Below are 121,896 nucleotides of genomic sequence, written 5' to 3' on the forward strand. Positions count from 1 at the left end.
CCACAGGACACGATAGTTTTGTATCTTGGGTTCAATCCTGACTACAGGTGCTGTCTGTATGGAGTTTGTACGTTCTCCCTGTGACCGCATGGGTTTTCTCCGGGTGCTCCGGTTTCTTCCCACATTCCAAAGACATACAGGCATGTAGGGTTAATTGGCCTTGGTAAAAATTGTTAATTGTGAATTGTCCCTAGTGTGTAGGTTACACTAGTGTATGGGGATCGTTGGTCAGCACAGACTCTGAGGGCCAAAGGACCTGTTTCCATGCTGTATCTCTAAAGACTAAACTAAATGCTATAAGATATTCAGGAAACACTTTTTCTCAATGTTCTGGTCTCGCAGCGGCTGCTCCCTTCCATTGAACAAAACAGACCCAGCCTAATATCCAGGCCTGAATAAATGAAAACGTTTCATAAATTAAAAGATTTGTAGCTGTTTTTCTTTAACCATCCACTTCATAAGATCATAAGATCATAAGCTATAGGAGTAGAATTAGGCCATTCGGCCCACCAAGTCTACTCCGCCATTCAATCATGGTTGATCTATCTCTCCCTCCTAACTCCATTCTCCTGACTTCTCCCCATAACATCTGACACCCGTAATAATCAAGAATGTATCTATCTCTTTCGTGTTCTTATTCTAGGTCTGCACAAAACTTGAGAGTCTTCAATTTACAACAGAAGTCTTTAGTGCTTTACTCAATGCTGGCAGCAAGACAACTCAAAAATGGCTGCACACACACACCCTGTCTACAGACAGGAGAGAACTATATACAAGACATCTCGTTGTTCAAGAAGGAACTGCAGATGCGGGAAAATCGAAGGTACACAAAAATGCTGGAGAAACTCAGCGGGTGCAGCAGCATCTATGGAGCGAAGGAAATAGGTAACGTTTCGGGCTGTCTGAAGAAGGGTTTCGGCCCGAAACGTCACCTATTTCCTTCACTCCATAGATGCTGCTGCACCCGCTGAGTTTCTCCAGCATTTTTGTGTACCTACAAGACATCTCCCTTTGTCCTGTGCAGCGCCACCTGCTGCACGGGAGGAGCAACAGGATCTCCCACCCCACACAGTCCACCAATCATCACATTCCCCCTTTCCAGTTTGAACGTCTCCATTTAGCTGGACCTTGCTTCACTCTTTTTTTCCAGCCTTTTTTGCGTTTCACAACTCTTGCTAAAGGCTCAGAATCAACAGTGTTCTCTTTTGCAGAGTTATCAGTATTTGCTTTATCTGTATGCTGTTCTTTCTCCACTTGACTGTAGTTTTTCTCGGCGGTCGTCAGCATTTTGGATGCGAACGCGATTGGTTCTTCCTTGCCGTTCGGCGCCGTTTGTGAGATTACAGCTCCAAGACCATACGGCGATGCATAGGCGGCCAGCGAGGTCGGCTTCGATGGGTCATAGTGGACCAAACGCATCTTCTGGGGGAGCATCACCTTTAACCTGGTGAATGCATGGTCACACTCTTTGGACCAGTGCCATTCAACGTCCTGTTTTTGTAGGTTATTCTCGCACTTGCTGACCATGTTGCAATCCGTGGCTGATGAAAATGCCATGGTTGATCCATCGTAGATCAAGGCGTTCATGTCAAGCTTGAAAGCATGGATCCAGTCGATGGCGCACAGGGATGTACCATCTTTACCAACGACGATCAGCGGCAACATCTGTGTCATACCATTACAGGAAACGGCGACAGTGCCTTTCATGGGAATCGGCTGTCGTCCGTATCCGAAAAGTCGGATGTTGGCCAGTTTCAGTTTTGACGATCCGATCCTCTCCCAGATGTCCTGACCCACTAGCGACACAGCCGCACCAGTGTCCACATGGAACTGCAGATCGACGTTCGAGACCCGCAGCGAAATCCTCAGCTTGTCAGTGATTGTAGACACACCGAGCACTTCAATAGGAATGATCTCCGCAATTTGGTCAACTGTGTTTTGCGCTTTCTTGCCCTTTCTCAGCTTTCCTATGGATTGACACACTGCCTGGAGATTACCTTTTCGGTAACATGCAAAACAAATTAACTAGATATACGGGCACTCACTGTGATGATGAGCAGTCGAGCCGCACCGGTAGCAGGGTTTCGATCCTCCTCCCACAGGGGAATGGCTCTTCTGAAACTGTCCCACCTTCTCCGGATTTGCTCTGCGTCGATAATCTGGTTTCTGTCATTGTGGACGAGTCTGACGAACTGTATGCACCTCCTGAGGGAGCTTCGATGCTGTTTAGCCGGCCATTTTGTGCAGTTCTTTACTCAGCAGCTCGGCCATCTTAGCACACTGCAGCACATTCTTCAATGAGGCGTCCGATTCCTTGAGAATCGCCTGCTGGATGAATGCATGCCTGCAGCCCATGACCAGTGTATCCCGCAACGCATTGTCTTGGGACTTTTTGCAGCATTGGGTTTTAAAATCACATGCCTTTGCCTTGGTGCGAAGTTCGACAAGAAATTCGGTAATCGATTGCCCTTCCTGTTGCACTGTCCTGTAGAAATCAATGCGAGGAAATTTCGACTTTCTTCGAAATGCAGCTGCAAAGCCGTTGTGATTTCAGCATATGAGGCTTCAGTTACTTCTTTAGTAAGTAAATTTTGAAGCAGTGCAAAAGTTTCTTGAGACATTGATGAACACAAGAGAGCCTTCTTCCACTAGTCAGTCATAATTGCCATACTTTCTAATAAAACTCAGCGCACATTAAATGCGAGGACCACCTTTCTCGCTTGGGATTGAAACGATCGAATTGCTGAGACATGTTAATTTGAGTACACTACAGAACTTTTTTAATCGACAAATAGGCTCTTATCTGGGTCTTTGGACGCAATCCAAAGTATCCCACTCCTGATACCACTTTCGTGTTCTTATTGTAGGGCTGCACAAAACTTGAGAGTCTTCGATTTACAACAGAAGTCATTAATGCTTTACTCAATGCTGGCAGCAAGACAACTCAAAAATGGCTGCACACACACCCTGTCTACAGACAGGGGAGAACTATATACAAAACATGTCCCTTTGACCTGTGCAGCGCCACCTGCTGCACGGGAGGAGCAACGGGTCCTCCCACCCCACACAGTCCACCAAACATCACACTCTCCTTTAAATATATCCACTGACTTGGCCTCCACAGCCTTCTGTGGCAAAGAATTCCACAGATTCACCACCCTCTGACTAAAGAAATTCCTCCTCATCTCCTTCCTAAAAGAACGTCCTTTCATTCTGAGGCTATGACCTCTAGTCCTAAACTCTCCCAATAGTGGAAACATCCTCTCCACATCCACTCTATCCAAGCTTTTCACTATTCGATAGGTTTCAATGAGATCCCTCCTCATTCTTCTAAACTCCAGCAAGTATAGGCTCAGTGCCGTCAAACACTGATCAGATGTTAACCTACTCATTCCTGGGATCATTCTTGTAAGCCTCCTCTGGACCTTCTCCAGACCCAGCACATCCTTCCTCAGATATGGTGCCCAAAATTGCTCACAATATCTCCTTATCATTTATCTCCTGGGGTCAAGGAAAGAGCGTTCACGTCACGGCCCTGCTTCCACCACCACGCACAAGGAGCACAAGAAGCGCAAGACACCATTGTGCAGATGCCGAGAAGTGTGTTCAGCTCTGGCTGAACAACTTCTAATCTTGTATGTGGACTCGATAAGAAGAGGAAGACTTATCTCCTGTTTCTGATGTTAGTTCAGCTTGTTACAGTAGAAATGAAAGATTGTTCCCAGACTTCACTAATTTGAGTTTTCACATTTCTACTTTTTTTGCATTCCAGTAGAAACTTTAATTGACTATTTCAGCTATCATTTGGAATTGCTTAGCTATTCATTCCCTTTGCCAAAAAAAATGTTGCCAAAAGTGACAACGTAATTCATTTTGTTAATGATTATGTGAAACTCCAGATCCATTCTCATCATTCATTGCAGAATTTTCAAGACAAATCCAAGTCATTTTCACTGGAGAAATGGCTTTCAGTTATTTGGCTTTCAACTATCAACAGAACTCTTCAATTGCAGTTCCTTCTCACACGCCACTTTTATTTTCAATGAATGCTTTCACAGTTTTAAAAGATGGATAATTCCAGGTCTTTGGACGTCACATCAATGTGATTTTCCCCATTTTCTTGTAATTTACTCTTTGATTTGCAGTTTTTTTTTTTTTTAAGGCATTACCATTTGATTTACCTTTCCAATATTCAATGCAATCATTGTTACTTGGACAAATGTCCAGCCCTCCATTTAGGTCGTTGAACAGTATTGCACTCCTTGGCATATTCAGCTTCGTAACATAAATGTGACATTAGTACTGACCAAAGATGTCCTATTTCTCATACCACTGGGATGTTCCACTGGTCACACCTGCCCAACGAAAACTATTACCACTTATATATACTCTCAGTTTTGTATTTTCTGCCAAATTACTTAACTTCTTTTTGCAATACCATAAATTTTCGTTTTGGTCCAATGTCTCTTCCGAGGGGCTTTATTAACTGCTTACTAAAAGTCAGGATATAAAGACACCATCTCTATCGGCAGCCCTGTTAAATTTTCCAAATATCTAGCAGATTTGTTAGGCATGACCTGCCTTTCACAAACCCACAATGGTTTGGATTTATTACCTTTATTGCTTTTGCTCTTGCTGGTTGTACTTCAATTGCTTCCTTTATAATAGACTCCAATAATTTTCCCACTGTAGATGTCAAGCTAACAGGCCCTTAATTCCCAGGATCATGCTTCTGACCTTTTTTAAAAATTGGAATCACATTAGTTACTTTCCAGTCTTTAGGTTTGGCCCATATATTCATTGTGCTTTCCACAATTTCTGCCAAAGCAATCTTAGTTCAATCTTAATTCATTTTATTATTTCAGCCACAAGCACTTTATGAATATTTATACTTTGCAGTTTTTTTAATGATCATTTAATTTTAGACTGTTATTAACTCAGACAGGTTTTTCTCACATTAGTTAGTTACTTCAGAACGATGTTTATACTCTGAAATGAACACTGAAGTATAGATAGGTTTCAGGTTATTAAACTCTTGAGTTGAGTTTAGTTAATTCTCACGTTTACTGAGGTATAATGAGAAGCTTTCATTGCATGCTAACCAGTCAGTGGAAAGTCAATACAAGATTACAATCGAGCCATCCACAGTGTACAAATACATGATAAAGGGAATAACATGAATAATGTTTAATGCAAGATAAAGTGCAGTAAAGTCCGATCAAAGGTAGTCTAAGGGTCGTGAATGAGGTAGATAGTAGCTCAGGCCTATACTCTAGTTTTTGGTAGGATCATTTCCCTGATAAAGGGGCTGTCCCACTGTTTCGAGGTGATTCAAGAGTTCTCCCAAGTTTTCCCCTGATTCGAACTCGGAGAATGTCCGTAGCTTGTCCGTAGGGGTTGGTGGATGTCTCGTAGTGGCTCGTACGAGTAAAAAGTAACCATTTTTTTCATCATGAGTATTTTTTTACTCGTGGACATTTTTCACATTGTTGAAAAAAACTTCACGATTTTACCGGATTTCCCGAGTACCTATCGTTACTCGTACGAGCCGCTACGAGACATCCACAAACTCCTACGGACCCGCTACAGACATTCTCTGAGTTCTAATCAGGGGAAAACTCGGAAGAGCTCTCGAATTACCTTATACAGTGGGACAGGCCCTTAACAGCTGGGGGGAAAAACTGTCCATGAATCTGGACGTGTGTGTTTTCACACTTCTGTACCTCTTGCCTGGTGGGAGGGGGGAGAAGAGGGAGTGGCTGGAGTGAGACTCTTGCATTTACTATACAAAGTTCACTATACTTATTGGCTACATCATTTTATTTTCTCCCACAATTGAAGAACACATGTTTCATTAATAAGTTGGTGTCATTGTGAATAGAAAATTGCCTCCTATTTCCTTCCTTCTGAATTATTTTTCCAATTGTTTTCCTATCCAAAATTCTTGATTATATAAACATATTTCATGCAGTCAATTTTATGGGAGGGGGAGGGGTTTCCAACCATCGTGTTACTGTTTGATTTCAACTTACCGGGCGAGACAGAGGTTTCCATACATCTTTTCCAAACTGCACCTTATCCACTTGGAATAGTCGTTCCAACGCTATTACATAAAGTGCTCAGTGGGTCATGCAAAATCTCTGGAGAGTGTGGATAGGTAACGTTTCAAGCCGGGACCCTTCTTCCTGATTGAAAATGTCACCCAACCATTTTCTCCGGAAATGCTGCCAAACCTACTGAACCAAACCAAACCTCCAGTACTTTGTGTCTTCATTTTGTAAACCAACATCAGCAATTCCCTGTATCCTCATCTAATACATTCAATGTTCTGGACGTGGCCACCTCTTCATCAGTGGGACCAAGTGAAGACTAGGCACCAGCCTTGATGAATGTATGTGCTCTCCACCACAGCCAGCTGGAGCTCTTGGTTGCAAGCCACTTCATTTCCCCTTCCTATACCGACCGACTAGTCTTTCCTTGGCTTCCTCCATTGCCAGAGTGAGGCCATATAAAACAGAGTGAGAACATATTCCACTAGGGTAGCTACAAACCAACGGCATGAGCAGCAAATTCTCCAATGTCAGGAAATACCCCTCTCTCTGAAGATAGACACAAAAAGCTGAAGAACTCAGCAGGACAGGCAGCATCTCTAGAGAGAAGGAATTTGTGATGTTTCAGGTCAAGTAGTGACCCGAAACATCACTCATTCCTTCTCTGCAGAGATGCTGCCTGTCCTGCTGAGTAACTACAGCTTTTTGTGTCGATCTTCGGTTTAAACCAGTATCTGCAGTTCCTTCTTACACAATCCCCCTCTTTCCTTCTGATCTGCAGAGGTACTTTCATTTCACTCAGCCCCTCTCACCCCCCAGCCCCGTCGCCCAATTCATTTCTCCTTCTCCACCTCGTCTTTCTGCTCATCACTCAGCTTCTTCCCACCTGGGTCACCAATCTCCACACCTCACCCCTGTTCCCATCTACCTACCATCCCTCCCTCGAATTCTACATTTCACTCCACACCTTCTTTTCTTCTCAGATTCCTCACGTTTACCAGTTCACAAGTTATAGGAGTAGCATTAGGCCATTTGGCCCATCGACTCCACTCTGTCATTCAATCATGGATAATCTCTGCCTCCTAATCCCATTTTCCTGCTTCTCCCCATATCTGTTCAAATCAAGCGTTCAACCATTTTCTTGCCTTCCCCCCACCCATTCAAATCAAGAATCTGTCTATCTCTACCTTAAAGATATCCACTGACTTGGCCTTCACAGCCCTCTGCGGCTATGTGTTCCACAGATTAACTACCCTCTGACTAAAGAGGTTCCTCCTCACCTCCTTTCTAAAGGAACGCCCACTAATTCTGATGCGATGACCTCTGGTCCTGGATTCTCCCTCCAGTGGAAACATGCTTTCCACATCCCCTCTTTCTATGCCTTTCATTATTCTGTAAGTTTCAATGAGGTCCCTCCTTAACCTTCTAAACTCCAGCGAGTAGAGGCCCAGTACTGTCAAATGCTCATCATATGCTAACCCACTAATTCTTGGAATCATTCTTGTAAACCTCCTCTGGACCCTCTCCAGAGCCAGCACACCCTTCCTCAGATATGGGGCCAATATTTGCTCACAGTACTCCGAATGTGGCCTGACCAGCGCCTTATAGAGCCTCACCATTACATCTCTGTTTTTGTATTCCAGTCCTCTTGATATAAAGGTAAATGCTAGCATTGAATTTGCCTTTCTTACTACCGATTCGACTTGCAAATTAACTTTTTGAGAGTCCTGCACCAGCACTCCGTAATCCCTCTGCACCTCTGATTTCTGGATGCTCTCTCCATTTACTCCTTCATCTGCAACCCTCTGTGGTCTCCACTTATCACCTCGAGCTTTTATGAATATCTCCACTCTTCTCTCCCCCACATGAGCCATCTGCAAATCAACCCCTGGATTCTCCAGTTATTGTCAGGTCTAACACCCACCCCTTTCCCCTCACCCCCATCTACCAGCTATTTCCCCTCTACTCCAGTTTTCAAGAAAGGTGTTGACCCGAAGAGTTGCCTGTCCAATTTCATTTCATCCACAGAGACAGTGTGATTCACTGAGTTCCTCCAGGAGTTTCTTATGCTCAATATTCATGTGTCTGCAGTCTGTTGTCCTCTCCATACAATTCTATGTTCCACAAAATCTTTGAAAAGAATCATACAAGAGAATGTTGAAAATTCATCAAATAACGTCATATTTATTTCTCGAGACAGCCTCAACTTTATTCATTTGATAAGAAAATTCATTTTTCATTTAAAGTTGAAATTTGGTAAAACTACATGATCTAGGGGCGGCACAGTGGTGCAGCAGTAGAGTTGCTGCCGTACTGCACCAGAGACCCAAGTTCAAACCTGACTATGGATGGAACTCTGTTCGGATTTTGTACGTTCTCTATGTGACCGCGTGGGTTTTCTCAGGGTGCTCTGGTTTCCTCCTGCATTCCAAAAACGTACACGATTAATTGGCTTCAGTAAAGATTGTAAATTGTCCCTGGTGTGTAAGATAGTGCTAGTGTAAGAGGTCACTGGTCGGAGTTCACTCCGTGGGTCGAAGGGCCTTTTTCTGTGTTGTACCTCTAAACAGAACTAAATTAACACAAGCGTTAATGTATAATATTGGCCGTTAATTTGCATAGTAGAACACCAGGTATATAATCTCGATTGACACTATTATTTCCCATACAGATAGAAAGAATACAACAAAACTGAACTTAGTAACCCACCCAACCTGTAGAACAAGATAAATCGAGCAGGAAGAACGGTTAAAATATTTACAAAAGATCTTGATCCCCTTTTTAGTTAGAAAACCATCAATAGAGCCAGGAAGGTATCTCTAACTGGTGTAGAATTCCTGGAATGAAGGATCAGATTCTCATTTCCCAATGAATATGGAAGTACAACCAGTTTGAAAAGAAAAATTTGGGATCCCTCAGCGAGGGTCTCTGCAAATGGATGAATCATGGAAATGCAAAATATTCTCAGTCCACATTATGGCATCTACTGTCGGTCAACGTGTCAGGAACATTCTCATAATTGCCCCCGTGCCTCTGGATTGTAGGGGAGGGATGGTGGGGAGAAGCCCAGCATGGTGTCCTGTAACTGATGCACATTCTATGAAGGTTCTGTGGATTGCAACTTTAAGTATCTTTGAATATCACATTGTGAAGAACATGCGCTTCCCATCAATGCTCACACACCATCAATGAAGTAATGGGTGAAATAATCGAGGACTGTACTTAATGAAATCTAAAGCAGCAAAAGGGCAATCATTTTTCAGATAGATGATAGAAAACTGGCAGGGAGGAATACGAGCTCTTTTTTCATTTGGAAAGTAACTATTACTTCTGAAGAAGGGTCTCGACCTGAAATGTCACCCATTCCTTCCCTCCAGAGATACTTGCTGCCCCACTGAGTTACTCCAGCATTTTGTATCTATCTTATTACTTTTAGACTTTTCTTCTACAGGTACTAACAATTTACCAATCCAACTAACTATTGATTTTAAAAAATGACGGAAATTCCATGGTTAATATATAACTGACACCTTTTATTTCAACAACTTACTAAAGCCAAGTTGGGATCTAGGCATCACATTGATATATTCTCAATGTAACCATGCAGGCTTGGTTGGTACATCTGCTGAAATAATAAATGAGTTGAAACCCAGATGTTACACTTAATAAATGACAACTAATGGTCTCAAGGAATTAACTTCATATCTCAAATTATTATTGAACAGACTGGTATTCACGGATATGTTTGGCTTGCTTTGTATCTCGCCTACCCGTGGCTTAGCCTAGGCCATTTATAAACATATGGAAAAAAAACATAATCCATTAATTACTGACCTGATCAGTCTTTCCTTTGTTAGCAACACAATATGATCTATGGTGGCTAGAAATGGTTTAAACTGTTTTTCCACATCCTTAATCTTCCATCAAGAGTTTGGCTTCTTCCCAGGTTACTCTACCCTTGATCTCAAACTGTTTCTCTATTAGCATGGGGCCAATGGTTTAAATCAAAATGTTGAAACTCACGCTGATTCTCCTGACATCTTAAATGCTTTTGACACATTCACTTGGCACTGCTCCCTCTGTGTTCAGTTTAGGCATGCGATAATATGCGATTCCTTTGTTAAACTAGTCTGATCCTCTTGATAAATTTCAAAATGAGTAGAGAAAATGTCATGTTAGATTCCATTGTAACTACACACTGGGAAATGATAGCTTTTGGTTTATCTAATAAAAATCACTTTTATTTTACTGCTAATTTTTGTACTAATTTCTGATTTGGTTGTTCCACATTAGACCTTCATATGTTTCCACAGGGTCAGCTGGTCCTTCCTCTTTCACCTATGAAAGAAGTTATCTCACACTTCTAAACCTCCATTAATTTAAACAGTAATGTTACGTTGATATAATTTAATGGCTGTGTTGCCTTAATTTCCCATTTGCCTATCTGGTCATATTTCAAACTGATTTGTACAGATTTCAATGACCTTTTTCTTACTTTCACTTGCATTATAGCATTAAGGAGTAGCCAATGAATATAATACTCAGTTGCCCAATATTTCTATGGATATCCAGAGATGTTGCCTGTCCCGCTGAGTTACTCCAGCATTTTGTGTCTATCTTTGGTTTAAGCCAGCATCTGCGCTTCCTTCCTGCCCAATATTTCTCCTTTTTTGTGATTGCTGTATCTACTAGGACTTGCATCCTTAAGACTTCTTTGCTTTAAAGACCTCACAACTAATCTCTAGCAGTTTCATTGTTTTCTCAATCTATGTGCAACAGCGCACTCATTTGCATTTATTTGGACCTACCAGTTAACTTTGTAAAAAGACAACTTCCTCACACATCAAATAAAATGAAATAATTTTAATCTAACACTGGAATGATTTCAATTGCTTCTTCTAGAAAACAGTAACCATCCTCAATTACTGTAACTCTATAGAATAAATTTACCCAAGATCAAACTTTGTACAAATGTTGTAATTTATTCAAATGTAACATATACCATAAATCAAAACCAAACGCTCTCACTAAACTATCTGATGCCTTTCTATTCAAGGCTTGAAGATGTGAGAGTACAAATAAACCACTCTCTTTCAACCAGACTGTTGAACCATTTTGACCCATTTAGTTGAAGGACTCTTGATAGAAAGCTATATCTCACTGGTGCCTTTCCTTTCTTCATTTCACAGTCCTTCAAGCCATGTACTGAAAAACAAATTGATGACTATTTAAAATGAGTCAGAATTGACTAGAAGTTTTCATGACTTAATGAAATGAAAATATGTCATTTTGTGCAAACAGCAAATTCTTATTCTGCTCAATAGACAATAGGTGCATGAGTAGGTCATTCGAGCCAGCAACGCCATTCACTGTGATCATGGCTGATCATCCACAATCAGTACCCCGTTCCTGCCGTCTCCCCATATTCCTTGACTCCGCTATCTTTAAGAGCTCTATCTAACTCTCTCTTGAAAGCATCCGGAGAATCGGCCTCCACTGCCTTCTGAGGCAAAGAATTCCACAGATTCACAACTCTCTGGGTGAAAAAGTTTTTCCTCATCTCCATTCTAAATGGCTTACCCCTTATTCTTAAACTGTGGCCCCTGGTTCTGGACTCCCCCAACATCGGGAACATGTTTCCTGCCACTAGCATATCCAATCCCTTAATAATCTTATATGTTTCAATAAGAATCCCTCTCATCCTTATAAATTCAAGTGTATGCATGTCCAGTCGCTCCATTCTCTCAGCACATAACAGTCTCGCCATCCCGGGAATTAACCTCGTAAACCTACGTTGCAATCCCTCAATAGCAAGAAAGTCCTACCTCAAATTTGGAGACCACAACTGCACAAAATACTCCAGATGTGATCTCACTAGGACCCTGTACAACTGCAGACCTCTTTGCTCCTATACTCAACTCCTCTTGTTGTGAAGGCCAACATGCCATTAGCTTTCTTCACTGCCTGCTGTACCTGCATGCTTACTTTCAGTGGCTGATGTACAAGGACACCCAGATCTCGTTGTAATTCCCCTTTTCTGCCCCACTTCCCCATGCATATGCCCACTCACCCAACCTGCCCAAGTCACCCTGCATTCTCTTAGCATCCTCCTCACAGTTCACACTGCCACCCAGCTTTGTGTCATCTGCAAATTTGCTAATGTTACTTTTAATCCCTTCATCTAAATCATTAATGTATATTGTAAATAGCTGCGGTCCCAGCACCAAGCCTTGCGGTACCCCACTAGTCACTGCCTGCCATTCTGAAAGGGACCCGTTAATCTCTACTCTTTGTTTCCTGTCAGCCAACCAATTTTCTATCCATGTCAGTACCCTAATACCATGAGCTCTAATTTTGCCCACTAATCTCCTGTGTGGGACTTTATCAAGTTCACAACCTTACGGTAAGGAAGGCAACAAGAAGCAAATCCATGCTTATATTTGGCAATCTCTCAATGTGTGCATGTTAACAAACATCAGTTCATGAAGTTCAGTTATCTGTTTTTACTCTTTGCCATTGAATGGAGGGGTGGGGGAAGATCTGGGGGGAAGTCCATGCCAGGAATATCCCAGCTCCTTGCTCCTCCCTCACTGCTGCAGATGTCAAAGAGTAGGACCATGGGAAAACTGCCTGGAGATGCAGCAGATTCACACCTTTTCTGCACACATTTCCTCTCATCCATTTCTCTTCTCATCCACTTTCCTTCTTTTCCCCTTCCCTGATCTCTACTCACTCCTGTGCTGCTTTCGTTCCCTTCCCATCATGTTCTTCCCTGCTCTCTGCAGCCTTCCCTTCTATACCTTTTACTTCCGCCTTACTGTGCCCCATTATTTCCCATCTCTCCCCTCTTCTGCCGTGTGCCCAATTCCTTTACATCCACTGATTTTCTTCTGCAGTATAGGTTTACAAGGTTAATTCCCAGGATGGCGGGACTGTCATATGCTGGGAGAATAGAGCGGCTGGACTTGTACACTCTGGAGTTTAGAAGGATGAGAGGGCATCTTAATGAAACATATAAAATTGTTATGGGTTTGGACACGCGAGAGGCAGGAAACATGTTCCAGATGTTGGAGGAGTCCAGAACCAGGGGCCACAGTTTAAGAATAAGGGGCAAGCCATTTAGAACGGAGACGAGAAAACACTTTTTCTCACAGAGAGTTGTGAGTCTGTGGAATTCTCTGCCTCAGAGGGTGGTGGAGGCCGATTCTCTGGATACTTTCAAGAGCGAGCTAGATAGGACTCTTAAAGATAGCGGAGTCAAGGGATATGGGAAGAAGGCAGGAACGGGGTACTGATTGGGGATAATCAGCCATGATCACATTGAATGGCGGTGCTGGCTCGAAGGGCCGAATGGCCTACTCCTGCACCTATTGTCCTATTGGTCGTATTCTCAACTTTCTTTTTTGATTTTTTCCTATATATAAAGACGAAGACTACGCATTACGTTCTGCACCGACCAAGAGTCCTCTCCTACCCCCAATCCAACATCAATCCCATTTTCACCACATTCTCAGTGACTCCGCAAAGAATTTACTGCTCAACTGCACTTTAAAGGCAGTGTACGGTGGCCAATTAATCTACTGACCCACACTTATTTTGAGATGTGGGAGGAAACCAGAGGAAGGAAGTTGACTCGGTTACAGAGAGATTGCACAAATTCCACACAGCCAGCTTGAACCTGAGTCTCTGGTGCAGGGAGGCAGCAGATGTAGTCACTGCACCATTGTACTGCCCCAATTTACATCCACCTTTACCTTCTCTTTTGTCCCATGTAAAAATCCACTTTAAACAATTGTACCATGAAAAGAAACACGTCAGTTTTAGAAGAAAATATATGGTGTTTGAATCATAATTCCTTGCACACCTTAAATTTACCTGTAGAATAATAATCACTGCTTAAAAAGAGCTGGTTACATCCATTTGTTTGACGTGAGCCAGGAATTACAGCAGCCAGTTGGAAAGAATTCAGCGGAAATTCATCCCCTGTATCATTGATTAAGAGGCATAAAGAGGAATAGATATAACAACAGCCAATTACACATACCCAGAATAAATCATTTGTTACTACTAGGATTTTGGAAATGTTTTCTCTTCTAAAAGATTCACATATAATTTTCCCATTAACATCATCTTTTCCACAGCTAGAATTTTGTACTTGCTTCCCATTCCCCTCCACTGATTATTTTCAATTTTGGTTATTCCTCCCCCATTCTTTATTGGTTTCAATTACACTCCAATGCTGAGTGGTAATAATGGTACTCAGCTGCTGAAAGTTCCACCTCAGAGGGATTCTCTATTTAATGTCAACCAGCTAGCACGTAGATGCAAATCACATAAATGAGCAGAAAATTATCTTGAAGCGACCCTGTAATGAAGCAGAGTTAAAAGTTGCCTGACAGTTTGCTGATCTCGAAGAGCTCTTCATTAAAACTGGTTATCGGAATACTTCGGGACCATTTTTGAAGTTTTTTCAGTTTGCTTTAATCTCTGACCTTGGCAAAAAGCAGCATGTCAAACTATACAAGGGTGCACTGCTGATATGAAGCAGATCCTTCCTTTACTGTCATGTTGAATAAAACAAGTAGGAAAAGATGAACAGACCAGAGTTTTCACTCCAAGGAAAGAGGGGGCTAAGAGGTAACCCAGGTCATTAAAATTATAATGGAGTTTTTAGGGTTGACACAGAAAAGATGGAGATGAAATCTAATTATGCATGAAAATATACGGCTATAATGCACAAATATGCAGAAATGTTATTTGTATTTCATAAAGTCATACAGCATGGAAACAGGCTCTTCGGCCCAACTCATCCATACCAACCAAAATGCCACATCTATGATAGCCCCATTTGCTCACATTTGACATATATAAATCCTAACCTTTCCTATCCATGCACCTGTCCAACTGTCTTTTTAATGATGTTATAGCACCTGCCTCAACCACGTCGTCTGCAGCTCATTCCCAGTACCCACCAGTTACCTAGTGAAAAAAATGCCACTCGGGGTCTACTAAATGGGCAGCACGGTGGCACAGCAGTAGAGTTGCAGCCTCACAGCGCCAGAGACCCAGGTTCAATCCTGACTATGAGAGCTGTCTGTACGGAGTTTGTATGTTCTCCCCATGATCTGCATGTTTTTTCTTTGGGATCTACGGTTTCCTCCCACACTCCAAAGACGGACATGTTTTTAAGGTTAATTGGCTTTGTATAAGTGTAAATTGTCCCTAGTATGTGTGCGATACCGTTAGCATGCAGGGACCGATGGCCGGCGCGGACTATGTGTGGCTGAAGGGCCTGTTTTCCACGCTCTAACCTAAACTAAACTATATTAAATCTTGCTCACCTCACCTTAAACCTATATCCTCTGGTTCATGAGCCCCCAGCTTTGGGTAAAAGACATTGTGCATTCATGATTTAGATGAAGGGATTCAAAGGTACATTAGCAAATTTGCAGATGACACAAAGCTGGGTGTCAGTGTGAACTGTGAGCAGGATGCTATGAGAATGCACGGTATCTTGGACAGGTTGGGGGAGTGGGCAGATGCATGGCAGATGCAGTTTAATGTGGATACATGTGAGATTATCCACTTTGGTAGCAAAAACAGGAAGGCCGATTACTATCTAAATGGTGTCAAGTAGGGAAAAGGGGAAGTACAACGGGATCTGGGGTCCTTGTTCATCAGTCAATGAAAGTAAGCATGTAAGTACAGCAGGCAGTGAAGAAAGCGAATGGCATGTTGGCCTTTATAGCAAGAGGAGTTGAATATAGGAGCAAAGAGGTCCTTCTGCAGTTGTATAGGGCCCTAGTGAGACCACACCTGGAGTATTGTGTGTAGTTTTGGTCCCTTAATTTGAGGAAGGACATGCTTGCCATTGAGGGAGCGCAGCGTAGGTTTACAAGGATAATGCCCGGGATGGCGGGACTGTCATATACTGAGAGAATAGAGCGGCTGGGCTTGTACACTCTGGAGTTTAGAGGGATGAGAGGATATCTTATTCAAACATATAAGATTATTAAGGGTTTGGACACGCTAGAGGCAGGAAACATGTTCCCGATGTTGGGAGAGTCCAGAACCACGGGCCACAGTTTAAGAATAAGGGGTAAGCCATTTAGAACGGAGACGAGGAAACACTTTTTCTCACAGAGAGTTGTGTATGGAATTCTCTGCCTCAGAGGGCGGTGGAGGCCAGTTCTCTGGATACTTCCAAGAGAGAGCTAGATAGGGCTCTTAAAGATAGCTGTCAGGGGATATGGGGAGAAGGCAGGAACGGGGTACTGATTGGGGATGATCAGCCATGATCATATTGAATTGCAGTGCTGGCTCGAAGAGCCGAATGCACCTATTGTCTATAGTCTATTGTCATGATTTCATACACCTTTATTTCCACGTGATTTTGGTGCACTCATTTCATGCTAGGATTTATCATGCATCATCATTAGCACACCAACCATGCATTCTTCAGGAGTGTCACGCACTAGCTAACATCAATCTGTGCTAATAAACATGGCATTGCATTCCTTGAGATCAGAGTTCTATTCAGACTACGAGTGCTGTCTGTACAGCGTTTGCACATTCTCCCTGTGTCCTGCGTAGGTTTTCTCCGAGATATTCGGTTTCCTCCCACGATCCAAAGACATACAGGATTGTAGGTTAATTGGCTTGGTGTAAATGTTAAAAAATGTCCCCAGTATTGTAAGTAGGATAGTGTTAATGTGCGGGGATCGCTGGTGGGCGCGGACTCAGTGGGCCAAAGGGCCTCTTATGAGACATCTGATGTCCTGTCTCAGACATGAGCCCCATGGCTTGAAGGAGCATGCAAATGGGAACTTGTCGCACCTTATAAATAAACATTACACAAATAATGTGTAGGAAGAAACTGCAGATGCTGGTTTACGCTGAAGATAGATACAAAATGCTGGAGTAACTCAGCGGACAGGCAGCATCTCTGGAGAGAAGGAATGGGTGACATTTCAGGTCAAGACACTTCATGGGACTCTGATGAAGGGTCTCAACCCGAAACATCACCCATTCCTTCTCTGCAGAAATAGAATCTCTCCAGAGATGCTGCCTGTCCCACTGAGTTACTCCAGCATTTTGTGTCTTCATTACACAAATAATGTTTAGGTCTTGAAGGTTTTTGTTTAATTCATCTTGAACATCGGATCCAGTAATTGAAACACAATGTTGGAAGAATATCCAACATACGAGGCTGAAATGCTTAGAAGATTCTATCTATATAATGTAGGGTGGGAGGTGACTTCAATAATTCGAACATTCAACAATTCAATGGTACGTTATTGTCACATGTACCTAGGTACGGTAAGATTCTTTGTTTTGCATACAACCCGGTAAAATCGTACAGGAGACCTTACCTAGGCAGTGCACAAAGAGTCGCCATGTTTCTGGCGCTGACAAAGTTACAAAAAGTAAATCGAAGTCTTATCTCCTGCACACCCGCCTCCACACTGCCGCCCATTCTCGCTGGCCCCCTGCTAGGTCCCCCCTTCGATATCAGCAGCCCCCCACTATTAACGATTTAAACTATAGTTAATACATTGAGAAATGTGCCAGATACATAAACAGGCCCGAAACCTCACAGACAAAGAGCAAATTATTTCAGTAAATACACAAATGACTACCAGAAGTTTTGCATTTAGCAAGCCGTTTTTCACATTGATTGCGATATCTGCCAATGTGGTTGTTATTTTGTCTCCAAATGCTCCCGTTTTATAGATAACAATCTGTGTAAACTCCCTGTGTAGGAAGGAACTGCAGATGCCGGTTTACGCCAAAGATAGACACAAAATGCTGGTGTAACTCAGTGGGACAGGCAGAATTACTGGAAAGAAGGAATGGGTGACTGTTTCGGGGTGAGATCCTTCCTCTGACCCATGTACAGAATTGTACAGAATAGCTTCACTCACACCTTTGTACAAATGGTAACGATGCTCCTCTCTGTATGGGTCTTGCAAGGCACTGACAGACCAAGAGGAATAGATCGATGTTTATGGTTGAAACTCATAAACTGGCAGAATCTCTCTGGCTGTACATTGACAGCTGGATTATAACATTGTTGAAGGCCACAATGAAACTTCTGAACAGTCAGTTCATTTTAAAAGAAATAACACAGCGAACAACCACACTAAATCCCCACTAATCGGAGAGCGCTGGGTTTCCTTGAGCCCTCTGCTGCCTCACATATATTGAAAAACATCACATTTCAAAATCCTGGCTTGAAAATAATTAATTTGTCTTTTTCCCCCCTTTTTTAAAAAAAAAGTAATTATTTTGAAAAAATGTTTGAAACTATTTCTAATGTAAGAATTGTCGCAGTGCAAAGCCAACGATAAATAAAAAAGCTTAAAAGTATCCATGCCTTCCTATTACCCAATAACACAGAAGGTGGATTTAGTTGGATGAAGGTAATTGAGAGAGCAGACAGCTCTTCCTCCTCCTCTTAGCCTTCAGGGGAAGATCCCATTCTAAATTGGCACTTGAACTCACTGGGTTCAACGAGGCAAGTTAGCCCAGTTGTCAATAGTGCTCATCCTGCTGATTAATCATGATTCACCGCTGATGGGAACCAGGAGGTCATGAAACTGTCTGCAGTCTGTGCTGTCCACTTGTTCTCACTCAAGTACTTGGAGATAGAAAGCAGCTGTGCAGGAATCTGCTGAGTGAAGTCATGAAAAAACAAAAAATCCCCAGTGATTTCCTTAAGGCAATCAAGGACAGAGTCAGGTACAGGTTATTTTTCATTTTCGTAAGATATTTCTTGACGCAAATTTAAGGATTCCATTTTGAATCTCGAATGAAAGGGATTAAATGAATAACGTTCTCCCTCATTCACTGTCCCACTTGCAGCATCACCACCTTATTAATTTCCCCTTACAGAGGATACTGGTTTAGGCTGCCTACACTGGTCCCTCTAGTAGTGGCCAAGGAGGGGTGATATTCCTAGACTTGTGATCAGAGCCCAGGGCTATTGAAACTGAGACTTAAGTTTGTATTCTATTGTGGTAATGGGAATATCTAAATAAATGCTAAGTAAAGTGTTATTTTCGGCTATGTCACATTGTTTCTCACATCATGCTTTGTTAATCAGAATATAGTTGAACATCATGACTTTTTATACTTTCCAATTCATGCCATGAGCTATCTGCACAATGCATAATCTTTGTACAGAATATATTACATCAGAGGAACATGTCCGAAACACTTTAATGGTGTCATCAAGAGTTCTCTTTTAGATTCAATGGTGTATTGTCATGTATGCACAGCAAAGTGAAACTATTTTGCACAGCTATAGATTCAGTCACCACAGTTTCAGCACATTTGAAATTTAAAAAAAACACATAACAATATCATTTTTTCTTTCCTAAAAAAAGCCAAATCTTTTAAACTTTATCTTTAACATAGATGAATGATTTTAACATATTTTAACTCTTATAATCTATGCACAAAAATGCTATTTTAAATTTCATTCAGGTAGTTAAATATTACATTGTCGTTTTGTTGATTTGGTTGTCAACATTTCTATCTGTACTTGTTTTGGTGGTTTAGTGTCAATTGTTGAAGAAATGACACTCACTCTGCATTGTTGCTGATGCTGCTGAGGTGATGTTGGTGTCACTACTGCTCAGTACTCTATCTTCACACCTAGCTCTCTTATCTCATATCCCTCCAGCAACAATAACCAAGAGATAGTGCATCCATTAGCACCATTTCTTTTCCTGACTTGCACTTCTGGGTAATCAACTGGGTAAGAGCAAACATCGCAAATTTACCAGTTCTTCATGCGAGTTTCTCATAGTTTTGCTCCAAATTCAGTAAGCAGGTTTAGAAACAAATTTTTCTTCATAGATGTAGGTGTGGAATTGTGCATATCCATTCTCGACTGCTAATAGTCTTTGTTTGTGAGAGAAACACAAAGTGCTGCAGTAACTCAGTGAGTCGGGCAGCATTTGTGAAGGACATGGATGTGTGACGTTTAAGGTTGGGACCCTTCATAAGAATTGACAGAGGTTGCCTGACCTGTTGAGTCACTCCAGCACCTGGTGTTTTACTCAAGATTCCAGCATCTGCAGTTCCTTGAGTCTCCTGTCTTGATTCTTTGTTAGCATTCCTTGCTTCTGCTGTAGCAAATGCTGAGATGTAAATGCTATGGGTCTCTCTGTGCTCACCATTTCCTTGGCTACATGGAATTGTAATCATTGGCATTTCAGCATCCTCACAGTGGTTTCCTCAGCTTTACCGTGCCGTACCTGTACCAGTGGATCATTCAGGTGCTGATCAAACAGAAATATTTGGTTATGTCTCTGAAACACAAGAAAATATAAGCAAAATGTGGAAAATGTGTTTCATGAACTTGCACTGAAAAGATTAAATGCTACAATAGAGTCTACGTTTACAATAATGCTATGCATGTGCATATATGCACACCAGTTTTTAAAGTTAATGTTTTATTGGTAATTTATGAATAGTACTGTCTTAAAAGCATATCATATTAGAAGTTATGCTAAATCAAAGTGTTTTATGAAAAAAAAATCCAGTTTTGGAAGTTTGAGTACTGCAGGATATAGGCTTAGAAAGGTTGTAGTTATGGGAATTTTCTAATGATTCCCTTTGTCCTTTGCACATTATGCCATTTATCTCTGGATTTCCTCATTATCACGGCAGTGCTGCTTAATCAGCACAATTTAGATATTTGGCAGTAAAATATGCACATAATTTTTTTTTTTTAATATCCTTAAAACATCAAGATTTTACACGATCAAATTGCTGAGCTGACTATCCCCAAACCGTTTCAAGAATCAGTCCTAGTCCGGTAATGTAACCAAACTATAACAAATTATTCAGATACTAGCCAAAGATAACTCTCTCACAGTAACTACCTCAATACAACTACTAAATGAAAGAGAAGGTCCTGTGCCCTTTTAAATTATGTGCAGCTTGGTGCCCATTGTCCCATGAAGGGTGAAATAATTACACACTTGTGATTCATTAACTGATCAATTAATTAGAAAATAATAATTGTTCCCCCCTTTACTTACCCAGTAGATAACATTATTTGCATCCTTCAAAATGAATGTTAATGAAATCTGGGAAATAAGATGGCAACAAGTTGATTATAAAATTACTTTTCAGTCAATTATTAAGCATTTAGACATAGCAAACTAAGCACTGCAGTCTAATTCTCCTAATATATTTTGGCAAACCTGTTATCAAGCAGTCACTTTTCAGACTGATTAGAAGTGGCTACATAATTACAATGCACAGAATCATCATTAAGATCATAAAAAGTAACTTATACAAACAGATGGTAGCTTAATTAGAATGACTGTTGCTTCATTGCATAATTTATCTTAAATATCATATTCTGAAGGAGGTAACATACAGGCATGGTAATCATTTGACCTTTGCGCATTCAGTCACAGTAAATGCTTAAAAACGTAGGTAGATTTCTTAATTTTAAAGTAAAACCTGATACAGAAATCTTTTGCATTATGATCAAAATAAAAACACTATGCTGCTTCAATAATATGCCTATAATGAGCAAGTAGAAAATTCGGAGCCATTTCTTCAGTAAGAAATAGGCTAAAATTGAACAAGCTTTGAATTATGTCTAAACCCACTACTGACAAAAAGCAACCATGATTTTGATTACTTGAGAGTTGCTAGCCAACATTTGTCGTGTTGCTGAAGCTAAAATGCACTCATCATTATATTTAAGGAACTTGAAACACATTTGAGAGTGATGAGGCATGGAGGGATTTGTAAAATTTAAAACCAAGGTATTTCTGGGCCAGAAGCCGATGAAAGACAGCAGCCTGCAATTGGCCGTGAAGAGTGTTGTACAGCAAAATCACAACCTGTCCAGAAACCATCTGAAAGATACTGTGTGAGGCTGAATAACAATGGCTTTTGTTTGACCTTGAGCTGAATTTTCAAACATATCCACCCCCAAAATCATCTATTTCCATCTCTGTAACATCGCCTGCACCCCTGCCCAGTCCATCTGCTGTTGAAACCCTTGCTTGTTTTTTTGTCATCTGGCCTCCCATTTTCTACCCTCTAAAAATTTGAGTTCAACCAAACTCTGCTGCTAGTATCCTAAAGGGTCTGTCCTACTTGGGCGTCATTTGCACGTCATTTACGCGACATCATTTACGCGTCACGACGCACACGTTGTGACGTGCACGTGATGTGCGCATGGCACGTGGTGAGGCATGGTGAGGTAGGCAGTGACGCGTGGTCGTGCGCGGCACCCCAGGATTTTGGGATTCACAAAATCTTCGCGCGCCACCTGCGCGACATGCAAATGATGCCCAATGGGGCAGGCCCTTAATTCTCACCAAGTCCCATTCACCTGTGCTCTGTGATCCGTCCTGGTTTAAATTATTAAATCCCCCCATGACCTCACCCTATCCCATTGTTACCACCACCTCTGGCCCTGCAGCCCTGAAGGATACATTAACAGAAATCTTCTTCTTGCGTATGGCATGCACAGCCTAAAGTTGTAGGTCAACTTGGTCTATTTAATCTAATTGTTTGTGCACATCAGGTTGATTGCATGAGTCAAATCAGGGTGGACCACGTGAAGGTTGCACTCTCCCACCCCATTAACAGAAATGAGAAGGCGAAGGAGAAGGTTAGTTTGAGGCTCTGTGCCTTTATATTTTCACTGATGTTGCATCTCCATGTTTCGCCATGTTGCACCTTCACATAGCCCTATATTGCTTCCATTTTACCAAATTCTGAAATAGGGCACTTCGGGTCTTGGTGATTGAAGATGTAACCCATAAATCTGTCTGGCCAACCTCCCTTTCCTATTAAATACTTCCATGTATGGTCAAGGTCATTTGCCCTAATAACTCTCAATGTGGTTTTGTGTCAAATCTTGTTTGATGCCATTCCTGTGAAATACCTTGGATTCATTGGCCACAACATGGATGCTGATTAAAGGTGAGTTATTGGTAGAGTGGGACCCAATGTCAGTAAGGCAGGGTAGGCATGTGAAAGAATATCAGTTATTCAAATGAAACTGAAATGTTACTTTTATACCACATCACAACAGAAGCAAGTCTTTCTGGATAAATGCATGTTGTGGCTTTCAAACCCTGAATCAGTTTAGAAATTCTGTTTACCGTTGTGTTGATAAACAAACTGCAAGTGTAGTGAGTATTTTTGGGCAAAAGAAGCAAATGCTCTACTGTACAGCTACATTCTCAGGCTTCCAGTTCTGTTTAGTTTGGTTTTGGCAATAGCTTCCAGGTGCTAAGTTTACATAGGCTTGCAACAGGACATGTGAGAAACTGTAGCTGCTGTATGTGCTGGGAATTTTCTCCTACTGTTGCCAGGCCATGGGAGCAACTAGATATAAGTGTAAACTGGGAGATTTTGCTACAGGGTGTTTACATAGATTAACACCAAGGCATGTTAAAAGCTATAAACATCAGTGCATGCTGGCAGCTTTACTGCAGAGTACTTGCAGGGAGTTGCAAGAGATATGTTGGAGCTGCAGGTGCCAGTGCATGCTGTAAGTATTAGTTTATTACTTTGTTGAATCTCTTTTATCAAATCGATTGCAAAATCTGGCAAATGCCATGCAATCAAACCAAAGGTTGATCAGAGGAGCAGTGACATTCCCCATTTCCGTTCAGCAGAATAACGTTTAATTCTGTTGTATATATGCTGCAACCTTTGTGCCGAGAACAGGATTTGGACTTTAGAACAAGTTCAAGATAGCTGAAAAACATATATTTTTAATATTTGGAGCCTTATGAGTTGTCTTTTTGAAGTGATTGTTTCTGCTCGATGGTCATTTATTATTCATTGGTTGTGTTCATACATGCTGAGCAGGCTTTCATTAGAAGTTTATGCTTTGCCTGCTTTTGATGTGTTTTGGTTATTTAACATGGTTTAACACAAAATCAATACAAATCAGATCCAGAAACATGGGCATGGTGGGTGGTCAACAAGGACACCCATAGTCTATCTATATGACTAAAAGTCTCATCTTGACCACTTCCTGTCTGCGCTGTATATTGATTTTAGAAACAACGCTACCCTATATCGCTATGATTTTTGACCATCTTACTCACAGTCCTCCTCCGCTGAGGCAGCCCCAAGGATTTTTTCGATCGATGAAAAATAAAAAAGTTATGAGTGTTTAAAAAATCTTGAGATCAGCTAATTGGTCCTCTTGCCTGTCAATCACCATGATGAAGGTTACGCGCCTTCCGGGGGGGGTGCAGGACTATAAAACCCTGGATGCCTGGACTTCAGTCTGTCACTCTGGAAGATCGCGAGGGAGAGGCCACAACTCTGATTCTGCTGTGAGTCAGCTGAACTGTGAGTCTACTGAACTGTGAGTCGGCAATGTACTTGCAATAAATGATTTCTTAGCCCTTAATGAAAATAAATGAGTTGTTTCGCCTGCCCTGTGCTTGAAACTGAAATGGCAATGGAAATGAAATGAACAGGGTCTTGGTGAGACCACACCTGGAGTATTGCGTACAGTTTTGGTCTCCTAATCTGAGGAAAGACATTCTTGCCATAGAGGGAGTACAGAGAAGGTTCACCAGACTGATTCCTGGGATGTCAGGACTTTCATATGAAGAAAGACTGGATAGACACGGCTTGTACTCGCTAGAATTTAGAAGATTGAGAGGGGATCTTATAGAAACTTACAAAATTCTTAAAGGGTTGGACAGGCTAGATGCAGGAAGATTGTTCCCGATGTTGGGGAAGTCCAGAACAAGGGGTCACAGTTTAAGGATAAGGTGGAAATCTTTTAGGACCGAGATGAGAAAAACATTTTTCACACAGAGAGTGGTGAATCTCTGGAATTCTCTGCCACAGAAGGTAGTTGAGGCCAGTTCATTAGCTATATTTAAGAGGGAGTTAGATGTGGCCCTTGTGGCTAAAGGGATCAGGGGGTATGGAGAGAAGGCAGGTACGGGATACTGAGTTGGATGATCAGCCATGATCATATTGGCGGTGCAGGCTCGAAGGGCTGAATGGCCTACTCCTGCACCTAATTTCAATGTTTCTATGAAATGAAAATGAGATTAGTTGTTTGGCCTGCCCTGTGCTTGAAACTGAAATGGAAATGGAAATGAAATGAAAATGCAATGAGCCGTTTGGCCTGCCCTGTGCTTGAAACTGCAATGGAAATGGAAATGAAATAAAAATGCAATGAGCTGTTCGGCCTGCCCTGTGCTTGAAACTGCAATGGAAATGAAAATTAAATGAGATGTTTGGCCTGCCTGAAACCAGTAATTTTGGACCACAAGGCCCCTGTTAGCCGAGAAACCAGTCCCTTTTGCCCAAAATGCCCGTATTAGTCCATGAGAAGCATTTTGGCCCGAAAGGCCCGTGCCAGGCCAGGAAAAGTCCAGAAAAAGTGCCTGTCACTGAGATTTCACTCTGATTTTTTTTAAAGAGCCCCTTCAGCCCATCAGGCCCAAGAGGAGTCCATTCAGCCCATCAGTAAGTATTCCCCCTGCAAGTATTAAACCTCACCCCAGTATTTTTCTCCCTCCCTTCATTGGCTACCTGTGAGATCCAGGCCAGGATAGACTTTCCTCCTTCATTACTGTGATCTGCAGAAAAAGATGAAAAATGTCTAAAATTGTTTCTCCACCCTCTCCCCCTTCTCTTTCACAGAGTCTCTCACCTGTTTTGTGCAGAATTTATGACAATTTCTGAGCTGCCAGCTCACCAGGCCTGAGTGACTGAGCTGCCAGCCCACCAGGCCTGAGTGACTGAGCTGCCAGCCCACCAGGCCTGAGTGACTGAGCTGCCAGCCCTCCAGGCCTGAGTGACTGAGCTGCCAGCCCACCAGGCTTGAGTGACTGAGCTGCACCCCAAGAATCCATTTGGCCCACAATGTCCATACTAGCAATCAGGAAACAGTCCCTTCGGCCCCCAACACCCATACTGGTGCTCCAGAAATATTTTTAATATTTGGAGCCTTATGAGTTGTCTTTTTGAAGTGATTGTTTCTGCTCGATGGTCATTTATTATTCATTGGTTGTGTTCATACATGCTGAGCAGGCTTTCATTAGAAGTTTATGCTTTGCCTGCTTTTGATGTGTTTGGTTATTTAACATGGTTTAACACAAAATCAATACAAATCAGATCCAGAAACATGGGCACGGTGGGTGGTCAACAAGGACACCCATAGTCTATCTATATGACTAAAGGTCTCATCTTGACCACTTCCTGTCTGCGCTGTATATTGATTTTAGAAACAACGCTACCCTATATCGCTATGATTTTTGACCATCTTACTCACAGTCCTACTCCGCTGAGGCAGCCCCAAGGATTTTTTCGATCGATGAAAAATAAAAAAGTTATGAGTGTTTAAAAAATCTTGAGATCAGCTAATTGGTCCTCTTGCCTGTCAATCACCATGATGAAGGTTACGCGCCTTCCGGGGGGGTGCAGGACTATAAAACCCTGGAAGCCTGGACTTCAGTCAGTCACTCTGGTAGATCGCGAGGGAGAGGCCACAACTCTGATTCTGCTGTGAGTCAGCTGAACTGTGAGTCTACTGAACTGTGAGTCTGCAATGTACTTGGTATAAATGATTTCTTAGCCCTTAATGAAAATAAATGAGTTGTTTCGCCTGCCCTGTGCTTGAAACTGAAATGGCAATGGAAATGAAATGAACAGGGTCTTGGTGAGACCACACCTGGAGTATTGCATACAGTTTTGGTCTCCTAATCTGAGGAAAGACATTCTTGCCATAGAGGGAGTACAGAGAAGGTTCACCAGACTGATTCCTGGGATGTCAGGACTTTCATATGAAGAAAGACTGGATAGACTCGGCTTGTACTCGCTAGAATTTAGAAGATTGAGAGGGGATCTTATAGAAACTTACAAAATTCTTAAAGGGTTGGACAGGCTAGATGCAGGAAGATTGTTCCCGATGTTGGGGAAGTCCAGAACAAGGGGTCACAGTTTAAGGATAAGGGGGAAATCTTTTTGGACCGAGATGAGAAAAACATTTTTCACACATAGAGTGGTGAATCTCTGGAATTCTCTGCCACAGAAGGTAGTTGAGGCCAGTTCATTAGCTATATTTAAGAGGGAGTTAGATGTGGCCCTTGTGGCTAAAGGGATCAGGGGGTATAGAGAGAAGGCAGGTACGGGATACTGAGTTGGATGATCAGCCATGATCATATTGAATGGCGGTGCAGGCTCGAAGGGCCGAATGGCCTACTCCTGCACCTAATTTCAATGTTTCTATGAAATGAAAATGAGATTAGTTGTTTGGCCTGCCCTGTGCTTGAAACTGAAATGGAAATGGAAATGAAATGAAAATGCAATGAGCCGTTTGGCCTGCCCTGTGCTTGATACTGCAATGGAAATGGAAATGAAATAAAAATGCAATGAGCTGTTCAGCCTGCCCTGTGCTTGAAACTGCAATGGAAATGAAAATTAAATGAGATGTTTGGCCTGCCTGAAACCAGTAATTTTGGACCACAAGGCCCCCGTTAGCCGAGAAACCAGTCCATTTTGCCCAAAATGCCCGTATTAGTCCATGAGAAGCATTTTGGCCCGAAAGGCCCGTGCCAGGCCAGGAAAAGTCCAGAAAAAGTGCCTGTCACTGAGATTTCACTCTGATTTTTTTTAAAGAGCCCCTTCAGCCCATCAGGCCCAAGAGGAGTCCATTCAGCCCATCAGTAAGTATTCCCCCTGCAAGTATTAAACCTCACCCCAGTATTTTTCTCCCTCCCTTCATTGGCTATCTGTGAGATCCAGGCCAGGATAGACTTTCCTCCTTCATTACTGTGATCTGCAGAAAAAGATGAAAAATGTCTAAAATTGTTTCTCCACCCTCTCCCCCTTCTCTTTCACAGAGTCTCTCACCTGTTTTGTGCAGAATTTATGACAATTTCTGAGCTGCCAGCTCACCAGGCCTGAGTGACTGAGCTGCCAGCCCACCAGGCCTGAGTGACTGAGCTGCCAGCCCACCAGGCCTGAGTGACTGAGCTGCCAGCCCTCCAGGCCTGAGTGACTGAGCTGCCAGCCCACCAGGCTTGAGTGACTGAGCTGCACCCCAAGAATCCATTTGGCCCACAATGTCCATACTAGCAATCAGGAAACAGTCCCTTCGGCCCCCAACACCCATACTGGTGCTCCAGAAATATTTTTAATATTTGGAGCCTTATGAGTTGTCTTTTTGAAGTGATTGTTTCTGCTCGATGGTCATTTATTATTCATTGGTTGTGTTCATACATGCTGAGCAGGCTTTCATTAGAAGTTTATGCTTTGCCTGCTTTTGATGTGTTTGGTTATTTAACATGGTTTAACACAAAATCAATACAAATCAGATCCAGAAACATGGGCACGGTGGGTGGTCAACAAGGACACCCATAGTCTATCTATATGACTAAAGGTCTCATCTTGACCACTTCCTGTCTGCGCTGTATATTGATTTTAGAAACAACGCTACCCTATATCGCTATGATTTTTGACCATCTTACTCACAGTCCTACTCCGCTGAGGCAGCCCCAAGGATTTTTTCGATCGATGAAAAATAAAAAAGTTATGAGTGTTTAAAAAATCTTGAGATCAGCTAATTGGTCCTCTTGCCTGTCAATCACCATGATGAAGGTTACGCGCCTTCCGGGGGGGTGCAGGACTATAAAACCCTGGAAGCCTGGACTTCAGTCAGTCACTCTGGTAGATCGCGAGGGAGAGGCCACAACTCTGATTCTGCTGTGAGTCAGCTGAACTGTGAGTCTACTGAACTGTGAGTCTGCAATGTACTTGGTATAAATGATTTCTTAGCCCTTAATGAAAATAAATGAGTTGTTTCGCCTGCCCTGTGCTTGAAACTGAAATGGCAATGGAAATGAAATGAACAGGGTCTTGGTGAGACCACACCTGGAGTATTGCATACAGTTTTGGTCTCCTAATCTGAGGAAAGACATTCTTGCCATAGAGGGAGTACAGAGAAGGTTCACCAGACTGATTCCTGGGATGTCAGGACTTTCATATGAAGAAAGACTGGATAGACTCGGCTTGTACTCGCTAGAATTTAGAAGATTGAGAGGGGATCTTATAGAAACTTACAAAATTCTTAAAGGGTTGGACAGGCTAGATGCAGGAAGATTGTTCCCGATGTTGGGGAAGTCCAGAACAAGGGGTCACAGTTTAAGGATAAGGGGGAAATCTTTTGGACCGAGATGAGAAAAACATTTTTCACACATAGAGTGGTGAATCTCTGGAATTCTCTGCCACAGAAGGTAGTTGAGGCCAGTTCATTAGCTATATTTAAGAGGGAGTTAGATGTGGCCCTTGTGGCTAAAGGGATCAGGGGGTATAGAGAGAAGGCAGGTACGGGATACTGAGTTGGATGATCAGCCATGATCATATTGAATGGCGGTGCAGGCTCGAAGGGCCGAATGGCCTACTCCTGCACCTAATTTCAATGTTTCTATGAAATGAAAATGAGATTAGTTGTTTGGCCTGCCCTGTGCTTGAAACTGAAATGGAAATGGAAATGAAATGAAAATGCAATGAGCCGTTTGGCCTGCCCTGTGCTTGAAACTGCAATGGAAATGGAAATGAAATAAAAATGCAATGAGCTGTTCGGCCTGCCCTGTGCTTGAAACTGCAATGGAAATGAAAATTAAATGAGATGTTTGGCCTGCCTGAAACCAGTAATTTTGGACCACAAGGCCCCTGTTAGCCGAGAAACCAGTCCCTTTTGCCCAAAATGCCCGTATTAGTCCATGAGAAGCATTTTGGCCCGAAAGGCCCGTGCCAGGCCAGGAAAAGTCCAGAAAAAGTGCCTGTCACTGAGATTTCACTCTGATTTTTTTTAAAGAGCCCCTTCAGCCCATCAGGCATGTACTAGCCCAAGAGGAGTCCATTCAGCCCATCAGTAAGTATTCCCCCTGCAAGTGTTAAACCTCACCCCAGTATTTTTCTCCCTCCCTTCATTGGCTACCTGTGAGATCCAGACCAGGATAGACTTTCCTCCTTCATTGCTGTGAACTGCAGAAAAAGATGAAAAATGTCTAAAATTGTTTCTCCACCCTCTCCCCCTTCTCTTTCACAGAGTCTCTCACCTGTTGTGTGCAGAATTTATGACAATTTCTGAGCTGCCAGCCCACCAGGCCTGAGTGACTGAGCTGCCAGCCCACCAGGCCTGAGCAACTGAGCTGCCAGCCCACCAGGCCTGAGTGACTGAGCTGCCAGCCCACCAGGCCTGAGCAACTGAGCTGCTAGCCCATCTGGCTTGAGTGACTGAGCTGCACCCCAAGAATCCATTTGGCCCACAATGTCCATACTAGCCATCAGGAAAATGTCCCTTCGGCCCCCAACACCCATACTGGTGCTCCAGAAAGCCCCCCACCCCCCACTGGCCACTAATATTGGAATTAGTGGAGAGGTGGAATATTGCGTTGGGGAACCAGCCCTCCCGAGTGAACATGGGACCCAATGGGTCCCACTTAGTCTAGTAATTGTTAAACACATCAAGGATGTTGGTATATCTGCATAGATTGTCTAATATGCATCTGTTTAAATGCCCACTCCAAAGCCACTCCATGTTACACACCTGTACATCCTTCTGATCAACTCTGATGCTCTTTGTGTGTTAACATTTGATGAAGAGCAAACTCACCTTTGTCTGTGCTGTTCTATTCTTTTATTTTGAGTTCAAAACATTCTAGAATATTAATGGCTTACCCGTGCACTAACAATAAAGGTTGTGTTTTGGACTGCAGTTATTATAGGAAACCATGCTATAGGAAAGATGTTGTCAAGCTGGAAAGGGTACAGAGAAGATTTACAGGGATGTTGCCAGGACTAGAGGGTGTCAGCTATTTGGAGAGGTTGAGTATGCTGGGAATCTATTCCTTGGAGCGCAGGAGGATGAGGGGTGATCTTATAGAGGTATACAAAATCATGAGAGGAATAGATCGGGTAGATGCACAGACTCTTGCCCAGAGTAGGTGAAACGAGGAACAGAGGACATAGGTTTAAGGTGAAGGGGAAAATATTTCAAAGGAACCTGAGGGAAAACCTTTTCACACAAAGGGTGGTGGGTGTATGGAATGAGCTGCCAGAGGAGGTAGTTGAGGCTGGGACTATTCCAATATTTAGCGATGTTACAATACCTACATTCAGCGGCGCTGCAGTTCTGCCACTGGCCGTGTGCGTGACTTTGGTGCCTTTGAGGGGGGGGGGGGGGGGGGGGGGGATTAAAATCCAGTTTTTACTGCCTGTAGGAGGCAGATTTCCTCGGGCTGCTAGCTGATGAAGAAAAATTGATCGGACTTCCGTTCCTGGTATATATATTTTTTTAATTTGCTGGAAAATTTAATAATTGGATTAAAATACAAGGCGACTTCTAACGCCCTCAACGCTTACACAATGTGACGGATCACAAGAACGGGACAAAACAAAGGGTAAATTGTTTATTTTATATATAATCTTGCTTCTTGGGATGGCTTTAATCTAATTTTATGTTACGAAAAAAATTTTTGGCCCATACGAACTGGCAGTGTTTTTCCTGCCGATATGGAGTTCAAATTCACCGCAAATGCAACGTTCCAATCGATCGCGTTCAAGAAAAACCCACTCGCAAGATGATGTAAATCCTCTTTTTTTGGACAATCATGTCATAAGTCGTCTAAATTGTCTATATTTTGTGTTATTCTCTCTCCATGATCATTATTTTTTAACTAAATATTCACAACAGTTTGAGTCACATGTATTGTGCAAAAAACAATAATTTTGATTATATTTTGAGTGGATGTTTCTGGATTAATTTATGGGAATTAAACATTAAATTCTTTCCATCTGGCATATAAATTCATGACAGTGAGATTTAAAAATCTTGTTATATTGTGAATTCTTGTGTGAATGGGATTAGTTTGTTATTTGGATACTTGGGCTATTTAAAAAAATACCCTTTTCTTAAGAAATGGAATCTACAGGACATTCTTAATGGGAAAGTAGTGGGCAGAAAGGCATGTCATGCATGGTTTGAAGAGCAAAAACTTGTAGTTTACAATGCCAAAATTGAAAAGTTGAGGAAAAACAAGGTGTACAGAGTTGCTTATTGGTTACAATCTGAGGAGTATGATGATGCTACTGATTATGATATGCCAATGTACCAGCTCGCAACTGATCTTCTCCATAAAGACTTGGTCTATTGATAGAAATTGTAATATATTTACCTATCTGTTGTGGACTTACATACAATAATATTAAAGTTCTGATCTTGAGAATATCACATTTTTGAATTTTCAAGGCAGTCTGGGTGTTTATTACTATTTCCGTCACAACGGTCAATTTTGTAATTAACTACAATTAGGTAATTAACTAATTATATGCTTTAATTTCAGGTCATCCAAGTAAGATGTTTTATATTTGTTTCAGAATGCTTCAATCTATAATAACTGTAAATTTCATTCAGTTCTCTTAATTTTTAAGCAAGTTATGGGCTTTTGACTGTCCTCGATCACAGCTTTTGTGTTAAGTCAATGGAAAAGCAATAGGGAACAAGATGCTAATTTCCAAGTATGAAAATGGCCATAACTTTTTTAATACTGAAGATATGAAAGTGAATTAGGTATCAAATTAAACTTCTTTTTATGCTTTATCTGATGGGTTAAATTGCAGACTTGATTTTTAAAATCTCAAAATGTTGTAACATTGCTACACTATTTAAGAAACTGTTAGACAGATACATGGAAAGACAGGTTTGGAGTTTCTTTGCAGCCCTTTTTAAATGTAGACACAACATTAGGCACCCTCCAGTCTTTGGTCTACAGTAAGTGTTGTGCTTCTACTCTATATTCCAAGTATGAGTTAACTGCATGGAATCAAACGCAAGCAGGTGGGGCTAGTGTAGCTGGGACATGTTGGCCGGTGTGGGAAAGTTGGGCCAAAGGGCCTGTTTCCACACTGTATCACTCTATCACTATGATTCCATGCAGTTAGCTGAGTTCCTCCAGCACTTTGAATTGTGCTCATTATTTGCAGTAGGCCCTTCCTTGGCCTGATACTTGTGAACTCAAGAAAATATTTTTCTGGTTCAGATCCTAATGGGCCTGTCCCACTTAGGCAATTTTTCAGCGGACTGCCGGCGATATCAAGTTGCTGGCAGTCGCCTGAAATACCGGCAACTGGAACGGCGACTGTCAGAGTGGAACACACACAAACACATCGCTTCCTTCACCAGCCCTTTATGCAGACGGGGGACAGGGCAAGCGGGGGGAGCGCTGTCTAAAAAAATTCACATGGTGCAAAGCCAAGGTGAAACAGACACACACCGCACTGAACAGGAAGGTTGGCGCTGAAAAAAGACGGCTAAAGCACGGTGTATGGAAGTCCTTTAAAAGCGGGGGGAGAAGGGGGTAGTGGGCGGAGAAAGGGGGAAAAAGGGGGAGAAAGGTGAAGAAGGGGAAAGAAGGAGTGGAGACAACTTTTAAGAAGCCAGAGATACACGGCTGTGAAGCTCGGCGGACATTTAACATTACCGGTCGGTTATCTTTGGTTCTGAAAACTACTGCTTACCTTTTTTTTCCCAGTGAGCCAATGAAATTCGCCGGTCACCACCGCTCCAACCTCCGAGAACCTTCGACCTCCTGGCGACCCACCTACGGCTTGAGAATTCTCGCTACTCTCCATGGCGGCTTCATTCTAGTCGCCGCTAATTTTTCAACATGTTGAAAAATTCACGGTGACCATAATGAGGCCGCGACTAGTTCCCAGATTGCGGGAACTCCTCACGACCATAAAGGCGACTCGCAGGCAACCACCCGTGAACATGTGGCAACCATGTGGTGACTGCATAGTCTCCTGCAGTCGCCTAAAAAGTCTCCTACGTGGGACAGGCCCATAAGGGAGGCATTTTGAATGTAATCGAGGCTCCCTCGCTATATTAAGCAACCGTCCTTTCTGGTGCCAAAAACAATAAAGTGTTGGATATCTCTGACATTGCTCAAGCTCTGTTAAAATAAGCATCTTTGCACATTTTCTGCCTGGAAACCAGGTGCAATGAGGCACAGTTTGTTTCACAGTAACCCTGCTATCTGGCCTCTCTACTACTGCACTGACTGTAAGACAAGTGGCTATTCTTGTCATGTCACATTTAAGAAGCAGATAGTGACACCCAGCAGGCCTGTATAGCACTCATGATGCCTGGAGATAAGTGACTGAATCATGGGGGCTGAATATTAACCAAAGGTGTGAAACCAAGCCATCTCTACAACATTCCCCGTGTCTGTTCATGCTTATCAAATTCCCATTTGAAAACACAGTGAAGAGTAAAATTGCCATTTTCATGGTGTTAGCAGTATGTTAATACTGATCCTGATTCCACCAACTGAGAAAAGTGCAGGTCAAATAGCCCCCAACTGGAGATCACCTCAACGCAAAGAATCCTTTCCTTATTCTCAATATCTCAAAAGATAATTGTGGAAATACACGTTTAATTCAAAATTTAACACGAAGAAAACTTGTATACTTGACAAATTGGGCGACAAAGGCGACTATTTATAACTCTGTGATTTATGGGTCTTCGAAGGTTTTATTTGAAACACTGATCCTTTCCCACGATGGTGTGCATTGTGCTTAGTAATTCACTGACAGCCTTCAATGTGACAGACTGCCTTCATTGCAGGGGGCCCCTTTCACTGGAGTATCAGCCCATATGGCACAAGTTAGGATCTATCTAAGCTGCGGCCTAATTATGGAGAGGATAATGAAACCGGGTGATGCAAGTCCGTCTATTTCTTCTGATCCATTTCCGACACCCACGGCGTGACACACCTGTGCCTTTTCGCTGAAACCCCGCGCAGTTTATTTCTTGGCAGCCGCTGCTACTTTGGCAGCCTGGAAGGAATGCAGCGCTCTCAGTCTGTCTCGGGCTCAGATCAACATGAAGGGTGAAGGACACCTAAAAGAAGCCCATTATGTAGTGAAGTGAGACAAACACTTTTACCGAAGGCCAAAGCTCGTGCGGAAACAGCGAAAAGGAATTGCGTTGTTGAATAAAACCCAGAGTGCAAATGCACGTGCGACGGCACTGTCAGGAAAATATATGTTGAAGTCACCCACGTCTGTGAAAAGAAAAACTATCCATTCCGGCTGTAAACAATCACCATCTGAATATCAGCTGCCACATTTACATGAGGAATAGTTTCAGAATTTGCTACACTTACGAGCTGCCATGACTACTTTGCCATTTCAGTATTTCAGTGCAGCAAATCCCCTCCAAGGGGAGGTAGTGTGGAAAGGCACAGCTCGTCTGTGACACTTTTTTTTGGAACTCCTTTGTGACAACCAGCTTGAAGGCAGAATTTCAGCAAACACTGCACGGTTGGAAATGGGGAACTGTCAAGGTGACATCAGAGAATGTGGAGAATATGCAAGGAAATAAAATAGAGCCGCACGTCGCAGTCAGGCAGCTACCATCTAAAGACATTTTAAATGCTGGATCCTGGTGCTTTTTTTAAAAACTGCTCCTGAAGTAAGAGACTGCATAAATTATTTTGAGGCACCTCATTCAGAACTGCTTGGCTGTCACCGGGCAACATTAACGTGATCTGAGTGAGGCAATATTGTGGGGTTGGGGGGGGGGGGGGGTGGGGGTGGGGAGGGGTAGGGGTGGTTAATTCTGTGTGGCCCTTCTGAATGTCACTCAACATTCATGTCCTGCATTGGTTCTGCTAACCTAGAAAACAAAGTACTTCTGCAACGGAGATGTCATTTGCAGGAAACAAGCTGAATTAAGCATGATAGTGCTTTCTTTCCTTCCTTCCTTTGTTTAGTTTTTAAGTTTAGAGATACAGCGTGGAAACAGGCCCTTCAGCCCAGCGAGTCCGTACCGACCAGCGATCCCCACACATTACCACAACCCTACACACACTAGGGACAATTTTACATTCATACCAAGACAATTAAAGGGCCTGTCCCACTTGTGCGTTATTTGCGCGTCATTTATGCGACAGGCCGGTAGTGACTGACGCACGATAGTCGAGCAAAAATCGTCTAGCAGTACGACAGTCGCGCGCCAAGTGCTCTTGAGGGCCCTGCTTCTTTTGGGAGCTATATGTGATGTCGTTCGTACTTAGTCCGATCTCCGTGGCAAGGATTTTCCCAATGAAAATTTTTCTAAACTACGCGCGCTTTATACCCGGGTGGTCACGTGGTGCGGCGCTCAAATGACGCGCCGAAGGCGTTCGGGCGGCGCATGGTTATGGACATTGACGCATAGTGATGTATAATAAATTACCATAGGCAATGTTCATGCGTAACCATGCGTCACCACGAACTACACGTATGCCATCAGTATGTCAGCGTACGCCATCAGTACGTCAGCGTGCGCAAGCGATATGACATGCAGGTAGTGTGAGAGGATTTTGAGCATTCCAAAATCCTGGGGCATCACACGTGCATCACGATGCACCAACCAATTTTAGGATGTCGCGTAAATGATGCGCAAATGATGCCCAAGTGGGACAGGCCCTTAACCTACAAACCCGTACGTCTGTGGAGTGTGGGAGAAAACCCAAGCAGGTCACGGGGAGAATGTACAAACTCCATACAAACAAGCACCCGTAGCCAGGATCGAACCTGAGTCTCTGGCGCTGTAAGGCAGTAGCTCTACCACTACGCCACCGTGCAGTCCTTCTATTCTGTAACTAAAATTAATACTTTACCGTTACCATTGTTACCCTTCATTTTCCCTTTGGGTCTATTTCTCCTATCATTTGCCCTTTCTCATTCGTAGCAATTTAATTTATTTCTTCTTTGCATGCCCATTCGCTCTTTCCCAGGTCTTTCAGTTTCTAGTTGTATCAACGTTCCTGTGTTTCTCAGGACTTCCCATATCAATAGGGAAGTTGTCCATGCCAAAGGTTATTGTAACTGGAGGGTAATTTCTCCATACAACAGACGGCATGGTTACACCACGCAGCATTCCCTGGGACAAGCCACTTTTATTATAATACTAGACTAAGTGGGACCCGTTGTGTCCCATGTTCACACAGGAGGGCGGGTCCCCCGACGCAATATTCCACCTCTCCACCAATTCCAATATTGGTGGCCAGTGGGGGGGCTTTCTGGAGTGCTGGTATGAGTTCTTGGGCAGGCAGCTCAGTCGCTCAAGCCTGATCTGCTGGCAGCTCACTCACGGCTGGTGGGCTGGCGGTTGACTCTTGACTATTCCTTGAAATTCCATTTCAAGCAGGGTGCAAGGCCACCAAATTCATGTTCCTACCATTTCAAGCAGGGTGCAAGGCCACCAAATTCAAGTGCAGTTTCTTACCACTATGAGCAGGGTGCAAGGCCACCGAATTCAAGTGCAGTTTCCAACCACTTCAAGCAGGGTGGAACACCACTGAATTCAAGTGCAGTTTCATACCACTTCAAGCTGGATCCAAGGCCACCAAATTCAAGTGCGGTTTCATACCACTTTCAGCAGGGTGCAAGGCCACCAAATTCAGTACAGTTTCATACCACTTCAAGCAGGATGCAAGGCCGCCAAATTCAAGTGCAGTTTCATTCCACTTCAAGCAGGGTCCAATGCCACAAAATTCAAATGCAGTTTCTTACCATTTCATGCAGGGTGAAACCACCATAAAACCACACAAAACACCAAACTCACAGTTCAGTAGACATTCAGTGTGTTCAGTTGATTCACCGCTCAGACAGAGTCATGACCTCTCCCTCCCCAATCATGCAGCGACTGAGCCACACCCACACTTCCGGGTTTTAAAACCCCTCCCCCTCCCCCTCCCACTGGAAAAGGCGTGGCTTTCAGGGCGTGATTGACAGGAGAGAGATTCTCAACATTTTTTAAACAATAATAACACTTTTATTTTTAATTGAAGGGAAGAATGCTCTGCACCTGCTCAGCGGAGGGGGGACTGAGTAAGATGGCCAAAAATCACAGCCGTAAGTGGTAGCATGTTATCTAAAATCAATATACAGTGCAAACAGGAAGTAAGTGCATTTGCAGTAGTGCCTTTCAACTTCAAGCCAAAGAACCCAAGCCACCATTTGAAGTAAGTAGTGCCTTTCAACTTCAAGCCAAAGCACCCAAGCCACGATTAGCAGTAAGTAGTGCCTTTCAACTTCAAGCCAAAGCACCCAAGCCACCATTTGCAGCAAAATAGTGCATTTCAACCAAGCCAAAGCACCCAAGCCACCATTTACAGTAAGTAGTGCCTTTCAACTTCAAGCCAAAGCACCCAAGCCACCATTTGCAGTAAGTAGTGCCTTTCAACATCAAGCCAAAGCACCCAAGCCACCATTTTCTGTAAGTAGTGCCTTTCAACTTCAAGCCAAAGCACCCAAGCCACCATTTGCAGTAAGTAGTGCCTTTCAACTTAAAGCCGAAGTACCCAAGCCACCATTTGCAGTAAATAGTGCATTTCAACTTCAAGCCAAAGCACCCAAGCCAGCGTTTGCAGTAAGAAGTGCCTTTCAACTTCAAGCCAAAGCACCCAAGCCACCATTTTCCGTATATGGTGTGCCTTTCAACTTCAAGCCAAAGCACCCAAGCCACCATTTGCAGTAAGTAGTGCCTTTCAACTTAAACCCGAAGCACCCAAGCCACCATTTGCAGTAAGTAGTGCCTTTCAACTTCAAGCCAAAGCACCCAAGGAACCATTTGCAGTAAATAGTGCATTTCAACTTCAAGCCAAAGCACCCAAGCTACTATTTGCAGTAAGTAGTGCCTTTCATCTTCAAGCCAAAGCACCCAAGCCATAATTAGCAGTAAGTAGTGCCTTTCAACTTCAGGCCAAAGCACCTAAGCCACCATTTGCAGCAAAATAGTGCATTTCAACTTCAAGCCAAAGCACCCAACCCAATATTTGCAGTAAGTAGTGCCTTTCAACTTCAAGCCAAAGCACCCAAGCCACCATTTGCAGTAAGTAGTGCCTTTCAACCACATGCCACCATTTGCAATAAGTACTGCCTTTCAACTTCAAGCCAAAGCACCCAAGCCACCATTTGCAGTAAGTCGTGCCTTTCAACTTCAAGCCATATCACCCAAGCCACCATTTGCAGTAAGTAGTGCCTATCAACTTCAAGCCATATCACCCACGCCACCATTTGCAGTAAGTAGTGCCTTTCAAGTTCAAGCCAAAGCACCCAAGCCACCATTTGCAGTAAGTAGTGCCTTTCAACTGCATGCCACCATTTGCAGTAAGTAGTGCTTTTCAACTTCAAGCCAAAGCACCCAAGCCAGCATTTGCAGTAAGAAGTGCCTTTCAACATCAAGCCAAAGCACCCGCCACCATTTTCTGTAAGTAGTGCCTTTCAACTACAAGCCAAAGCACCCAAGCCACCATTTGCAGTAAGTAGTGCCTTTCAACTTAAAGCCGAAGCACCCAAGCCACCATTTGCAGTAAGTAGTGCCTTTCAACTTCAAACCAAAGCACCCAAGCCACCATTTGCAGTAAATCGTGCATTTCAACTTCAAGCCAAAGCACCCAAGCCACTATTTGCAGTAAGTAGTGCCTTTCAACTTCAAGCCAAAGCACCCAAGCCACCATTAGCAGTAAGTAGTGCCTTTCAACTTCAAGCCAAAGCACCCAAGCCACCATTTGCAGCAAAATAGTGTATTTCAACTTCAAGCCAAAGCACCCAAGCCAATATTTGCAGTAAGTAGTGCCTTTCAACTTCAAGCCAAAGCACCCAAGCCACCATTTGCAGTAAGTAGTGCCTTTCAACTTAATGCCACCATTTGCAATAAGTAGTGCCTTTCAACTTCAAGCCAAAGCACCCAAGCCACCATTTGCAGTAAGTCGTGCCTTTCAACTTCAAGCCAAATCACCTGCCACCATTTGCAGTAAGTAGTGCCTTTCAACTTCAAGCCAAAGCACCACAACAACCATTTGCAGGCAGTTCCTTTTTACTTCAAACAACCCATATTTTCATTTTCAAACAACATTAAGGGTACTCACAGTTGTGTAGACATTGTTCAGTGTTATTCAGCGCTCAGAGAGATGTGACCCTTTGCTTCATTCTTCTTGCAGAGACTGAGGCATACCACTTCCTGGTTTTATAGTCCCTCCCCCTCCCTCCAGCAGGGGCAGCAGAGAAAATGGTGATTTTTTTAAACATCAAGCCAAAGCTCCCAAGCCACCATTTGCAGTAAGTAGTGCCTTTCAAATTTAAACCAAGGCTCCCAAGGCACCATTTGCAGTAAGTAGTGCCTTTCAACTTCAAGCCAAAGCACCCAAGCCAGCATTTGCAATAAATGGTGAGTTTCAACTGCATGCCACCATTTGCAGTAAGTAGTGCCTTTCAACATCAAGCCAAAGCACCCAAGCCACCATTTGCAGTAAGAAGTGCCTTTCAACTTCAAGCCAAATCACCCAAGCCATCATTTGCAGTAAGTAGTGCCTTTCAACTTCAAGCCAAAGCACCCACGCCACCATTTGCAGTAGGTAGTGCCTATCAACTTCAAGCCATATCACCCACGCCACCATTTGCAGTAAGTAGTGCCTTTCAAGTTCAAGCCAAAGCACCCAAGCCACCATTTGCAGTAAGTAGTGCCTTTCAACTTCATGCCACCATTTGCAATAAGTAGTGCCTTTCAACTTCAAGCCAAAGCACCCACGCCACCATTTGCAGTAGGTAGTGCCTTTCAACCAAGCCAAAGCTCCCAAGCCTCCATTTTCAGTAAGTAGTGCCTTTCAACTTTAAACCAAAGCTCCCAAGCCACCATTTGCAGTAAGTAGTGCCTTTCAACTTCCAGTCAAAGGACCCAACCCACCACCTGCAGTAAGTAGTGCCTTCCAACTTCAAGCCAAAGCACCCAAACAACCATTTGCAGGCAGTGCCTTTTTACTTCAAACGAACCATATTTTCATTTTAAAACCACATTAAGGGTACTCACAGCTGTGTAGATATTGTTCAGTGTTATTCAGAGCTCAGAGAGACGTGACCCTTGGCTTCATCCAACTTGCAGAGACTGAGTGAGGCACACCACTTCCTGGTGTTATAGTCCCTCCCCCCCCCCCTCCAGTAGGTGCAGCAGAGAGAATGGTGATTTTTTTAAACTTCAAGCCAAAGCTCTCAAGCCACCATTTGCAGTAAGTAGTACTTTTCAACTTTAAAACAAAGCTCCCAAGCCACCATTTGCAGTAAATCGTCCATTTCAACTTCAAGCACCCAAGCCACCATTTGCAGCAAGTAGTGCCTTTCAACTTCATGCCACAATTTGCAGTAAGTAGTGCCTTTCAACTTCAAGCCAAATCACCCAAGCCATCATTTGCAGTAAGTAATACCTTTCAACTTCAAGCCAAAGCACCCAAGTCACCATTTGCAGTAAGTACTGCCTTTCAACTTCAAGCAAAGCACCCAAGCCACCATTTGCAGTAAGTGCCTTTCAACCTCAAGCCAAAGCACCCAAGCCACCATTTGCAGTAAGTGGTGCCTTTCAACTTCAAGCAAAGCACCCAAGCCACCATTTGCAGTAAGTATGACTTTCAACTTCAAGCCAAAGCACCCAAGCCACCATTTGCAGTAAGTAGTGCCTTTCACCTTCAAGCCAAAGCACCCAAGCCACCATTTGCAGTAAATAGTGCCTTTCAACTTCAAGCCAAAGCACCCAAGCCACCATTTGCAGTAAGTAGTGCCTTTCAACCTCATGCCACCATTTGCAGTAAGTAGTGCCTTTCAACTTCAAGCCAAAGCACCCAATCCACCAACCACAGTAAGAAATGCCTTTCAACTTCAAGCCAAATCACCCAAGCCATCATTTGCAGTAAGTAGTGCCTTTCAATGCCAAGCCAAAGCACTCAAGCCACCATTAGCAGTAAGTAGTGCCTTTCAACTTCAAGCCAAAGCACTCAAGCCACCATTAGCAGTAAGTAGTGCCTTTCAACTTCATGCCACCATTTGCAGTAAGTAGTGCCTTTCAACTTCAAGCCAAAGCACCCAATCCACCAACCACAGTAAGAAATGCCTTTCAGCTTCAAGCCAAAGCACCCAAGCCACCATTTGCAGTAAGAAGTGCCTTTCAACTTCAAGCCAAATCACCCACCATCATTTGCAGTAAGTAGTGCCTTTCAATTTCAAGCAAAGCACCCAAGCCACCATTTGCAGTAAGTAGTGCCTTTCAACTTCAAGCAAAACCCCCAAGCCACCATTTGCAGTAAGTAGTGCCTTTCAACTTCAAGCCAAATCTCCCAAGCCACCATTTGCAGTAAATAGTGCCTTTCAACTTCAAGCCAAAACACCCATGCCACCATTTGCAGTTAGTGCCTTTCAACTTCAATCCAAAGCTCCCAAGCCACCATTTGCAGTAAGTAGTGCCTTTCAACTTTAAACCAAAGCTCCCAAGCCACCATTTGCAGTAAGTAGTGCCTTTTAACTTCAAGTCAAAGCACCCAAGCCACCATTTGCAGTAAGTAGGGCCTTTCAACTTCAAGCCAAAGCACCCAAACAACCATTTGCAGGCAGTGCCTTTTTACTTCAAACAAACCATATTTTCATTTTCAAACCACATTAAGGGTACTCACAGTTGCGTAGACATTTGTTCAGTGTTGTTCAGAGCTCAGAGAGACGTGACCCTTGACTTCATCCATCTTGCAGAGATTGAGTGAGGGACACCACTTCCTGGTTTTATAGTCCCTCCCCTTCCATCCAGCAGGGGCAGCAGAGAGAATGGTGATTTTTTTTTAAACATTAATATATCTCTGATTTTCATCCATGGGAAAAATCCTCCGCACCCGTAAGGCGGAGGGGGGCTCTGAGCGAGGTGGCCAAAAATGACGGCCGTAGGTGACGGCGTTCTGTTGTAAATCGCAGCACAGTGGGCCAAAAGCGGTCAAGATCAGAGATTTAGTAATATACTAGACCAAGTGCAGACCCGTTGGGTCTGTTCCCCCAACGTGCGGTTGTGGGGGGGGGAGGCGGCATGCAGCGTCACACACACTAACTATCCCCACCCCCCCGCACTCACGCTAATTACCCCCCCTGATATTATATCAATATTATTAATTTGCTCCTTTTACCCCAGAACCACCCTATCTACTGACGCATAGCCCCCAACTTGCAGTCACATCTAGAGAGGCGGGGGGGGGGGGGGGGGGGGGGGGGGGGGGTTAGAGAGTGAGGGCAGAGAGAGAAGGGGCAGAGACAGAGAGAGAGACAGAGACACAGAGAGGGGCAAGAGGGATGGGGGGTGGAGAGGAGGAGAAGAGGGAGGGTGGGTGAGGGGGGAAAGGTGGGGGAGGAGGGGAGGAGAGAGAGAGGGTGAGAGTGAGGGGGGAGAGAGAGGGGGTGCTGAGAGGGGGGTGAGGGGGAGAGGTGGGGAGCAGGGAGGGGGATGGAGGGGGGTGGGTGGAGGGAAGAGGGTAGGGGGTGTGGAGGGGAAGGGGTTTAGGGGAGGGAGGGAGGGAGGCTGGGGGAGGGGATGGAGGGGAGGAGGGGAGAGAGAGAGGGGGAGAGGGTGGAGAGGGGGGGAGAGGGGAGGAGAGAGGGGAGGAGAGAGGGGGGAGGGAGGAGAGAGGGTGTGCTGAGGGGGGTGAGGTGAGGGGAGGGGGAGAGGTGGGGAGCAGGGAGGGGGAGGGAGGGTGGAGGGAAGGGGGTAGGGTGTGTGGAAGGGAGGGGGGTTTAGGGGAGGGATGGTGGGGGAGGGGATGGAGGGGACGAGAGGGAGAAAAAGAGGGGAGAGTGGGAAAGGGGAGGAGAGGTGGGGGAGAGGAGAGTGGGGCAGAGGAGAGGGGGTAGAGGAGAGGGGGGAGGAGAGGGAGGGGGAGAGGAGAGGGGGGGAGAGGAGAGGGGGGGAGAGGAGAGGGGGGGAGGAGAGGGGGGGAGGAGAGGGGGGGAGGAGAGGGGGGGAGAGGGGAGAGGAGGGGGGGAGAGGGGGAGAGAGGAGAGGAAGGGGGGAGAAGAGGAGAGATGGGGAGAGAGGAGGGGAGAGAGAGGAGAGGAGGGAGGAGAGGGAGGAGGGGGGGAGAGAGGAGGGGGGGAGGAGAGGAGGGAGGAGGGGGTGAGAGGAGGGGGGGAGAGAGGAGGGGGGAGAGGAGAAGAGGGTGATGGGGAGAGGGGGAGAGAGAGAGGAGGGGAGAGAGAGAGAGAAAGGCAGAGAGACAGGGGGGAGAGAGAGAGAGAGAAAGAGAGAGAGAGGGATAGGGGGAGAGAGAGGTGGGGAGAGAGAGGAGGGGAGAGAGAGAGAGGGTTCCTTTTTACTTCAACCCAAACAACCATTTGCAGGCAGTGCTTTTTTCCTCAAATTAACCATATTTTCATTTTCAAACCACATTATGGGTACTCACAGCTGTGGAAACATTTGTTCAGTGTTATTCAGAGCTCTGATTGAGGCACACCACTTGCAGAGACTGATTGAGGCACACCACTTCCTGGTTTTATAGTCCCTCCCCCTCCCTCCAGCAGGGGCAGCAGAGAGAATGGGGAATTTTGTAAAAACATTAATATCTCTGTAATTTTTCATCGACGGGAAAGATCCTCAGCACACATGCGGCGGAGGGGGGCTCTGAGCGAGGTGGTCAAAAATGACGGCCGTAGGTGGCGGCGTTCTCTCAGAAATCGCAGCACAGAAGGCCAAAAGCGATCAAGAACAGAGATTTAGTAATAAAGATATAGAGGTTATCAGTGACGGCCACACGTAGTTGACCTTGAATTCCTGCACCATGCGGTAACCAGGAGTACTGCCAAGGTGCACCAGGAGTACTGCCAAGGTGCATCTGAAGGTCTAGATAGAGGGGATGTGGATGTGGTGAGGATGAAATATAGTGGGAGAGCCTTAGACCAGCGGGCACAGCCTCAGAATAAAAGGACGTACCTTTAGAATGGAGATGAGGAGGAATTTCTTTAGCCAGAGGTTGGTGAATCTGTGGAATTCATTGTCACAAATTGCAGTGGAGTCCAAGTCATTGGGTATTTTTAAAGAAGAGATTGATAGCTTCTTGATTAGTAAGGGTGTCAAAGGTTATGGGGAGGAGGCAGGAGAATGTGTTTGAAAGGGGAAAATAGATCAGCTATGATCGAATGGCAGAGCAGACTTGATGGGCCAAATGGCCTTATTCTGCTCCTATGTCTAAAATAATTCAATTCTCGTCTCAATCAACCCAATACCTCAGCACACCCGACGAAAGGATTGTTACTAACTGCAATTTCATAGATCTCTTTTAAAGAGACATTACAGGCAGAACGGAATGTAAATACTTTAGATTGTCATCCATGCTTCTAGCTTCATCCCAAACTTCACTCTTATTGAAGACGGGCACTTCCAGATGAAAATGAGAGATTCCCAGAAAAAGCTGAAGCTGCAAACGACACTTGTTTTTGAGGTACAGCAGGGAGGAAATGTCTCTGCTTCCCTAAGGAATAGGAAATATTTGTCCTAAGAGATTTAAGTCTGGACAGTTACATTTTTAAAGAGTACCCTTGGGTTTTTTTCTTCTGAAAAGCTGGAAAAGTCTTTTGAATTTAATGTCAAATTTCAGGAATAGATAACTGGCAGATTGTATATTATATTTTCTCTCACCTCTCTTGTTTATTTAATAGTCCATGGTTATAATGGGCTGTTTGACCCATTAAATCCATACAGGTCCTGGGAATTTCTGCACATAAAACAGTCCCTTAATGTGGACATCACTACATATACCACACTCCCTAGCCACAGGAGAAGTCCCTGATAACTGGAGAGTGGCCAATGTTGTCCCTTCGTTGCAGAAAGGAAGTAGAGAGTATCCAGGGAACTATAAGCCAGTGAGCCTCATTTCAGTGGTGGGGAAACTACTGGTGTGAATTTTCAAGATAGGATTTACATGCATTTGGAAGGGAATGGGTTAATTGGGGAATTCCAGCACAGCTTTGTACTCGGGAGGACGTGTTTTGCTAACTTGGTTGTGTTTTTTGAGGAGGTGATGAAAATAGAGTGGAAGATGTTGTACACATGGATTTTAGTAAGGCTTTTGATAAGGTCCCTCATGGTATACTGATCCAGAAGATAATAGACAATAGACAATAAGTGCATGAGTAGGCCATTTGGCCCTTCGAGCCAGCACCGCCATTCAATGTGATCATGGCTGATCATCCCCAATCAGTACCCCGTTCCTGCCTTCTCCCCATATCCCCTGACTCCGCTATTTTTCAGAGCCCTATCTAGCTTACTGTTGAAAGCATCCAGAGAACCTGCCTCCACCGCCCTCTGAGGCAGAGAATTCAACAGACTCACCACTCTCTGTGAGAAAAAGTGTTTCCTCGTCTCCATTCTAAATGGCTTACTCCTTATTCTTAAACTGTGGCCCCTGGTTCTCGACTACCCCAACATCGGGAACATGTCTCCTGCCTCTAGCATGTCCAAGCCCTTAACAATCTTATATGTTTCAATGAGATACCCTCTCATCCTTCTAAACTCCAGAGTGTACAAGCCCAGCTGCTCCATTCTCTCAGCATATGACAGTCCCGCCATCCCGGGAATTAACCTTGTAAACCTACGCTGCACTCCCTCAATAGCAAGAATGTCCTTCCTCAAATTAGGGGACCAAAACTGCACACAATACTCCAGGTGTGGTCTCACTACGGCACTGTACAACTGCACAAGGACCTCTTTGCTCCTATATTCGATTCCTCTTGTTATAAAGGCCAACATGCCATTCGCTTTCTTCACTGCCTGCTGTGCCTACATGCTTACTTTCATAGACTGATGTACAAGGACTCTCAGATCCCGTTGTACTTCCCCTTTTCCCAACTTGACACCATTTAGATAGTAATCTACCATCCTGTTTTTGCTACCAAAGTGGATAACCTCACATTTATCCGCATTAAACTTAATCTGCCCACTCCCCCAACCTGACCAAGTCACCCTGCATTCTCATAGCATCCTCCTCACAGTTCACACTGCCACCCAGCTTGGTGTCAACTGCAAATTTGTTAATGTTACTTTGATTAAGGTGTATGGGATTCACTATGGCTTGGTGGTATGAATTCAGAACTAACTCATTCATAGAAGACAGAGGGTTGTAGTGGAAGGTAGATATTCAAGCTGGAGATCTGTGACCAGTGAAGTTCCGCAGGGATCTGGGTACTCTGCTGTTTGTGATATATAAAAATGGCCTTGATCTAAATGTGGATGTGTTGGTAAGTAAGTTTTGCTGCTGACACCAACATTGGAGGAGTTGCAGACAGTGAGGAAGGCTGTCAGTATATACAGCGGGATATTGATCAACTGCAGAAATGGGTGGAGAATCAACTTGCTCCAAGTTGATCAAGTTTAACCCGAACATCTGTGAGGTGTTGCACATTGGCAGGTTGAATGTAAGGAGAAAGTATTCAGTTAATGGCAAGACCCTTAACACCATTCATATGCAGAGGGATCTTGGAATTCATGTTCATAGCTCAGTGAAGGCGGTAGCACAAGTAGATAAGGTGGTAAAGATGGTGTGTGGTAGACACAAAATGCTGGAGTGACTCAGCGGGACAGGCAGTATCACTGGGGAGAAGGAATCCGTGACGTTTCTGGTCGAGGCCCTTCCTCATACTGGTTTGGGATAAGGGAAACGAGAGATATTGATGGTGATGTGGAGAGATAAAGAACAATGAATGAAAGATATGCTTCTTCTTCTTGCGTATGGCGTGCACAGCCTAAAGTTGTTGGACAACTTGTTCTATTTGATCTTATTTGATTGTGCACACCGGGTTGATTGTGCATTTGTCGAAACAGGGCGGACCGCGTGAAGGTTGCAATCTTCCACCCCGAAAGATATGCAAAAAAGTAACAATGATAAAGGAAACAGGCCATTGTAAGCTGTTTGTTGGGTGAAAACGAGAAGCTGGTGCAACTTGGGTGGGGAATGGATGGAGGGAGAGGGAATGCCAGGGCTACCTGGTGAGAGAAATCAATATTCATCCCACTGGGCTGTAAGCTGCCCAAGCGAAATATGGGATGCCGTTCCTCCAATTTGTGTTTAGTTCATTGACAGTGGAGGAGACCTAGGACAGGAAGATCTGTGTGGGAATGGGAAGGAGAATTAAAGTGTCCAGCAACCGGGAGATCAGGTTGGTTCACGCGGGCTGAGCGAAGGTGTTCCGCAAAATGATATCCCAGTCTGTGTTTGGTCTCGTCGATGTATAGGAGTCCACATCTTGAACAACGGATACAGTAAATGAGGTTGGAGGAGGTGCAAGTGAACCTCTGCCTAACTTGAAAGGACTGTTGGGGTCCCCGGACAGAGTTGAGGGAGGAGGTATAGTGACAGATGTTGCATCTTCTGCGGTTACAGGGGAAGGTACCTGTAAGGGGGGGGGGGGGGGGGGGGTTTGAGTGGGAAGGGATGAGTTAACCAGGGAGTTGCAAAGGGAACGGTATCTGCTGAAGGCGAAAAGGGGTGGAGATGAGAAAATGTGGCTCGTATTCGGATCCCGTTGGAGGTGGCGGAAATTTTGGAGGATTATGTGTTGTATGCGACGGCTGATGGGGTAGTAGGTAAGGACTAGGGGGACTCTGTCTCTGTTGCGACTAGGAGGAGGGGGAGCAAGGGCGGAGCTGCGGGGTACTGAAGAGACACGAGTGAGTGCCTCATCTATGATGGGAGAGGGGAATCCCTAAGAATGAGGACATCTCGGATGTTCTAGTATGGAACACCTCATCTTGGGAGCAGATGCGGCATAGAGGGAAGAATTGGGAGTTAGGGATAGAGTTCTTGCAGGAAGCAGGGTGGGAAGAAGTGTGGTTGAGATAGTTGTCGGAGTCAGTGGGTTTGTAATAGACGTCAGTCAATAGTCTGTTTCTTGTGATGGAGACTGTGAGATCAAGAAAGGGGAGGGAGACGTCGGAGATGGTCCAAGTAAATTTGAGTGCAGGATGAAAATTGCTGGTGAAGTTGATGAAGTCCATGAGTTCTGCATGGGTGCAGGAGGTAGCAGCGATGCAGTCATCAATGTAACAGAGATAGAGTTTGGGGATAGGGCCAGTGTACGCCGGAACAGGGATTGTTCAATGTACCTTATAAACAGGCAGGCATAGCTGGGGCCCATGCTACGCCTTGGACTTGGAGGAAGTGGGTGGAGTCAAAGGAGAAGGGGAGACTTCATAGAAGTATATAAAGGAGAGACTTCATAGAAGTATATAAAACTGTGAGAGGCACAGAGAGAGTTGACAGGCAGAACCTTTTTCCGAGGGTGGAAATGTCCAAAACTGGAGGGTATAGCTTTAAGGTTGAGAGGGGGAAAGCTTAAAGGATTTATGCGGGGCAAGTTGTTTTACACAGAGAGTGGTGGAGATCTGGAACGCATTTCCGGGGGTGGTGGTGGTGGAGGCAGATACGATGGTGTCGTTTAAGAGGCTTTTAGATCGGCACATGAATTGCAGGGAATAGAGGGATATGGATCAGTTTAACTTGGCATCATGTTTGGCACAATCATTGTGGACCGAAGTGCCTGTTTCCATGCTGTACTCTTCTCGTACCATATATGAAATTCAAGGAAGCTTTGTGGACTATGTTAGTCAATGGCTACATCAAACTGTGACTCACACTTTGCCCACCAGCAGAGAGATGTGCATAAGCTTTAAGAAGTTTTGCAACAAAGGCAGCTCTTATATGAAAAGAAACAACCTTTAACTACTGTTAAGCAGTGTCCAGGAGGCCCTCTGGGCGATATGAAGATGTTTTAAAGCACAGCCTCACATCAGACAGGGGTTATGCTGTGAAGCCAAACTAGTCTGCGTTAGCTTTGGTAAACTCAGGAGACAGATCTTAAACAGTCTTCTGGCGTATGCTGCTACTTACATATTATCGCATTAAAGAACATTTTACATTTATGCAAAACTGATGTGTAACATTAATTTCTTTTCCTCAATGTTTTATTATTATCCTGTTCTCTCCTATCAGCGTCTTTCAATTTTACTGCCTTCATGGATAATCAGCTGTGAAATGTTTCACCCTATAGTTTTATCAACTCCAAACAGATGAACTCACTTAACATCGATAACTGTGATAACAGCCATGGCTGCTCCATTTAATACTGCCATATGACTCACAAAGATTTTAAATAGCACTTTATTGTGAAGATGTTTAAAAATTGCCAAGAATCCCAGAAAAGGAATTTCAGAACTTGCTGGTGTGTCCTTAAAGGGCCTGTCCCACTTGGCCGTCATTTGCGCGCCATTTACGCGACCTGGTAGCGCTGGACGGGCGCATGGAGTGGCGTGGAGGAGTGTGGAGTTGCGCACGGTATCGTGCAGCGCTCCAGGATTTCGTTCTGGACAAAATCATCGCACGCCACCGGCCTGTCGCATCAATGACGGCCAAGTGGGACAGGCCCTTAAGATTTCAGGCTAAACCTTTATTCACATATCATGTTACAAGGACATACTGTGATGGCTCTGGGCAATATTACCAGCTGAATTTGACTGTGTTATGCTCATCCATTAAGGTAGCACAACCACCATGTTTTACAGCATGACAGCTCCTTGGTCAATTGCATTACGCATTACAGTTAAAGTCTCTGTAAAGCAAAGTATTAAATCCTTGCATCTGCGTGTTCAATTGGTCCACTACGCTTTCCAAACCGAGACATGTTCTGTTATAAACAACACATTTCCACATGGATCCTGGGATGTCTGACATTGGGCAGAATAAAGAGTGCAGTTCATTGGAAAACACTGAAAACAATTAAACAATATAAATGTTCTCAACTTCTGAATAAGGCTTTGGTTGTCTGAATTTGTTTGAATTACATTTTGTTTCAGATGCTCATTGTTGAATTTTCTCATTGATGGATTTTGAGTTAGTGGAGTTTTAGAGAAGGGTCTCGACCCGAAACGTCACCTATTTATTTTCTCCAGAGATGCTGTCTGACCTGCTGAGTTACTCCAGCTTTTTGGGTCCAGCATGAGAACTGTCTGTTTGTTCAGCAGTGCAACATAAGCATTGCACATCAGAAAAACCAGTCAGTGACTTAGATTATGCAGCATGTTCATGAGATGCTTATGGGCATACTGTGCTTCCAACCTGGCTTGAGTTAGGAGGAGAGACTCCTAGTTTGGCCGTGCCAGAAAAACAAACTGCAGGTCAGGCAGCATCTGTGGAGGGAAATGAATAGATAACGTATTGATTCGGGTCCCTTCTTCAGACTGGACTGATGCTGCCTGACCCATCAAGTTCCTCCTACACATTTGTTCACGCTTCCAGCAATCCCTTGCAATTCAGGATAGGCTGGGACTGTTTTCCCTGGAGCAAAGGAGGCTGAGAAGTGACCTTATAGACTCTTATAAAATAATGAGGCCACAGATGAGGTGGATGGTCACAATCTTTATCCCAGGGTAGGGGAGACAAAAACTGGAGAACATAGATTTAGGATGGGCGGGAAAGATTTATAAGGAACTTGTGAGGAACGTTTTTCACACAGAGGCATGTAGAATTGATCATTAGAAGTTTAAAAGACATTTGGACAGATTCATGGGTAGAAAACGTTCAGAGGGATGCAGGCAAATGGGACAAACTCAAGTAGGCCCTTGATCGGTGTGGACAGGTTGGGCCGAAGGGCCTGTTTCTGTGCTGTCTAACTGTGACTGGATGTTCCGTAGTGACCAGACAGGAAAGGGATAGGCTCATAATGTAAGTGAATAAGGAACCAACCACCTTATGAAACCCTCACTGTTAGACATATTTTGGCTTAAGACAGCTGATTCAAAACCCATTGTACTTAGTAAAACCAGACCAATGAACCATGTATTCCAACCCCAAGCTTAAATAATGCAAGATTCCTTCTGATTATCTTGATCCCTGCTCCTAATCCCTATCACATTCACGTTTTGGTGCTCCTAGTCTTTGATTCTTCCTATCTAATACACCCCATCAGTGAGGATTTATCTGTCCATAATCAACCAGAATGTGAGTTGTCCCACTTCCCTCAATGTTACCTTCAGTTGCCAGACGATTAAATCAGCCTCATCACAGTCAAATCCATTGACTCTGCTCCATGGACTCCACATAGAAGCAAACCTCCTAATTCCACTCAGGCTCAAAACTAGGGGAATCTTAGGCCTCATCCTATATGTACAGGAATCAAACCCGGCAGGGCCAAATGCTTCTTTTCTCCGAACCTCGCTCTCTGTTAAATCATCTGCTTTTGGCCGGTGTGATAGTTGGACACAATAATTGGCTTCACTAGTTTCCCTCGGGTAATGAGGAGAAAATATCAGCCAGGGTTTCTGTTGAGAATTAACTGACCCCTGCTGAAAGGTGAGAGTGCGACTGCTTTCAGCTGTGATGCAGTCCTACAATCAAATTGCCTGCTGGCAATTATGAACATGGTCACTTGGCTAAGAAGGCCACGGTTTTTTTTCTGGCAGTGGAACCTCAGGAATAGTGCAGGAACAAAAAAAGTCCAAGAAAAAATAAATGCAATCCCCATTGACATAAATCAGCCTGATCGTCATGTGTAACATCAACAATATCTCACATAATTATAAACCCATAATCAGACAGACATATATATACAGAAACTTCGACCTCGGTATCCCTCTCCCTGGTGCCTGGTTTACATTCACTTCCCTGGTCACAATGGGAAGGAAAAGCAGACAGAGGAATGCAATGTCCAATCTCCGTTGTATCAAAAATAAACAGCAGTTATATTGTGTAACTTATCATGAAGTGAAGTAAATCACTTTCAGCTTTGTGCATCTGAAATTGGGTCTCAATCACTATTGGACAACCCAGGCTAAGGGCACATTCCTCCATCACAGTCTGCATGCATAATATGTTACTCCTGGTGTTTAAATGAAGCCAAAATCCCCGCATGCAACTTCAGTTCAAGTTATGATTAGAATCGACTGCCATCTATCAAATGGAATAAATCCTCTCCTCATTAATGTTCACCTATGCCCTCACCAATTATGATGCCATTGAGTCCTTCAATATGCTTCTGGCTTCCAACGCACCTCATTCCGTGTGATACCATGTGGAGATAAATGTGATATTATGCAGTGATAATATGGTCAGGAAAGGTGGTCAGGAAGCACCTGAATCAACTTGAAGATGATTATATTAATCAGTTACATGTGCAAGACTCTAGCACGTGCCAGCAAATCTCAGGTACAGACTGCAGTACGTTTTGATTGCTTTAATTTTTTTTCTACAATATTCTGCACCAAGACTAGTGTGGGCACAGAAAGTAGGTTGAAAGTTAGGATTGACATTCTTTAAAGCAGTTAAGTGATTTTATTAAAATCTATTTCATATGCTCCTCTTCAACCATCCCACGATATCCAATAATTGTCTCGTTTCCATCATATTGAATTTCAATGGGTGGAACATTTAGAACTGTTTTGACGTATTTAAATGAATCCAATGTGCTAAAGATTACCAAAAATGCAGGAAGACCATCCCAGGGTCAAATTCTTTGTAAAACAGGAAAGTCAGAGTAATGAGAAACATTACTGATTTTACACATGCACAGTACAGGTGCAAACTTCAACGTTACATCGGGCTTTTTTAATCTAACTGATTGGATTATTTAAATTCATAAATGAATTTACTGACTTCGGAAACTGCAATGAAAGATGAAAGAAATAGTACATTTTCGCAAATCATTAATAAAGATCCACTCCGGACTTTTCTCAGTCTGTCCCTGCATAATTCTCTCTACCCCATGGAATGGAATTCAGCATATACGTGGCCCCATGTAATACAAATCCATGGACTCCTGGGTTTCAACATCAGTGCACTGAATCTGCCTTCCATGCATTCCTGCACGCACAATAATTCTACACTTTCCCTGCACTTGTATATCCATCAGATTACAGGAAAAGGCCAAACTGACACATAAAGAGATGAGGATGACTGAAAACCAAAAACAAAATTAGGACATTCAGCACCAGAGCTTGTTCTGCAACTCAATGGCATGGTTGTTGCCTTGTTGCTTTCTTTCACTCCTGGACTTTTTCTGCACTCATTTAGTAACTTTAGCTACATAAATCAGAATCAGAATCAATGGTTGACTTCACATCAATTACTATTTCCATTGGCAACAGCATGAAACTGTCAGATATTTGAGATTGACACAAGAAGCTGGACGAACTCTGCGGGGCAAGCAGCATCTCTGGAGGGAAGGAATGGATGACGTTTTGGGAAACGTTACCCATTCCTTCTCTCCGGAGATGCTGCCTGTCCCGCTGAGTTAATCCAGCTTTTTGTGTCCATCTTTGGTTTAAACCAGCATCTGCAGTTCCTTCTTGCAGATATTTGAGACATTGGTGCCCTAGCTAAATCTGAGTTGCTTCCACCTTACGACCTGTGACATCCTTATTAATTTCTATTTCCATTTCCATAACACTGTCCCTGCTTGAGATCTTATGCCGCTGAGAATGCCATCTCCGCCTTTGGTACCTCTCGACTTGATTGTCCCAATTTACTCTTGACTGGCCGATCTCCACAAATCTGAAAGGTTGCTGAAGGTTGTGGCAATTTTTGCTCTGACAATATCAACAGAAGTTTCTCAGGAAACTTCTGACGATAACAGAAGTTTGGCTCACTGACGTCAATGAAAAAGCTGTGACTTGTCAGCTGAGTCATTCAGAGATATTACCGTTTCAGGTATGTATATTTTTATTCATCAGAAAAAGCAGACATTCTCCTGGAGATTCTCTCTATGGAGTCTTCCAAAGTCAAAAGTACATTGAGCTTTTTTATTCTTAAGGTCAAAGATAACAGCAGGTAATTCAATACAACTTCCATAGCTACAAAGATGGCAGTCATAGACTATGAAGGGGAAAGTTGGCAGCTGTGAACAGTTCACAAACTCACCCTTGGGGAGTGTCCTAATGTTCTATGATTGGTTCAGAAAGTGGTACATGGCATTCTTGACGCATGGACTCAAAGATTCAGCTGCTGGAGGTGACAGATGGTACATTTGTGGTGGTCGCGGGTTGTGGTGTTGGTGGAGGTAGCTGTGGGAGGCCATACAGCAACTCTGTGAGTGAATGAATCGGGCTCAACATATGGCAGATGCATGGAGTGGCAGTGGAAGGAGACAACAGCATTGCTCTGGGCCTGGCTGACCCCAGCTTCGTCAATCCAGTGTCATCAGGCAAGAGGTACAGAAGCGTGAAAACACACAACTCCAGATTCAGGGACAGTTTCTTGCCAGCTACCATCAGGCTACTGAACCATCCTATCACCAACTACAAAGCAGTCCTGAGCTACCATCTACCTCATTGGCCTATCTTTAAATGGACATTACTGGACTTAATCATGCACTAAACATCATTCCTTTTAACCTGTATCTGTACACTGTGGATAGTTCGATTGTAATCATGTATAGTCTTTTCGCTGACTGGTTAGCATGCAAATAAAAAGCTTTTTGCTGTACCTTTGTACACATGATAATAAACTAAACTAAACTAAAGACACAGGCCTTAAAGTGAGAAACTAAGAAATTGCATACAACCTTAGGCCAAAATTGGACTTTTCAGACACTTGGGAATTGCAAGATTAGATTAGATTAGGTTAGATTCGTTATTGTCATTCAGACCTTTCGGTCTGAACGAAATTTTGTTTCCCTGCAGTCATACATATAATTTAAAAAATGACAAAAACACACAATCAACACAAATTTAACATCCACCACAGTGAGTTCACCAAACACCTCCTCACTGTGGTGGAAGGCAAAAACTTAAAGTCTCTGTCTCTTCCCTCTTTGTTCTCCCTCTGTGCCGAGGCGACGGTTCAAACTCCGCGGGTGGTCGCTGCCTCCGCCACAGCTCCGAGGCCGAGTCGGGTCTCCGCTGCCGCTGCTGCAGCCGCTGCAGCCGCTGCCGCCGCCACAGCTCGAGGGCCGAGTCGGGTCTCCGCTGCCACTGCCTCCGCCACAGCTCCGAGGCCGAGTCGGGTCTCCGCTGCCGCTACCTCCGCAACAGCTTCGGGGCCGAGTCAGGTCTCCGCCGCCTCCGCCACAGCTTCGGGGCCGAGTCGGGTCTCCGCTACCGCTGCTGCGGCTGCTGCAGCCGCTGCCGCCGCCACAGCTCCAGGGCCGAGTCGGGTCTCCGCCGCCTCCGCCACAGCTTCGGGGCCGAGTCGGGTCTCCGCTACCGGCGCCGGAATGTGGCGACTCTTTGCGTGCTGTTTGAGAAGAAGACCTATGATATGATAGTATGATTTGACTGGACAGCACACAGTACACATGACAATAAACTAACTGACACTGACTGACACTGACATGTTTACTATATTTGAGATTGACAAAAGGTTTAATGTGAGCACACGGTAATTGAAAAGACACCACTGAATGTTCTGAAGAACGGTCTCGACCCGAAACGTTGCCTATTTCCTTTGCTCCATAGATGCTGCCTCACCCGCTGAGTTTCTCCAGCATTTTTGTCCACCACTGAATGTTCAAACACCTTTGCTGATACAAAGTCATTCATATGGATGGTCTAAAAGCTTCTGTGGACAGAAATCTCAAAACAGATGTTGTCCATATGTATATTCCTTCCACAGATGCTACCTGACCCACAGAGTTCTTCCAGCACTTGGTGTTCTCCTCAAGATTTCAGCATCTGCAGTTCCTTGCATTTCCTGTGTACCCAAAATTGATGTGGTAGGGATTGACACTGTTGAGTACACCATCCCCAATTATTGCTGGAGAGGCAAAAATCCCTTTGATCATGTTTGATGTGTAAAAAAGGAAGTCTGGTCTGAAGGATCCTTCACCTCTACCGCAATGGTGAGAAATAACTTAAACTGAATGTGGAGACACGAGAGACTGCAGATGCAAGAGCCTTGAACAAAAAAACCAAGTATCAAAGGAGCTCAATGGGTCAAGCAGCATCATTGGAGGGAAGGGGACACAAAGTGCTAGAGTAACTCATTCAGTCAGGCAGCATTTCTGGAGAAAAAGGATGGATGACGTTTCAGGTAATGACCCTTCTTCAGACTGAAAGTACAGGAGATGGAACTGGAGATAATAAAAGGCTGGCAACAGATGACCAAGGTGATAACGAAGGGGAGGGGATAGAAAGACAACAATTTGGGTCGGGACCTTTATTCAAATTGAAAGTGTCTAATTTGATGTAGGCCATTTAACATACTCCATCATTGCCTTACATCTTGGCTGTTGCAACTGATCTCATGGCCCAGCAGACAGACAACATTGTTTTTTTCACAAAGCTATCTTTTAATTTCAAACTGCTTTCTGCTTGGAATGTACATCAGAACTGTTTTCTGAAGACTGATTCTTGTTGGAATTAATGTCTGCTTTGTTCACACAATCTTATAACCCCTGAATAATCCGTAACAAGGCCAAATTTTGAAGTAGACTTACAGGGACATTTTAATCACTGCAGTGAGTGTATCTCACATCAGGCCAATGATGAATTTCTGACCCAACATCACCAAAGCCCAATGTGCTCTCATCGTTATGCCACTCACACATCACCTTGTTCACACCTACACTGACCCTTGATTAAGCAATCCTCCCACTTCAAAACTCTCAATCTTTTTTCCCCAAACTCTACAGCCTCGCCCCTCCCCTTTCAGCAAGTTCCTCTGCGCCTCCAACCATTAGAGGTGTCTTCAATCCTCTTATTCTGTTCTCTTGCTTAACTCCAATCTTGATCATTTTATCACTAGTTACCAAGACCCAATGTGTTCAATTCCCTCCCTCATTCTCTCCCTTCCTTTTCTTTAAGCAATTCTTTAAAATGGACCTCTCTGGTATATGTTTTAGATCGCAGGTCCTTACATCTCCTCACATAGCCTAATATCAAGATTATTTTGTGACCTTGAACCTCTGAACCTTCCAAATTTGTGGTCGGCAGGGCAGTACTCTGCATATCGCCAACTTGGATGTGTTGTGCACACTAACGTGCTGTTAGCACCCCCCTAAAACTATCTAGTGAAGGTGATTTGACTATATTGGTGTCTAGTTTATTCCATTCCCTTAAGGTTCTTACAAAGAATGAGTTCTTATAAATATCTGACCTGGCGAATGGGGTTTCTATTTGCTTATCATTACTCTTTCTTGTTCTGCTTTCTGTTGAGCATGTTATGTATCTATCTACAGTTATGCTCACAATCCCCTTTTGAATATTGTACAACATGGCTAGTCTGTTCCTTGCCCTTCTTGTTTCCAGCGTTTCCCACTCCAGGTACGTCAGCATCTGGGTGACACTGCTACCTCTATTGTAGTTCCCGATGCAAAAGTGTGCTGCTTTCCTCTGTACCCCTTCTAGTTTGTTGATATGACCAGTTTTGTATGGGTCCCAGGCGCATGAAGCGTATTCCAGTAAGGGTCTAACCAATGTTGTATATGATGTGGTTTTCACTTCCTTTGGGCAGAACCAGAGGTTTCGTCTAAGGAATCGTAATGTCCAGTTGGCTTTAGTGACCGTGTTGTCCATATGTTCCCCCCATGAAAGCTTGCTATCAAGATGAACTCCAAGGTATGGTTGTGAACTTGTACGATGAAGTATTTGTCCACAGAAGACATAGTCTCGAATAGGTGGTTTCTTCGTGTTTGAAATTACCATAATTGAGCATTTGGTTGGGTTGAAGCTCATCTTCCATGTGTTTTGCCATAATTCCAAAGACTTCCTCTTGTAAGGAGTTCATATTCTCCACATCAGTAACAGGTTCATCTGTGAAGAGTCTTGTTTTACAATTTACCTGTATGTGTTCAGGTAGATCATTAATGTATGTCAGGATCAACAGTGGCCCAAGGACCGTGCCTTGCGGTAATCCTGACAGTACTTGTTCTTCTAAAGAAATGTTTCCTTCACAGGCCACCCTCTGCATCCGATTTGTGAGAATGTCCCTAATCCAGTTATGTAGACTATTTCTGATGCCATAGTAATCCAGTTTTCCTAGGAACCTTTCATGAGGAACTTTATCGAACGCTTTTGAAAAGTCCAGGATTGCCATATGATTAGATTTCGCCTTATCTAATGCCCTTGTGATGTCATCAATAGTGACAATAAGCTGTGTTTCCATTAAACGTTTTGCTCTGAAGTAATGTTGTGAGTCCACCAGTATCCCATTCTTTTCCAAATGGTCCATGATGAGAGAGAGTATAATGTGTTCCAAGATCTCACATGTAACACTGGACAGCGAAACATGTAAGATCGACTTGAAGAGCTTTGTGAAAAATAGTGGCACCATACACTGGACATAATCAACATGAAGGGCCTTAGATTCCCCAGATATATTTTAATAATTGATTTGATTATCCAGTCCAAATAAATATCAGTGTGTGTAGGGATGTCTTGTGGCAATAGATCAGGCCTTCCTGGCATAAATAACATAATGAAGTGGAAAAATACTAAAAATAGAGGAAGTTCATCATGCCCAGCGGTAAAGTGAAACCTTCTCCAATTCTGGGGATGTAGTATACTTTTGTTTATGAACAAATTGTGAGATATATGTGATATAGAGGCTGAGCACTGATTTTCCAGCACCCTCAGTTCCAGAGCCTTTCTGGATTATCCCTTTTTCTGGACCAGCAGAGGTCACATGATAATTAAACGACAGTGCACCCCTGGCCCCTATCGTGTCCCTGAAGCACCATGGAGTGCCGGAAACTTCAATAAAACGTAAGCTGAATGTGAATGCAATGGTTGCTGACCCAGCCCCCAGCTCCCACCATCTCCCCAGCCATTTAGAGCCCCAGCTTCAGATCCCACCCCCCACTCGCAAAGTGCAACACCGAGCCCTTCTTCACCCACTGCATGTTCCAACATGGCTCTTGTTGCGGCTCACGTTTAAACCATAGGGAAGCACTATCTTTATGTCGCTGCCCCCTCCTACATGCCCCCCTCACCCCCTCACCGGAGAGAACGCTCACCACTCACAACACCATCTGTGACCGCTCAGGGAATTTCAACTGAGCTTTCGTAATTTTGTCCAGTTTTATCGGGGGTGGGGCAGACCATTAGTTGCCAGAAAGCCGCTGTTCAACCTACATTACAACCAAGCAGAGGATAGTCACGTAGTTGTCATGCTTATTTGACTATATTTAATGTTTATTTGTTAATATTACAAAAAAGCCGTATTGAGATTTGGACACTTTAGAATGTTTAGAAGATCAAGATTTGCCGTGTAGCTCATCATTCAGCATAAAGGTGTGAATAGATTAATCACTTTTAAGTCTTGCTGTGGGGTCAAGGAAAGAGCGTTCACGTCGCAGCCCTGTTTCCACCAATCTTTCCACCACCACGCACAAGAAGCACAAGAAGCGCAAGACAGACACCATTGCATGCAGATGCTGAGAAGCGTGTTCAGCTCTGGCTAAACTACCTCTAATCTTGTGTGTGGACTCAAAGAAGAAGCCGTGCAGTGTAACTTAACTTTAAAAACGCTTCTAAATTAACAAAGGGAGCTGCCCAAACACAACTCAAAGTCCTTTAAATGATACAAACAGTCTTGTTGCCATTTGAAAAATACAACCAGGGATGTAAACTTACTGCTGAGCTTGTCAGACATTCTTTCCCCTCAGGTATTGTATTTGTTTATACATTTCAGTGAGTAAACCAGAACCACACAAAGTAATATAAGGAATCAAGGTTTTGAGTTGAAAACTAATTTTCAATAAAGCTTTTCAATAATCATGGGAATATTAAATAATCAATAATTTAAATTTCAATACATCTGTGAAATAAAATTAATCTTCATGTATGTAATATTAAAGTAATGAATGCAAATTTAGACAGCGCCTTCCAAAGCAGAATATCAAATCTTATCTGTATACTTGAGTTTACATACTCAATTTTATACAGTCAATGGAGACATATTGTAAAGAATATAAGATTTGCATAAGATTTATGAAGTCATTAGTCTCTTTTTCACATTCAAAGGCACAGTGCCAGATAGGTAGTTGTTTAAAGATAAGCATAACCCAGTGATAGAATCAATTTAACTCTCCGCATTTTAGTAAAATGTGTGAAGTGAATGAAAATTTTAAAAAATAATAAAAGTGCCAACACTACAAAGACTCATTAAAAACAACACAATTATAAAACGGGACTACTGCACAGTAAAATATCTAATGAGCCTCTTCGATAGAGTATCAGCGTATGTGGAGAGTATCAACAACTGTTGATGTTTAGCTTAGTTTAGAGATACAGCGTAGAAACATTCGGCCCACCAACCAGCGATCCCCGCACATTAACACTACCCAACACACTAGGGACAATTTTACACTTACTCCAAGCCAATTAACCTACAAGCCTTTACTTCTTTGGAGTGTGGGAGGAAACTGAAGATCTCGGAGAAAACCCATGCAGGTCACGGGGAGAGCGTACAACTCCGTACAGACAGCACCCGTAGTCAGGATGGAACCCGGGTCTCTGACGCTGTAAGACAGTAGCTCTACCACTACACCACCATGCAGCCTTCGATGTTGTGGAGAGAACTGGTGCCAGGTTTCAAAATGGTAACCTGAAGGAAAGGAGCGTGCATTTATTAAAAAAAAAATAATATTCCAATGTTATTGTAATGATCTTAAACCTCCTAACAATCTTAAGCCTCCTAACAAAGAGGCTTGTTGTGTCTAACAGGGACACATTATGATTATGGTAACAGAACTGCTATCAATTAAATATAGTTTGATCTCAGTTGTGTTGATGTTAAAAAATAGTGAGCTGAATAGGCCAAATTGAGCTGACTGGCCATAGGGAAACTCAGTGTGAGGTTTCTTCTTCTTCTTGCATATGGCGTGTACAGCCTAAAGTTGTAGGTCAACTTGTTCTATTTGATCTAATTGTTTGTGCACGTCGGGTTGATTGCATTAGTCGAAACAGGGTAGACCACATGAAGGTTGCAATCTCCCACCCCTGTGAGCCACTCAAGGGTCAGCTTATTCAAACTTGAACGCATGTTCAGCCAAATGTGCAGGTCCAAAGTAATCAAGGGATCACATGCCAGGGCATCTGACTCCTGCTTCACCACTGGCTTGTTATTGAGCCCAGCAACAGGCATCCAAATCACTGAAGTTTAAAGGCTGGATGTAGTATGTACTTAGTCACCCAGTTTTATGCCAAGAAGGACAAGTGTATAGTCATAAACCCCATACTGCCCAATTGGGCCACCATTGTTGTAAAAAAGATAAATGCTTGACACAAAATACTGGAGTAACTCAGCGGGACTGGCTGCATCTATGGATAGAAGGAATGGGTGATATTTCGGGTCGAGACCCATCTACAGTCTCGACCCGAAATGTCACCCATGCCTTCTATCCAGAGATGCTGCCTGTTCCGCTGAGTTACTCCAGCATTTTGTGTCTACTGTGTAAACCAGCATCTGCAGTTTCTTCCTCTGCAGATACATTTTTGAGTTATTTTACCTTTAATTTGGTGCATTTAATTATGTGATTAGATATTTAACAAATGTTAATTAATCCTCTGTAATTTATTTGTTATTATTTTTTTAAACATTTAGATATATTTCATCATTTTATTAAACATGAGACTCATTTAAAACCAGTTCATATGTCTGGGGGTGGGATTTCAGGACTAGTCATCACTTGCAAACAGCTCCACCTTGCCGATGCAGAAAATCGTGTACATCCGGCTACTATGTGCAAAAAAACTGACAGAGCATCACAGGCACCGAGTCTACCAGAGGAGGTGTCTGACAGAGGTGATGTCCAGAGGGATCAGACCTATTGATATAGTACATCCACTTCCAACAATCACCACGATTAATAAGGGTGATGATCTATCATTCTATTATTAATGTCACTCTATTAGACGTAAATCAACACAGAATCCTTAATGATTGTTGACTATGTTTTTCCCTCAAGGAATTATCGAGAGCGAAATTTGTTCTTTTGCCTGCTTGCGTTTGTTTTGTCCAAGTCACCTGGTAACCTGAGCTAGAATTATTGATTACCAAATCTAATGATAGGTCCCCAAAATATTCATATACAATTTACGTTAATTTAGACTAAAATTTAGTAAGAGATTTCCAGTAAAATTGATGGACAAATATATTTCATAGCAAAACTGTCTCAACTAATATATTGTTTTATCAATTCATTTCTTCCAAAACTCTGCCAAACTCCCGCAAATATTTGGATACTAGCTATGTTTACTTTGGTTTTAGTATTAGAGATACTGTGTCGAAACAGGCCCTTGGGTTCACCAAATCGTGCCTACCAACAATCACCCCATACACTATCCTACACACTAGTACTATCGTACACACTAGTGGCAATTTTACAGAAGCCAATTAACCTCCAAACCTGCATGTCTTTGGTATGTGGGAGGAAACCAGAACTTGTGGAAAAAACCCATGTGGTCACAGGGAGAACATACAAACTCCATACAGACTGCAATAGAATCCTGTAGTCAGGATAGAACCTGGGGTCTCTGGCACTGTAAGGCCGCAACTCTACTGCTGCATCACTATGGTACAGGGTTTTATTAGGCTGTTTAGTCGAATGTCAGTCTGAAAATAAAGATTTTAATGGTCTGGTAACAATATAATGAATTTTAATCAACGCAGCAAATGGACTATTAAACGTTAAGTGAGCAACTAATAGTTACAGCTTCTTAACAACTAAGAGTAATCACACGTTATAGAATCTGTGGCAACTGCTTGGCTATTTAAAAATAAAACTCTTAAACATTACCAACTGCAGTCTACCCACACTACGGCAGTTCAGGTAACGGAAATTGCCCTTTCAGTATTCATATATATATATATATCAAAAGAAAATCTGAGATGAAATAAAGATTCACTTTGATGCAATTAATGTGAGAAAAAACCCCACAAAATGCGAAATAAACAAGCATTATCATTTTTTATCACGGGTTCGTCATGCATGATTTTAATAAAGACAATTTTCTAGGAAAGCAACCCTTCTATAACACAGAAATATGCTGCATATATATTTAATGCAAAGATTTGATTGAAATATTAGCTGTGATAATTGTTCTTAAAGACCAATTATCTTCATTGCATGTCTGATTTGGATTACTCTTTTCATGTGTGTGTGCGATTTGCAGATTTTTACATATGCTTGATATTGACTTATAAAGGAAATAAATAGCAATGTAAGTTAATTCCACTCTGGGATAACACATCTGCTAGTACTTTTTGGCTGCAATTTGGGATTCTATTATCAACATGAATTATTTGTGATCTGACCTTCTTCTGAAAACTGCTGTGTAACTATTTGTTCCTAATATGAATGTTTGATCTTGTAGCCGGCTGATTTGATTATTCAAAAGCAACTATAATAAGACCCTGAAAATATAATTATGGAGGATTTGAAAGTGTTTCAAGTTCACTTTTACATACTGTGTAAACTAATCTGAAACCAACAGCCAAAACTGCCAAAGGCCATTTCCAATAAGGTCTTTCTCAAATCTTTCCCCGGCATCATTCGTTCATAACCTTATCCACGTTTTTTTTTCTGCCTCCCTGAAGGAATTGCACCACATCAAACCCAGCATCCAGCAGAGAAAAAACAATGAGAGAGCGGAAGAGAGAGGAAGGTAGAGAAGGGAGAGAAGGGGGATAGGAGAGAAGGGAGCGGAGGAGAGGGGACGAGGAGAGGAGAGGAAGAGGAGGAGAGGGAGAGAGGAGAGGGGGAGAAATATGTTTAAAAATGTTGTCTGTACTCAGATAATAATGGAAGATAAAAATAGAAAGTTTGGTTTATTTTAATGAGCAAGCTTAAATAGGTTATTGTTGTTTACTCACCATGATCATATTTGTCCACATATTTCCACTGGAGGATAAGCAGGTGCTAATATTTTAGTTTGATGTTCTAGATCCAACAATATATAAAATATAAGTTGAAGTTCACTGCAGGTGATTATTTAAAACTAACAGTGCATTAACATGCTCCGTCTCTCTTCAATATTGGTATCCATGAGGAAAGGCTTATGGAAAGATTCAGGGAACCAGGCATATTTTTATGCAGATTACGGTTGACATTTAAAGTTTTATTTACAATGTCCTTTCTTAATTTCAGGATTATCAAAAAATTCTTTGGACTAACTTTTGTTATTACAATTTGGTGTTTTCTCCAAAATTTGTTAGCTACAAACCATTCTATGTTTTGCTGTAATTTGGTTTCCACACTGTATATGAGGAAGCATCTCTCAAACTTATCTTAGATGAAGATTTCTATATTCTATATTATGTAAAAGCCATTTGAGATAATGCTTAAAATTTCACATTTTTTAGAATAATAAACTGTTTTATTTTATTTCTTCCTGATGTGAATTATATATATTTCATTGAATAACCTTAAATATTGTTTTCATACACCTGTTGAAACTGAAATAATGGCACCTGGAAAAAAATATTGTATCACAATACTGTCAATTAAGTATTCTTTTAAATGTTGTAAAAACATTTTTTAAATCGTACCTATCATATAATAATAAAATAATCATAATTGATTGAATGGCAAACTTTTTACTATAGAGAGAGAATAAATATCACTACTTTGTAAACTTTGGAATTGTGCAATGTGAATATTATCATATGATTTCATAACGATTTGATAATAAATTATCTTCTTCTTCTTCTTGTGTACGGCGTGCACAGCCTAAAGTTGTAGGACAACTTGTTCTATTTGATCTTATTTGATTGTGCACGCTGGGTTGATTGCATTCGTCGAAACCAGGCGGACTACGTGAAGGTTGCAATCTCCCACCCCGTAATAAATTATAAAATGGGGTAATACCTCCATTAATGTAGTTAACAATGGACTGCCATAAAGACACAAAATGCCCCTGTCAAGTATTGCATGAGCAAATTAATAAAGAATAAAAAAATGTGCAAGGAAAGCTTGAACAGTTTATACAGCCTGTTGCAATGCCAACATACTCATTTTGCCTGTTTTTTAATAATAAAAAGGGCTGACATTTTATTTTAATGTCGAGCATTTTCCATTCAAGCATTACGAGATAAAACAATGTACTGTAAGTCTTGAAAATCCCCCCAAAATTGCAGATGCTTGAAGTCTGAAATAAAAGCATTTATCGTTTTAGTCAATTTGGTCAATTTATCAATTTGGTCATCCAAACTTGGATTGGTTTCTCCAATGTAGAGGAGAGACATTGTGGGATTGAATGTAACGAATTGCAACTTCACCCGGAGAACTATTAGACTCCCGCAGCTACATATGAAAGATTGCTAAAGAGTATGGTGGTTGATGGAGATAAAATAACAGTTTGGGGAATCGCGAACGGTGTGGTCTCTCAAAATGCTGAAAGGGGAGAGGAAAACAAGATGGTGGACTGGTCCAAACAGTATAAATCTTAACTGGATAACTCTCGTCTCACCACCCTCTTCCTCCCATTTATTTTACTATTGGCATCATGTACTTTGTCAGCATCACTTCAGGTGCTGTGGAAGTAAGATAAATAGCTTCAGATGATATGAAGGGGACAGTGTTTGCAAAGATATTACCAACAGCTGTCCTGGAAAACAACATCTTAAAGCTAATTTAGAAATAATGAGCTGGTTTACAAAGAAGGGTGCAAAGTGCTGGAGTAACTCAGCGGGCCAGGCAGCAACCCTGGAGAACATGGACAGGAGACGTTTCGGGACGGAACCCCTCTTCAGGCTTGAATAAGGGCCTTCATCCAAAACGTCACCTTTCCATGTTCTCCAGGATTGCTGCCTGACCCGTTGTGTTACTCCAGTACTTTGTGTACAACAGAACTTATACTTGTCATGTGTGAATAAATTGTTTGGTGCTATTCTCTTTTACATTGCCTCAACTCATAATGTCAATCCAAATTGTGAGTATAGCATGATTGTATTATTGTGCCAGATGATAGGAGAAAGCTGACCCTTAGAATTAGTCAGATTGTGTAAAGTTTAAGCAATTCTAAACTATGAAGAAGATTTTGAGCAGAGAGATGGGGCATTGTTGTGAGCAGTCATCTTTCAAGCAAACTGCTACAGTCAAAATTGGATTGACCTAAAACTGGTATAACTAGGTATATGATTGAAACACTTAAGGCTGAATATTTGTATTGCCTATTGTATCGTGACTGTGAAGGATAGTTTTTAAATAAAATGCCACACTTAGTTCATTTCCCATTTATCTGATTAAAAGTGTGCCAATGTTAACAGCTGTAATGACTTCATTGAGCATATTTATTTAAAGCGTCTCGCCAGAAAATAGCTGAGAGCCAACTTCACATTTTGTTTGTGATGTTGGCAATGTATTAAATGTTTATCACCAACTTTAAATAAATATGCATGAAATTATCAAAAATATGCATACCGTTACAGTGCAAATCTTGAATGTTTGTCTTTTCTTCTGTTTTCTTATTGATATTCAGGACAGACTTGTTTATTAATAGTGAGAGCATTAATGCTAAGATGCTATAGAGGTTTACCTAATTGATACACTTCTGCAGTGATAATTATGATCAAAATACAAGAACACGTCCACAGCCTTCTCACAATAAATTGACCAAACTCTGAAAAAGAGATCATTGTATATCTTATTAAAAAAATAATAGCACAGTGATCTAACTGGCCAAATCAAACTGCAACATATTTGTAGGGAAATGTGATTATTTTAATTCAAGAAAGTGACACATGTAAAATTGCTTCAACTAGGGATGTTTATATTGAGAATGATTTAAAAATAAACAACAGGCATATCAGTAAAATATTACTAACTATGGCCGACTAGTCATGTTTGGATGGCCATTCTCATAGTGTTAGTTTGAGGTGATCATACAATTTGTCAGCCTGAACCATTTAGTTGCATGGAGCACTTAGACTCATTAGAAGTACAACATTCCCTGTCACCTCTGGAGTATTCTTATTGTTGCAGACCCACCATTGCAGACAGGATAGCTTTGTTAAACATGCATTTTGTATAAGCAAATACATATTGCACTACTCCCCCAGGTTAAATTATAGATTTAAATCAAAAATTAATTCTGTCTAATTAAGAACATAGTAAAAAAATTAACCCGCTTTACCACATCAAGCAAAACTACAAGCTATTTGAAGCTATCAGAGTCGTTTTTATTTAATACTCTGCTTCTCAAGGCTTTCACCAGTCCTCTGATTTTCATCACATCGTGTTTAACTGTTAGAAGAAACAGCAATATAAAAATGCATCCTCTTGTTAGCATTTCACACGTTTTGTGGGAGGCATTTTTTGTATTCCATACACTCTCTTAAATGCAGCTAGCACAAAGGCACAGTGCTCCTTATATCCAATTCAACATTTAGGTGGCTAATGGGTCAAGATTTAGATCTTTCATTGTACCCACACCAGCTACCAGAATATAATATGTGGCTCTCCTGCCCTTTGTGTGGAAGTCAGGTTAGATATGGGCCTGTCCCATTTACGCAACTTACCCGGCGACTGCCGGCACCCATCATAGGTCGTCGCAGATCGCCGAAAATGTTCAACATGTTGAAAATTCAGCGGCGACCAGAAAGACGCTACGACTCTTTGGGCGACTGAGGAGACTACTCATGACCATACAGGTGACATATTGGCAAAATATCGCGGGGGGAAGCCTCTAAGTTTGTGAGTAGTCGCCCAAAGAGTCGTACCTTGTTTTGGTCGCCGCTGGATTTTCAATATATGTGGATGCAGAGCTCTAACTTTAAAATAAGATGGTCTGTACAGTATATCTTAAAATATATAAAAGAACAGAATCTAGATTCTAGGGAGACATTCAACCTTTTTTTTCCTATTTGCATCCAAAATATACAGTAGCAAGCAATCTGGCAAAAACTCACAAAGCTATCAGTTAACAACCCAACTGCAAGCCACAAATGCTTCATGTTCACACTGACAATCCCATGTCTTTTATGGGTCAAAATATGAGTGGATGTAATTTGATCCCTCCTTTAAATATCAATGTGGGAATGACCCTACCAAACCATCCATGCAAGTTGCCACTTCAACTGAAAATAATGCTCTTGGGATGTGGAATTGTTTGGTACCAAGCCCTATTTAAATAGGTTTGTTCCCGGTGTACAGGATGAAATTTAACCTTGGCTATTATGTTGCTGTTAAAATCTATTTATCAGTCCAAGAATATTTATAATTACATTCAATTGTTTGCCTCGGCTACAGAAACAGAAAAAAAGACTGGAAAGCCTTTTATCTGGCAACAAAATATTTAGAATTACAAATGGCACAATGTCAACAGGTCTTTTGTGTGTGATGTTGATGTTCCATAAATCTGTTCTGAGTGCACCATGAATATAACACAGAGATCACTGGACATGTACAGTGACATCAAATGACTTCTAATGCACACTTTGACACCAGTTGCAAAATAATAAGTCCCTTCATGCCTCAGAAACCAATGGATTTTGCATAATTCTTCTTCTTAGGCCCCCTTCGGCCATGGCTGACCATGGGTGTCTCCAGGGTGCTATTCCCTATATGGGGGATGCCTGTGCGTGACTTTGTTTAACATGGGGAGACTGGTGCACAGACAGCAACCCCACAGTCCTTGACAGATCTGGGTCAGGATCCAGTGGCATGCAGTCCAAGACAACCGGGGACCCTTTTCTGCTGCAGCCTTAATCCGCCTTCCCAGCCGTTGTGACGCTCCACTAAGGTCAGCCATCATCCTCTGCCTGTTCCACCGTTGAGGTCTTGGTTGGATTGCTCTTTGTCAGAGACCTCCCCATCGACCTTACCGCCATGGGTGACCCTACCAGGAGCATAGCTCCAGACGGCATCGCTCTTGGGATCTCAGGTCCACACAGGCTTCTCCACCACGACAAGATGACAATCCACGGAGATTGCTTAAAGACAAACAGATAATGTATATATAGACACCCATTTGATTTTGCCAGCTGGGCTGTTTGACTGAATATGATATCACCCTCACATTTTTGAATCATATTCCACTGGCATACAAGGTGCCCCAGACACCAAGTAACTCATGTCACCATGTAACAGAATCAAGGGACATGGGGAGAAAACAGGAACGGGGTACTGATTTTGGATGATCAGCCATGATCATATTGAATGCTGGTGCTGGCTCGAAGGGCCAAATGGCCTACTGCTGCACCTATTTTCTATGTTTCGATTATCGCCTCTCCTGGCCAGGAGGAAGAAGAATCCTAATGAGGCTTTCCCACATTCAGCTGGAAAGAGTTCTAATATTTCTTGGATGTCACAGGGGAATTCTACTGCTATAGATTCCTCCCACCCAGCTTCCTGTGTAAGGGCCTTGCTGACAACCCTTTCCACCCTTCCCTGCCTTAATTTGCCTCCTCATTGACATGTGGCCGATGGCTGGTGCTAATCTCGAACTACAATGTCAACCAGCTGCTTCTTTCCACACGTTTGAGATAGGCCGCTGGTGGTTTGGATCAAAATGAGGTGTGGCCACTATGGGCATTGCCATTTGCTGCCTTTACATGGGAACAGTCCTTCCACTTAGCCGCCTTCCCATCCTCAGCAGTCAGAATTGCAATTACATTTGTATATTGTGTTCAGAAATTACATCAAACAGAATGAAATCTCCTCCACCTTACACTATTTTGTTCCTCAAAATTCTAAGATTATTTCTAATTAATCAGGGTGCTTTTTTAAATATATGGCATGTAACATGCATTAGGATTTCTATCGAAGAACAGAAATCCTGATCTCATGCAGCTTAGTAAAAAAACCTGTGACTCAGAGCAGTGATGTGCCTGTGTCCTGTACATCTACACACTCGACACGTGTGACCATCTGACAGTGGAATCTGCTTCGAGAGTGAAGCGAAATGGCTGAAATTCCACTCATTTATAATTTTAATCTCGACCAACACCTTCACTTCTGCTCTCATAAAAGGCAATTAAAATGAAGGCAGCAGATGTCGGTTTGTTTTCTGTGACTGGAGTTCGCTGTGGTATCTTCTCCTACCTTAAGCGTGCCTTGTGTGAAGGTTCTGCACATATCCCAGTCCCAGCTGCATGTAGACTGTGCTCACTACAGCTGCAACTAAAGCAGCAAGGTGAGGGGAGGAAACTCTTCTGGGAGGGGGAAGCAAATTAAAGCTCACCGCAGGAAAGTTGTGCCGCTGGCAATCTCCTTATGCAACAGCTGCAGATACAACAACTATCATCTGACATTTTGACATATACGTTGTGCAAGGCAGCGTGAGCCAATGCCTTCGCTATCACAAAGGGTTTGAAGTCCCAGCCTTAAGCAAAACAGGTGTATGACATCCTGTTGCTAGTCTTCAGGGGGTATGGGCACTAGGAGAGACATCTGAGGGGAGAACTGATGAAAATAACAAAGGAGGTTAGGGCTCAGGTTGACAAAATCATTGATAATATTTTATATGTAGTAGATCTGCTTGTTGACTGCAAATTGCTCTAAAATTACTCACAGAATGTAGGCCACAGCCATATAAAAACAGCTCATCATTCATCAGATTTAGAAATTAAAATTCCTTCATAGGACATCATTCCTGAACAGTTACTAAATGTCTTACTTATGTAAACACAGTTTTTTTTTGCTGCGCTAACTCTTTTTTGCTGTATAATAGCTACCCAGAGGCTTAATTTTCATCCCTCCGTTTTGTGTGCTATTTTAGCTTATCTTTGTCAGAACCGGCTTTCTAAGGGTAGACTCTAGGTTACATTGTCCTGCCTACTAAACATCACAGGGTTCCTGTGACCTATAGCAAGGTGTATGGGGAAAATATAACATCTTTTAAAATAAACTTTCAGCAGTGAAATATTCTATTCACCTTTGATGTATCCTTTAGAATAAAAAGGTTAATTCTCCCCACAAAAACCATTTTCCCACTGGTTATCCTTGGCGGAATTGACACTCAAGAAAACATAAACTGTCCTTTTCATTTGAAGGCACTAACCTGACCATTCCTTCCTTCTCCAAAGGCCATTGTTAGCTAATTATTGGAAGACATGAGGAAGCTGTTCAGGTAACGATGCATTCCGTGAATCACTTTCCCTAGGCAAAGCAGCTAACCTCATCAATGCAGGATCAGAGGAGACCAGAGAGATATCTCGCCAACACAGGGAACAATACCATGGGATTTATGGACTTGTGCCATGTTCTTTTTTCAAATGTCGGCATCACTGGCAAAGGCAAAATGTATTCTTCCCCAAAACACAAATTGCTGGATGAATGTGTAGGAAGGAACTGCAGATGCTGGTTTAAACTGAAGATAAACACAGAATGCTGGAGTAATTCAGCAGGACAGGCAGCATCTCTGGATAGAAGGAACATTGAGAAAAACATTTTTCACACAGAGAGTGGTGAATCTCTGGAACTCTCTGCCACAGAAGGTAGTTGAGGCCAGTTTATTGGCTATATTTAAGAGGGAGTTAGATGTTGCCCTTGTGGCTAAAGGGATCAGGGGGTATGGAGAGAAGGCAGGTACAGGATACTGAGTTGGATGATCAGCCTTGATCATATTGAATGGCGGTGCTGGCTCGAAGGGCTGAATGGCCTACTCCTGCACCTATTTTCTATGTTTCTATGTTTCTATGAACAGGTGACCTTTCCGATCGAGACCCTTCTTCAGACTCAAGTGCTGGAGGAACACAGCGGGTCAGGCAACATTTGTTAAAAGAATGGACAGACAGTGTGTCGGATTGGGACCCTTCAAAACAATATGTTTGTTTTGCCCAGTCTAACAAGAGGATTGTGCTGAATCACTGTCTTAAAGCGCTGCAGCTCTTCTGGTGCTGTTGGGCAGATGTTCCAAGGTTTAGATCCACAACAATAAAGGAGTGACCATATATTTTCAAGTCAAGGTGCAGAGACTTGGAAAGGAACTTGCAAATGCTGATGCTCCATGTATGCGAAGCATTATCCTTCTTGGTGGTGGAGGTCGTGGATTTGTGACATACCATCAGAGTGGCCCAGGTGAGAAATGGCAGGGTATTTTTGAAGACAAAACACTCTTTGGCCATTTGTGCTGGAATTGTTGGAGCACTACTCAGTCAGGAGTATTCGATCATTCTTCTGACGAGTGCCTGTGGATGGTAGAGAAGCTATGGGGTGACAGATGAGCAATTACTCACTGCAGAATGCCCACCTCTCAGCTGCTTTTGTAGCCACAATATTCATGAGAGTGATCTAACAGGTTCTGTTCAGTGCTGACCCCCAGGTCATTGATAGTGGGGACTCCGTGCTGATAAACCCATTAAATGTGACGGGTAGGGAACTAGACTTTCCATTGTTATAAATGGCCATTTGCTATTGCCATTGATGGTGTGAATATTATTTAGCCAACTGTTCTTTGTAATCAATTTCACTTCAGTCTTTAGATGTTAGACTTTGGAGATACAGTGCGGAAACAGGCCCTTCAGTCCACCGAGTCTGTGCCAACCAGCGATCATCCTGACACTAGCACTGTCCTACACAGTAGGGATAATTCACAATATTACCAAAGCCAATTAACCTATAAACCTGTAGGTATTTGTAGTGCAGGAGGAAACCAGAGCACTTGGAGAAAACCCATGCCGGCGCAGGGAGAACGTGCAAACTCCATATCCATGAGCCTATCTAAAAGCTTCTTAAATGTCACAATTATATCTGCCTCTGCCAACATCACTGGTAATGCATTCCAGGCACCCAACACTCTCTGTGTAAAAAGATTGCCACACACATCTTCAAACTTTCCCTCTCTCACCTTAAATCTATGTGCTCCACCCTGTTTCCACCCTGAGAAAAAAGTTCTGATTGTCTACCTTATCTATGCCTCATAAGTTTATATATTTCTACTTAGTCTCCGATTAACCTCTGATGTTCCAGAAAAAACAATCCAAGTTTGTTCAACCTCTCCTTACAGACAGCACCATCTAATCCAGGCAGCATTTTGGTAATTTAGAAACAAGGAACTGCAGATGCTGGTTTACAAAAGTGCTGGAGTAACTCAGCACTCAGGCAGCATCTCTGGAGTACATGGATAGATGATGTTTTGGGTTAGAATCCCTCTTTGGACTCAGCAGTCTGGTAAACATCTTCTGCACCCTTTCTGAATCCTCCACATCCTTCCTGTACTGGGGTGAATAAAACTACACACAATCTTCAAAATTCTGCAAACCAAAGTAAGTCAGTCAATCAGTCAATCAGTCAATTTTATTTGTATAGCACATTTAAAAACAACTCACATTGACCAAAGTGCTCTACATCAGTGTAGATGCTAATGTGCTACATACAATGGTACACAGACCTAACAATACATACATAAACTGTTTACAGCGCTCCCTCAGAGGGCCTCAAAAACGCTAGGGAGTAGAAATAGGTTTTGAATCTCAATTTAAAGGAGTCGATGGAGGGGGCAGTTCTGATGAGGAGAGGGATGCTGTTCCACAGTCTAGGTGTTGCAACCGCAAAAGCGCAGTCACTATAAAGTCCTATAAAGCTGCAACACGACTTCCTGGCTCTTATACTCAAAGCCCCGACCAATGATGGCAAGCACACCATATGCCTTCTTTACCAATCTATCTCTTTGTGTTGCCAGTTTTTGAGTGAATAGAAAGATTTACTGCTTGCCAGGTTGTTCCAGGATTTCGAACCAGCAATAATAAAGGATTAAGCATATATTTCAAAGTCAAGATGCAGTGTGACCTAGAAAGGAACTTGCAGATCTGGTGTCGGATGAATGTGAAGCTTTTTTCATTCATATTATGAGGTTTTTTCAAAGATGTCAACCCTCTTCAGAATCATTTTTGTTTCAGTAAGGAATAAAATCAGTAAATCTTTGAAAAGATTTTGAAATCTTTAAAAACCCATGACCCAGATCTTTCTCCCCCCTACTCCAATCAATCTGAAGAAGGGTCCTAACCTGAAACGTCGTTTCCCTCCACAGATGCAGTCTGACCTATTGAGTTCTTCCAGGATTAGTTGTTTACTCAAGATTCCAGCATCTTGTGTCTCCATTAAGACTGAGATAGGCAGGATTTTAGGCCTTAAGGGATTCAGAAATTAAGCAAAACAGGCAAGAATATAGAACACAAACAAAGTTAGACAAATCATTAACTTATTAAATAGAACAGAGGCTTGGAATTTTCCATCCCAGTGTGCAGTGGAGATGGAGTTGTTGTCGCATTAAGGTACAACCTACTCCTTCTTACAATCAGTTTCTGAGGTGTGGTGCAATGCCCAACGATGGATTTGCAAATAAAATCACTAAATACATTCAAGCTTCTTTAGCTCCCAAACCTCAAGCAGTCCCGCAGATAAACGGCTCACAATTGTGTACTACAATGAGGAAAGCAAGCTGATTGGTGTATTTTTGTGAATATTTGCAAGCCAACATCAGAAAAATGGCTCACTGTGGTCCTTCCAATCACCAGGCTAATTGCACCAGCAATTTCAACAGCTTTTTCAACATGGAACTATCAAGAAGGACAACATAGTCATAGAGTGAAACAGGCCCTTTGGCCCAACTTGCCCACACCAGACAACATGTCCCAGCTACACTAGTTCCATCTGCCCGTGTTTGGTCCATATGCCTCCAAACCCGTCCTATCCATGCACCTGTCTAACTGTTGCTTCAACATTGCAATAGACAGCCATAAGGAGACTGTGCACTCCTCTGCCATCCACCTCTAGTCAATGATGTCTTATTGACAGGACTTCTATTTCTACCCACAGATCAAGCTTAGTGAGAGGAAAGAATAGATAGTTGGCTACTCCAGAACAAAACCTCAGAAGCTTCCCCAGCTAATAGCACTCATCCAGCATTGTACATGTCAACCTGAGGTGCCAATAGCCACTTTGATTGCAAAACCAGGATGGAAGATCGATCAGGTACCATATCGAATGAATGAATGAATACGTTTATTGGCCAAGTATGTACACATGCAAGGAATTGGCCTTGGCTCCGCTCGCAAGTAACAACATGACATACAGTAAACAATTATAAATAAAACAGAAAACATTAAATCATTAAGAATAAAACATTATATTTTAAACATGTGAATGAAATAAAAGGGCATTTTATTTAAAGGGCAAAAGAGCAAAAGGAGGCTACAGGCTTTTGGTTATTGAGTAGAGCCACTGCTCATGGGAAAAAAGCTGTATTTATGTCTGGCTGTGGCGGCTTTGACTGTCCGAAGTTGCCACAGCCAGATATAAAAATATATCCATACCATCATTGGAATTGCCATGACCACAGTCGAACAAAAATCACCATTTCCAAGCAACAAGACCCTTAAAGGTCTGTGGTGTCCCACATGGCTACAGAAAAGAGGTATCGGGAATGCATTGCTAGCAAATGTAATTCAGGCTTGTTTCTTTCTCAGTCAATGAATGTTTTCAAGGTAGAGGGACTGGAACGTATTCCTTAAAATTAATTTGAGGACAGGATTGCTTGATCAGACTTACAAAATTGACAGGAACAGGAGCAACTAAGTTCCCTCTGTTTTACGAACATCACAGGAGATGATGGGAATAGTGAGCGTGGTCACTTCTGCAAAGCAAACCCTTCATTTCCTGTCAGTTTGGTATCTCTGATCAAACAATCCTGTCCTCGATGGAGATATTTTAGAGTAAGTTGTGAAAAGAGCATACGGTGAATTACAAGTGTAGAAATTAATTTATAAACGTTACCCCAGCCATAAGCAAGAAGACATGAAGTCAGGATTGAGCAACAGTAACAGCAATCAAGAACTCCCCAGACAAAAGCAGATGGTAAGAAGCAACTGAAAGTCTGTATGTTCCACCCATGAGAGACTGAGCTCAGTGCTGATGCCATTGTTCACCAACGAAACAACTCAATGGTCACCACTGAAAACAACTGCAGTCAGCACTTTGCTTACATTATCTCTGCAAATTCTCACTCCGCAAAATCACTGTAATGCTGGCAGACAGCACACCTAGTAAGGACAGTAAAGCCACAGGCATCCACCCAGACTTCAGAGAGATCCAGGGATCAGGTGCATGGCTATGATGTACAAAGCTATGTCCACTAGCCTGATCGTTTAGACAGGGCGGCACGGTGGTGCAGCGTTAGAGCTACTCCCCTCCAGCACCAGAGACCCGGGTTCGATCCTGACTATGGGTGATTGTCTGTACGGAGTTTTACATTCTCTCCTTGACCTGCGACTTTTCTCAGAGATCTTTGGTTTCCTCCCACACTCCAAAGACATACAGGCTTGTAGGTTAATTGAATTGGTATAAATGTAAAAATCAAATAGCCCCTAGTGTGTACAGGGTAGTGTTAATGTGCGGGGAACGCTGGGTGGTGTGGACTCGGTGGACCAAAGGGTCTGTTTCCGCGCAGTACCTCCAAAACTAAAACTAAAGCTGAGAGAAATCTGGCAGCATTATAAAGTCATACCTTTAACAAAATAGATAATGATCGCAGGAGCTATAATTCTATTGTCCTTCCAACACTAAATGGTCAAATAGCTTGTTCCTATTCAGATAAAATTTGTTTCAGAAACTGAATGGAGATAGAATGGAGACTAGGGATGAGGAGGAATTTCTTTAGCCAGAGAGTTGAATTCATTGCCACAGGCAGCAGTGGAGGCCAAGTCATTGGCTATGTTTGAAAGTGGCGATTGATAGGTACTTGATTAGTAAAGATTTCAAAGCTTATGGGGAGAAAGCAAGAGAATGGGGTTGAGAGGGTAAAATAGATCACCCATGATAGATGTGCCAAATGGCCTAATTATGTTCCTATGTCTTATGGTCTTATGGAGATGAGCTCCGGAAGAGGAAGAGCTGGCCCTGACCAGATCTTGAAGTCAACACTAACAATGAAAGAGGGTTACAGAAGCTTCTGATAACCTGCACAACTGTTCAGACATCATGTGTCTGGCACTATTGCTCATTACTGAAACTTTCAGCATCCAGTCATTCAACAAAACAAATGCTTATCAATAATCCAACTGAGTAGCCAGAGGTTGAGGATCAGTCTTGGCGATGGGATTAGCAGAACACGAGCACTCAACTGTACTTTGCCACAGAAGGTGTTCCTGTAATCTCTACGTGACACGCACTCTGCACTGACTCCTGAAAGTTCAATCTGGGCATCGATTCCACAGGAAGCATATCAGAAGCAACTTGAACTTGGTGTCTTGCTATTTCATAAAGGCTTGTAAAACCAAGCATAAAAGAAGTTAAAATTACCCCTCCTGGAACACATTAATATTGGTACTTAGATACAGAGCAGGAAATTGGTGTAGCAAGTGGAGCTGCTGCCTCACAGCTCCAGCAACCCAGATTTGATAATGACCTCCGCAGCTGACTTTGTGGGGTTTGCACGTTCTCCATGACTGCGTGGTTTTAGTCTGGGTCCTTTACTTCACTCTCACATCCCAAATACACACACGTTGGTAGGTTGCTTGGCCCCCAGTGTATAGGTGAGGGGTAGAATCGGCAAATACACACACATTGGTAGGTTGCTTGGCCCCCAGTGTATAGGTGAGGGGTAGAATCTGCAAATACACACACGTTGGTAGGTTGCTTGGCCCCCAGTGTATAGGTGAGGGGTAGAATCTGCAAATACACACACACATGTAGGTTGCTTGGCCCCCAGTGTATAGGTGAGGGGTAGAATCTGCAAATACACACACATTGGTAGGTTGCTTGGCCCCCAGTGTATAGGTCAGGGGTAGAATCTGATGGGAAAGGCAGGCTGGTTAATGGGAAAGTAGGAATAGTAGGATATAATTAGTGGAAATGGGTGCTATATGGCTGGCATGGACTTGATTGGCCAGATGGACTGTTTCAGTGCTGTATTGTGACTCTATAACTCCACAACACTATCCACCCATTAGCTACATGCTTAAGATCATAATGTGTGTGGAGTACAAATCACCATCATATGTTCACTAACTCAAAGACATAACTCCATGGATTCAACCTTCCTGGAAGGTAGCACGTCACGTCGGGGGGAGTTCCTCCCCGCCCCGTTACGGGTACCATGTATCCCGTGCTACCTGCTCCATGGTCGGATGGTCGACGACTAAACCGTCTCCTCCACCTGGTTTGTCAGCTGAGGAGGGGGCTGTGGACCCCCAGCAGGACCAAAAGCAAGACATGTCAAAAGGCGAATGAGCTCCTAGCGAGCCAACGGCCATCCATACTTCAGTAGAAGTTGCGATCACTGTCGTACATAGCATTGTAAGGCATCGTGCCCGCTGTGGTTTTCAACGATGATGGTGATGATGGAGAGTAGTAGATGGGACTTAAATGAACAGGCACTGGTCATGAATGTTGTGGCCACCTACTCTGCAATTGGAAGGTGATTGAATGTCAGTCCCAGGAGCACACACATACCAACCTGCCTGCTCAAAGGAGCCTCATTTCATCTAGTACCCCAGGAGGCCATCAGCTAGGTTACAAACAGGCCATTAGAAGTTTGAAAACAGTGGTGATGACATTATTTGAGGCCATCAATGTTTTTGAGTATATTATGAGAAATTCAACACTTCGCTATTAAGTAACTCGATGGGCTTCTGCAATTACTTGAACTGCATTCTCCTGGTAAACCAAGAGATCATTCATGAAAACATCTGACAGTCTTCCTGCAGATGTAAATAAACAACAGATGACAAAGATGCCCTGATCGTCTTTGTGGGAGAAACTTCAGTTCCAAATGTCAATAGGGCATTATATGTCTCCCAGTGTTTTGTTCCATTTTGCATACAAAGTTTAGAATGTTTAAAAGGCATTTAGACAGTAAATGGGTAGGAAAGGTATAGGGAGATATGGGCCTCAACTGGCAAATGGGACTAGCTCGGATAGATATCTTAGTTAGCATGGACAGGTTGGACCAAAGGGCCTGTTTCTGTGCTGTATAAATCTACAACACCCTGACACAACTATGTCACCTGATTTATGGCAACATTGTGGAGGGAATACACGATTTTCTTTGTGTTGTATTATATACTAAAGATGAAACAGACAAAATATTATGCCACATACATCGGAATTTTTTTTCAAAGTAATTTCAATGCCTGGCATGATACAATAGTGCAGGTCAGTTCTATGTCCGTTATTGAACTTCATTAATCGGCCATCTACCCTTACAACTACTGAGTTGTTGTAACATTCTAATTATTTTAAATATGTTTTGTCCCAGAAGGCAACTTAGTTGCTATAGTTAAGGGATGTCATCCATATTCATAGGCCTGGAAAATGATTAAACCGTATTTTGATGGAAGCTGTATCGACCTTTCTTCTGAGGATTGGAATTAATGGAAGCACAGTGGAATTGATTGTTCTAGTTTCATGTTTCATATTATAGATAGAAAAAGCTGGGCAGTAAAGACATTTATGACGTACATGGGTGTTACTTGCTAGCTGGCAAGTTGGCCACAAAGACATCACCCAGTAGCTGATTTAGTTCTGCATTTATTTAATTAGGATGAAAAGACATTTTGCGAGGTCATCTTGTACTGCTTCAGATTAACACGAACCTGTGGAGAATTTAATATTTTATGGTAAATTCTTACTCATATTTACATTAGAAAGAAAATAAGAAATATTTCATTTATATATTCCTTTTTAGGATGCCCCGGCCAATGTACAAGAAAGCAGGATCTTTTGAAGTGGAGACAATCTATCCACAAACAGATAATGTGGCTCTAAGTGATTAGAGCCACATAATCAGCTTTATATTGGGCAGTAAATATTTTCCCTGTCCCTGGCACTGACTCCTCTGCTGTTCTTCAGAATAGAAGAGTAATTGTCTATTGATGGTGACATCATTTTATTTTTTAAACCTTGCAGAAGCTGAAAATCTGAAATAAAAATGGACTTTGCTGGAAATGCTGAGGACGTCAGGCAGTATTTGTGTGAAGATAAATAATTAATGTTTCAGGTTGAATACTCTTTGTCACAGCTGGGAAAGAGAGAAATAGAAATTAGTTTTAAATTGCAGAGGAAACAATTTTTGTATCTCAGGTAGACAAAAATGCTGGAGAAACTCAGCGGGTGCAGCAGCATCTATGGAGCGAAAGAAATAGGCAGCGTTTCAGGCCGAAACCCTTCGTCACACACACACAGAGTGATACTTCATCAAATGGCAGAGTGATACTTCATCAAATCTTGTGCCAATGTCATCCCTTTCTAACCACTGCCATTTTAACATTGGTCACTACTTATCCACACAACATCCCTATCACAGATATTCCCTTTGGCCATTCCATCTCTCCCCACCTCCTCTACAGCTTAAACCTGAAATATTAACTCTGATCCTCATTCCACAGATACTGCCAGACCAGTTAAGTGTTTTCCAGCATTTTATGATTTTGTTTTAGTGCTATGCCTTTATTTATTACATTCACCATTTCGAGGGAAGGGCGGTGCAGTGAGGAATAGGACATTGGTTTAATATCGCATCCAAAAGAAGGCAACTTTCCTATGGCAGCAGTCCCTCCAATGTATACCTAGATTTCCATGTTTAACTCTCTGGAGTGGGACTCAGACCAACAGCCTCCTGTATCAGAATCAAGAGAGGCTACCCACTGAGCCACAGCTGACACAGTCTTGCCAAAAGAGTCGACTGGGCAGTTCTCATCTGACATTAAAATTTAACCAGCCGTCAGGTGCTATCGAGGGAAGAGTGAAGTGCAGCTGGCAAGAAGCTCAAGTCTGATGATTTCCTCACTCCAACCAGGCACAAGTCCCAAACCACCACCATTGTGTAATGATGCCCTTATATTTAATCATACGTTTTCCCACTCAATAATGATTGCAACCTCCAAAATAACGATTGTCAAGCTTCTCCTTTTAATAAATTCCATTGCGGTGCCCTGTTCACACTATATTGGAAGGAGTGTACACATGCATACAATACGTATAAGGCCATAAGCGGCAGGCTGCTCCTGTACAGTATAAAACTAGGAAGTACTCACATAAAGTAGTAATTAAGGTTTGCTTTTTGGAAAATGCAGCAGCAACTTGAATTGATCTAATCCATACTTCACTTGACACTGTACACTTTTATTTTTAATTTTATTTTTTTTTCTAAAAGCTTTCTTACGGGATCGCACGCGGAAATGCAGAACAAAACAATGAGGCAATGAGGTCCCTCAGGGAATCAGCGATATTGACAGGATAAATATGGGATCATCAACTAACTATACCATGAACCAGATTGACTGGAGTGACCGATAATAACTAAAATTGAAAACCAAGAATGACACGGCATGGAATTTTAATGGCAAAATTGCAGCAGGTTTAATGTGCCCACTCCTATTAGTGGGTAATATATCCGGCTGGAGCAGTAAGCAAGAGATAGTGAGCAGGTTACGATATGCCACAAATTGCAGGTTGGGTCACCAGTTCACCTTATCATCAATGTCCCCATGGAGGTCAAGCAATCTCTGCATTTGTACTGTTAAAACTAGTTTCAACTCATCACTGGTGGGTTAGGACTGGCATGTAACAGTGCAAGGGCCCGTTCCGTAGTTAACCAATTTAATAAATGTATCTACAACACCAGAAAATTATATTGTTACAGATTTTCACCAACCAAATGTTCTAATTTTTTTCTTCATTTTGTTTGCTGTTTCTCTTTCTGACTCCAATTCACCCGACTTCCTTTTATGCTGTTCCTCTGTTTCCTTCACAATCCTTAAGAAGACGGACCATCATTTCCAGATGGCCTGTTGCCTTCACCCTGACATTTCAGCTCACACTTCCAGCAATTTTTGGCAGCAAATATTTTCATACTGAAGGACGAGGGAAGAAATCCAACAGGGCACACCAGAGATTCCCAGCTTCAGCTCATTATTGGCTGCTATTGATCATCACTTCTTTGCAAATAAATGAAATATAAATACAGGATGTAATACCTACAGAAATGTATTTAGATAGCTGGGCAGCTTAAGATCTTTTGCGCAGCCTCTGGTTTTCTCAATGGTGCATTTAATGCTATTGCTGTTCCAACTAAAACAATTGAAGTATGTTTCTAGATATTGTCTTTACAATAGATCCAGCAATCAGGCATCTTCTTTTCAAAGAGCCAAAAATAACAGGAATACTGAATTGATGGGATTAGACAACATTGTAAATATGATTAGTGCAATTCTACACGCACTGCACCCAGATTAGCTGTACGGTTTGTGCATCCTGAACAGATAATCCAATTAAATGTTGAAAATTGGTTGATGCCCTTGATTGAAATCCCTTTAGGATTTGGGTTCAAATCCAATCCTGACCGATGTGACAAAAGCTATTAAAGGGTCAAAGAGAAATAATTTTGGGAAGCCTGATACCTGCTCCCAGTGGATATAACTCCACTATATAAAGCTTATCCTAATACAACCTTAGTTGGAAAATTAGCTTGCAAAAACTCATTGATGATGTGGCAAATTTAAGTGATCCTTTAAAGCACTAGAAAGTACTCGCATCAAATAGCAATTAAGACTTGTTTTTTGGGAAATGTAGCAGTAACTTTGAATTGATCTAATTCATACTTCACTTGATAGTCACTGAAGCTTACTCACTTGGTCCATATATAAATATGCCCATTTATTGTAAAATTCCAACATCAGTTCATTTTATGTACCTGACATATCCAAAAAGGGTAAACAAGGTTCAGCTGATTTTACTTCAATATACAGAATGTGTCAATGGATCATTGAAGTGCTTGTTCAGTCTGAAGAAGGGACTCAACCTGAAACATCACCCATTCCTTCTCTCCAGAGACGCTGCCTGTCCCGCTGAGTTACTCCAGCATTTTGTGTCTATCTTTGGTTTAAACCATCAGTTCCTCCCTACATATTGAAGTGCATGTTATTTACTCAAAGCAACTCACAAAACCTTTATTTCCAACCTGCTTCAGCAAGAAAATGCACAAACGCATTTGAAACAAAGCTATAACAGAATGGAAGATAGACACAAAATGCTGGAGTAACTCATCGGGACAGGCAGCATCTCTGAAGAGAAAGAATGGGTGACATTTCGTGGGTCGAGACCCTTCTTCAGACTGAAGAAGTGTCAATCTTCGATTTAAACCAGCATCTGCAGTTCTTTCCTACACAATAACAGATGGCTTCATTTTTTGAAAATGCACACTAGAAGATAGTTGGCCTGAAACATTTTCAAATAGAACAGAGTGAGGGAAGAGAACGGCCCACATTTTTTTTAAGTACATAGGAAGCAGTTCAGATGTGTGTTTTTCTTCCACATCAGAATTGCTCTTTCTTACAGTACAACAACTGTGCAACCACTGAAGTTAAAGCTCACAGATGAGTTTGAATGTAGGCAGGTGATGTTGTTGGCTCCTCCACGGCTTGGACCCCAGATCAGTTACCTTGGTTCTCAGAGCCAGGTTTGTCAGATTTGGCTGACAGTTCTGACAAACTCATCACACATGAGTGCAGGTTAAATTTAGCCTGTTCCTTTACCCGTGGAGATGTGGGTGTATTATTACCATGCTACAGTGATGCTTACTAACACTCACATTAAGCTTTACAGGAAGCAGTCATCTAAGTGATGAGCATTATTTGAGTCATAATTTCAAGGTAATTTTAATTACCATTTACAGGAATGCTTAATACTGAAAGCATAACATACCTCCGCACTTAAAGTTAGAACACCATTTTATAAATCACACTGAGTACACTAAGACATGATATGATAGCAATAATTATTTTAGAAGTGTGCATTATTGATAAAATAGTATGCTTTGTATCGCTTCAATGCACAAATGAATTCTGATGTATATTATTCATCACTAATGTTGCCATTCATTACTGCTTAATTAAAAATAGACCGGGGTCAACATGCATAATATAGTAGACCTGACAGCTCAGAACATTGCAAATACTGTTTCCTTTGCAGCCTTTGTTTTAGCCAGTGAAGGATCTTTAACATGCTTTTCGTGTTCATTCTATACGAGGATCTCAGCATTAAAAAAATACTAAAAATACCTTTTGGAGTTTGAAGGCAAGAACTGTTTATACAGTTTTCGCTGTCAGCCAAATGACATGTTTCCGATGTTCACCTTGTTTGCATGTAAGATGATTCACACTGTGTCTATGTACTGCCAGAGCACAGCATTAAAATGAGCAGTTAGTACAAATCAGCCATAAACATGGCATATTTGTTAGACTGACAGAAGTCGCTGTGAGTTCCCTGGTGCAGTTTCTAAACACTTGGCATGCTGCACGCAAAAACTGGGAGAGACGGCGTGTGCATCATTTGGGCCTGAGTGCAATGCACTTGAAATAATTACTTTAATCAGCAAAAGTTAATTACTTTAAATCATAAATTAATGGCAGAGCATTTGGCAGCGCGTGATGTGTGTGGCGAGACTGTCATGCAAAATCACAGGTGAACCTGCGACCCCCTGCACATCATCACTGGTTGGGAAGAAGAGAGTCTACAGTGTATTGAGCGAGGCTTATTGAATTGAAAATGATCAGCTTTCTTTTGACAAAAGACTACACTTTATACATCCTCGTTCTGCAGGAGGAAACTAATTTCTAGACCGCTTGTCATGTGATCATCAGTAAACAGATTGTTTATGAGCATATCCTTGATAATGATTATGATTTTGATAAGCAATGTCTGTTTTATTAGAGGCTGTTACCCTTAAATGTTTAAATTTAAAATATCATTTAGTCAGACTATAAGAACAGTAAAATGATGAGCACTTTCTATATTTAACATGTTACTATTTATCACTTTAATAAAATTTACAATACATTTTTTTTTAAATGTGATATTTGAGTGAATCAGTGGCCATGTTTCTTAATATATTCTACAAACCCTTTAAGTCACATTTTTGTTCATTTAAAATAAAATGCACGTAAATGCAGAACAATTAGTCAATAGCATATTCCTGGAAGTTTATTTGTTTTCATCTGGTCGCTAAAAGTAAAGTTGATTTTTTTTAATCTGCTGGCCACAAAGTAAGCAGCTGAGAAAACTGAAGCAGGCTATCGCTATTGAGGATTTTGCCTAAATATGGCTGTTTAATGTGCACATTTTGAGAAGTGCACTGGAAATCATTTGCCGAGAAGGTACGTTTTGAAAGAGCTAAAGAGGGAAAACAGATGCCCCTGGACATCAGCTGTTCCTATAAACTACACCGAGCTTAAATGCCGGGTTCTAACTATATATGAAAACACCTAATAGTTTTGGTTGCTTAAGCAGGTGTTACATGAGGACTGATGACAGCAGCACATATGTACACCATAATCTGGAAGGTACAGCCTCTTGTGCTGCATACATTTGCAATAATGATGTGATGAAGCTGGATATTGCAAGATCCAGGCTGTTCTGACCGGGGCAATCACACGTCGAGATTTATTTTTCCCTTTTCTCTCCACTCTCTTGTTTTTCGCTTGATCCCATTTCTCTGACAACAGAAGTCATGTCTGTTCAGGGAATGTTTAACTCAACTGCTATAAATTTGATGTGTACTCAATGTTATGAACTGCAGCGGAATAATAATCTTTATACAGAAAAGGATTTTTTTAAATTTGCTTATTTAGTGTTGTGCTCTCTGTTAATGGGTCAATGTTTGATCATGTTACAGCAATGTGCCAAGGCATGGAGTCAGAACGCATTTTCTATCCAAATATATTTTCTTAATAACACTTGTTCGATTAAAAGTTATTCTGCTTTATTATTTTAAAACTTTTCACCCCACCTACAGAATTCTGACTGAAAGTTACAAATTTTCCACTGGTTTATCCTTGAAGTTGTCTTTAAGCTTGTCTGTACAAAATGCACTAGAGATACTTCTTCTATGCTTATCCCTTCCTCCCTGTAGAAAGGTGACTGAGCGTCGCTCACCACTGTCGAGAAACAACAGGCCTGAGACTGCTCCTCATTATTTGGGGAATCCGCCATTGCAAACCTATAAATGACCACTGTGTTTAATACCCCAAGCTAATATATTTTTTGTCTGCATTTTTACAGGGGGGATATGCACTGCTGCTCCCCAGAGGGGAAACTAAGTATTGCCATAACATTTGAATCTGTGCCCAGTCTACTCAAATATCTGGTTCAAAGATCACACTAGGTTTACATTTTCACCCTGTACTATTCTGACCCTATTACATGCAATAGCGACCGATGCCACCGCTGATTATTAATTTGTTTTCCTTTTTTCTTCACTGGCCCTGAAAACGCTGGTCCCTGCATAAGTGCCAAGGGCCTTCTTCACTTCATCTGTGGGGCAATCCCTCATCTGTGAACTTAAGACAAAGATTGTCTGCAAAAGATTTAACTATCTCCACAAGTTGTAGCAAAGTCCATTCCAGTCTTGGTCAGTGACTGCTATCCGGAGCTGAGAACTTGTCTGACACTCCATCACTAGTTACTTCCAGAAACTCAATGTTTTTAAATATTGAACTATGGGGGGGGGGAACAAAATACTACTCCTTTTCCATTACTTAATTACTTATTTGACACCTTTCCAATTAAACCATTGCCCCAATCTTTTATCCGTGCCTTATATTTTTCATATTTGAGCAATGTTTTACTGAAGCTTGTACAAGCTTCTCTCATCACTGGGTAGATCTTAGCAGCTTCTCGCCCAAGGGTCTTGCATGACCCACTGCACTTTTACTTTCAGGAGTGAGCTTAGAAGCCTTGGTTTACAAATGTTATTCAGTTTGATGTGACCCCCGTTCCTCATGCAGCATTATGTCAAATCTGAAAGGCTCTAATCAAACTTAAATTTAGCCAAACTTATTTCTGAATTGACTTCTTGATCCCATGCCACAGCACCCTGCTACAAATAAGCCTGATGGGGAGCTCTCTTATTCATCTGTATTCTGTCACTGTAGCCCATCCAAACTCCAATCTTTGCATAATTTTCTATCAAAATGTGGCATGTGAATCGTGGGCTGATGTGTCTTCTATAAACCTCTGCAGAAGGATAGCATTCGCTCAATCTGGCTCATCTTTTGTTGCAATTCTCTTTGCATGGTAATTGTGGGATTAATTCAGGATTTTACTGAACCCAGGTAGTAACTTTTGCAAACACACTGCATGCTATTTTATTACTGCAAACAAAAAAAAGAGAGGTTAGCATAGCTATCATTTCTTTTCCTGTAGGTCCTAATCTGTTTCAAATTAAATCAAATCCTGCATGGTGTGGAGTGATGTTCTAATCATTCCAATGTGTCTAGCACAGAAGACAAACAGAAAACATGAATATGAAAAGTGGATATGGCATCTAGTCATTATACGTATGAACACATAATAGCCAAAGGCACAACCGGAAGGTAACATCAGTTCCAATCAGAACTATAGTTTTATTGAAACCAGATTTTTGTTTCTGGAAGTATGCCTATGCATCACATCTTTAATACTGATTTTGGTTCACTATAGTAAAAATGTCACTGTCAATTAGCTGTTGAAGTGAGGTCTCAGTGCAGGTCATACAGGTGCCCTCACATACCTTTGAAATGTAACTGTAGTACAGCTCTCAACTTCCAGTCAGATCAAATTTTCAACATAAATATTTATTAAGGGTAACAACTGAAATAAATAGGATGGCAATTTATTGGTGGAGCTGTTTGAGTAGTTTTGTTCACAGGCATAATCTACAGCATCTTGGTTTCTGCAGTTAAAGTGTAAAAAGTAACGCCACACAGTCTGAGCAGTCAACTTGGATGTATGTTCATTTTCAAAAGAAAAATACTGCTGGCATTAGAGTGCTCGGCAAAGCACAATTGTGTTAAATTTTCATAGCGCTGGGTTTTCCAAACTGAATATATTCAGCAAACAACGGGGAAGTTTGTAATCTTTAGTTGGATACAGTAAACCTCTTTTGGCTGGAGTCAGGATTACATTATGACAGAACAAGTGTTGCATGAGATGTGAGCGATGGAGATGGTCTGCTGAGAAACCCTGGAGCAGGTGTTTCTCATCCTCATTTGCAATGGAGCATGGCCCCTGGCTCAGTGAGCTGGAGCAAACGTGCTGGCAGGACCCATCATGTACCTGCGTGCTGAGATGCACTAATGATAATGGATGCAGACCTATTAACCATCCCATTTGTAACTGCACACAACGCTGATTACTGAGGGAATGAGTCAGCGGCTTTCCAAGTGGTGAAGGATTCTGGGTATCCCATGACCCTTTGCACATGCATGCTTTTTTATCGGTATTTGGCAAAAAATAACTACAATTTTTTTTTAACATTTCGTGTTCGTTTCTTTCATGCTCTGGCCTCGAAAACACCTGTCCTATTCTAATGCTGGATAAGGGGACTGAGCATTAATACATTTTAAGAGCATTTGCTACAAAAGTACATCTATTACAAAAACTGGTACCAGCTTTTGGCAAGTCATTGTGAGACCACATAGGCTGAAGTAAGTTATTGGGATGAAACAAAAATCATAGCCACCATGACATTCTAAACACCTAGCATTTAGCTGACAACTGTACACGTTTGTTGCAATTCAAGCAGAGCCATAAGGACTGCAGTAAATTGGTGATTCAATAATAGAACTTTATCTTTGGGGCAGACTCCATTGGCGACATGGTTGCCAAACTGAAGGAAGCAGATCAGCTCCATTTTATTAACCCATCTAATTTTTTTTCTCAGGTGCATAATGTGCAACCTATCCACCTCTGCCCTTTTTCGATCCCAATGTTATGGTAAATGAATCCCAGCGAGTTGCATTGAGTGTGTTAGGTAGCTTCGCAAGCTGTTGGCCTGTGCTTCCATTGACCTTTCTGTATTCAATTTCAATTAGAAAGCACACTATGTTGATTTGACTGGGTAGCATGATTAACATAACTAACTGAGGATAAATTTCTAACGTGTCAAGTTTTGGTGTTGATTTTTTATTCCAATTCATGCACCTATTTGTCTGTAGACTACACTGTCATTCTCCTCAGAGTTTCAATGGGCCCTTTGAGCTGTGGTTTCTCTAGTCAAGACCCCATTGGGTCTCCTGTGAATGAACGAAACCCCATGGCATTCCTCTCTGGAGGAATGGTAAAGGAACTAGGGACCAAAGTCTTAGAGGACTGGAGAATGCTTACTTCATGACAATTATCACAACATTTTATTTCATTTTAGAATTTTTCTGGAGTTAACATGCACATAATCACAGCATCATATACATACACTGTCATAGTCCCCATCATTGACAACTGTGACTGAAAATGATTATATTTTCCAAATAGTTGTAAGAGGCAGGACAAAAAGCTCCTAAAGGGCCTGTACCACTTTCACGACCTAATTTACAACCATTTTTACTCGTGGACATTTTTCATCAGGCTAGAAAAACGCCCCGACCTACTTGATGCCACGAATACCTATGACTAACATCATGACCTACCTTCGACCTCCTACGACCTCCTACGACCTCCTACGACCTCGTGACAACCATGCTGCGAGTATGAGTCAAGGGCAAACTCGGCAGAGGTTGTGAATCAGGTCGTGAAAGTGGGACAGGCCCTTGAATAAGATATTAAAACATAGTCTCTGTATCTTCCCCTTTACTCTATCTTTCGCACTTGAGTTTGACAATTTTATTTATGTATAGCATTAGTTTAGTTTAGTTTAGTTTAGTTTAGAGATACAGCGCGGAAACAAGCACTTCGGCCCACCGAGTCCGTGCCGACCAGTGATCCCCGCACATTAACACTATCCTACTACACACACTAGGGACAATTTACACATACACCAAGCCAATTAACCTACATACCTGTACGTCTTTGGAGTGTGGTAGGAAACCAAAGATCTCGGCGAAAACCCACGCGGTCACGGGGAGAACGAACAAACTCCGTACGGTTATCTGAACTGATTTGATAGCATGCAAAACAAAGCTTTTCACTGTATCTCAATACACATGATAATAATACACCTAAACCTAAACCTCTCCACACAACAGCTAGTAGGATAATATCCAACATAAATAATATCCAATATAAATAAGTAAATAATTCACAACTCCAATTAGCCCAAACCATTATATCAGGCACAATCAAAACATTTCCACTTGAGAAGAAAAAAATGGCATTAGCCAAGTAAGCGAGTGCTCTGGGCATCTCCTATTTTGACTCCATACAGGCTATGCTGTTAGTTGCATCAATCATTTAAACATTAATGTAGCAATAATCTTTTATTTTCTTACCTCCATTTTCCAGTCTCCCTTCCTCCTTATCTCTCTCCAGTCAGCTTGGCTGTCAAACTTGCCAATGTTTTATCTTTCTGGAACAGCTCAGCATTGAGAGAAATCCAATTGTTGGTAGATTCTGCCGTTTGAGTGCAGAAGTTTGATTGCTGAGATGCCATAAATGAGATCCAGGAAGCTAAATTCCACGAGTTGCTGTGATCTTGCTTACACGCTGGATTGGCAACCTGGAGTTCGCTAAATACGGGGAAGTTCCTGTGCCTGGAGGAGTATGATGGAGAATGCCGGCAAGGAATTCTACAAGGACATCCTCCCACAGACTGTGCCACTAGTTTGTTCCAGTGTGGAATAATCAGGGAATCAGGGAATGGAAAATTAAGAATAAAATATGAAAATTCATTGAAGAATGCATGAAGCTTTTTCTTTAAATATGTTTCATGATACAGGAACAATTCAAATAGTCAGATTTCAGTGTGCGGCAGGGTGCAATGTTTATCAGGAGCAAAGAGATGGATACATTGGGGAGCTCAGTGGGAGAGACCAGAAAGCTTCAAAGACACTAGAAGATTCAGCACAAGAGACCAAGAAAAAGCAGGATGCCAAAGACCAGAGAGGAGAGCCAGAGGATTCAGAGTACGCACTGGAGACCCGAAGGGGAACGCACAAGGCTTGGAATCACCTGACCAGAACTTAACAAGGGAATCCACAGATTTAAAGCACCCACTGAAACCCTGAGCAGGGATGCAGCAGGACTGGTGAAGAGAGAGCACCAAGGGACTTGCCTGCCAGGCCCTGGGACATGGTGTCATGGAGGCCCAAGGTAACAAGCAGATAATCAACTGAAGATAATTTCTTATCTCTATCTCTAAAGCTCGGCTCAATCTCAGTTGGTTTGTTGAACTGTCGGGTCAATATCTAAGTTTTTTGTTGGCCTGTCATGTTTGTGAATAATATCATTGCCTGTACATCAATTTCTGCATAGCCATGAATGCTGCTGGACTTCATTTCCAGGACAGTAGCACACAAGCATGGGATTTGCTTCTAATTTTCTTTTAAATATATTATTTAGTTATTATGTATTGTGGCTCAATTTGTGTCTGGACAAAGAGAAGGGACTCAAAGTGAGCAAATCTAAATATCTGAAGCATAGCCAAAGCACTCAGGGTCGGCTGTGGAAATAAGTCGGCAGCTAAACAGAATGGGATTTCACAGCCATGCTGCTGGGTCTGGTGCAGAAGTTGCTGAGATGCACAGCAGCCATGTTGCTGACCTTAGAGAAGAGGACATCAGGGACATCAGTGAACTCGCCAGAGTGCTGGAGGCTGCCAGATGAAGCCGAAGGATGCAGAGGTTTCGCCATGGGATATTGGGAGGAGGACAGGGAGAGCTCAACAAGCTTATCGTGGGATTGATGTAGGAGAGCATTGTAAGATTCAACAGCTACTCCATGGGATTTAGCACAGATGTTATCGGGAGACTCAGAACCAAGCTCTGGGACTGAGACAAGAGGAAGCCAGGGATTCTCGAGCCCTGCGTTGAGATTTTAAGTTGCCAGGGGAATCATCAGCCATACCATTGGCCAATACCCAGGACACTTGCAGATGAAAGTAACATCTAGCACACACTGATATTCATCCATTTTACCCAGCTCTGAAAGGAGTTATGGAAGGAATACAAATAGATTGTGGTAGGAATACCTACTATTTGATCCACTACTACCAAAACATAGACAATGTTATGACATTATCTATCATTGTTGGTGATTCGTTTCCTGATAATTGTGTGTTTGAGGTTGAAATATGTAAACTACATTACCTAGGTATTTTCCAAGAAATGCAGGATACATTTTTAAATCTGAATATGTAAGCACAGTGTGTGATTAATGTTTTCAGAGCAGATTTTTAATCCTTTCCCTTGGTTATTACTAAATAAATTCTCAAGGGACTATGTGAGCTATTTCAGTAGCCACAAATATCCATGGCCATAACTTTGAATCTGCTCTGATTCCGATTAAAATGATTCTAGTAAACAGCCGTTTTCTATCAGCACGGTGGGTTAAGCAGCATGTGAATCACTGCTTTGCTATTCAGTAGCCAGCACACAGTAATTTCCCAATTTAATCATTTATGAAGAGGTGGCACGGTGGCGCAGCAGTAGAGCTGCTGTCTTACAATGCCAGAGACCCAGGTTCAATACTGACTATGGGCGCTGTCTGTGCAGAGTTTGTACATTCTCCCTGTGACCTGCGTGGATTTTCTCTGGGACCTCCGCTTTCCTCCAACACTCCAAAAATGTACAGGTTTGCAGGTTAATTGGCTTGGTATTATTGTGAATTGTACCTGGAGTGTGTAGGATAGTGTTAATGTGCGGGGATTGATGGTTGGCGCACACTTGGTGGGCCGAAGGGCCTGCTTCCATGCTGTATCTCTAAACTAAACTAAGGAGCTGAGAGTGGGGTGTTGAAGGAACAGGTGATCTTTGAAGGAAACTAAACTAAATGAAATAAAATGACAATCTGTTGTCAAAGGTATTGAACAGCAGTAATATGGGACACACATTTTACACTGGGTTCCATAGGTTTGCTGACCAGGTATCAGAAACCATGTGCCACTGGAGCAGCCATGTGTGGTAAGACCACATTAGTGCATGACTATACTAGAGTGCTTAAGCGTGGCTTCTTTTTATTTGACTTTAATTTCTACTTTTATTGTAAATACCACAGATTTTTGGTGTGCAATCAACTTCAATAAGATGTTAAATCAATACGAATAATGAGATTTCTGTCAAATGTTATGAAATCCCTCACCGAGTTTAAGAACTATGGTACACTACCCTTGCATACGCACTTATATATAAAATAAAAAGTTCTCTGAAGGATGAAATGGTTCCAAAAGAAGATGACTCCTGCAGGAGCCAGAATGTGCCAAAGAATGACCACCAGGGCAGGTCAGCACTATCTGTGCACTCAACCAGTGGATAGTGTAAGATTTAACACACAGTGTAGAGAAGCATAAAGTTATTGTAATTCAGCTGCAAATGAAAGGCAGAGAAGTGCAATGGAATCCAAGACATCTGACACAGGAGCTCTGCGTGGTCACCGTGGGGTGTAGATTTTACTGCTTTAAATGAGCCGCACTCATTTCTTAACTTTGTAACCTCACAGGGCTGACACAAGGTTTTTCTTCACACCACGAGAAACAGATAGCTAATGTAAAAGCAATGAAACACTGTAACATCTGTTATAAAAAAACCATTAACATTCTGAAGCTTAAATGAACCAGATAGCTAGTCCTATGCCTAAAATTTTAATTACTTTTTTTTGTGTGCAGTGCTGGTGATTGGAACATTGTCTCCACTTTGTATCCCCTAGTGTTACTGAGCACATGCCCTGATTGGGAACAGTGTAAGAGATTAGACAACTCACATTGTTTTGAACAAACAGCCTGGCTCTAACACCAGCAATAGCTGCCCATGACGAAATAAGATTTCCATTCTTTGCATTTATCTGTGAAGTTCGGGGCACACTGCATGATTTGCTTTCATGGTGCTTTGCTTACACAGTTAGATGGAGAATTTCTATCTTCTCAAAGGTGCAGGAGTAGGCCATTCGGCCCTTCGAGCCTGCACCGCCATTCAACATGATCATGGCTGATCATCCAACTCAGTATCCTGTACCTGCCTTCTCTCCATTCCCCCTGATCCCTTTAGCCACAGGGGCCACATCTAACTCCCTCTTAAATATAGCCAATGAACTGGCCTCAACTACCTTCTGTGGCAGAGAGTTCCAGAGATTTACCACTCTCTGTGTGAAAAATGTTTTTCTCATCTCAGTCCGAAAGGATTTCCCCTTTATCCTTAAATTGTGACCCCTTGTTTAAGGATAAAGGGGAAATCCTTTAGGACCGAGATTTTCGGGTCGAGACCCTTCTTCAGACAAACCAGCATCTGCAGTTCTTTCTTACACATTTTGAAAACCAGCATCTGCAGTTCTTTCTTACACATTTCTATTTTCTTGCTGTGTTTCTGAGTCCGAGCATCTCCAGAAATGGAAAACATGGCAATTAGTAAATAAATGCAGCATACCAGCCCCAAGCTCAAAATTCAATAATTTAAGGGATAAGCGTATCATATATACCTGCCATTTGTAAGTTGGGCGTTTATGTCTCTATTCATGAAAGTGGGCATTAACTGATGTGGCAAGGGTCTTTTATCAGTTGCAGACCCGGGATTGGATTTGATTGGAACTATGATGATTGCAGCTGAATTCAATTTACTCACTCTCTCTGCTGTATCTTAGTTCTAAACAAAGGCAGGCACTGGGCAATTTCTAATTACACTCCAACAACACATGAGCTGTGGTGTTCTAAAGGTCAGGAGGTGAACGTAGCTTCACATCACACTGTTTACAGTAGATTAATTTGAATCGACTTACAGAGGAGCCGATAAGGTAATGTGTTTTAATATGTAACAGCTGAAGGTTACACAATAATAAACAAGGCGTAGATTTATCATTAGTTTTCTGCACACCAAGGACTGTTCTGGACTGAAGCAAAGCTAGCAGCTAAACTAAATGCTAGTATGCTACAAAAGTGGGAAAAACCATGCTGTTAAGTTTATTATTGACAACTTGGTAGAGACCATTGATTGACATTGTTGTGCCATTGGTATAGCTTGTAGGTTGCTTGATCTTGTAAGGGTGAGCTTGTTTTCACTAGAATGTCACAATGGAACTGCAAATCCATTGATGATCATTAGTGGACAGTCCCATCTCTGATTATTGTGATTACACAAACTCCACAAGAGGCCAGCTGGACCCTTGTATTTCATGACTGTCCCAAGGCCAAGACCCCCACCATCATCATTTCTTGGCACATCCTAGCCCTCCATTGAATGTTGACCCTGCCAAATGTACTACTCACATCTACCCAACCATACAGATCGGTGAGACCAAGCGTAGGCTTGGCGATCGTTTCGCCGAACACCTCCACTCGGTCCGCATTAACCAATCTGACCTCCCGGTGGCTCAGCACTTCAACTCCCCCTCCCATTCCGTATCCGACCTCTCTGTCCTGGGCCTCCTCCACGGCCAGAGTGAGCAACACCATAAATTGGAGGAACAGCACCGCTTGGGGACTGCATCCTGGTGGCATGAACATTGAATTCTCACAATTCTGTTAGCCCTTGCTGTCTCCTCTCCTTCCTAGCTCTCCCTCAGCCCTTGGGCTCCTCCTCCTCCTTTTTCCTTTCTTCGCCCCCCCGCCCCCCCCCCCCCCCCCCCAAATCAGTCTGAAGAAGGGTTTCGGCCCAAAACGTTGCCTATTTCCTTCGCTCAATAGATGCTGCTGCACCCGCTGAGTTTCTCCAGCATTTTTGTGTACATACAGATCTCTTTTCAATTGTGTGCCATCCACTTGTTCACCATTGGCAACTAATGTTTAGTTTAGTTTAGAGACACAGCACAGTAACAGACCCTTCAGTCCACCATCCATGCCAACTAGCGATCCCCGCACATTAACACTATCCTACACACACTATGGACAACTTTACATTTATTCCAAGCCAATTAACCTACAAACCTGTATGTCCTTGGAGTGTGGAAGGAAACCAAACATTTCGGTGAAAACCCACGCAGTCAAGGGGATAACGTACAAACTCCATACAGACAGCACCCGTAGTCGGGATCACACCCAGGTCTCTGGCGCTGTAGCCACTGTAAGGCAGCAACTCCACCGCTGAGCTTCAGGTGATTGTTATGACTCAAGATGAAAACTTGGAGCTAAATGTCTGGTATATGTATGCTCCCTTCTTTACATGGTCCCCAGCTCCCATATTCTGATTACTGAGTGGTAAACAACTTTTCAAATAAAAACATCCTAAAGTGGGCTGCTCCATCAGTTAGGAGGCAAATGTCACTACATGAAGTTCACCTTGCAAGAACGATCAGGGGCATCCCATCAAATCTCTGCACTAATGTCATCCTTGGAATACAGGAGGATGAGGGGTGATCTTGAAGAGGTGTCTAAGATCATGAGAGGAATGGGTAGGGTAAATGCACTAGAGGACTCAGGTTTAAGGTGAGGCGGAAAGATTTAATAGGAACCTGTAGGGCAACTTTTTACATGAAGGGTGGTAGGTATATGGAACGAGATGCCAGAGGAGGTAGTTGAAGCAGATACTTTCACAACATCTGGCCAGGTACATGGATAGGTTAGGTTTAGAGGGACATGGGCCAAACACAGGCAGGTGGGACTAGTATAGATGGGGCATGTTGGTCGACGTGTTGGGCCAAAGTTGGGCCAAAGAGTCTGTTTCCACGTTGTATGACTATAACTAATATGAGCTTGCCAATCCTAATTCTGGGTGGAAGTGGAAGCACAATAATTGGCCTCAGCAAACCAGGGGTCCCTTGATCACTGGGGAGAAACTGACATTTTTTATGGTATTGCTATTCCTATTCCCAATGTTGTCATTGCCCTGTGCCTTTGCTCTTCATATGTCTGATTGTTTTGGATTATGATTAAATATTTGATAGAAAACTTGACAAATTCCTCAGTGCACTTTCAATATCATTTTCCACCAAAAATTCACCTCTAATCTCATTAAGTAAATTACAACATTCCTGCTGTAATTCATACCAAATGTACAAATACTGTAAATCAAAATAGCAAAGACTCTGCTAAAAACGTGCATATTGCTGGTTTATTTTTTCATCCTGACAACTTCATACATTTAATTTCACTATCTGGTGACATGTTACAGATTTGGTTACTAAGTGGTATCCTGGTATTATTTTGTGCTGGTTTGAATGGTCACTTGCATATTTCTCTCAATATGCTCAAACAGTTGGATTTATGGTCCTCTGGTGATCTATAAACATGTCAGATAACATCGATAATATTGAATGACAAACTGCCATGAACACTTGCCTCACATGGTCTCCAATTTCACCAAAAAGTCTTGACATAAAGAAAAGTTAAAATTGAAAATATATATATCATCAAGCTTTCAATCATCAGTGCAGAGCAATAAAAGGCAATGCCCCTTCGAAGCTCTCTTCCTCTCTCCACCCAGGCAAAACGAGATGGCAGATTTGTTATATATTAGCTCAACTCACTTAACAGCTTAACCCTAGATCTACTCAGGTTCTCCAGACCAGGAAGGGTGCAGCTTTGATTTCCAAGTCTGTTGAGTTAATTGGTCACAACAGGGGCAGCGTTACACATAATACCATTGAGTGCAGTTACCCATGCCTTAGGAATAAGGATTCAATATTGGCTGCAGGTCGCAGATTGTTTTTCAACAATCCCTGCTTGAGTTGTGCAGGGTAGGCATTAACTGAGGATAACATTGGCCAATGCTGTTGAGCCATCCGCAGTCAAATAGCCTACTGGCACTCACTCAAGGCTCACACATGCCTCGAGACTCAAATAACTGGAGGCCAACCATCATACAGAAATATTGCAGTCAAGAGAGTGCACGGAAGATGATCATCATATTGTAAAATGCTTACACCCAGTCCCAAATTCCACCACAAAATCTAGATCTGCCCTGATTTGGCAGCCTAACTATAGAACACAATGATGAAAATCATGACTTTCGGGAGTAAATCCTCTCGTCAGGGGTACTCTGTGCAGCAGCAGCCAATGTATTTATCTTCCGAATAAAACTGGGAGCATGTAAACATTTTTCAAACAAGCCGTTTCCATTTGGCTTACATTCCTGGAACATGAGCGTTGATTAGAAAAATTACTTGCTCTATTATTTTTAATAGACTCTAATAATTACATGACCCATGTGTCAGCACATGCAACTCCACAATGTATTCCAGTAATATTTACAATCAGCAATCTGGAATCTACTACTCCAGGAAGAATGTACTGTTAGTGTTCATGTAAAATTGTCATAAAACACACAATCCATTCTGTTCTTTGCACAGTGCTGCCAGCATGCTAAGGCTGCAGCAACATCTGATTTTAAAATCAGTGTGATAATTAAAAAGCGTTTCTGCCTGTCATACATTTTTCAGTTCATCAGTCATTTGTTTTACAGCCAAATTTTATTTTTATTTTCATTAGAAAAAAAAAACCGCAATGGACAAAAAAACTGGCCAAGAATCTCTTATTTATTTTTACTGAACTTCTGCTATGCCAATTCAAACACAGATGGTAACTGTGAATGAGTTCTAATAAAGGGTTCTTGATTTGGTTAAACAGTGCAGATTTTCAACATGTCTCTGAATTGGTCAGTTCATTGTTCACTTGTGTGGAGGGAGGGGGGGGGCATTGTGGATGTAATGGGTCCTCAATCTTGCAGGTTCAGTGTCCGTAGGTTTCTGTGGAAAAAAAAAGATAAAGTGCATCTGATACTGCAAGCACTTAGGGCCGGATTCTTTGCTCTCGGGTATATTTCAGTCAGGCTCGCACAGAAACAAGATTTCCTATCTTCCTGAAATGACTGGAAACAGCATTTTCTTTTACATAAAACATTGTCCACGGTGAAATACATGCTGCCAGTTGTGCCAACGGTGAGATTTATGTGGTAAACAAAAAAACAAAATGCAAATTAAGGTTAAATTCAGGCAATAAATAAAAAAAATATTTATATACAGGGATATCGCAGCATGGCCAACAGCAACTGTTTTGTTCTAGCTTCTCACTTTTTTTTGTGACATATGCGTTCTTTTTTATTTCTATAATAGAAACAAATAGCCAGTACCATCTCTGTTCTTTGCAAAAAAATATAATAAAAATTCTCCAAGCTCTGAGTTGAGAAACTGGGCCCAGAGGGATCAGACTTACTGGTGGCAGCCATTGCTGGGCTACGCTCTGAAAGAAGGGATTTCCATTCTGTAGCCAACAACACAGCCTTTGGGACTTGCAGACTAGTAGAAGAGTTAAAACCTTTCTTGTGTTTGCTTCTGACAAGAGGCATCTGAAAAATTCTCATCTCCATCATGACATTTGTTGTCCCACTGGATATGATTTGATGTCATACCTGGTTCAGAGTATTAGCTTGAACTCAGTGGTGCAGAGGCTAATTATTCATTTTCCACCATCCCATCTGCTTTGTTTGCTGGTGTGTAGACATTAGAAGGAGCTCTACAGAGACAAGGAATAAGCTAGAGCTGTGGAGCAAAAGGAGTGTGAAGCCACACTGCCTCGGGCGGCTGACGCTGCCTGTTAGAATGGTTGCCTGGACATAAAATTTCACCTGCCACAAACATGTCCTCGGCTCTCAGTAGGCCTTCCAGACATACCACACTGATGCCAGGTTGAGCGAGATAAAAAGAAGGCTAACAGCGCAGCCTGGAAAGAAAACTACAGCAATCAGATGAACAAATGAGAACACATTATAGTCAGATGCCAAAGAATCAGGGTGTAATGAATAGGAAATAGCTTGCCTCGGATGGAAGTTGAATTTGTTTTGCATTCAGTCAGCTGCGGTGGGAGATCATAGCTTTTATTCTGCAGCACGGTTGCAAGCATTCTGTCATTGCAGATTGTGGTTTAGGAAAGAGAACAAAAAAAATGACTGTCTGGAAAATTAACCGGCATTAAATCTTGATAGGGCACAGCGATGCCATAACTATATCTAATGTTTTAAATTACAGTACAAGGCATGCGATCTTCAATTAGTCGTGTACAGCTGACGACTTTTCTTAATTTTAACGATGGTAAGAGGCAGTTTTCATCTGGATCCTCGAACAAAATTATTTAACTATTGTTTAAAAAGAGAGGCTGTGTGTTCAATGTACATATTCAAGCAATTTATAAAATATTAAATATTTATTACATTGTGTTCGAAGTAAAAATGTTAAATGCAACATTAATTTAATTAAAAATACATTAAAACTCATTTGTCCATGGAAGTATTTTGTTACGTATACTAATGTGACCATTGTGGCTGCACTTATTTTTTTTAATTTAAATTGGATTTATTTATTAAGTATTCAAGTTTTTAAATATAATTTTCACAGTGATTTTGAAGAATATTTTGATCAAAGTGCGTTTACACCTTTTTAATGCATCAATGCAGATTTACAAGACATGCTTTTGTACCATGAGTGTTGATAAGCAGCTATTCTTCATCTTAATCTAACCAAGTCTGACTGTGACTAGTCAATGTCAATGGCTGTTTGATCAGTGAAAGTTTCATATCTGAGTGTGATACTGACAGGGCATCAGGTCTGGGAATAATCATTTCTATTAAAGATGCTTAATATTATTCAGGTGCAGGATACCTGGTGGAGTTTGTACCTCTAACCCTACCACCACCCATAACCCCATCACCCTCACCAACCCATGTGTTACCCCAGGGACACTGAACGAGTGTTTTCTGCTTGGAGTCGGCTCAGATCCTGAGCTTTCACAGGCTCAAAGCGCGTTGTATAAGAGTCATTGGCAAGCTGGTGTTTTGTTTTGCTGTTTCCAGCAACTTGATATGGAGATACAACACCTCTGTGATTATGCCGAATCCTTAGCATGTTAGTATAAAAGCCCCATAAAATGTGTAGTCATAATCCTAACCAAAATTGAGAACGTATATAGCAATGTGGGGTTACAAGTTAAACGGCACGACCATTTCTTAAAGTTGTAAAAATGCTACGCTGTGAAAAGTTTGTATAAAGGTCAACAGCTTGGATTTTCATTATGTGACCAGCAGGTGGTCCTGCCAATTAATCACAGAAATATGAAATGATTTGATTCTTACTAATGCCCATGTCTGATCTATTGGTACCCATTACAACAGCCTTCTCTGACTATGTTTTTAAATCAATGTTAGCAATTTAGAACCGGTTTAAATAAACAATGTTCTTCTTGTGAAATGTTAATGGGCCTGTCATTCTTTTCAAATGGAACAGGGTGAAATGTTATTTTACAGTGTAGGAAAGAATTTATATACCACTCTATACCTATGCAGTGCATAATTAACATTGCTTTTGTTGCTTTATTCATGCTTAGTGCGTTTTATTGTTTCTGCATGTTTTTTAAGGAGTTCCATTGCGTAACACGTGCCATCATTTATTTGATACAGAATTGAATTTTTATTTCTTTAATCAGCATTTTGACTTCAAACCAATGCATTTCATTTTAAGATCAATCTGTGATAATTTCCTATTACTTGGGTATAATGAAATTAAACATTAAAATATTTCAAATGTTATCTGAAGTATTTAATTGCTTTATAAGGGACTCTACTCAGCTATGTTTCCTATAGGCAATTAAAATGTTCCAGAGAATCTTTGCAGCATCTTTCACATGTGGCTAGAGGAAAAGATAGATACTTCATCAAAGCTTAGAACAAACAGTCTGTCTCCTGCACCTTAACCTTAAAAACTTGAAAGCACGTACCACCAGATTCACGGACTGCTTCTTCCCCACTGTTATCAGACTCTTGCATTGAACACAAAGTGCTGGAGTAGCCCAGTGGGTCAGGCAGCTTCCTTGGAGATCATGGACAGGTGACGCTTTGGGTTGGGGTCCCTTCCTCAGACTATGTTGAGCCTGAGGAAGAGTCCCGACCCAAGGCGTCAACTGTCCATGACGTCCAGTGCTGTTGGCTGGCCTGCTGGGCTACTCCAATAATTTGTGTTCCACGCAAGATTCCTACATCTGCAATTGCTTGTGTCTCTGTTATCGGAGTCTTGACTGGACTCTCATAATCTAAGGGCGAATTTCCGATCTTTCAGTCTACCTCCTTGTGGCCCTTGCACTTTTTTAATCTGCACTTTCTCTGTTGCAGTAACAGTGTATCCTGCACTGTTGATTTTCTCTTTTGCACTATCTTGTGTACTCATGTATGATATGATAGCACACAAATTATTATTTAATCTCTGTATCTCAATAATAATACACATGATAATAATAAACCAATACATACGAATAACCTGACATCCTGTTCTAACAGCTAAGTAGACCCAGTCATTCCTAGCAACTTTTGGGTTTTCATTCAACATTTGCAGCATTTGCTTGTTTTTTCTTGTTGTTGTAAATAAGCTATTAATATTTATTTAGAAGACATGCTGTGAACACAAATTCAAAGGAAGCATGTCACGTTCTTCCCACGTAGTCTCCGATTTGTAATCGTTAATTGTTTGGGGCAACCTGCAAAATACCAAATGCAGGTAGAATAATCACAATTATGCTATAGTAATTTCACACATTGTCAGTTGTTAGGCCCAAGTTTCATATATTTGTCAAATCACCCAAATGTGAAAATGTTATTAATATATTAAATAGCCCTTTCATTGTTTTTCTTAACTGTGTTAATGCATTTTTGCATTACATCGTTTGACAGATTCACTATACTTGCTAGTCAGCCACAGGGGAAATTTGCATGCATTTGAATCCACCCTGCCAAGCAAACCATCCCAAACTGACAGACCATTTAACTAGGTGATAAGTTAATCTGTACGACATTTGATAGATTTCAGTATTTTAACCTGAACCTGAATTTGAAGTAGATGGGTTTTTTTTAATCTTTAAAATAGAGCTGTAGCAACAATGTGACATATTTTGTTCCTTTGCTCTTTTGAATTGCTGGTCTGTGCCCAAGAGAAGGTTGAACTTGTTCACCAACACTTTCCATGGTTGTGGTAAAATAAATCACTAATGAACGCAAGTCATAGAGTGAATGTAAGTGTAAACAAATGTATCTGGATTTCCAAATTATAAATTATACAGGCGATCCCCATGCAACAAAGGGTTTCCATTTTTATGTTAGTTGATTTTTGTCTGTAAATCGGAAAATGCACAAAGATCACTCTGGTAACCATGCCTTCATTGTATTGTAGCAATAAGGCATCAGATGCATATAAGACTGATATGAAAGAATAATTACTAAGCATGGAGAGGGAGAGAGACAGAGAGAGAGAGACAGAGAGAAAGAGAGAGGAATTTAGTTCTGCCGTTCACAGGAATGAACATAAATCAGACTTTTGAATTGAATAATATTGTGGGAGCTTGTTAGTATGTTCGGGTGACCATAAATCGGGCATTCGTAACCTGGGTAGAGCCTGTAATGAGAATGAAATGCTAATGAAATATTAAGAGCTCAGCAGTATCAGGGCAATGATGGTTCTGTGTTACGTTGTATTTTGCACGCTAGCAGCGTGGGTACGTTGTTAGCTACAACACCAGATCCCTTTGAGATAGGTGTGTCCCTCAATTTGCAGTCTTATTGAGCTCTAATAGATTTCACAGCAGTGAAATGTGACCATATCTGTCATTCATCCATTCACTTTAAGGCCTTTGTTTTCATTTTTTTATACATGCAAATTGGCCTCAATTATTCTGTGATCATTGGAAGAAAATTCCAGTACAATTAGCTCAGCACTTAAGGGCAAGCAAAGAAAACACACACACAGTCATTTCACTTGTCTGGACAAATTCCGCCTAATCAGAAAGTTTAAAGTATAAAGACAAACACTGTATCCAAATTCAGGTATTTCTCCCAAAGTAGTTATCTTCTCGTGGAAAATACTTACCCAGGATCAACAAAAGCCTGGCATTTCGTTCAGACTAGTAATTGTTCTAAATTCTGACATATTTATCAATCAATTTGACTTCTCGAGGAAACGACTCATTTTTTGTTTCTAGGGTACTCCTCCAACCCTGTATATTTTTATTAGTGCAATATTCTGCAGTGATCATTTGGATCGCAACTCATGCTGAGAGTGGATTATCCTCCTGTGATTTAGCTTGACACATCTTGAAAGTTTAATAAAATTGGCAATTCACTATTATGTTGCAAGCTTACACTTATTAAAGAGAAAATGTTTAGGGAGTACTAATCAGCATGGAAATGGGTTCACTGTCTCAAAAAAGCCACAAGGACTCTGCACAGGAAATTGCATAGGTTTCAGCAGGCACTTGAAGCACAACTAAATAGCAGACCTTTTAAATCGTTGTGAGCAGATTCCATCTATTGTTTACCATATTAAACCTTTCTATTTCTATTCTAAGTTTCCAACTTCAACAGATCACAATCAATGGAAAATTACAGTAATTGCGATTGTCACAGCAATTTTGAACTGCAAATTTTCTATTAATGTCAATCTAAGCAGATGCTGTTGACGCAAGGAACTGCAGATACAGGTTTACAAAAAAAAAGGCACAAAGTGCTGGAGTTACTCAACAGGTCATGCAGCATCTTTAGAGAACATGGATAGGTGATGGTCCCAACCAGAAAAACGTCACCTGTTTGTGTTCTCCAGAGATGCTGCCTGACCCGTTGAGTTACTCCAGCACTTTGAACCTTTTCGAAGTCGGTGCTGTGGTGTGGAGTAGGCAGTCAGCCTCGGTCAAACTGTTGGGCTTCCACATCCGTCAGAATCCCAGGACTTGCAGGTAGAAGATCTACCTAGCAGGATTGTGACCCGCAACTATGTTCGATCTCAAGACTTCAGGAGCTAATAACATTGGAATGCTTTTCATCTAATCAAATGACAAGCGTATTAGGAATCATCTACACCAGTGGAAATCTATGCAGTTTTGCACATAAGAAACGTTTAGACTCCTGAATGTTTGTTTAATAACAGAACGATTGATGTATTTGAAACAGCTGTGCTTTTAAAAATCTGACTCATCTTTTACAGTTTTAATAGTCACTTAGAAAATCCAGACAAGTCTAAGCAACAAATTATGCTAACACTCATATTCTAAACCTAATCACTGAGATGCAATCAATGAAGCTACACGTATGACACTTAAACAAGACAGCTGTAACTCTTTGTAACTTTAATCTAGTTGGTGCTGTGAGAATATTCATGGGTTGAAATAATAAACGTATTGGATCTTTTTTGCATTCACCAATGATAATATAATTTATTAAATCACATTTTTCTATCCATCTGTTCCCATTTAATTCATTGTGGATTCTGAACAAAGTGGAGAATGAAAATGTGAATGGAAGAAAGATGTTTTTCTTTTTTTTTTGTTTAAGGCATTTCTTCAAATGATTTATTAACATTTATTGAAAAGCTCACTGTAGTACTTAATACTTGGGCTTTTCGATACCATGGTAGAATTCTGGTGATCAGACTGTTTCATGAAAGCTTCTAATCTGTGTAATGCACTTGTGTGGCCCAGTGTATTTATTGCCAAAATGTGGCATTGAAACATAGCTACTGATTCTAGATTGGGAAGATGCTTCACTCACTCAAGATTCATGGCCATCAGTCCTTGAGCTGAACTCTATCTTCCAGCAAAAAACTACTCAAAATGCAGGAGTAACTCAGAAATGTGTGGGAAGGAACTGCGGATGCTGGTCTAAACCGAAGATAGACACGAACAATGGCTTGTTTCCATTATCATTGGGGGTTTTTTTGCATATCTTTCATTTATCAGAATCAGAATAGTACCTTATTTGTCAAGTATGTTTTGCAACATACAAGGAATTTCATTTGCCAAGTCAGTCATACAAATAAAAAGCAACAAAACACATTTTAACATGAACATCCACCACAGTGACTCCTACACATTCCTCACTGTGATGGAAGGCGAAATAAAGTTCAAGTCCCTTCCCTTTGTTCTCCCGCGGATCGGGGGCATCGAGCCTTCCGTTGATGGGACAATCTTGACTCCCGAAGCCGGCAGCATTCGGGCCCTCCGCGCCGAGGCGATCAGCTCCCGCATCAGGGGGATGTCAGCTCCCCACGCGCTGGACGATCGAACCTCGCGTCGGGGCTGGACGAACCTTCTGCATTGTTGGAGCTTCCCGACTCGGCCTCTCCCGAGACTGCGAGCTCTTGATGGTAAGTCCGCAGGCCGCGTTTGGAGCGATAGCAGGCAAGGGATCTGCTCCGATGTTAAGTCCAAGCCCCGTGGTGGGGCTCACGACAGTCCGGGGAGGCCTCCAGCTCCATCGATGGAAGGCCACAGAGTGCCCGGAGAATGTGATCCGAAAATTAATCACATCTCCGGCAAGATAAGAACCTGAAAAAAAAGTTTCCCCCGATCCCCTCCCCCCACATAAGACAAACCGGAAAACATTAAAACAAATTTTTAACAAACACTAAAAATTTAAAAAATATGAAAAAACGAACAGACTGCCGGAGAAGCTGCCATCGTACGTGGCCCCTGGTGGAAATGGTTTGTTCTATATCTGGTTCCACAACAAGGTAGAGAGATTTGTTCTATATCTCTCTACATCATCGTATATATCTCTCATTTTCTTTCCCCGTGACTTTGTCAGAAGAAGGCTCTCGACACGAAACATCGCCCATTCTTTCTCTCCAAAGATGTTGCCTGTTTTACTGAGTTACACCAGCATTTTGTGTCTCTCTTCAGTAACTCAGACAGTCAGGCAACATCTCTGGATGAGGTTTCCCATACTAGATCATCGGAGATGTCCCCATTCTTTAGGAAACAGGGGTTCCCCTCTTCCATTATAGACGAGGCTCTCACTAGAGTCTCCTCGCAGCTCGGCTCTTGCTCCCCCTCCCCTATTCACAACAAGGCCAGAGTCCCCCTTGTCCTCACCTTCCATCCCATCAGCCGTCACATACAGCATATAATCCTCCAACACTTTTGCCTCCTCCAATGGGATCCCACTACTGGCCACATCTTCCCATCTCCACCCCTTTCTCCTTTCCGCTCCCTCCGCAACTCCATGATCAACTCGTCCCTTCCCACCCAAACCACCCCCTCCCCGGGTACTTTCCCCTGCAATTGCAGGAGATGCAACACCTGTCCCTTTACTTCTCCCCTCGACTCCATCCAAGGACCCAAACAGTCTTTCCAGGTGAGGCAGAGATTCACTTGCACCTCCTCCAACCTCATCTACTGTATCCGCTGTTCCAGGTGTCAACTTCTGTACATCGGCGAGACCAAGCGCAGGCTCAGCGATCGTTTCACTGAACACCTCCACTCTGTTCGCCTTAAACTACCTGATCTCCCGGTTGCTCAGCACTTTAACTCCCCCTCCCATTCCCAATCTGACCTTTCTGTCCTGGGCCTCCTCCATTGTCAGAGTGAGGCCCAGCGCAAAGTGGAGGAACAGCTCCTCATATTGCATTTGGGTAGCTTCCACCCCAGCGGTATGAACAGTGACTTCTCTAACTTCAAAGAGCCCTTGCTTTCCCTCTCTCTCCATCCCCTCCCCCTTCCCAGTTCTCCCACCAGTCTGACTGTCTCCGACTACATTCTTTCTCTGTCCCGCCCACTCCCCTGACATTAGTCTGAAGAAGGGTCTTGACCCAAAACGTCACCCATTCCTTCTCTCCAGAGATGCTGCCTGTCCCGCTTTTACTCCAGCATTTTGTGTCCATCTCTGGAAGACATGGATAAGTTATGAATGATGATTCTGGTCGGGACTCTTCTTCAGACTGATTGTAGTAGGGGAAGAGACCGCTGAGAAAAGATGTAGGGGTGGGAGAAGGCCTGGAAGTGATAGGTGGATACATGTGAGGGGGGGGGGGGGTTGTTGACATATGTGTGGACTGAAACCAGAGAGAACTGGCTGTAAGATAAAGAGAGAGAGGAGGAGTAAATTATGGAACAGAGGAATGGATATACTGGGAAGATTACAAGATGGAGGATAAAATGGAGGTGGGATAGTGAGATAAATGGGAGCACATACAGGTGGGGCACAGGGAAGAGGGGGGAAAAAGGAAGGGGTGTTTTCTTACTTAAAGTCGGAGAATTCAATACAACAGTGTTGTAAGCTCACAAATGGGATATCCACCTTTTCACTTCCCAGGCCAACCTCTTTTCTCAGCTTTCTCCCCCCTACTACAATTAGTTTGAACAAAGGCCCTGATCTGAATCATCGCCAATCCATATCTTCTAGAAATGCTGCCTGACCTGCTGAGTTACTCCAGCACGTTGTGTCTTTTTTTTTGTAAACCATGTCTGCAATTGCCAGAACTAGAGGGTCTGAGCTATAGGGAGAGGTTGAGTAGGCTGGGTCTCTATTCCTTGGAGCGCAGGAGGATGAGGGGTAATTTTATAGAGGTGTATAAAATCATGAGAGGAATAGATCGGGTGGATGCGCAGAATCTCTTGCCCAGAGTAGGGGAATTGAGGACCAGAGAACATAGGTTCAAGGTGAAGGGGAAAAGATTTAATAGGAATCTGAGGGGCAACGTTTACACACAAAGGGTGGTGGGTGAATGGAATAAACTGCCAGAGGAGGAGGTGAAGGCTGGACTATCCCAACGTTTAAGAAACAGTTAGACAGGTACATGGACAGAACAAGTTTGGAGGGATATGGACCAAGCACAGGCAAGTGGGACTAGTGTAGCTGGGACATGTTGGCCAGTGTTGGCAAGTTGGGCCGAAGGGCCAGTTTCCACAGTGTATCACTCTATGACTCGATGACTCGATGCAGCTCCTCGTGTTTATCTTCCAGCATTCCTCGAAACACTGCCTTCCACTGAAAATCTGGCTCCCAGCACTTCAGTGAGGTTTCTGGCAGCCTACGCTTGTTAGTGGCTGAACCCGTTGAACAGCTTCAACACTCAATCCCAGGCTTACTGGCTGTCAAGCTGTCACCATTACTCAATATTTGTAAACTGCCGTTAACGCTCACAAATATCCATAACAAATGGGAATAATCAAAAGCAAAAATACTGCCAAAAAAGTTCAAACTATTTCAATTTTTGAGCAGTGAACAGGCTGAAGCAGACACACAGGCCCACATTCTCACACTCACAAATAAAAGTTATTTAAATATTTTAAACTACCTCAATAACCTTTTTAAAGGATTCATCACTCTCCCAGTAGTCAATTTCCTTCAGTTTTAGTTTAGTTTAGTTTATTTATTGTCACGTGTACAAAAGGTACAGTGCAAACCTTTTGTTGCGTGCTAACCAGTCAGCGGAAAGACAATACATGATTACAATTAAATTCATTGTATTAGGACTGCAGTACAAGCATCGGCTGAATGGGGCATAGGTACCGCAAACAGGTTTCCTGGCCACAGGAGATGAGAGGAGTAGTGAAGTGAGGATCCACCAGTACTGTGCAGGGGCGACCTATACCTTAGGTGGCAGAACTGAAAATGCCTCTGCCATCTTAAGCCCTTGTTAGTGCGAGACGCTGAGACTACCATTGCGTAGCATGGGTGTGTGCCAGGACCAGTGCTTGCGTGTGGGCAGAAGCTTATGCCCATTATTTCACTGAATTCAGCCTCAAATCTCTTGGCACAATTAGGCATCCTTTAGTGAGGCTTACACCTTTGGTGCAGCTGCTACTCTGAGCTTAGCCATTAGAAAGTACACTTCCCAAAGGCACAATATACTGTCCCATTTCCTGTTACACAATGCAGCCTCAAATTATCTCCAAGTGCAAGTTTTTTGATGAGATTGAGAAGCTCTTATTGACTCTTCACAAATAGTTTAAGATTGCAGCCATACACCGACCTGTGCAGATATTTCAGTTCTAGTTTGCTTCTTAAATGCCAGGGTCATTCACTGTTTGTATTCACTGTCATTCTACTTAGTTTCACGGTTTGTATCCACTCATTATCACCTTTTCCATAGCCAACAATGGACCATTGTGGGCTCCACATTTCTTTGATCATCGTTGCTGGCTTTGATTTATTCTTTTCATACCTTCCATTGGTTTGTTCTTTGTACCTTTTAATACCTCTAGTTTCCCTCTCCCCTGGCGCTCAATCTGAAGAAGGGTCTCCACCGGAAACGTCACCTATCCCTTTTCTCCAGAGATGCTGCCTGTCCCACTGAGTTACTCCAGCATTTTGTGTTTAACTTCGGTGTAAACCAGCATCTGCAATATCTTCCTACACACTGGACATTTTACCGATTGGGTAACAATAAAATGACATAGCAAATAAATATTCTTCAAACCAAGCTCACTCCAATGATGAATAACATTGTTTATAGGAATGACCAATCTACAATGCCAATGTTACCACCAGACAGCACATTGAAAACTTATTTCCTCAAGGGGAATTAATTCCAATAATTAAAAATAGCTACAGATGTGTAGGTTGTGTATTATATGTGCAATAAAGATACGTTGGATAATTCCAATTCTTCCTTTCTCGGTAACTTTGTCATTCTGAGGAGTAAAGAGCCACAATGCGATGGGTAGCAGAGGACTGTTGGAACTTTTCCAAAATTGAGCCTCACATAGAAACATAGAAATTAGGTGCAGGAGTAGGCCATTCGGCCCTTCGAGCCTGCACCGCCATTCAATATGATCATGGCTGATCATCCAACTCAGTATCCCTGTACTTGCTCTGCCTCTGTCACACTATTAAAGGACTCCTGGAAATCTATTGACATTATCTGCTAAGAATTCATTCCAGTGAAACTCTGATAAGCCAACATGCTCTGTTGGAGTTGGATTGGCAGATTTTCAGGACTCATGGATGCTACTTCTATTAATACCCCAATGCCTTTTTAAAATTCACTTTCATTTAGTCGTTACAGTATGATAATAAAATTACCAGATCATTTAGAAAAGAGAGCATGGGAACTGGGGCATGGGTGTGTTGAAAGGGAGCACGGCAGGTGCAGCTGTAGAGTAGAGTTGCCGCCTTACAGCGCCAAGGTCCCAGGTTCAATCCTGATCTCAGGTGCTGTCTGTACGGAGTTTGTACATTCTCCCCATGGCTTTTCTCCGGGAGCTCCAGTTTCCTCCCACATTCCAAATACATACAGGTTTGTCGGCTAATTGGCTTGGTAAAAATATAAAATGTCCCTAGTGTGTGTAGGATAGCATTAGCGGGGATCGCTGGTTGACACGGCCAAAGGGCCTGTTTCTGCTCTGTACCTCTAAACTAAACTAAACTAAACCACGACAAGGGTGAATGAGTGCACAGAAGCTGAGGCGAAGGTGTTTTTGAAAGAATAGAAACATAGAAACATAGAAATTAGGTGCAGGAGTAGGCCATTCGGCCCTTCGAGCCTGCACCGCCATTCAATATGATCATGGCTGATCATCCAACTCAGTATCCCGGACCTGCCTTCTCTCCATACCCTCTGATCCCCTTAGCCACAAGGGCCACATCTAACTCCCTCTTAAATATAGCCAATGAACTGGCCTCGACTACCCTCTGTGGCAGGGAGTTCCAAAGATTCACCACTCTCTGTGTGAAAAAAGTTCTTCTCATCTCGGTTTTAAAGGATTTCCCCCTTATCCTTAAGCTGTGACCCCTTGTCCTGGACTTCCCCAACATCGGGAGCAATCTTCCTGCATCTAGCCTGTCCAACCCCTTAAGAATTTTGTAAGTTTCTATAAGATCCCCTCTCAATCTCCTAAATTCTAGAGAGTATAAACCAAGTCTATCCAGTCTTTCTTCATAAGACAGTCCTGACATCCCAGGAATCAGTCTGGTGAACCTTCTCTGCACTCCCTCTATGGCAATAATGTCCTTCCTCAGATTTGGAGACCAAAACTGTACGCAATACTCCAGGTGTGGTCTCACCAAGACCCTGTACAACTGCAGTAGAACCTCCCTGCTCCTGTACTCAAATCCTTTTGCTATGAAAGCTAACATACCATTCGCTTTCTTCACTGCCTGCTGCACCTGCATGCCCACTTTCAATGACTGGTGTACCATGACACCCAGGTCTCGCTGCATCTCCCCTTTTCCTAGTCGGCCACCATTTAGATAATAGTCTGCTTTCCTGTTTTTGCCACCAAAATGGATAACCTCACATTTATCCACATTATACTGCATCTGCCAAACATTTGCCCACTCACCCAGCCTATCCAAGTCACCTTGCAGTTTCCTAGCATCCTCCTCACAGCTAACACTGCCCCCCAGCTTAGTGTCATCCGCAAACTTGGAGATATTGCCTTCAATTCCCTCATCCAGATCATTAATATATATTGTAAATAGCTGGGGTCCCAGCACTGAGCCTTGCGGTACCCCACTAGTCACTGCCTGCCATTGTGAAAAGGACCCGTTTACTCCTACTCTTTGCGATAACGGTAATGATAGCTCCTGATGAGTGGAAAGGAAGTGTAGGAACCAAGGATTCGAGGGAGAATGGGACCTGGGGCCCCCGTGAATATAATAGACAAGCAGGCACTGTTCACAATGAAGATTAGTGAAATGGATTACTGCGTACAATGTATCCAAGATGTTATGATACAAAACTAAATGAAGGGTGAGGAGGATACAATGGATCTGCATAGAGACAGGGAAAAGCGAATCGACCATTGATTGGGAATTTCCTAATAATTAATGAGAGGAAATTTCTGCTCATTCACCACTGAAATATCAAACACTTTAGAGACAGTAGGTGCACAAGAAGTGGTGGTTGATTTACTTTGTTATGTTTTGATTCTCAACAAAAAGATGTTCTTATTATCGAAGATAGGCACAAAATGCTGGAGTAACTCAGCGGGACAGGGAGCATCTCTGGATAGAAGGAATGGGTGATGTTTCAAGTCGAGACCTTTCTCCATCCGAAACATCACCCATTCCACCTCTCCAGCGATGCTGCCTGCCCTGCCGAGTTACTCCAGCATTTTGTGTCTATCTTCAGTGTAAACCAGCATCTGCAGTTCCTTCCTACACAGTTGTTCTTATTATCTCCATTGGTCCTTGACGTACACCTCTCCCTATCCACTCCCACGCTGGCTTTTTCTAAAACCATCCACAGAGCTACGGCTTCTCAAACGCTACATCTATTTGTCTTAAGGGGCTGTCCCACTGCGGCGACCTAATCCACGAGTTCAGAAGAGTTTTCCCTCAACATACTCGCAGTATGGTCGACACAAGGTCCTAGGTGGTCTTTGTAACTCTCCTTCATGCTCGAGAGTAGTCCCCGCGTACTCGAGACCTCAGCTAGGTCACGGTGTATTAAAAGTCAATTGTAGGATTAAAAAAAAACCTCACAGCTCTAAGATAGTTAATTCTGAAACATGCTGAAAAATGCCCGCGAGTAAAAAAAGGTCGCCATGGAAAAAAATCGATATTATTTTTTACTCGTAGCTTTAGTCGAGGTACGTCGTAGTAGGTCGGCATGTTATTCATAGGTAATCGAGGGTAGTCGAAGGTAGTCGTAGATAGTCTTCAACATAGTCGAAGGGAGGTCGAAGTAGATCGAAGGAGGTCATCTTCACTCTCCACTATTCGGTGTCCAATTTTCCCGAAGCTAGTCGAAGTTAGTCCTCAACATAGTCGATGGAGGTCGAAGGAGGTCTTATACATAGTCAAAGGGTCTTCAACATGACACTTTTTCAAACTCTCCTAAACTCTTCTGAACTCGCCAATTAGGTCGCCGCAGTGGGACAGGCCCTAAAAGTTCCTTGTGCAGCCAAATCTCCTTCCTCCTCACAATGGTTAGTCCACTTTCAATCACCGAGAAAGAATGATCTTAATTTTGCGCCTTAAAATTCTCTACTTCTTCACCTCCTGTGTCTCCTCTTAGATCCTCCTTCGAACTCACATCTTGTAGTAAGCTTGCTACAGCAACTATTGGCTCAGTCCCCTTGTTTTTTTCTTTCCACCTCTGTGAAGTATCAATTAAAATATTTATAAAGTTAGTTTGAGACATTTTACCTGGTGACAATATTAGTGATATGATCATGTATTTCTTTATCTAACACGTGTACATGTGTCTTGTGTAGGAAGGAACTGCAGATGCTTGTTAGACACCGAAGATATACACAAAATGCTGGAGTAACTCAATGGGACAGGCAGCATCTCTGGAGAGAAGGAATGGGTGACATTTCGGGTCGAGACCTTTCTTCCGTCTTCTTCAGGTTCTGAAGCAGGGTCTCGACCTGAATCGTCACCCATTCCTTCTCTCCAGAGATCTTGTTTCTTAATCATTTTAAGTGTTTGCGTTTGAGCAGTAGTGCATTCTTAGTGTGCTGCAGTCTGAGCAGCTTTGCAAAAATATTCACAACAGACTGTTTTACTTTCTCTAATTGCCCTTTCATTCAGAATTAGATGAATAATAATTGACAAATTAAATGCGATTTATATATTATTTCGCACAAAAGCAATCAACTTTGCAAGCTTCGTTCTATTTGGATTCTGATTTGTACAGACGATTGAAAAGGAAAATTCCCAATTTGGCTCCTCGATAGCTTGACAGTTAGAACAATTTTACATTAACTATCTTAGAGCTGTGAGTTTTTTTTTTAATCCTACAATTGACTTTTAATTATTAAGTTAATTCAGCAAAGAACTACAATCTACTAAACTAATGCATCAAGAAAGAATTAGCCGAACCCAGCTCTGGGTATTTTGCTGCATATCGTTTTCTGCTGTCCTTGATATCTTGTTATTGCCTGGAGGGGTGTGCTGAGGTTTGGGGTAGGGGTTGGACTGAGGGTCATATCATCCCTTAGTTCTGTTTAATTTATTAATAGAAGATGCACTTTGGGACCAGCATTTTATGCAAAATAAACTACTAAGTGACGCTAGTCGTATAACTCATAAGCGCTACAAGTGCAAATGAGTTATTGTGGTGGGAACCAGGTGGGTTATTGTACATAAATTATCCTCTCCCAATGTGCTTTACATTCATTCAACATGTTTGATATTTAAGGAAAATTCCTCCAGAACATTTAATTCCTTTGCTTCACTATTTATGGAGGACTGATCTGTCAAATTCAACACGATCTTACTTTTCCAAACATGCTTAGCCACCTCCACTAATGTCTTTCTTCTCTATCCAAAATTGTTACCAAGGGAATACCACAAGGATATATTTTTGAGCCGTTCCTCTTCTTTAATTACATGCTGCACTTCAGTAACCAGGCACAGTACATGTTTGGAATAGATAGGATGAATGCGCAGAGTCTTTTACCCACGGTAGAGGAATCAAGAACCAGAGGACATGGGTTTAACATGAGAGAGACGAGATTTATTAGGAACCTGAGGGAGAGCTTTTTCGCTGAGAGGGTGGTGGGTCCACATTACAAGCTGCCCGAGGAGTTAGTTGAGGGAGATGCAACAACAGCATTTAAACAAGACGTGAACAGGTACATGGATAGGATAGGTTTAGAGTGATATGGGCTAAATGTGAACAAATGGGATTAGCTTAGATGGGACATTTTGGTTGGCATGGACACCTTGGGCCAAAGGGCCAGTTTATGTGCTCTATGACTATGTTGCAAGCTCCCATGTATCTATTGAAGAAAAATTGAAAAAGACTCTTACATTTATAAAACTTATCACATCCCCTTCAGGATTCCTTAAAGCAACTTTAGTCAATTATCTATTTTATGAGAAAACCCCCACTTATTACAATGGTGTAAAATTGGGGATGTTGCCATTTGAGGAAATAGGAGGACTGCAATCCAACGTGGGATAAATAGAGAACAGATTTCCATGTGTAGAACAGTGACAATAACAGGCAGTGGTTGTGTTGGATACAGCATGGAGCTTTAAATACACAGGTAGACTCAACCATTTGATGTATCTAGGAAATGTATGGATATGTCCTTAAAGGGAAATGAGGCCCCAAGTGTGGGCATACACCAAAGAAACATAGCTGCATTTTAGAAGAGGAAGTAGTGTAGTTACTAGTGAGAGAGTCAGAAACATTTGGGATGTTGGTGAACTACTGAAACGCTTTCATAGAGTACAGAATGAGAACCTCAAAGGACATTTTAATTGATGCCATGGAGATCAAGGAAAGAGCGTTCACGTTGTGGCTCTGTTTCAACCAATCTTTCCACCACCACACACAAGAAGCACAAGAAGCGCAAGACAGACACAGATATTGTATGCGGATGCCGAGATGTGTGCTCAGCTCTGGCTGAACAAGTTCTAATCTTGTGTGTGGACTCAATAAAAAGAAGATTGATGCCATCACAGATTTAGGAAAAGGCAAAGGATTGGTATGTGTAACCAGGCACCACTGTAAAGGATCGGCTTGGGTGAAAAACACCGCAAAAAGGTAGAATTTACAAACAATTTTGGATCAGGCATTTGGGGATCACTTACTGTGAACATTGGTTGTTGAGAGCATTAAGTCATAATTGTAAATGGTTGAGGCAGTGTGTAAAATGGTGGCTCATTTGGAAATAGATCTAAGAGGCCGAGAAAGTTTCTCTTGGTGTATGCTTCCACTCTGCGATTATCAACAAGCAGAACGCACAGTAATGGTGTCCACAACAATTGGGCATGTGGTCCCTAGAAGTGAGTTTAATGGGAAATCCTTGGGTCAGACGGTTCAGAAAGGTGGGAAAGAGCAATGTTGTGGAAGATGATATTGGAGGAGCTCTCCACAGACCAGGGTGGTGTGTCTATACAGATAAGCCCCAATGGTTTATAGATGATTCACTGCCATCGACACAGGTCTACACCATTTTGGTCATTATAAGGCAGTAGTATTAATAAACAAACATCCACGTGAAGATAGCAACCAACACAGATGCAGATCACTCATTTATAGATTGAAACATGTAAGAGTGGTTGGTCAATACAAATCCATTGCTAAGCTACATCACATTCTGCAGGAGAGCTTAGATTCTTGTGGAAATCACAAATGTTTCAGTACAAGGTTAAGAAGAAAAAAGATGCCGAAGATCATGGCTAAGTGCTGGTGATGAACGCCAGTTCTGATTGGGAAGGACTGGCCACAGACTCTACCCTTCAAACGGACAACTGAGAGCATACTGTTGATTTGGCTTAATGGTTGAGGAGAAAATGCACTTTCAGGAGCTCAGTCCATTTATCGTTGCCCAAGACTGGTGGTTGATGTCCTTAAGTTGTAGTTGGAGGAGGAGCTGGATACATTAGAACAGAATGGGGTGTTGGTACTGGTCCAACACAAAATGGCCACACCTATTATTAATGGTCACAAGGACAGTTAAGTCTGTTATTTTGTGTGTTAAGACTGTTATTTTAAGCCAAAAGTAACCTGGGATAGAAGCAATAATGATGAGACATATCCACCGGCCACGTCATAAGATTTATTTGTGGAATTGCTTGGCTCTCTAGAAGCTTTACCTATGCCAATAAACAATTGAATGTGGAATCAGTGCTACTTGACAATTAATACATCCAAGGGGTTGTGTGCCTCCTCTAAGCTACCATTTGCGATAAGTCAGCTCCAAAAATCTTGGCGTCAGTGATGGATAAAATGTTATAAGGGGTCCTAGCATGTGTATTTAATCAAGGTAGTATCCTCAGCCACTCACAGATAGAACAGGAATGCCTGAAGGTGCTCGAGAAGCATTCAGCAGGTCACAGAGGCTTGGCGATCGTTTTGCCGAACACCTCCGCTCGGTCCACATTAATTAACCTGACCTCCCTGTAGCTCAGCACTTCAACTCCCCCTCCCATTCCGAATCCGACCTTTCTGTCCTGGGCCTCCTCCATTGCCAGAGTGAGCACCACCGGAAACTGGAGGAGCAGCACCTCATATTCCGCTTGGGCAGTCTGCATCCCGGTGGCCTGAACATTGACTCATCCAATTTCCGGTAGCCCTTGCTGTCTCCTCCCCTTCTCAGCTCTCCCTCAGCCCTCTGGCTCCTCATCTTCCTTTCTTCTTCCTGCTCCCCCCCCCCCCCCCCCCCCCCCCCCTACCCTGCATAAACCTGTAATTCTTGAGTTCAGCGTCGACAATCCGCTTGATTGACAATTGAACTGGGAAAAGGTGGCGGTTGTTTTGAATGCGTGAGAGAGTGAACAAATGTTATGGAGCTTCACCTCTTCCGCAGGATGGTTCCATATTACTTGAGGTTTCTACTGAATTTTGCGTCACCTTGAGCTCCATACACAAGTTATAACATAAAGAATCCCAATGCCACCTGCTCTCGATGCACAGCTGGTCTCCCACTCCCCTTACAGCTCATCATCCCCACTTCGACAAATAAAGCCACCTAATATATTCAATATTTACTCATGTATATATGGTGCTATATTCAACCAAATAACAATTCAACTGATCTACTGTATGGATCTTCTTAGCTGTTCTCGCTATCCCTGCAGAGTCCATTTGGGAAGCCTTCAGAATGGTGGATCCTCACATCTTGTGGGCTGTGAGTCATTCATCTTGTTTGTCCTCAATCCTGAGCAGTGATAACTGCTCCACGGAAATTATCCCGTAATTTAAATCCACCTGAACATTATCTGGTGACCAGGTCATATTTAACAACCCGCCCGTCCCACCCCAGTTACTTTATCAGATGTACATGTGGAGTTTAGAAGTGGGCGGCACAGTGGCGCAGAGGTAGAGCTGCTGCCTTACAGCGCTAGAGACCCGGGTTCGATCCTGACCACGGAGGCTGTCTGTACGGAGTTTGTATGTTCTCCCCGTAATTTGTGTGGGTTTTCTCAGAGATCTTCAGTTTCCTCCCACACTCCAATGACATACAGGTTTGTAGGTTAATTGGCTTGGTATAAATGTAACAATTGTCCCTAGTGTGTGTAGAATAGTATTAATGTGCGGGGATCGTCGGTCGGCGCAAACTCGCTGGGCCAAAGGGCCTGTTTCCGCGCAGTATCTCTAAACTAAGTATCCAGTAATTGCATTTAAAAATTGAAGAAAGGAATCAACTATGAATTTCTGGCAAGAGACATTAGTCTCATAAGTTGAATATCAATCAATCTCTTCATTTGCTAACTCCAGAAAGTCGATTTCTACACGTTACAAATCAAATGAAAGATAGCGTGCCAGAAGAATCAAGATTTTCCGTGAGGATTTTGATTTTAGAGATACAATGTGAAAACAGGTCCTTCAGTCCACTGAGTCCACGCCCACCATCGATTACCCATACACTCGTTCCACGTTAGACCATCCTACACACTGGGGGCAATTCACAGAAGCCAATTAACCTATAATGTGGAAGGAAACCGGAACACTCAGAGGAAACCCACATGGTCACAGGGAGAACATACAAACTCCACACAGACAGCACCTGTAGCCAGGATCAAACACGGGCCTCTGGCACTGTGAGGCAGCAGTTCTACCACTGCGCCACTGTGCCATCTCGTTCATTGCATTAATAATCATTGAATTCATATTCACACTCTCCTTGAAGAGTAACATCAACCCACAAACAGTTAATTGATTAGTTACTGCTGCTTGATTTGGTGAATAACTGGACTAGCAACACAGTCATTAGGTGGCTGTTTCAAGCTTTGCTGAAGAAGGGTTTCGGCCCGAAACGTCGCCTATTTCCTTCGCTCCATAGATGCTGCTGCACCCGCTGAGTTTCCCCAGCAATTTTGTGTACCTTCAAGCTTTGCTATCCCACTTTGTGGCTTTTCCATAAATTACTGCCAAACCAAATACAAAACTAAATTGTGCCTTTTTTAAGCATATAATTTACTCTGAAAAGTCATCTATTTTGTTTCAGCATTTCCAATCCCACATCAGAAATTAGCAAATGCAGATTAATATTTATTAAAAAATTCAAATATTAAATCTGAGTTTATTTTGACTGCTTTTCTTTGAAAAGCTCAATTTTGTTACAGCAATCAGTATATTAATGGCCCTGCGTCTAAATCTATGCAGGTAGGTTGCCCTGTGAGTGATTTAAATGCATGAGTTTGACTAAAAGAAGGATATTGCAGCATGAAACGAGCATAACAACATAGAAAGTGAGACAAGCAATTAGGGAATCAGAACAGGCTATTTCAAATCAATAAAACCAATGTTTGCAATATTCCTTTGAGAGTTTTAGACCACCTTGTAAAATATAAAATGTAAAGCACTTTTTCTGGCAACTAACAATGAATTTTTGATATGGCTTCATTGTGGAAAAAAAATTAAGAGTCCGACATGATGCTTAACTTGTCTATTAAACTAACCATTCAAGAAATGTGAATAAAAGATTATGTTGCTTCAAATGAAGATTAAATGGAATGATATTCCCTCTGTAAGTTTCATTAATACAAATATTATTCTTCAGACATTGAAAGCAGAAAAGTTTTGCTTAATTTAAAAAGGTGGTCTCAAGTGCCTAGAGGGCTTGGGGCAATCTGGTCACTCTCAAACCTCCTGGGGTTATTTTCTATTACTTTTGCCCTAAAAAACAGTCACACCACCATTAGTAAAAAGAAAAATCCACTGGTGCTTATTAAAGCAGATCAATACCAAAGAACGCTTGAAATACTGGCACTGTATCTGAGATTTATCAGGGCCTGTACTTGTATAAATACATAAATGAAAAATATGGTGTAGATCATTGAAGTAGTGTTGATGTTACTATAAAGCCAGGAAAGCTACTTGCTGCCCTCATATGGTCACACCAGATTGTGCAGAAACACTTTTTACTGATTCAATTTCAATGAAAATTGTTAAATATAGGAAAATTAGCAACTTACTGCAATTTCCAGAGTTTTCAAATTTTCTTTCTGGGTTCTCCATGCATCTAATGCATTGATACATGTACAGTATTAGAACATAGCTGTTGGGACTTTGGCCCATGGCATCTCCACAGTGCAAGTTCGGTGTTCTCCACTGTGATTTAAAGGGGACAGGTCCAGCACATTGCAGTCAGTGTAGGCTGGAATCAAGATCAGGCCAATCCCATTTAAGCAATGTTTTCCCTGCCCACACCTCCTCCCACCCCCACCACACACATCCTGCCCTAAACGTTTGATCCTTGTCCGATCTGTAGCTTGCCTGCCCAACGCCTGGCACTCCCCTCTCGACAAACAATCTGCTGACCCAACGCCCTCCACCAACGTCCCAACCCTTACCACCAATCCTCGGCAACTCTCCCTTACTCCCACAGATGCATTTGCTGATACTTCAATACTTGATGGTCAATACTAGCTCAAAGGTCACCGACTGATCCCCAAATGTTTCCATGCCAGAGCCTCTCTCCCTCGCCAGCTCCCACCTGAGTCCACAGTGTGCTAACCCCAGGACTTAATTGGTTTCTTCTGCATAGTCGGCAACTGCAAAGTTCACAATAGAAGGGCCTCTCTTCATATAGGCCAGTGCCGACATGGAAGAGACGTCTTAAAGCCTC

At 42.4% G+C, this 121,896-nt stretch overlaps 1 long non-coding RNA gene across 5 annotated transcripts; it reads right to left on the bottom strand.

The window, feature by feature from the left end:
* Positions 1-9,936: 9,936 nt before the first annotated feature.
* On the bottom strand, positions 9,937-121,369 carry LOC116981047. Of its 5 annotated transcripts, XR_004414151.1 has the most exons (5): positions 121,244-121,369; positions 21,104-21,151; positions 20,234-20,368; positions 13,926-14,033; positions 9,937-11,255 (listed from the first exon to the last, which is right to left on the bottom strand). It is a non-coding gene; the product is annotated as an uncharacterized LOC116981047 (long non-coding RNA). The 5 variants fall into 5 exon arrangements; XR_004414152.1 differs by lacking the exons at positions 9,937-11,255; positions 13,926-14,033 and having other exon boundaries at positions 20,106-20,338; XR_004414148.1 differs by lacking the exons at positions 9,937-11,255; positions 13,926-14,033 and having other exon boundaries at positions 20,106-20,368.
* Positions 121,370-121,896: the final 527 nt, after the last annotated feature.

This window comes from Amblyraja radiata, chromosome 15 (assembly GCF_010909765.2).
Source record: "Amblyraja radiata isolate CabotCenter1 chromosome 15, sAmbRad1.1.pri, whole genome shotgun sequence".
NCBI classification, from domain to species: domain Eukaryota; kingdom Metazoa; phylum Chordata; class Chondrichthyes; order Rajiformes; family Rajidae; genus Amblyraja; species Amblyraja radiata.